We start from the raw sequence: 144,179 nt of genomic DNA, 5'->3' as shown, positions 1-144,179 counted from the left end.
AATTGTCATTGTCTTTATATTGGATTTATTTAATAATTGGATATTTTTCTTCAACAGAAATGTAAAAGCTCAAACTTATATTTTTCTAAAGAACTCATAGTACGTGTTAGGAAAAACGAAAACACGAAAAGTCTTACTACGGATAACTTTAATATTGAAAGAATTTAAATATAAGACGTAACACAATAATTATACTTTTCGTAATGAGCCCGATAAGTTTTAACGTGGCTAAAATAACTTGATTTATTGTAAATTCTTCATGCAATATGAAATGCAATTCCCTTATTTATGCCATTCACACCTATTGTATAATTACGGGTATGTGAAATTTTAAATGAAATATTTAAAATTATAGGACCAAGATATATAAGGAAGGATTGAAAGAATTAGTTGACACGCTTTGACGTAACAATAAGCTTAGCTTTTAATTTAAATTTTAAAATTAAAATAAATAAAAACCAGTAAAGATGACTTGCCACTTTAAATCTAACCAAAATCGTAATATTTTATAGGTATAGTCATGGCTTCGATTGAAAATTTATAGAAAATGTGTGTGAGCAATAATAATAAAGCTATGAAAATTAATTAAAATTTTAAGATTTCGGGTATAGCATGGCGTACCTTAAGAAGATAACTTTGTGTATAAGTAGTAGTTCAATATTAATTTATCATAATTTTAAAATGGGTCTCTGACAAGCATACTAGTTTTATTTACATACTAGTGGTAAAAAAGCATTCTCTTTCAATAATTTTGTTCAATTCAAGATTTCCATTTCATTTGATATTTGCTTTGTTACATGCAAAACGTTAAATAATTGCAGCATTAATCTAAAGTTTGAAGCCACTAAAACGTATTTTAGTTCAATAAGCAAGACGGAACACTATACTAGTTTACTTTATATTTTTTGAAAATAAATAATATTTTTTGATAACAAAAATCTAAAACAAAAACTTATATCCAGCAATTGTAATTGAAAATTTCTGTATATTATTTAATATTTTGGTTTTAATAATTTATTACAAAGCAAGAAATTATTACTGTAGTAGTGTGGGTGCATACAAGTACATTGTACATAATGTATTTTCCTTCGTATATTTTTAAAACCTATAAATTTTTAGTTTTTTCCTATTATTGCTCATAAATTGTTGAAAATTTTTAAAATAAAAAAGGTAATGGAAACTTCCAGTACAGTAAGTATGCTATAAAAAATATTGTATCATAAATTTTCGATTTATTACTTTTGTCAGCGAAAAAAAAATAAATTTCAATAGCATATTACACACTAAATCTTCATAGACTTGCAAAATTCAAAAGAAAAAAAAATATTAGGAACTAAATTTAATAAAATTTTTTGATATGAAGCACAATCAAATGTGATAGCTAGTAAGGAATATTCAATAAAGAAAACTTATTTGTTTAATAAAATTTTCAAGAAATTTGGAAGAGTTCAGGCGTAAAAGTCTGCAATCCATTATCAGATTTAAATCAAAATTAGAATTAATAATTAATTTGGAATTTTTAGACTTTAAGTATATCTTGTATTACTAAAAATTAACAAAACGAATGAACAAGTTTTGCCTTTCGGGAACCGACTGAATGCTAACACATAACGAATGAACTTTTGTTCGATTCTTTCAAAGATGCTTACAAAAAATCATTTTTAAATTATTAAATTTTTTTTTTATTTTTTGAGCGCTCGGGAACTGCTGTCTAATTATCTTTTGGATATATCCAAATTTATACTTGAGACAGACGGGATATTATAGACAGGAGCGTATGGGAACCTACAATAAATGTTTCCTTTTACCCCAATCGGTGAACTTGAAATCTACGACTACGAATATACCCATAGAAAATTTTCAATTTTTAAATTGTATTCAAAAATATTTATCAAAATTAAAGTGTTTTTTTTTTACAATTTTCCGGCACTAATTTCAAAGATTTCACTAAAAAATCAAAACCAATTTATAAACAAATTAATCATTTCTATTATCCTTAAAAAATAATAAAAAGAAAAACAATATTTTCTATTAAAATTCTACTCATAAAATAAAATAACCTTTGGAATTCAAGCATTACATACATAGATTTTATGTATGTACCATCAAATTATTTTCTCAATTATTCATACATTAAAAAAATTTATAACAACCAAAAAACAAAGCTAATAATTAAAATTCTTATGTAGGTATGTGAACAGAATATTTTACAAAATTTCTGACCTTTTTTTTCATCTAACCATAATATTTTTTAATTTATACCTTTTATTTACTTACTAGTATAAATGTAGAATATAAATTTTGGTTTTATAAAATATTATAAAGGATTTTGTTTTTCAATATAATTTTATTTTAAGAGAATTTATTAAAACTGTGGCCAATAAGCTTTTTTTGTAATATTTTTCCCCCCCCCCTATACTTATACGAGTATGTACATTATATAGCATAAATTTTCACATATGAAACTCATGTAATATGTAGGCACTTAGAATTTCACATACAATGAAAAGTTATTTAATTTAGAAAATAAAATAAAAGTTTATGAAGCGCATATTATGAAATCATTGAGAAGTGAAATAAAACCGACTATAGCAAAATTAAATGAACTGACATTTAACATAGTTTAAAATAAAATCAAAGGTGAAACTGTTATACTTGTAAATTACTTTTTTTGGAAATTATGACTTCTCTTTAATATTATAGTTAGCAAAATATTCTACCTACTTAATTCAAATATAAAGTAAATTATCAAATTTATGATGAATTTTATTCATCTCATAGTATACGATTCATAGATTCAAGTAACTATATCGTTTTCTTCTTATATAATTAAATTAAAAATACATAAAATGTAATCGTCAAATAACATAAAATTCAATTAGACTTGGTTTACATATCTTTTCGTAAGGATAATAACATTGTTAAACTTTGAAAAAAAAAAATACAAAAGAAACTTCGAAAATAAAACAAACAAAACTAAAAAGAAAAAAACAAGTATAATATTATTTTAAGTTGAAGGAACAAAACGGAACAAACGACGAAAGTATTAGAGTAAATATTTACAGGACTTGAATATTATAGTTAAGCATAAGGGAGTCAAAAATAGATATGAGAGAAAAATGCATAGTGTTACGAGCTGTGGAGCAGCACATTTCACTTTAATAACTTTAATCAAAAATTAAAATTCAGGAAGAAATTTAGAATTTTAGAAATTACAGTGTTATCGTATAACTAAAAAAATTGTGTTTATTAAAATTTTCCACTTAACATGCATTCTTATTGCGTACATTTAGATGAATTTAAAATATAATAGTTTTGTTATATTAAATGAAGTTTGAAATACACGAATACTCGTCAAGTAAAATTTTTAATGAGATGAAAATGTTAGCTTTCCGGTTTTACTGAAATATGTTCGAATGAAAGTGAAGGAAGTAAATAAGTTCGAAAAATCTATTGTATATAATATTGACATTTTGTCCACAATTTTTTTTTTTGAGGCAGTCACTAAATTTGTGATTTTCCCAATAATTTTAACAAATGTAAAGATAAAATCTGTAGAATTATCGTGGTAATAATTTATAAAAGAAGTTTTTTCTTCCTCTTAAGAGAGAAAGAGTTCGAGAGAAATAATTGAAAAGGCCAGAACTTTCATACTAAAAAAATTATAGGTCCCTGTTACTAAATCCTTATTTTGTATTAAATTCGAGTTTTCAATCTTAAAGGTTATAGAAATTTTAATTAAATATAGAAGAAAATAGAAAGAAAATGAATCAACAACTAGACTACAGAAAGACCCAGACGTACAGGTTATATGAAATAGAAAAGCATAATATTTTGTCTAATTTATTTTTTTCGAAAATTATTTATAGTAAAAAAATACAAAATGTTTACACATTAAATATTTTTCAACTATATTTCTTTTAATATTTTACAAGGATGCATGGGTAATTCTAAACTATAATATAAAATTAATGACGAAAATGGAGAATTAAATAAGCTTACAGGAAAAATAAAAGGAAACCTAGAGGTTCATACTTAAAATGATTGCTTTCAATAATTTTTTGACTACAATATTTTATTTATATATAAAGTTTTCTTAACTAATTAAAATTTAATTATTAAAAGTAGGTTTGTTGAACTACATTAGCAACTGAAATATGAAGATAAGAGCTTTATCGTAGTAAACTTGTAACTCTGTATTTGAATTTCTTGCATTAATCTTATATTAATTTTGATTACTTTTATTTGTTTCATTAATAAATTGATTTTCCTAAGATACAATTCTAATATCAGCCTGTATATTCTAATACACTTTTGGTACAGAATAACCCATAAATTTAGCTATATTTCTTCCATTTATTTTATATAAATATTTTCTTTATCTAGCGAATTATTTTATCAAATTTTTTATTTTTGTATTTTATTTTGCATATCTTTTATATAACATGGTAAATCCCAGTCACTTTTATATTCACATAGCTATACAATATAGATGCAAGAATTACTGTCAAATTTATAAAAAAACAACACTATACTTTTATTATTCCCTAAATTTTTTTCATCTATGAAAATAGATATTTTTTGCTACAATAATATATTTTATAATATCTACGTACATTATTATGTATGTAGAAGTAATTTTTAAAGATAATATTAAAAATGAAAATAAAAACTAGCAATTAAGTTAATTAGAACATAAAATTTTAGTCAGATAGATGAACATGTGTTTAAATAGATAAAAGAGAAAAAAAAAATAACTTTAAATAACTGTATTTTAATTGTAGGTTACATTTTATTAAATGACCTACAGTCAATCATATACATACATACATACATTGTACATTTATGCATAATATAAGAATAATATTATAATAAATTTAATTATCCTTATTATATACATAGAAGTAATTATGTTGAACAAAAATTTACATTACAAAGTTACAGGAAAAACAAAAAAAAAAAAAAAAGAAAATGCCACAAGGTTTTTCCACTTCACATTTCCAAATTAAATAACAAAAAAAAAACACACAATGATAAATTTAAACTTTTTTATTTGTTACACCTGATTTTTAGAAATTCATTGAACATGTTCAGATGTCTGACATTATTTTGTTACATTGAATTTTAAGAAATAAAGAAATTTTAATTAAAAGTTCAAAACCTCAATCAATATGTGAAATCATGTAATGTAATAAAAAAAAATGAGTTTTTGGTTAATTAGAAATTACACAACTCATACCCGAACGGAAAATATAGGGGGCGGGGGCTGTAAAACAAGAAATTATGAAAAATCAAAAAAAATTCCAATTTTTTTTCCCCAGATGGAAATATTGTGTCGCATTTTATTACGAAAACTTACAAAAAAGAGCAGAGAGAAGTTATAAAATAAGGAAGATTACGATTCGTAATTTGTTAACAAACGCCTTATGCAAGTGAATGAAATGAAAATGAAAGGATTTTGAAATAAATTGATGTGTGAAGCATAAAATTTTTAATATTTTTAAGAGTGTTTGTGTATGGTGAGCTTTCCTGTAAATAATTCACAAAAAAAGAATTTTCATTTATATCGTTTGAATAATGAGTAGAAAAATGTGAAAAATCAAATCTTTTTTGATTTTGTGCATATACCTGGACACAATAATATTGTTTATTTTTTTACCTATATTATAAGTATTTCACAAGTAACATCTAAATTTTGTTCAATATGATCTGTGTATTATATGAGAGATGTTGCAAGAAACATGTTGGGTAAGAATCACATGATTTACTAACCTATATCTTCAATTTGTCCATTATCGTGTCCTTATATCGTATCTACAGCTAGAGCCAGCAATAGGTACAGCAACTCATGTAACATGAAAAAAATCTACAAAATTATTAAAAATAGCATTCCTACGTGGTCGGTCAAATCGCTTAGTATGTACGTAGGTACATTATATGTGTACATTTTTTAACATTTTATTTTATTTATTTTAGTATTAAAAGTAACACGCAAAAATTATGTTATCATTTACACAATCTTTTACTATTTTTATTTTGCACTTTTAATTATAAAATTGTTTCAATATTTTGTTATATGTGTCAAATAGTGTTAATAATTTGCCTCCAGATGTCACCCTCATTATTTTTTTGCATACAGTTATATTCTACCTTTAATATACTATATTTTGTTTTATACTATACTTTTACATAGAATTGAATGTATAGGTATTCCGCGCAAACTTCATATAAGAAAACTTCATATATATTGGCTGTAATGAAAATTATATTGACTGTATTCTAAGAATGGTTTTGCATTATGCATGCATAAAATTATAAAGGAATCGAAAATTCACTTGCAAAAAGAAGAAAATATTTTAGCATAAACAATATAAGTCTGTAAGAAATTTTGCCATTTTGAGGATTTTTTAATTTTTTATGAAATCGGTTATATCCCGGTTCTGTTATAACGAAATTCGAAAAAATCTGGGCGTTTAATACCATTCAAAACTCAGCAAATTTTTCATTGAAATTTTAATAAATTTTATATAATTTAATTATTTAATTATTTTAAAAAAATCCAAACCCAAAATATACATACAATATTGAGGTTATTTTAATAAATAAATTATGAATGATTTCCTGGAATCTGAAATGATTTCCTGGAATTTCAAATGCCTTCTATTATTTTTTAAACAAAATATAATTTTATTCAAAAATTTAATATACGAGTATTGTATTTAGTTTAAAAATTTAAATCGATATTGTAAATGTTAAACAAATATGAGGCAACAGTACGTACTTATGTCATTTGTACATGTTTACGTAGAATTGAAATTCAAATTAACTAGAACATAATTCAGTAAAAAAAAATTAAAATTTGTTTGGTATAACAAGGACTAAGAATAATATTGTTGGTATTCATAATTGAATAGCGTACCAAATATGCATAATATTAAATTTTTTTCAAAGGTAAAATGTTTGTTTTTCTTTTTTATTTTTAATATTTAAAGTACTATAGTAGTACCTTTTAAATTTAAAACGATATAAAATATTTTTCAAATTATCTGAATAATATTACAATAGCTATATAAACAATAGCTATATAAACAATGAAATCGCACACTAGGAAGAATAACGACACAAGCCAAAAATAAAACTTCGACTTCCGAAATTTAAAGTATTTACAGCCAGGTGTAAATTACTATCGAAGGCTAAACAACGCTGGTATAGAACCATTCTACAAGTATATGAATAAATTTTCTGTGTTATTTTGTTACAAAAATGCTTTACACCCTTAAATATAATAGTAATAAGAGCAAATTTGAGACTCTGCCTTATGTCATTGTTCTAGAAAATGTGCGATGTTAAAAATATCTGCAAACTTAGGTATTTCGTTAATATTGTAAATGGTAAACATTAATATCAAATTCATAATAAGAAAAACCTATATATCAAACTTTTGCTAAGAGCTCTTCGAACGTAGTCGGTATAGAATTTTTCAAAATTCCTGAATAGATTCTAAAATAAATAATTTTAAAATTGCATAAGTTTAGGCAATTTAATTTTTCTTTTTATTCTCTATTGATTTCTAATTTAAGAAACGTGTTATTTTTGTAAATTTATTTTAAACGCTTTTTAAAATCAAATTTTACTCATTATCGGTTCATTTAAAACTTACTTTTTTCAATTGAATATTTTTGTAATAGCCTTAAAAATTTAATTTTTATTCAACCTATTTCTTCTTTAAAAAAAGCAACACAAAACAAGAAACTATCACAAATACACGAGGTAAAACTCTCTAGACAAAAAATATGATAAATATTCTTTTTCAACACAGAAAAAATAAAAAGCAAAGAAAATAAAAAAAAACCAAACGGAAAATGGAATACCTAAAGGTTAATGAAAAGAAAGAAATAAGTATTACATTTTGAAATTCCTGAGATTGTCGGCTAAACACAAAAAACAAATTTATATATTTTTTTTGCATGAAATATTTCAAAAAATACAAAAATGGTGAGCACATACAAGGACAGAGAGAAAGAAATCTCAAAAATATTTTATTTATTTCTTCTCTTTCTTCTTATTATTAATTTTCTTACACAAAATATTTCTAATAAAAAAACAATACCTTCTCTAAATAAAGAGAATTTGCAATACTAGAAGGATAAAGGATATTAATAAAAATATTATTCTATATTATAAAGCTATGTTTAATATTTCATAAATGATATTATAAAATCAACCATTTTATACATGTATGTATAATTGTAATATAAAAAACTTTTTTTAAAATTTATAAACTTAAATCAAAACTATAATGGTGTATAATATGTATGTGTGTGCCCAGAATAATATACCGTGTGCCTATAATTTTATTATCGTATGCCTATAATATGTCTTAATGAGAGAAATTAATGAATCATAGTAAAAAGAATAAGGAGCTTTTATATAACGTAAATATTTAACTGATTTTTATGAAATTCTTTCTCTGTTCATAATCATGAGATGATGGCCAAAATTTTGAAGCTCTAGACACGCTTTCCTTACTTTCTTTTTTGCATTTAGAAAAACGGAAAAAATCCGACACCAGGATGAGAATTCTAGTTCCTCTTCTGCAAAGAATCAATCCAATTTTTCCGAACCTATATTGTTCCAGTGTGCAACAAAATTTAATCTGATTGCACTTGAAAAAATAATATATTACTAAACTTTGAACTTTAAAATCTAATAACGTAAATTTTTTCTTTAAATTTCTTATTTTGCAAGGTACAATAATATTTCAAAATTTTGTTCTAGAAAAAAAAAATAATAAAAATATTATGAAGAAGATGGAAAAAATTCCTTTAGAATATTTTCTCAGGAATGTTTTTTTATTTATCGACCAGTCAACAATATGTTTGTGTTTTTTTAGAAATTTCCATTTAATGGTCATAGCACATTTCTTGTTACATTTTAAAGCGTTTTTTTTTTTGTGTAGAAAATTTAATATTTTTTCTCTTTTGTAAAATTTTTAAAATTTCACTATTTATGAAAATGAAATTGTATACAAATATAAAACATAAAAACACTTAATATATACCGTGTTGTGCTTGACTAAAGTATTAGATTTAATACTAAACAAATATTACAATTTGTATATATAGAAAACCATAATGATTTTCCTGAATTTTAATAGGTTTTTAATTTTGGAAATTCAGCACTAAGCTGAATTTTCATATTCTTGGCGATTTCAGTCGACTACATTAATTAATTCTGTAAAAAGCTATAGATTATAAAATGAAATTATAAGCAAACTTTTACTTAAAGAGCACTTTTACTTATAGAGATTCCTTTTTATAACGCTTAAGTTGATTCTTATTCAAATTTCGTTACTAGTATTGACTTTTGTCCAAAACGAATGAATTTCATTTCAAAAAAGAATCTTGGAAATGCAATCGAATTCTTAAATAAATACGCTATTCACATTGCAGCGATACTGTGACAGCGAAAGTCGTATACGACATATCGCAGAAATGTGAACAGTTCATAAGTGTTTAAAAACTCTGTTAGAGAGAGAAGATTTCTATATACTAACATAATTAATAATAATTATTTTCATGTGAGAGAAAATGTTTTTAAATCAATTTTGCCAAAAAGTATATTTCGGTACTCAAAGAGAAATATTCTCTTTTCTTTATAGCATTTGGATTACCTCAAAGAACATTATTCCAGTACATTCATTTTTTCAATTTTCAAAAAAGAACTCTTCTTTTCTGTTGTTTCTTATATGATTTTTTCTTCTTAAAAAAAATTCTTTAAAAATAAATTTAAAGAAAAGTTAACATTGTTATTGGTTTTGTTATTTTCTTAGAGAAAAGAGAACTGAAACGAAATAAACCAAAAGTGCATTTAAATTCTTCGAATTTCGAAATATAATTGTTTCTTTTATCACTATTAAGCAATCACAACTTTTAAGCTTTCAAAGCCTAATTTTCAAAAAGGATAAATTTTATAATATAAAATTGAATATGGACAACAAGATTGCAGATTGAACAAAAGAATTCCTCCCATGCCATCACAGCAGCCAACCATGGCTTGTTGTGGCACTCCCAGATTTCACTTAACCAGTTCCAAGTAAATGCCTAGATATTCTTCAGAGATATAAGCTCCGCAATATTGAAAAAGCAGTGCCCAAACCATCTGTATATTTTGAGGGCCAGAGCTGGAGATTTACCCAGAGTATGGCCATTTCCTAGTCATCCTGGCAGAATCTAAACAACTTAAATAAATTATAAAATTAACCACGTTAAATTTAACTTAAAACAATAAACTATTTAGTTTCAATAAATATTATAATAAATAAATAAACAATAGAAATATTATTTGTAGTTCGACTGGCAAAGTAATAGAAATTTACAAAATCTTACAATAAACACGCGATATATTTAAAAATTCAATATTTTTCATTTTATATTTAAGAAATTTTTGAGGATGTTTAAACAAACACTATATATATATATATTTTTATATATATATACATATATATTTTTTAAAATGAATCCTGAATAAATTCGTTAACTTACATGTACACCTGTTATGATAAAAAATAAATAACAAGAACCTGAAGTCAAAATAAACATAATAACCACTCAAAGAAAAAGTAATTTACATTTTTAACAAGTTTTATTTCATTTATCTTACATACATAAATAAGTATACCTTCTCCCATATACTCAAAACCATTATTAAAAGGGCCGCCGCTTAATTTAAAATTTCATAGTAAAATTTGTACAAAAATAAATTTTGTTTTTAATGAAAATAGGAAAAGAAAAAAAAGTCCATTTTGATGAATTTATTTCATTTTCGAGATTTTATTTTCTTTTTCACCTTTTTACTTTCATTTTTGTTTTTTGTACTTTTAATCACATTTCACTAGATGTGTACACGTGTACCCATATTCTATGTTGAAACCATTTTTATAGTGAAATATTTTCGTCCTTTATTGTTTAATTTTTCTCCTGTATTTGTTTTTCAAAAATTATAATCTGTTTATGTTTAGCAATTTTTTTTTTCTGTGCTAATTTCCATTTGAAAATACCATAAAAGAATTTTATTATATCATTTTGTTGTCTATGTATATGGTAAAAGAAGAACGCCAACATATCAACCAACATTTTTAACATTTTTATTAAATTTTCGTTTGATATTGTAAAGTTTTTCTTACATTATTTTAATCAAAGTATTTTAATTTGATGAAAAATGTAAAATATTATGTATACATTCTTGTTCATTTTAAAGTAAAAAGTTCAAGGACATTATAAAATTTTTTAAATTGATACGAGTATTATAAATACTTTAATGTTAAATATTCTAAATCAGTTGATTTAGAATATTAAATATTTGGAAGAGGGAGAGAAAAAGATATAGTATGAGAATGGGATGGTATTTTTTGTTTTTTCATTCATATATTAAAAATTTGTAATCTGACAGCTCTCATTTGAGAAACGAACATAATAGAGCATTTTGTATGAGTCAAAGGAGAAACAAAGAAAGGCAGAGAATAAAAAAGAAACGCAGAATTTCTGTAAGGTGTGGTGATTATTCAATTTTAAACGTAAGAAAAGTAATAGGGATGAAATACATTCTGGAAGAGAGTGCAATTACAAAAATTTGAATTTTATAAAAAATTTTATACGGGATTTTTAAACCAATTCTAATTTCAATTTGTAAATCACTGAACTCCACTTATAAGTTCACAAAATTAATTCAAGAACCTTTTTTTCTGAAAAACATTTTTCTATCTCAAACTTAAAAATTTCTACTTTCTTTATGGACAATATTGGAAATATGAAATGAAAAAAATATATTTAGGGAATTGCAAAAACATACAATTTTGTTCTTTGCGTTCCTTTACATATTATTCTTTTGAGTCTTTAAATACACTATGATAGCTTACAATAACATTTTCGAAAAAAAAAAACTAATAAAAAATTAAAAAATGACAATTTTTTGATGGGTTCCAAAAAATTTTAATTCGTTTTTTTTAATTTCTTTCCAATTTAGATCACAGCCACTTAATTTAAAAAAAAGAAAGAGACAACAAATTGAGATTCAAAAAATTTTGTTATTCCCTTTTATCAATTTTCTTATTCAAAAATTTAAGTATGTATATTACCTACCAATTCTACTACTCCACTACTGTTATTAATAGATTTAAGTAATGTAGAATGACCTCTGGGGGAAATTGTTTAATAAATGTTGCTTTTTAATTTAGGTAGATAGAAATTTTTTGCTTTTTCCATTTTTTGTTTGTTTTCTTTATTTCATTTCTAAAAGTGGATAGAAAAATAAAGGTAAAATTTATAAAACGTTTTAGTGAGTTTTTTTTTTGCTTTTTCTTTTTTAACAGAAAGCTATTTATCCTTAATAAAAGGTAACAAAAAATTTACAAACGGCACTACTCTAATTTCAAAACAAAAAAAAAATATTTTTTAATTTATCTATTTTTTCCCGTAATTTGAAATATTAAAGAAAAAAAAAATAAAACCATTTAACAAAAATACTAGAGGTCAATAAACAAAAAAAAAAAAATGTAAAATGAAAGCTTAATTACAAAATTCGCGTATACTTTTAAATTGCCATCGTTTAGAATTACAAAAATACATTCATATAATATTATTTGAAGAAAAAGAAGCGAAGTTATTGTTTTTGTTTTATATATTAACGTATGTAATGCTAATATGAGTTTAAATATTAAATTTCTTTATAAAAATAATATTTTTTCTAATATTGCATATAATGGCTAAAATTTTTTTGATATTACAAGAGTCTCCTTACAAAAAAAAGACAACAAAGCAAGAATTTTTTCTTTGAAAATTTTAAATAATTTTGTTTAATTCCCCCACACAAAATACCTTCACTGCTATCAAATTGAATAATATAAACAATTTTCATAACAAAATTATTGGACCCAAAATATGGTCCAGTTTAAAATTTTACTGAATTTCTATGAAATTATATTTCTATGAAAAGTTTACGTAAATATGAAAATAATTAATGGAAATTCCTTCATGCAACTTCAGGACAGATAAATGAAGTAATCAAAAGAACGAACCAAGATGCAAAAATTAAAAAAATTTTCCTAGAATTGAACTCGTACTAGTAACCTACCGCTTTCTAGGGGGACGTTCTATCAACTGAGCTACGCAGATATGTAGAAATTACGAGCAAATTGTTCTTCGCATTGCTCTACAGTAATCTACGTAATCATTAATACGAAGTATTTGTTTACATGAGATTGCTACATATAATCTTCTATTCGAAAGACGCAATCATAAAAACATATAAAAAGGTGTTATACCTATTACAATATTGACTCGTTCCCACACGTTGTATTGGTATAATTACTAATATTTACTTCAATATTCGGCCCTTCTAATATTCAATATACTGCTTTTTTCTTGAATTATCTTACAATATTTTAACTATTTGTGTAAGAATTCATAATATCTCCTTGTTTATTTGATTTTTATTACTACTTTAAAACTAGTAAAAAACTAACACCAAAACTTTGAATTCAATGTAAATTTAAATAATTTTTTTTTATTAAGAAAAATTTAAAATAAAATTAAAATAAACATTTTCAATTCATTAAACTGAAATAAGTACACTAAAAGTTTTATACAAATTTTGTTTTTGAAATGATTTACTTCTAGACTGGTAAATTGTGATACAAAAATCAGAATATTTAAAAAAAGAGAATTAATATTCTTTTTCATTTATTTTTTTTTTCACTTTTTTTTTGAAAATTATATTTTAAATCTGTTGAAAAGGATTTAAGTAACAAATTTAATGTGAAAAAGGAATTTTGTGATTATTTTTTATTCTAAGAAAATTTGATATTTATTTCAATTTAAAAATTTAAAAGAAAAATTATTAAATTGAATATTATGAATGAAAATAAAATTGGGTCAAATCAATGGTTTGTAAAATAGTACTTTCCTCTTCAGCAAGTGCTAATGCTGCTTTTAAAAACAATCTAGTTATGTACTACATTATTAAAATTACTTTCACTCAAATACGAAAAAATTTGAAAGATTGCATACTTTTAGGGTGACGGGAAAAAAAAGAGACACTAATTAAAAGGGACACTAATATTATAATGCTTCAATTCAAGAATTACCACTGTTAGCTTTCTGCATTTACAGTGTAATAATTCACTGTTAGCTTTCTGCATTTTATAGAAATTTGGAAAAGCTCACGGTTTCGAAAATATCATATATATGGTACTAAAAATTGGAATTTTTTAAATTTTGTGAAACGATACATTATGATTATGTGGAGGTGGAAAATGATTTTCTTTTGGCGAAAAATACTACTATTTATTTCATTAGAAATAATTCAGACTGTTCAGATGCTTTCAGACTCTTGCATATGGCCGTCTAGAAAAGAAAAACAATATCAAAAATTTGACAAAAACGAATTTTAGATAACGGTTCATTTTAACAGCTAATTTTGTTTTATAAAGTTCAACTATACTATGCCCCGGCAGGAAAAGCCAGTCGCAACTTGTTTGCGTTCGCAAAATTTAAAAATGGCATTTTTGGGTCTTTGAGGAGCTAAAACTTTTAGAATGAGAGAGGCAGGTAAAAATTTTCTTCGACAGAAATAAGTTTTTGGTGCTAAGATCTATTTGAGTATAAGATTTCATATTTCTTCAAGGATGTTGAAGTTTTGTAAAAGAATCCGCAACTGACGAAAGCAAGAACAGAGTGAAACTAATAAACACTTTATTTTAATTTTTTTTTTTGGAAAAGTGCTAAAAAGAAATCTATTAAAATATGATGAAATAACAACAACTTTATTTATAGTTCAGGATGGTATCAATTACCATAGCACTTCAAAATATTAAATATTTCAATTGATAATTCTAGGAATGTAATTAGACAAAACTACAGTTAATCTTCCCACAATTTCCTTTAAATATTTGATCATTTTGTTTAATTTCATACTTTTTCTAAAATTATTTCAATACGAAGCTTTATTCAAGTCATGAATATTAAATACTACCCAAATGTAATATTTGCAGTACTTATAAACTGTAATCTGCTACACCGTTTGCTGCTGCTTAAATTTAAATATTTAAATTATCTTCATGTTATTGTATTTAGACTGGCACGCTCAGAACGAAAATGCTTCTTAAAATATGATTGTTTCTTTTGAATGAAAAAAAATACATTTTTGAAAATGATATAAAAATTAAAGTGGGTGTTTCTATTCTAAGACCACCGCTCATTCTTTATTAGTTGGTAAAGTTTTTATAATATGAAATAAATATGCAATATATAAGTAATTCGTAATTTTAGCTATAATCTTGTCTCTGTGCAAGACAATTGATTAAATATAAGATATGAGAACCATCTCATGAATATTTGATTCATGATTACAATAGTGTTTTTAATAAAACGAAGCTTTTCCTATCTGTCAATCCATAAATTCCAAAAAATTAATTGCGAGAAGTATATGCCATGAATTGTCGAAATGAAGCCGTCTATATGATTTTCAGCAAATGTGAAAGGATGTTTTCATTTTTTAAACGCTGGAACCATGGAAAATGATATATATGAAAATTTTTAAAGTTCAAACAAAAATTTTATTGAGCAGTTCATTCAATGATATTATGTTTCAAATTGAAACACCCGATACATGCATAAACAAACATTACATTTTACATAATAAATGTTTTTGTGTTAAAATTACAACTTATTGTATAATGTCTTGAAATCACATAATATTCACATTCCATATAATTCCTTTGAATAACAATTTCTTAAGAAAACATTTATGAATAACGCCAAGACTAAATCGTTATTTTAGTCATGATATGAATTTAAAAAATATTTTTTCTTGTATTTATTTTTTCATCTTTTCTATTAAAGAATAAATTTCAATATCAATTAAGAATTTCAAAATAGAAAATCCAACAAAAAAAAAATCTTTTTAAGTGATTTTCCATTTTTTCTACTTGTACAAATATTGTTTTTACGAAATTGATTTTGATGTTATGAAATTTGTAACCCAAAAATATGCAAATATACAATCACACATACACTGAATACAAGTTATTAAAAGATTTACATAATATATTTGTATATTATATTTTTTTTTCTTCTAATTTTTTATGTGGGAGTTAGGGAGAATAGAAAAATATTAGCTCTAGAATAGAAGAATTTAAAAATCTGTTGGATGTCTTCGTTTTATATAAAAAATTATGTTAAAAAAAACATTTTCATTTTCATTGAATTCTAAATTTTCCAGGAAAAATATGTTTTATTTTCTGTTTTTATAATAAAAAATATTGAATTCTTTTTTTTTTAATATACTGACGGTTAGTTATAGTTCATACAAAATAGATGAAATTTTGTTATAACAAGTAATTATTTTGGAATGGTGTTACTGAGGCAGGATAATATGAATAGACCTAGCCGAATAAAAAACTAAATAATAATTTGGGAACAGCGCCGAAAAATAAACAGCTAAAATATTCTCGTATTTTAATTATTGGAACTCAAAATTGATCTTACATTTGGTGTAAAAGTACTTCGTATTTATTGTAATTTTTGATTTCTTGTAGTTTTGAAACTATAACAAGAACAATGAACTTTTTACACTTACTGATTTTAATTGATTTTGCGCCATTAAATGGAGAATCAAGACTCTAGCATACCATAATTGTATTAACAAAATTTTCATTAAAAATTAACAATTTATTGAACAAAAAAATTAATTTATTAATTACGAAACAAACTAAAATTAAAATTATATGATAATCTTTCTCCTTTTATACAAAATATAATGTATAATAACTATCTAATTTAAATAATCTAAAAAATTTTTCCTGAAATTCTAATTTTCATACTTTAAATTTTCCTGTGCAGCAGTAAATATCAAATGCAGTTAAACATCTCTATAATACAAATTATACCATAGTTAATTATTTGTGCGTTGAAACTTAATTTTATTATCTAAAATTTATTGTACTTCTTATGATCATAAAATAATAACAAAACCTTAAAAACCCAAAAACAAATCATTATGAATATTGTAAATATCTTCAGGATAAAATAATAAACTCTTAGAATATTCACTTTATATAAAAAATCTTCAATAAAACTTAATTTTAATATTTCATATGTATACCTACGTATTTAAATAAAAAATATATGAATTTTTTTCTTTCTTCTCTTTTCAAAAATCATAAATAATAAATATTACAATAATATATTTATAATAAATACACAAAAAATTCATATTTATATACTTTTATTCTTGACTTATTTCATAAAAAATAAAATTTTCTTTCTATTAACGTGTCTCTAAGACATTAAGAGCTCATAAAATAATACAAAAAAAAATATATATATATAAAAGGAAAAGGAATGTTAACATTATACCGGCATGTAACTGTCGTAAATTTTTTCACAAAATATTTCATTTTTGACAGATTTATGAAAAGATATTTGCACTCTTACTCCTTTCAAACAAACAAAATATGTACAAAACAAAATGGGAAACAAGTATAAACAAAAACAAAAAAGAGACAAATAAAATAGGAACAAAACACGTAAACATTTTATAGCACCTGTTAATTTAGAGAGAAAAGTAATTCTTAACTTCTTTCAAAAATGAAAAAATCCCCATAAAAATTACATCATAAAAATCTACTTCCCATTTTTCATTATATTGAAAGACAGACAATATTATAAAAGTGCTTATGTTATACTCTTACAATTTACATTTTTGTAATTTTCATAAGAACATTATCTTAATATTTTTATGATGAGGTACAACAAAAAAAAAAATTATGGAAAAATAATAAAAAGTAAAAATCTAAATAAATTTAAAAAAAAATTGTAAATATTTTTTTTCCAAAACATCCCCTAAATATATGCAAGAATTTTCAATGAATTGTGTATTTTTTTAATTCAACATGTGAACAACAATAATTTATCAGAGATTTATTGCTTATGATTGTAGTAAATATGTATTAGTTACCAAATTGAATACTATCAATCACATCACAATAATAATTACGCTCTTTTCTTATCGAACTCTTTAATTTATATATTGAGTACTGAAAAAAATTAGAGAACGTTAAGAGAAAACAACACTGTCGAAATATAAGAATCTTTCGAAATATTTTCAATACTAATAAGGACCAAATATCAAATAACATTCAAATTTAATAAATGAAAATTTCAGAAATATTTTAAAACTATAATTAAAATATTTTTCATACTTCGACAGAAATTACGATATAATTTATTAATGTTATCATTGCAATAATTTTAAATAGCGAAGCTCCTCCAATTCGAAAATCGTTTAATTTAAATTTCTTTTTAGATCGAAAATATTTTTGTTGATTTAATATTTTTCTGTGAAGCTCTAAAATATTTGATTATGTGCGCACATTACTGATATTCAAGTTTATTCCAAAATGATCTGGATTGTGAAAGTTTCTTTTTACTTTGTTTGATCAGTTTTGAAAGTTTATAATAAAATTATTTTTTAGATTAGCAAGTTATGTATTGTGTACATGTCTCTTTCTTATTTCGAAATTAGAAATTAAACTCGAATCTATGATAATTCTCTCTATAATAATTTAATAAAAATATTAGTATCCTCTCTCAAATTATCTTCTCTTAAGTTAATCCTCTCTTAAATTAATGAAAATACATTAAAAAATAATGCAATAAATTAATTATATTACCTTGTTTAAAATTGAAAGTATATAAGAAAAATTTTGAAAATCGAAGATTGGAAATGAAGATTTATAAAAAACATTATTTGCAAATTACCAGTGTTATAGTTCCTATTTAAAGGATCATTTTCGCGTCATTAATGTCATAGTTTAAATACTTTAAGAGTTCACAGAGTTTCTCTTTAAAACGTTTAAGTTGTATATATCATCAATTTTTTTTTTTTTTTTTCCTTCTTCACTCCTATAAGGAGCATAGGGCTAGTTCATGATATCTCTATCATGTCCTAGTTTCTATAATCATAGAGAGTTAGCTAGGTAGGTGACTAGCCTACCGTAGTTTTTATTTATATTAAATATTTCCGTTTATTAATATTTTACTGCTTATTTTTCTTAGTCTTTTTAGTATCGCATATTATGAATATTTGAAAATTACTTGTATAAATTTATTAATATTGCATATTAAGTTATATAATATTGAATATAATTTTTATAGTGACCTGACCGGGGTTTGAACCCGAGACCCTTCGGTTAAAGGGCCGGTGCCATAACCACTGCACCAAAGGTCAGATATATCATCAATATTTCATCAATATTTCTGATGCTCTGTATTTTTCGTTTTCCTTATACTTATACTCATAAAACAATAGCTGAGAGATTATTAAATCGATCACATTTGCTCATTATTATTGGAAACATAATTTCATGTTTAATATAATTTCCATGCACCAGAAAGCTTTCGCTTTCTAAGCAATATTTTCCAACGCTAATATTAAAATGTTGTATGAAGATTTAAAGCGATTGAGCCGCATAAGTCTAAATATGTTTGTTAGTTATACAAATTTTAAATTATTTCAGAAATGAAAATACCAAATGAATAAAAATTTTCACAGATTTTATCGTTATTATTGTTAAGAAAAAGAAAAAAAACTTTCGAAAAGCTTCATAAAAAAATCTTTTTAAATAACTTTCTAATTCTTTAATCTTTAATATTTTGAGTGAAAAATATCCAAAAAAGAAAAAAAGAAATTTCGTTATCTACATGACGACATTTTTATCTGTACTTATTAAGAATATTAAAAGCAAAAAAAATTCAATTAATGTGTTAAGAAACCTGTTTCTCTTGCTCTTCTCATACAGGACTCTATATACTTTATTTTAATATTAGCGCACTACAAAATATGTATCTATACACAATGTATTATGTGTGTATATTCTGAGTATTTACATAATATACATATTATATTATTTTATACATAAAATTTTATATTTTTAACTTTTCTGAACCAAATATAGGCATTGATTTAAAAATCAAGTTAAGAAGAACATTAATATTTAAGGTGTTAATAAGTATAAAAATAAAATTTTTCGTATATAACTACAAGATAATTGATATATCTATATAGAGTATATGTACATTATTATAAAATTTATATTTGAAAAGAGAAAAATTTTATAAAATCAAGTAAAACTTTGAGACAAGGGAAATAAAAATAAATAAAATTTATATTAAAAAAAAAATTTCTTTAATATAGAAAAAAAATAAGAATGATTGAAAATTAATTGAAAATTCTTTAATATTTTTCGCACTTCTCCCTCTGTAATATGATTTTGAATGGTGACATTTTATACCTATGTATTTATATTAAAAAGAACTTGTCAGATTTAAAAAAGAATCTTATTTAATTTAACAACATGGTAAAGGTGACAGCAAAGTAAAATTTGACGCAATTAAATTAAAATAAAGCCCTCTGGTTGGATTTATTTTTTTAAAAAAATATCAAAGTTTTGATTTCAATTTGGATTTGTTACTACTTCAAGAATTCAAAAATTTATTTGCCAAACAAATTATTGACTATTTAAGGTATACTCCATCAAAACACCTTTTAAGTAACACATTTACACAATTCGATCTAGAAATTTACAATAACGTAAAATTTGAAATCAAATTTATTCTAATTTTATAAAATGACTTGAGTGAGAGAGACATAGGATTTACTTATCCTCATTTGCAGTGGACAATGCAACATTTTACTATGATATCCTTGGTAAAAAAACAACAAATTAGAAGCGTAATGTTTATGTTAATAAAAAATCCTCTTATAAAGGTGATTTTGCAGATTAGAAGGAATGAAAAAAACACGAGGTTATTTTAATTTTCTAAATAAAAGCTATTCAATGCGGCCCATAATACAAATATAGGTTATTAGCCTCTGTATTATAATAACATTGATTTTTTTTGAAAAAAAAAACGGAGAAAAATTTAAATAATAAACAGACTACGAAGAAAAAGTTTTCATTTTATTGCAAGGACCTTTTATAATCAAAACTTTCAAAATATATGCATAATTATATCTGTTCTACAGAAAGAGTTAAACTCTGTCTCGGATTTTTCATAATGAATTTATTGAGTAAATTATTAATGTACCTAACCTATCCTATAGGCATATTGTATATTACTGAATTAATGAATTGAACTTATATTTCTTGAAATTATTTGATTTTTATTTTGGATTTTCATTCTTTTATAATTTTCTTCTGAAATTTTTTAACCCAAAAGTTATTTTTCATCCTTCGAATAAAATTTCTAAAATCTTTAATAATTTTTTGATTAATTAAACAAGATTTTCGTATTGTAATTTTGTAAAAGTTTTTTTTATCCTTATTGTTTTCCCATTATCCTATACATATGTACGTATACGATAATATAGAAAATTTTTGTTTTACAACAAAAAAAAATATTAGAATATACGCAAATAATGATATAAAAACTTTCTCATTTGTTTAGATAACTTGTTATTCCTCTTGTACTCTCTCTTGTTCTCTTGGTGTTACAAATTTTAATAAGATGCTATCAATATCAACAGTAATTAAAATAATTATTTAATAATTATTATTATCTTTATTAATGTTAATGATAAAATGCTGTCAACATTTCATATTTTATTTTGTAAAATGTCCTTGTATAACTTTTGAATGTGTAGATATAACCAAAATATTAACTTAATTAATAAAGGCAAAAATATTACATTCAATGTTATTACCGATTGCGCTATATGAAAGTATAGTGATAGAATTGAATTTGGAATTTTAATAGGGGAAGTACTTGTATAGGGAAAGTTCATCACTGTAATATTATTAACAAGGTGTTGGCTCATATATCGGTTGGTCTAACTGTGTGTGTGTTTTTGCATGTGTATTGATGTCTGACTATGTTGAATAGAACCGCAGCCCCATTTTAATGGTTTAAGCTACATTTAATGTTAAATAATTAATTATGTCAAAGTTTTATTCTGCATTTTTAATCATTCATGGAATTGTTTACAATAACTAATGTATTGCCGAAAATCTTGCGGAATAAACCATTACCAACAGAAACTAATTGTACGTTTTTACCATAAAGTTAAAAACAATAACATTATGTAAAATTAACTTGGTTAAGTGACGATTGTAATTATGATGGTTTTAATTAAAATTTAATTCTACAGTTTTAAGTAAAATTTCCATTTAGCTCATAAATGTTTGAATTTCCGCACTATTATAATATTGTATTCCGATTTTAACAAAATATACGTTAAAATGTCTAATATTTTTTCCTAATAATCCTTCAGAATATCATAAAACTATTTCCGAAATTTTATCTTAAAATAATAATTTTTAGGGTTATAACTCACTATTTCAAAAAGTTACAATATAACAATAAAATTTTATTATAATTGAAAAAAAATCTTAGGTAGCATTATTTGGAATGATTCAATTGAATCATTCCAAATAATGCTCATGATTTAATTGAATATAAAATTTTATAGCTATTATGTTATGAAATCAAATGTTTTTTCCTTTTCTTTAAGCTCATATGTTCCTCCACGTTTTTTGGCAATATTAATTTCCGGCAAGCTTATTAAGGGTTCAATAAGAACTTTCAATGATGAGTTGTTCATTTAAAATTAGAGCAAAACTTCAACTAATAATGTCAATTTCGCGCCTAAAATAAATACCCAAAGTAAACACCTGAAATATCGATTTGAAAATAATGCTTCGGACACGCAAAAAGCGTAGCTTATTAAAATATGATATAAGAAGACCACAGAATACCACTGTTATTGTTACCACAGAATTGAAAACTGTTCGCTTGCTAAGATTTCAATTTTTTATCTTGAAATAAATAAATTCAAACTTATACCTACGTACATTTGTCCAAAAAAATGCGGAATTGACGGAATTCAAGCTAATAAATTTTTTTTGATTGTTTATTTGGATTAAGATTTAGAAAATTTTGTCGTTTATTTTCTACATATTTGAGATGGAATACCTACACATGAATGAATTTAATTAGAGAAAACTAAGTGCCTTGTAATATAAAATGAATTTAATAATACAATCGACAAAGGATCGTTATTCAATAATTAAATCATAATTTAGATTGCCATAATTGGAATATTTTTAAAACAAAATTTTTCAAATTGTTAGTGTTGGATTCAGATTATGATTTTTAGCAAAATTTCACTGAAAAAGTGCACTGTTATAATATCCAAATTTGTTTCGACAATTGCTCACTTCATGCCGTTATAAAACACACAATCAATAAATTTTAAGTAAATTTCAAGTTAAGTAAAACTTTTCTATACTAATACAATTCTTCCGATTTTATATAGAAGGTTAATCCACCAATGAATACGTTTTTTCTTTTTATTCAAAATATTAATAGACAAGAATCTATTTGGATCAACTAACTTTTATGATTAAAATCAACAATAAAAATTTAAATTATCAAAAAAAAAAATGTTTTATTTTTTTTTTACTTCAAAAATGCTGCAATTAATTTTGGATAAGCGCACAGTTTTAATAATTCTTTCGTAGATTAAAAATTTTTATGCTTTTTAATGTTCACATTTTAACATTTAAATTTGTTGAATGAATCTTGAATGAAAATTTTTATGAAAGCCATTATGGAGTTTTTTGTTTTTTTGTAAAAGCAAAAAGAAATAAAAATATTTTTAAATTAAAATAGCTAATAGAAAATATTTTAATGCCAAATTCATTATTAAAATGCTAATTTTTAAATATAAAGTTTTAGTCGGTATTACGATCGAATTATACCCTGCACCTTAAAATTTAAAATTTTCTTTTGATGCAGCAATTTCATTTAAATTTTCAGAGTATATGTAGAACGTAATTAGACATATCTTTACAAAATTTTATATTTATACCTTTACTAGTTTTTGAAATAATTAAAATAAACTCTTTGAGTTGTATGGCAGCTACCCGATTCCGTTGTCCGAATTAGTCCAATTATAATAGGGTTCGTCCCTAGCACAAAAGGAACAAGTTATAATAGTTTAGTAGGAGTGCATCGCTCGCTTTTGAGTTATCGTGCGATTAGACAAGCGGACGGACATGTCTAAATGAATGCAGAATTTTACGTCAGCAAGAATGTAACATATGCATTTCCATATCTGAAACGACTAGAATTTCGCTGTGTGTCTTCCGAATAAACTAAAAACTTTCGGTATAACAACCAGAACTTAAATATTAAATTTCACGAAGTTTCATCAATTTGCTCTATCCGACATTTGACACCCTCCTCATAGTATGCAATGCGGCCGATAAAAAGAGAAAATATAAAACATCGCAAACTTAAGGGTTAATCTTAATTTACATAATTATAAACACAAATATTACTAAAATCTCTTTCTTTACGTCTCTCTAAAATAAATTAATTTTTTATTTCCATCTTAATTGAGACCAACAAATTGTAATATACTATCGAAATAATTGCACCAACATAAAATATAATAGCACAAGTAAATAAAAGACTAAAATAGAAATTGTTTACTTTATTATTCTCAAATTTTTAAAATTAATTTTTTGAAATTTGCATTGTTAAACAAGAATCGCGATAAACTTTTAGAAAACAAAAAAAAACAATTTTTTTTTAATTAAAAAAAAATAAATACTTTTAATTTAGTTGCTGTGGGAGCTTCTTCTTTTAGTATTTGAACAATAAAATATTCCACTCAACTATTATAATTGACCGACTGCAGTATAAAATATTTATAATTTTTTTACTGAATAGAATAGTTTTAATTTGTAAATAGCGTTGAAATTTATCCATTGAATTTTCATTTTAACTAAAATTTTATTTTAAAATTCAAGATCTACGTCATAAACTAACCGCAATTTTTCACAATAATGTAGTAACTATTGTAGGTCATTATTATAAAAGCAACTATGACAATAACCTATAGTATATAACATCGACTGCAAAACACAAGGAAAGTGTTTTATATGAATTTTTTTTTTAATATAAATGTAATGTAATAATTTTTAAAAATAAGAACACAAAATATCGTGAAATGAATTAATAATTTTTCACATTTTTAATTCGAAATGAATTTTATTCATGAAAAAGAAGTTGCACATGTTCCAAATTTACCTCAGTTCTGTGAGCTTTAACAATTCAACTTCGAGCTTTGCATTCAGAAATAACAAAAAAAAAATCCTTTATTTCCCACTTAATTTAAAAGCACTCTGGAATATAAAGTAATTCGCAATAGAAAAAAATTAAATCATCTGAGATAAAAAACGCAAATAACACTCTAAAAGGAAATTCCATTAAATTTAATTATGAATATGGTTACGAAAAAATTATAATCAATTCTAAATATGTAAAATTTAATGGTTTGCAAAGAAAACTCATTTCATGTTTTTTCGTAATTAATACCGCAAAAAATATTCTTGTAGGTAAAAATATTTTCAACTTTTAGATAATACTTCCCTAAAAGTATGCAATGTTAATTGTAATTACAAAAATGAAAAATAAAATTAAATTTAGCTATAGCTAGCTAGCTATATAGAATTTAATTGAATAAAGTGGAATTTTTCTGAAGAGTTTTTGCCTAGTCTGGAGAACAAATTAACTTTGAAATAGTAACAAATTAACATTGCTATTTTAAGGGCATTAAGAAAGATTCAGGAATTTGCGAATATTTATCTAGTATATTTAAGTATCAATAAATATTTTTTATGGTCAATTGATTTCAATCTTTCTCAACGCTATCTTGTAGAAAAAATTATTGTGTTATAGTGAGGAGCTACGACTAGTGTAAATTCTATAACACACAAAACTGCATCACTCACATTATGAGATATGTAACTGCTATACAACAACACAAGATGTGGAAAAGAAAATGTAAAATATTTTAAAAAGGACAAGGGAGCACTGATGACCAAAAGCAAGGTGGCCATATATATGACAAACATTACACTCGAGACCCACTTTTCTGTTCAACAAACTTTGGTATTTTACACTAATTAATACGAGTAGAATACTGCTTTAAATGTAATAATAATGTATTCCTCATATTTAATTTGGTTGAGTAACTTTGTAATAACAAACTATTCTCAAAATAAAAGTACTATAGTATACCGGAAAATTATTCCGCATAATACTCTTCATTAATACGGTAGAGACTTCCAGAATAATAACAATGCAAATTCTTGAATATAATAGAAATTTAATCTAAGTGTTGAAAAAAAATATTACACACAAAACTGCATCACTCACATTATGAGATATGTAACTGCTATACAACAACACAAGATGTGGAAAAGAAAATGTAAAATATTTTAAAAAGGACAAGGGAGCACTGATGACCAAAAGCAAGGTGGCCATATATATGACAAACATTACACTCGAGACCCACTTTTCTGTTCAACAAACTTTGGTATTTTACACTAATTAATACGAGTAGAATACTGCTTTAAATGTAATAATAATGTATTCCTCATATTTAATTTGGTTGAGTCACTTTGTAATAACAAACTATTCTCAAAATAAAAGTACTATAGTATACCGGAAAATTATTCCGCATAATACTCTTCATTAATACGGTAGAGACTTCCAGAATAATAACAATGCAAATTCTTGAATATAATAGAAATTTAATCTAAGTGTTGAAAAAAAATATTACACAAAATGTATATTACAGGTATAATATAAAAACATTTTAATATTCTTAAGGATATTCCCATATTATACATACCTTTAAGGTCTCATTTTATTTAACTTACATTCAAGTAGGGAAATACGTTTGTGTATTTCAATTATACTAAGCCACCATCATACATGATTACCGCCGCATAGAAAAAATTTTCACTTTAAGAATGTATGACACTTTCGTTTATTTCTTAAATAACATGAATATTCTTTATACGCTTACTGTTATTTCTTTTTCTCTTTGTTTTGCTGTTACTTTTCTATTTCTTTTTTCTTATACATCGTGTAATAATTCACCTTCATGTGAATGCTTTTAAATTATTCCATTAAAGTAATATTTCTTGTTTTTTTTAACTTCTTAAGAAAAAGAAAAACGGAAAAAAAAGAAAGGAATTAAAGCACGTGCTCATGTCATTAAAAATAAATCTGTCTCTTTCATTCATAATATTTCCACAAAGTTTAAACATACATACATTAACCAACATGTTCTTTACATATTATAATGTCTATTAAGGCTTTATTATGTAAAGTGGATGGAATAATATTATATGGAAAGGAGAAATTTGTTTTTTGACATACCTTTGACTATGTAATAACAACAATCACAACATTTTATTTACAAAAAAAATTTATATATATTGTCACATCAGAAGAAAATAGTAGGGTCACGAACAATGTATTTTAAATGTTTTAAAAAGGAACAATTCCCTTAAACTACCACAGGAAAATGCTATTTGTATTTTAAATTGTGCGATCATTTGAGTAATTTGAAACATGTGTGAAAACATGTGTGATATAGTCCTATTCATTTTTAAATTAAAATATGAGGGCGCTACTTACTTTAAATATAATAAATTATAATGCATAAAATTTATAGTTAAACAGGTTTTTAGTTTAATTTTAAATTTTAGTTTTATCAATAAGGTTCGCGGTATTCGAAAAACGTTGATAATAATGAAGGTCAAAATATTAACAGATACAAACACTTTTGCTTACAATCAAGTCCAGAATTTATATTCATTTTTGGTAGCTTGTCTTAGAAGTAACTTGCGAGAGAGCAAATACTTTTCATAATATTAAATGTTAACAGCAAGTACTTTTCGCTGAATTACAATATGCACAAAATGGTTTAATATGCAGATCAAATAAAGCCAGCTAAAATATCTACCAGTTGCAAAAAATACAAATCATACTTTTGTCAATAGTTACCTTTTTTTTGTGAGATATGATTAAACACATGAGATATGATGATCCGCAGTGATGAGTTTATTAACATGGAGCCTTAATTTTGAAAAATGAAATGTGACATTAGGGTGGGAATCACAGTTTCCATAAAATAAATTCTGTATTCTCTAAAGTTTCTGAATCCTTATATTTTGTACATTAGCTGAGCATCAGCTAATGTACCTAAGTAAATATTAATTATAATTTTAATGTTATTAAAACCCTAAAAAAATTAATATTTAAATTTTATTAAAAAATTGTGCCAATATTAGAAATTAATTTAGAAATTGTAACTTTTCTATATAATTGTAAAATCATGCATTAAGATGTATCATGATGAAGGTCGCTTCAAATTTCTGAAAAATCATTTTCAAATAAAAAGATAAAGAAAAGAAAAATTTCAGAAAATTTCGAAAAAAAAATCAAAATTTCATAGTTATTTTCCCATTGATTAATCACTGTACGAGCTACAATTCTCATTCGCATCCTTTTCTATTCTATTTCTTGTTTTTTTTTTTTGTTTTTTGTTGTTTTATTCCCTTTTTGTAAAAACAAATGTAAAACAATACGATTCCAAGAAAAAGGATTTGTAGCCTATTTTTTTTCTCTATCCATGATTATGGTTTGATATCGAATTTCATTGATTGATTTTTCTGACAATGAAATGTAAAAGTAGAAATTATCTTAACGTCAGCCAAACGTAGAGTTCCAAATTTCACAGCCATTCAAAAAATATATTTTTATAAATGTGTTGAAAGAAAATAATATATATAATATACAAACACGTATACATATTTGGTAGTATACATAACGTAATAATAACAGATTGAGGCACAAAGTGTACCAATTTTAATTGACAGTAGTGTAGTAAATGGAAGTTAATCATTGAAAACAGGTGAAATAAAATTCAAAATTAAATTTTCGTATAGCATAAAAGAACAGTTGAATAGAGTTATGAAAAAGTTTACGATCTAAAAATAAAGAGAATAGTTTCATTATTTCCCATTATTTAAGATTAACTACAAGTTGGTGTCAATAACACAAGTTAAAACCGGATAAAAAGAAATAAATGTTTGGCCAAATCGTAACACACTTGTACTTTCTTAACAAACCATTTATCAAATTTTCTATAGAAATTAAAAAGCAAATTTTTATTTAAAATTTTTCTGGTTAGACTAAAGCTAATTTTTTTTTATAATTCTTAATACTTTAACACTCTATCTAAATAAAAGCATTTAAATTTCTTAACAGAATAGATTGTTAATAGAAAAAAAAGTCGAAAGAATCAAATACAAAAATGAAAATTTCATAGATTTCAAAAGATTGATTGAATTATAATTTTTCTTTCAATGCTGGTTAATCTTTTCTTTATTTTCATGATATTTTTATGAAAATTTTCTCACACATTTTCATTTCTCTTATTTTTTTATTAAAAATGATCCGATAATTTAAGATTAATAGGATTTTACGCAACTAAATGGAAAAAAAATTGAAATATAATAATAATTGAATGATATTCAATACTGATAAATTAATTTTATTAAAAAAAAAAAATAAAAATATTAAGAAATTACTAGAAGATTAGGGAAAAATATGAGAAAATTAAGAATAGATGCAGACATTGTGAGTATGAAGATTTATTTATTATTTCTCGAATGTATTCATAACTAAAATTTGAAATTAAGGTCTACTAGAAGAAAATTTAGTATTAAAAGTCAGACATTTTTGTTCTATTCAGATGAAATTTGAGACTTTTATTAAATTTCTTAATTAATTAAATTGAAGAATAAAATAAAAAATTATTTTTATACAAAAATCATTGTTTTGGCAATATTCAAAAATAAAGGTTGTTAAGGAAAAACACGCGTTGTGAAAAACGCCTTCGTTTACTCATTAAAAACAAATTGAATTTAATGAATTTTTTTTGAAAAATCCTAATTGATCTGCTTTATGCCAAACACAATCGTATTCCATATTCTTATATGTGTATAGAGAAATTGTACAAGAAATTTAAATACTCTCATGTGAATTTTAAAATGTTATAATATCGATTTGTTAGAAAAATCTTTTTCAATCTTTGTCTATGTTAAATTTAATGGTGCGTGCATGGGAATTTGAGAATATGCTAATATTCTTACTATTTTACAATATAACCTTTTAGATAAATATATTCCTATTTAATGCTTTCTATTATATTAAGTTGACGGTTTATGTTTTAAATGGTTGTCATATTCATTACACTGTTATTAGATACTAAAATAATGAAGACTATATATTGCATATACAACAAAAGCAAAAATATGAATAATAATTCTCATGATTTAAATTTAAATGTATGTTTGAGTGTACATATGTGTGTATCCCAAAATAATATAATGAAAGGCGCCTTTTTTAAAATTTATTACCAGTCAATAAACTTTACGATTATTATGACCTATCCTAATGAAGCCTAGAAAAAAAAAATGCGTGTATCTATATACCATAAATATATTTACAAAACTTGTTTACATTGTGGTAAAACACAGTAAGTTATAAAATTATTTGAACATTTCGAATATTAAATTTTATTTAATATTTTAAAATAAAATTTTTTAGTGTATTCTGACATTTTAACTCCTAGTACAATTTAGAATGGCAAAACAAATTGATTGGAACAATTTAACAAATCATACTCGTATGTACAGAATTTCTACTTAAAACAACTTCAAAATTACTTTTGTTTTAACGATTTAATAAATATTTTTATTAAATAAATTCAAAATTCGAATCAGAATCAGACGAGTTGATGACCACCCATTCTCTGTTTTATATGTCAACAATGTTCAATTAATTATTCCCTGCACTGTAAATATAATCCATAAAATCATATTTTTCATTATAATAATATTACATTTAGACATATGACATACTCGTAAATATTTTTGTTATTCTTTAATAATGTTAACAAATGTTTTAAATTGGATAAAATTTCTATTTTTAGTAATTATAGTTCAGTGACATGAAATCGAAAATATGTAATTTTTATATCTATTTTATTCAGAAAGTTAAAACGAAGACCACATGAACTTTAAACCTAAAATCTAATAATTATTTTATAGAACAAAACAAAAATCTACAATTAAAAAAGGAAATTTTTGTGTTATTTTGGAATTCATTCCTTTATAATTACTGTAACCAAAAAAAAAAATTACTTTACCCTTCCTTATATCATGCATAGCATATAACAAAATATCCTTGCTTAATCTATATCATCTGATATAATTATATATTGGGCGCAACAGTAAACAAAATAAAAAGTATAACAGAAATAAAAATAATTTTTCTTTTTGTTCAAGCTTATGTTCTATAATCCTTTTTTTTTATATCCTGTAAAAAATTTTTGAAAAAATATCATATTTAATGTTTCGTTATTTTTTCAACTTTTTGTTGGTTTCTATGGATTATGTAACATTTTGAACAAAATACCGCACCTTTATAAATAATATTAAATTATAGAAATAAATTTTACAGTGTTAGTGACCACCAAAAAATGGTATTTAAATGGACAAAAAAAAAATTATTCAACGCTTAAATATTTTTTAACCAAAAATAACAAAATATTTATTAAAAGAGAATAACGAAATCAGTATTACATTTCAAAGCATTTTGTTATGATTACAGTAACACATAGTAACTAACTACTGTCGCTTTGGTAATTTGATTGCTGGTTGTTTTCTTTTAAAACAAAATGTAATACAAGTATAGATCTAAAACATAAGATTTTATATAAATAAAAATTTTGATTTTTGTATTTAAAAAATTTTAAATTTTTCCACACTCATACATACACGAGTACAGAGATTGAGCCAAAGATTACTGCACTAGGTTCTGTTCAGATTTGGTGTTAATACTGTAAACTCTAAATTAATATTTATAAAACTTCGCATTTAAAATTCCACCTAGACTAAAGTAAATTTCATAAAATTTTTGTTACACAATAACATTTTGCAATAGAAGAAAATAATGAAATGTGTATAAGAATTGGAGATCAAACCGTATTATCTATCATAATTCACCACATTTCCCTTTTGCTTATAATAAGAAAAGTTTCATGTTATTATTGTTATTTTTAAAGAATTTGTACAACATAAACTGAAAGGCTTTTTTAATTTCACTTAAAGACAATTCACAAAATTAAATAAAAAAACTACCATAGATGTAAAAAGAGCGCCTTTTATAGTTACGAAATAAAGGTAAAATGAAAATGGAAAATTAAAAATGAGAAGCGCAATAAGAAAATAAAAAATTTTCCTACAACTTTTTTGTTTTCTTTTTTTTTTGTAATTGGCTGTGATAATTACCCGTTTACTCTTTCTCTCATTTATGTAATTTAATTTGCCTCTCTTTATAATATCCGTCATATTACATTAAGTCAACATAAATATATTACAGATATTTTCTTTATGTTAAAGGTGTGGTAACCACATTAGGATAAAAAAAAGTTTCACTCATTTTATAAAAGGACTTTGTAGGTACATGTAAATAACAATATTATTTTTGTTTTTGTTTTGTTAATCTAAGTAAATTCTGTTTTAAGAATATTTATTAGGTCAAATATTTAAATTAAAATAATAATATGACATTATTTATCATATATGTATTTATGTACACCATATTTAATATTTAAAAAGAGGTGTACTGTCCACCCATAATATGAAAATTGAAATTAAGGGTCATACTGGTAAATTATGTGCTTTAAAAATAATTGAAAATGATTTATGTTTTTTTAATGTAATGTAAGTGCAATGATATGGGCTGATATTAAATTGTTTGAAAATTTAAAATAATTTTAATTTACATAGGAATTTTTTCAAAAATAATATAGAAATTTATTATTTGCTAAAATAAAATAAGAGTCCAATGAAAAAGAAATTAATATTAAATTGTAAAGCAAATAATTAAAATTATACTCATTACTGCGACGCGATATAAGCTATATTGTCGAGTTTCTTACCAAATTCCAAAAAAAAAAATATAATTAAATTAAAATTCAGAACTTCCCGAAACCGAATTAACAAGCTAAATTTGAAGCAAATAGTAAATTTTTCATTTTAATCAATACCTCGGAATCATATTCGGAAATAAAATCTAGAGTACAAACCATGAAGAATTTGAATGTGCAAATAAAAATAAAGTTGGTTCATTGGTTTGTAAAGAAGTACTTTTCCTTTAAAAAAAAGTAAAAATACTGCTTCTAAAAACATTACATTATTTTATTCGATTGTTTAAATTACTTTCATTGATAAATAAATATACAAAGAAATATTGCATACCTTTAGGACTAGCAAAATAAATTGAAAGAAGTGTTAACATAATGACTGAATTTAGCGCTTAAATAAGTAAGTTATAAAAAATATTTATATTTTTTGATGTCATCACATTTCCTGGTACCTTTACGCTTTAATTGAAATCTGAAAAAGCCACGATAATTTGCAATGAGGCAGTGGTGGTAAAAAACTTCTTCTTTGCTTTTTCAAAATTTAAAAAAATGTTTACGATCTTTTTAAGAATAAAATAATCAAAAAAGGCATTTTTGGACTTTGACGAGCACAGCTAAAATATTTCTTTTACAAAAATGAGTTTTTAGTAAATATTTATTTAATGATAAAATTTTAGTTTTCTTTACTAAAGGGTGTACAAATTTTGTAAACAGGCAGTTGAACCGACGGACGGAAGAGAGCAGACGGAAAAATTCAAACTTATAAGCACTCTTTTTCTAATTTTTTTCTGAAAAAGTTCTAAAAAGAAGTGGTCAAAGAAATTCTTTGTGTTTCTCGTATCAAATTATTTAATTAATTAATTAATTACTTAAAATAGCAAAGAAAAACACTCTAATTTTTTATTTAAATACGTAATGTTGAAGATTGATGTTATAATCAAATTTCAATAGAATTCATTTTTTTCAAAAACGTTTTTGAAAATTTAATAAATTAATTTACTTGAACATTATTGCATTAATATTAAATTGTATGTCTATTAATTTACTCTTCAGACAAAATAATAGCATATAAAAGCAATCGAAAAAGACGCTAAAGAAATCATTAACCCCATACACTGTAAGAATCATTTTATAACACAAAAAAAAAATTTATCAGAAAATTTCAAATTAAAAATTTTTCATGATTTTTAATTATCTTAAATTAAAATATGGGTGTATAACATGATTCATCATTTTTGCAGAGGCGTCCCACAAATTTCAGAAAATTCAATAACAAGCAAATATTTTTCATTTTCAATTTAGCAACACGACACCATGGAAAATAAATCTATAAACAAGAAATAAAGAATAAATAAATACAGATTTTTTTATTGTGAAACAAAATCCCTAGAAATTAAAATAATTCTTAATAAAACGAAATATACGGGGTGTTTATATATGTTTTAGATCTCATTGTATCTCGAAAACTGTGACTTAATTGATAGTTAAATAAAAGTAAAGAGCAATCAATTAACTCTAAAATAAGCCCACGATAGATACTCAATGTCACATGGATTCGAAATTATAAACGTTTATTTATATGCAGGAATAATTTGGAAATTTTTTTTCAACAGACTGTATGAGAACCACCCTGTATAATTAATAAAAATAGCTTTATATTTTAGAATTAAATCAAAAAAATTAAATATTTTGAAATATGAAAAATAAAGATATAGGTATGGTAGATTAAATTCTTTAAAAACAATTTTGTTTTTCGAAAAATAATTATGAAGATTCTTATATTTTTTACGGTAGCAATTCCAATAATGTCAGAATAAAAAAATTATACTCGAATGTCTTTCAAATGGAAGGATATTAGTATTAACTGAAATATACTTTTATATTTTATAAATTAGTCTAGAATAGAGATGTCCAAAGCACAGTACTGCTTCGTAGGCAGATATATCCGGCCCATAAGAGATAATGATTGGTTGACATATACAAGAAGCCAGTATCATATACAAGAAGTCATATTGCTTGTTTACTGGATTTACGGTATGATAACCGAGAATAATCTGCATAGAATTTAGTTTTGGTTGAAAAAATTAAAATTTCTATTTGGAAAAAATAGATACTTATAAGATTAACATAATTTTTTACAAAAAACCAGCTATTATCTGTTTTTTTTTTAATAAGAGATTAAATTTATTTTATAATAAACGTATGTATTCACAATTATCGTTCACATTATGCGATTACTCCTATCGTAAATACTTTTATTGAAAACTAAAGCTAATTGATCCTGTAAAACTTGATACAAGAATAAAAATGGTTCTGACGATGTTAGATTTATTGTACATCATCTTGTCCCTGATCTACATCATTCAAAATTATTTTAATAAAAGTTTATTGTTTAAACCTGCTAATTAACTGCAAGTCTATTTAAAATTTAAAAATAAATTATGTTAACTGTTTACTATAAATCACATTCTCTCGTTTTTAATGCATTTCTTTCTGAATATAATGTACTTGAAATTTTAACAGAGTGTTATTCTTCATAATATTTTTAACATTTTCTGCTTTTCAACGTACATACATGAAAAGTATTTATAATGACGTACTTAAATGTAGAAGTAATACATGCATTTCATTGCATAATTAATTACTAATTAGCTATATAGATGTAGAATATTTTTATTAAAATTTATTTTATTCACATAATTACAGAAACTCATACATATATTATGAACTTGAAGATGAGCAACCTCAAAATATAATAAATTTCATTCATTCGGCATAACAACTTACATAATATGTAATAATAGGTGATATATTATAAAAGTATGTATATATAGTTCAAGGTGTATTGCACGATTTTCTTTGCGCCTGAAATTCTATTATATTATACAAAATATAATAAAATGTATAAAATTTACCTTTAAAATTACATTTACTCCATCAGTCAGTTGTTTTGACACCATAAATATTTTATTTTCAAAAAATTATTACATGAAATTTTAACAAAAGATTTTTATTCAATGAAATTTTTCGTGTACAGTATCTTTAAATAAAATGTAAAAAAATAAAAAAAAAAAACAAATTAAATAAATTAATAAGTGCATGTACAAAAATTTGAAAATTTTCATTATGAAATGACTTTGTTAAGCCTGAGGAAAATTATACGTGCATGTATTCCGAATATTATTAAATTTTCTATACTTTTATTATAAATCTATAGCATACATTAAAATATAAAAACATATATTAGATTTTCTTCTTTATTATTATTATGAAATGATATAGGAAGAAACTATTTTTAATAGGATTATAATTGACCCACTGTAATGCACAACATAGACAATTTTCGTAACAGAAAAGGTATAAAGCATTATACATGGTAGTAACTAGAAAATTTTAACAATTTAATGCAAAGCAAACATAAATGTAGACATAAACAACAAAGAAATAAATGAACGACAAAGAAGCACTATCAGAATAACTTTAACAGAATTATTAATTTTAATCTGTCCGTCCATCTCTATGTCAGTTTACAAAATTTTTACGTTTTTCAACAAAAATAATGGAATTCAATATTAGAATATAAATACCGTTTCCAGAAGGAAATTTTTTTATTCCCGTACTCCTCAATGCAACATTTTATGTACAAGGAGTATTAGCGTTTAAAGCCCTCAAAATATCGTCATATATCTTTGTACTGAAATCTTTGTATTGAAATCAGGAAAAAATATAGTTATCAGACACTCATTTTTTGGTACCTCTTAAACTTATTAAATATTTCTTTATGTAACTAATACAATTATCAGTTTAATTTTATACTATAATAACTTTTTTAAAAAAGTTACTCCTAGAAGTATGCAATGCTGAACGCAATATGTATCGAATACGCTTAATATCACATAGAAAAATGTTCAACTATTTGTAATTTTGAGCGAATTGGTGTCGAAAATTATGCGTGATTTTAAGAAAGTTTCTATTGACCGAGTCCGACTATATGTAAAATTATTATGTAAATTTTTCTTGTCAAAAATGTTGTGAATTTAACCGAGTTTTGACATTAAACAGGATTGATATCGAGCATGTTTTATTGTATATTAAAAAAATTGATCTAAACAAAATGTAATTTTTACATCTTTTAGTGTTTCCGCATAACTTAAATTGTTTAAGAAAAATGCGTTTTATTATGCAAGCAATTACCTTGATCCAAGTTTATATAAAAATTTTCTTTACTCTCATACACAAAATAGATTGCATTTTATTCTAAAATAAAATTTTATTTTTACTTTATATTTTTATGAATATTTTTTTTTAATTTTTGTAATAGCTACTCGTATATTTTGTACTTTTATTTATTTTTTTTGGAAAAACTTTAATAAATTCTAATAAAAATAATTTTAATTTTATTTTACATACACCGGAAGATTCACTATGAAAGACATTCTTTGTTATGTTAAAATTTTGACATACTTATAATGCTTGCTTTGCTTGCACTTGGTTACATGATTTTATAAACGTTACATAAAAAATATTTTTGATTATATTAAGATTTAAAAATAATTAAAAGTCAAAAAATAAAAGTAAAATTTAATTTAAGATTTCATATAAAATACTTTAGATAAATTTAATAAAAAAAAATATTTTCTTTTAAACTTTTTACATAAATTTTCTTAAAAAGACTAAAAAATTTATAACAATTCTTTTTCTAAGTTTTTCGAATACTATTTACTATTAAAACTTCTCTAAAATAAAATTCTAGTGAAATTTTGAAGAGATTTAAATTTATGTGCATAAATATTCAAAGAATTAATTAAATCAATTACAACGACGTCAGTTTATAAAGTAAAAATTTTAATTAATTAATATCAAAAATTTCAAATTGAATTTGTAAAAAATTCCAAAAATTGTAGTAATTATTGTGCTATACATTTATATTACATTAATTATAGCGATACCACTGAACTTATACCATTTCGACTATGTAGCACACTTTATTTTAAAAAAATTTTAGTTCTGTAATTTTTAATTTTCTTTCAAATTTTAAAATTTTTAGCCATAATAAATTTGTTCTAGCCAAATTAGTTCAATTTTTCAATCCATAGCATATCAAAATACGACAAATCGATCTTAATAATTTCAAAAGACTTCATAGGAATTATAAACGGTGTTCCACACTATTTGTGCGGTTGAGTGTTGCCAACTTAAAAAAAAACACAACGTGAAAGCTAACAATTCAGGGTAATAAAAAATGTAGCGCTACACAAAAGAACAACGCATTTTTATTGTTGAACAATATTTTGCAAATAATGAAAGTTAATGATAAAAAAATCCCCATAAAAAATATTCTATCTAAAATGTGTTTTGTATCAAAATTACTTCTTTCGTGAATTTTGGGACATTCTTTAATTTATAGATGAAAATTATGAAAGAACTTGAGTTTCTTAATGCTACAGATAGTGTTTTTTCATTTCGAATTGAATTTCTTTTTGTATTTTTATATGATATCGTTGTTGATTTTATTGGTAACGATGTTGATGTTTTTGTTTTTTATAATAGTGAACTTTGTGAGGATGGTAATCGTATTGGTAAAGGAAGAAATATTCTATCTAAAATGTCTATTGGGACATTCTTTAATTTATAAATGAAAATTATGAAAGAACTTTACTACAAAAAATTTATTCTAATTTTGAAATTAATTTACTGGGAAATTAAATTTAAAATCACAAAATTCTCTGATATTAAAATTGAGTAATTGCCATTCTGAATCATCTTGTATAATTGAAATATTAAAATAGATATATACCATTATAAAATAAGAATTATTTTACTCACATATTATATGAGCCTTTTGGAGTCAAAAGTATTAAATATAAATTACAGTTACTTACTTGAACAACAATATTATATTCGTTTGAAAAGCCAATATGAATGAATAAAAGCACGTACCCTAAAATCAAATATAATTAAAAGAAAACTTTTACATATATATTTATATTACATACATATTTTACATAATATATTTTTAAATATATACCAAATTATATACGAAAGAAAACTTGTTGTTAATTTCTCTCTTTTTATAAAACAAAAAGTTAAAATTTTTAAAAGTAAGTATACGTAAGTACGTAACGTAAAATTAAACGTAAAAGAGAACAGAAAATTAGTGGAAATTAATTATTTTTTATTTTTCCTTTCATAATATGCATATATGTATAAAAAGTGCATATTATTAATGTTGAATAAATGATGTTGAAAATTCGATTAACTTTTAAGAGATAATTATATAGGAACTTTTAGAATTTTGCAAGAAAACTTTAATTTTTTGAAAGATACGAGACTTAAACTAACTGAATTTCAGGGGAATATTTAATTTTCATTAAATTTTGTTTTATAAATTTTTATTTTCATATTCAATATTTAAAAATAACAGTTGAATCTGAATTAGTAGAACACCACTAAAATGAATGGGACTCATTTACTCTACTTATACATGTTGTACCTTTTCCATCTCTAGATTTATCCAATATAAAAAATCTGGGTATCCTGAAATAAACCATTTCCTTTATTCTAGCACAATTCTTTCCGAATTATTTTAATCAATAAACTTAAACTAAAAAGAGCCAAATACTGAAATTATATTTTTATAAAATTTTTATCAATTTCAGAAAAAAATTCCAAAAAAAAATCAAAGCATAAAAGGATATTTGCAACTTTTTTGATTATTTTTTTTTTAAATATTTTTTTAATTTTTTTTCAATTCTATTTTCACATTTTTTCTTTTTGTACAACAAAAATGAAAACGGAAAATTTGAAATTTTTTTTCTCGTTCTAACGAAAAAAGTTTTCATGTTTTTAATTTTTTACTTAAATATATTTTTCAGATAAGTATTTCGCTCCTCTATATTAAACATTTGAATTGAAAATTCATAAAAAAAAAACAACAGAAATCTTTTTTAAAAAAATGTTAAAATTAGTGTTTTGGAAGTGAAAAATTATTTAAATTTTATTTTTTTTTTCAAAGTTCTGTTCGATTTATTGCACTATAATGACTTAATTGCAAAATTAATTAAAACAAAATTAATAAAAAATTTAAAAGCATTTTTTAATATGCAGAATAAAAATAAATCAAACACAAAACAAATTTTTTTCATATAATTGAAAATTTTGAAATTGAAAATTATTCAAATATAGAATAATATGAAATCGTGTACATTATATGAATAACAACAACAAAACTTATATTCTATGATTTTTCAATATTATAATGACACCTATTTTACGCTTAAATGTTACAAAACTGACATTTATGCTGTTATTAATAGCAAGCAATTTAATAATTGGAATTTCAAATGACAGTTTAAAATTAAATAATACAGCATTAAAATTTTTACCATCGACAACAGAAGCAACAGCAACAACGATAAAATCTTCATCATTATTATCACAAATATATAAATCATCGATTCGTTTATCAACATTTCCAACAACAATATCATCACCGTTACCAGTAACAAAAAAACCAATAATAACTACAACGTCAACGAGGACAACAACAACACCAACAACAATAACAAAAATTCTTCCAACAAAAACTTTACTGTCATTATCTAGAAAAGAAGAAAATTCATTCAAAAAAATTAAAATTCCATCTTTTCATCACCAAAAACATATTGCATATGATAAACAAAAAGAAAAATTGTTAAAAATAAAAAAATATCGGAAAGAACAGCACAGTAGTAGTAATCAGTATCGTCATAGCTTTGATTATTTTGAAGAAACACAAATTACTAAAAAACAACGATCACAACAAAAAAAACACAAAAATCAAAATCATAAAAAATATCGTCATTATCTTCAATATAGTTTTAATAGAAAAACTTATAAAAATGGTAATCAAAATTTTATATCAGAAAAATTACAAATACCAAATGAAACTCAATTACAATTACAAAAACAAATTTTCAATAATCATTTCAAAAATCATGATGATGATGATTATGACAAATATTTGATTGATTCACAACAACAAAAACATCGTCAACTTCAACTATTACAAATACCAAAAAACAGTCGTAATATAATAAATACAGAAACAGAAAAACCCTTACCAATACCATTACCATCCTCACAAAGTTCACTATTACAAAAAACAAAAACATCAACATCGTTACCAATAAAATCAACAACAAAATCAACAACGATATCATATCAAAATACAAAAAGAAATTCAAATCGAAATGAAAAAGCACCATCTGTAGCATTAAGAAATTCAACATTTCTATCATGGATTACAACAGAATCAACTCCAGTATTATCAAAAGTATTGTCATCATTATCATCATCATCAAGAACAATATCAACAACACAACTTAATAATATTGAAGGAACAAGAATATCAACCGCAATAAAAACAACAACATCATCATCTTCATCATCACCGTTAACATCATCTACATCACTTTTATCACCATTATCAATTCCATCATTGTACAAAAGTAATGATGATACGATTACCAAAAATAATGATGATTTTAAGGATAATAATAAATTTTATGTTAATAATAATGATTATGATGAAAATTCAAAGTTACCATTTGAAGGTCAGCATTTTCATCAACATCATGGTCTCCGTTACCGTCGTAACAGTAATCAACAACAATGGGCAGGTAAATGAAAAACTGATGCAACAAAAATAAAAATTGTTTCTTTTTTCTGTTTTTTCTTTTTTGTGTTGATAAAATTGAGATTTTAAACAAAACAATAAAAAAAGAGAGAGAGGGGGAAAAAAAGTGAAACATAAATATTTTTTTTTTTAATGAAATCAGAAAGAAAAGAAAACAAACTATTAAAATAAGAAAAAAAAAATTTAAGGTAATGGAAAAAACAGAAAAAGAGAGCTAAAGAGCGGATAAGACGGATGAGAAACTTGAATGGGAAAAAACATTTAAAAAGAAACGTTACATGTGTTTCAAATTTCTTTTATTTTGTTCTTCTCATTTGCTTATTGTTTTTTTTTCCTTTTCATCCTTAAATCTTTGGAATTTTTTAATATTTTTGGCTGATTTTATGTTGAAAAGAATGACATACCACTTACTACTCATCTTTTTTTTTCTGAAATTCTTTTCAACATTTCCGCTTTTTTGGTAGTCATAATATCCAAAAAAAAGAGAAAAAAATTTATTGTATCAACCAATTTCAGCAACATCCTTCAAGTAGAATAGAGCAAATTAAAAAAAAAATTGAAGTGAAAACAACAAAAACGTTTTTCCCTACTTGTTTACTTTTTTTTTCATTCTGTTGATGTGTTTTCAACTGATCTGAGAAAAGAATAAATTAATTTTGTGAAAACGACATTAATGATAACACAGAAATACTTTTTCCAAACATTTAAAAAAAGAAATTAAAAAGGAAAAATGTTCATTTCAATTTTCATTTTTTCGTTTTCAGGAAACTTTTTATTTAAGTTTAATGTTAATTAAGACATTAAAAACCAAATAAACTGGCAGAAATTTACATTTTTAGCTTTACGTTAAAATGTTTTCGAAATTTATTGAATCACATCATGAGAAATTCGACATAAAGAATTAAAAGAAGTGGTTTTTTTTTTATCTCCATTACAAAATGGAAATTTGTCAATTAAATACATTAAAGTCGGTACAAAATATTTGAAATTCACAAAACCGAATTGTACAAAAGAAAACAAAAGTACAATTAAATTTCAATTAATCAATGACACTTGTGCTTGATTTATTCTATACTATCAGAATGTGACACTAAAGCTATTCACCAAAATTATATATTTTTCATCAATTTGTCATGGTGACTAACTAGTTTTTAATACAATAACTTTAATTTATATTCTTTAGCATCAGTCAGTCAAAAATCATTGAAAATTATTTCAATAAAAGCATCTTGTGATTTATTATTAAATCCTTTTCATTATTCAAAATTAAATTTATAATAAACATATTGTTTATAAAATACTTGTCATAATGACTTGAATACATGTAGTATATAATTACGTACAATTTATACCAATATTTCTATTTAAAATTAGAGTCAAGAAATCTCACCAAAACACCAATATTACAAGGAACATTTGGGATATCATCAGATATGAAAAATAATCAAGAGAATTACACCTACCATAGAATATACAATGATCCGCAACAGTCACATGATATAGCGATTTATCATGAAAAATATAAAGTAAAAATTATAATATTCAATCAAAACTATAATATCCTTAATGAAAACTTTTTTTTATATTGTATTATATTATATTCAGAATCAAATAATGCCATCCAAAATTTTAACGTCACCAAGAATAGTTAGATCTACAGAAAATATAAATTATTCTAGTAGTGAAAATAATAATGATAATAATGATAAACTAATTTTCCAAGAAACCATATCAACAACAGAAGAATTTCCAGAACAGTATTATTCAAAACATCAACATCGTCGAAACCATAAACATCATTATCAACATCATCATCATTCACAATATAATAACAAAAAGGAACTTAATGTAAAACGATTACAAGAAGAACAATATCAACGTAAACGTCATCATGAACGTTATAGAAAACGTCATCAACATCGAAAACATCATCATAAACAAAATAACAAAAATATAAAAAGAATTCCAATTGCAAGTAGTGATCAGGAAAATATTCTTCTTAATTCAAATAATTTCGACAAAAAATATTGTGAAAAATTCTTCTCACATAATCAACCCACTACACACCAGGAACAACATCATGCCAATAATCATCATCAAGAAAATCATCGTAAATATCTGAATCATCACAATCATCATCGTCATCGCAATATTCAAGATCGCTATGAAATAAATAATCAATATAGAAAAAATTATAATCAATATCAGGATTCTAATAACAATAATAATAATAATGATGATGAAAAATACCAAGAACAACAATATTATTTAAAAAAAAATAATAAATATGAAAATGAAAAAGATATGGGATTTGTTCAGTCATATCATAATAATAAAGACAATACTGAACATATTTATAATATCGAAAACAAGAACAACAATCAATATAATATCGAAAATAAGAAACAATATTCATATCATAATCAATATCATAGTATAAGAAACAGCAATCGTCATTATTATTCGACTGATTATTTCATTGATAATATTGATAAAGATAATCATAATTCTAGTAATATTAATTACAATAATAATAAGGATAATGTAGATAATAATAGATATATAAATTATAATGATAATAGTAATAGTAAAAACAGGTTTTACAATAATAATTATCATAATAGTATAAAAAATAATAGTGATAGTATAAGTAGTACAAATATTCATGAAACACCAAATGGTGCTATTAATAATATTAAAAATAATAATTATTATCAAATTTATGATAAAATAAATTTAAATAATAACAATAATAATCATTTTAATGTAAATAATAAATTAAATATAGAAGAAAATTTTAAATATCCTTTAATGTTAAATAAAGATTCATTAAAAACAACAATTATGCCACAACAACAATTATCATTAAATAATAATGATGATAATATTAATAATTATGATGAATATGTTGATGATGATGCAACAATATTAACAAATAATATAAAAATAAATCATTTTACAACAAGTGAAAAAATGCAACAAGAACAAAAACAACGTATTAAAAGTATGGTATTTAGATCATTACCAGATACTCTTGAATATCATGAACATTATAATATACATTGGCCAGTTAAACGTGAAGCAACTGTTGAAGGTGATGTTATATTAGGTGGTTTAATGATGGTTCATTCACGTGAGGATACAATTATGTGCGGTCCAATAATGCCACAAGGTGGTATACAAGCATTAGAGGCTATGCTATATACAATTGATCGTATTAATGAAGCAAAATTTTTGCCAAATATACGTTTAGGTGCTCATATATTAGATGATTGTGATAAAGATTCTTATGGTTTAGAAATGGCTGTTGATTTTATTAAAGGTAAGTAAGTATAATTTATGTACTTATTACCTAGGTCCTAGGTGACTATATCAAATTATGTTTTAGAATAAAGCTTATCTAACAAACATAATGATAACAGCAATTTTTCGAAAATAAATTTTACAAAAATAAAATTTGTAGAAATGTAAAACTTAAATTTCGAAAATCGATTCGAAGAATAAATAAAATATAAAAATTGATATTTAAAAATTAATTTCGTATACACTTTTATTTCTTAATAAATATTATTTTAATAAAATTTTTAATTAATTTTGTGAAATTTTAATAATAAAATAAATTTATTTAGCGTTTCGTTTACAGACAATGCTAGAGTCATTTTTATATCTATGTTATTTTGACATCCTTTTTTCCAATCTTCTGATTTATTAACACTTTTTTTAATAAAATACAAATTTATTCCGCCTTCAGAATTTTGTAGCTTTTTTCAACACACACATATTAATTACGCAAAAAAAATGTTAACCTTTAAATGGACGACGATATCTGTACAGTGGTTCTATATGGTATTGCACAGGGCCTAGTCACGAAAATTTCTAATGTCAGATTAATCTCTCTCTCTCTTGTCTGCATATCCATGAGGTGGATGTAAGCGAATCATATGTTTGTAGTTAATTGTTGCTGTTACTATTGCTGTTGTTACTATTACTTTGGATGCTTAAGTAATTTGCGAAACAATTTCTTTAAACTCTTCTCGATTTTCCACAGTGCGCATCAAATCGCCAATGTTTCGGATACCAGTCCAGTTCCGTATGTTGCGTAACCAGGACATTTGCTTCCGGCCAGCGCTTCTTCTGCCTTCAATTTTGCCTTGAATAATAAGTTGAAGAAGCTGATATTTTTCTCCGCGCATAAAATGTCCGAAATACGAAGTTTTTCTTTGCTTTACGGTCCTTAGTAGTTCCCTTTTTGTTTGTGCTCTTTGAAGGACTTCATAATTTGAAACGTGTTCTGTCCATGATATTCGGAGCATTTTCCTGTATGTCCACATTTCAAAGGCTTCCAATTTGTTCATTAACGGAACCCCTAAGGTCCAACATTCCATACCGTAGAGTAGAACTGACCAAACATAGCATTTCAGAAACCGCAGTCTCAAATTTATGTTTATATCTCTGCTAGTAAAGATTTTATTGTATTTGCAGAAAGAGTTACGTGCCATTTCTATTCTACACCTAATTTCTTTTTCAGAGCTCCATTCTTCTGTAAGCCAGCAACCAAGGTATTTAAAACTGTTGACTCGTTCTATCGGTGCATTGTTTATTAGGATTTTGGCATTTAGAAATGGGGTTTTATCTCTACTTACAATCATAAATTTTGTTTTTGTTACATTTATGTGAAGACCGTATTCTTTGCTATGTTGGTTTACTTGATCAACTAAGAATTGAAGATCATTCATATTGTCGGCAATTAGGGTTGTGTCGTCTGCATATCGAATGTTGTTGATGTATTTGCCATTAACTTTTATCCCTTTTGGCATTGTTTCGATTGCTTCTTGAAAAATCGCTTCGGCATAGATGTTAAATAGAAGCGGTGATAGTATGCAACCCTGTCGAACTCCTTTTTTTATTTCCACTACTTTTGTGATGCCATCTTTTGTTCTAACATGCGCATTTTGATGCCAGTATAGATTTTGTATGCAGCGCATGTCTTTCTCATCAATGAACATATCAGCTAATATTTCCATCATTTTGTTGTGATTGACATTGTCAAACGCCTTTTCATAATCGATGAAACATAAAAATACATCTTTCCTAACATCGCGACAATTTTGTACCAAAACTTGAATACTAAATAGTGCTTCTCGCGTTCCTGTTCCATCTTTGAATCCAAACTGGGTCATACCCATATTTTTTTCACATTTCTTATAGATTCGATTATGCAGTATTTTCAAAAATATTTTTAAGGCGTGACTCATCAGGCTTATTAAACGATGTTCATTGCATGTTTTGGCATTGTTCTTTTTTGGTAACGGTATGAAGGTGGATTTTAGCCAATCTGTCGGAAATTGTCCACTATCGTAAATATGGTTAAATAATTTTTCCAAAATCACCAATTTATCCTCATTTATAAGTTTTAATATTTCAACCGGCAAATCATCTGGTCCAGCAGCTTTGTTATCTTTAGATAATTGGATAGCTTTACGAATCTCATCTCGTGTTATAGACGGTCCCGTAAGTTGCCTACCTCCATGGTTGTTATCAGAAATACCAAATCTATTGTTATCTGAGAATATTTCTTCGATATATTTTGCCCAGAAATCTTTTCTTTCTTCAGCGTCAACAATTATTTGGTTTCTATGATTTACCAAAATAGATGGATTTGATTTACGATATTGTCCTGAGATTTCCTTTATTTTTCTGTGAAGGCTGAAATCATTGTGTGTACGTTGTATTTCTTCGATTTGTTCGCATTCATTCTTTAGCCAATCTGCTTTTGCCCTCCGACATTCCTTTCTAATTTCTTTCTGTAGTCGACGATATTCTGAAATATTTTTATTTATGTGTTTCAGATTAATGATTGACAAAAATAGACTTTGCAAAAATTTATAGATGTTTAATTTCTGTTATTGTTAATATTTTTCTGTTCTTCTTCCGATTTATTTTTTTTACTTCAAAATAACATAAGAAAATTTTGTTTAATTTTTAGTATAAAACACAATCATGGGTAAAATTTTCCTGATGGGTTGAAAAAAGGTTAAAATTATCTTACTTGGAACTGAAATATTTTTACATTTAAATAATCATTTAATATTATTATTATTATTATTTTTCTTGATTTTTGTTCCCTTTCTTATTCGTATTCGTGTTGAATACTTTACAATTATCCTTGATTTTCTTAAATAACAAACCCTTATACATATAAATAAAAATAAACGAAAAAAAAAAAAATATTATATTTTATTTGAAAAGAAAACTAATGAATTCTAACACTTCTCTATTGTACCATAAAAAAGTCTATTCAAAATATTAAATATTTTTATTTCCTAAAATGGTAACAAAAAAGATATTTGAAATTTACATTTATATCATGAAATCCCCGAATATACAGAAAAATCAAAAGGAAATTTCTTAAATATTTAATATAAAAATGAAAGAATAAAAAAAAATTAAATTCTCCTGCTGTTCTCAACTATATTATTGATTAGATCTTTTTAATTTTAAATATTTTCTATAATATTCTAAGACGTTTCTAGGAATAACCAACACAATAAAATTTTATTTTATATTGTTCCAACTCCATCCATTTTAATTCAAATAATGATTTTTCATTGAAGAAAAGTAATTTTCAAGGCAATTTTAAAGAAAAATTGTTTATTTTGCTTTTTTCATTTTTAAAAAATAAATCAGGGCACACGACATTATATTTAATATTTCTAAAATACAAAATTATAATATCAATATAAAATGGAAAAAATAGAAGCAATTTTAAAATCAATTAAAATTAATCACAACAATTTTTTTCATTAAACTTCCAAAATGTTGTAGCGATGATTCAATCTAGAAAATAATATTAAATAAATTTTTAAAGTTTTGTTAGCTTAGCAGTTAAAATTGTATAAAAAAATTGTTTCCATTATGCAATGATGAAAAGTTCAATTGTTGAATCGAAATATTGACTCTGTGTACTGTTATTAATATTACAAAACGTATTGGACTAGGGCTTCCACATTAGCAAATTTTCATATCAGTGTGTTTCATTCTATGAAACAATACCAATTATTAAATTAGTAAATTGCATACAAGAACTGCCGAATCGTATTCTAATTTAATAGTGCTCTGGCACTCACTTTTACTCTAAGTAGTTTTGAAAATTCAATAAACCTCATGTTTTGGGTTACCTTTGCGACGGATGAAGAGATATGTGAGCAGATGAGAAAATAATTCCAAATCGATCACAATTTATCACCGTTAAATTATATCAAATGATCTCAGACCATATTTTCTCAAAATTACAAACGAAATGATGAATTTTTTACCTTCAACTTCATATTTTTAACTTCAATATTGGAATTACATCATTAATAAATTCAAAATAATAAAAAAATTTTACATAAAACTTTCATTTTTATTTTCGCATAATTGTTACGAGAAACATAAATGCTTAAAATTTTGCAATCAAATACGTATTCCAGTAAAGGACAAACAAAGTAGAATTTTTGTAAACATTTTTTTTGTATTTAATTTATTTGAACGTTCCAGTAAAGAAATAAGATTTTCTATTGAAATGCTCAAATTTTCTGTCCTAACTGTTAAAAATAATGACTACTTCTAATGATATTTGAGCGTAATGATCAGCAATCCACCCAAATTATATTTGCATTTCCAACTGTTCTCGCACAGACACGACCTATTTCGTATTAAATTAACAACTTAATATTGTAAAATTTTCATTTTGAATACCTACATTTTCATTAAACTTTAAAATCTCTCTTAATATTAAATTTTTAGTTGAAGAACTTCATAAATACATTCATATATTCAAAAGCTTACAAAATCAGCTTAGGTTCCTCATTATGAAACCATAAAATTTATTCAACATGTTACTCAAACCTATTAAAAACACATAAAAAAAAATAAACAAAATTTCCTTAAATGTGCGTTAATCTGATTAAATTTCATTCAATCTAAATATTTTTCATGTGATCTTTTTAAAATGTGCGAAAAATATTTGATAAGTTTTTATAGCCTAAAAAGTAAAAGGACATAAATTTTCTAACATTTAAATAAGAAATTTCCTTTTTTTTTGTTGTTATAATCATATTAAATAATACAAAATAAGGATTTGTTGTCCTTTTTTTTTTTGTTGATGGTCATTTTTTTCTTGTGTATTCATAAAGCTCTGTTTATAATCAAACACATACCGTAACGGTAATGGAGTAAGTATGTTAACACGTTGAAAAAAATTGTTTGCATAACATAAGGTTCAAAATAAAAATAATTACATAACATTGACAGTTCATATAAACTTATTCAGAGTTTAAAAAAAAAATTATTGATAAGATCTTTAAGTTTTCAGCAAATTTTAAAAGAGCTACTTGCAATATTAAAATAAAATTATGGATGCATTTGTGAAATTATACTTAGAAGGCCATTAGGCTGGATATTTTGAAAAATTCTCGAAAATGAAAAGAAATCAAACTCTTCTTATTGAGTCTATCTCGGGACAAAACCACACATTTTCGTTAATGCAGTAGAAAAGTTACGCAACATGTTGATATCTCTCGTTTTTGAATTTTTGATTTATCATAAGCTATCAGAAATAATTACAAGTTATTTCTATAGGGCAACACGCCGCACTCCCATATTATAAAATTAGTTAATTTCATTGTTTTAAGAAAAACTATAAAAATCGCAGACGAAGCTTAAAATTCAAAGAAGCTTTTACTTTAAAATTTCAAATAAATCACATCGTGATAATCAGATTCATTATATTATACTGCTTCGAATGTTCATTCATTTGACATGGATTCGACATAAAGAACTGGCCAATCAATTAAGTGTCAAAAACGCCTATACATTGGCATGTATTTAAAATACGTCATTTAAAGACTTTATTAGTTACGTCTTAAGCTTAATTACTTTTAATTAAGTCTTAAGATGCAATTAAAAGTAATTTTAACGGTGTAGTACCGCAGTTATTATATTTCCGGAACATCTTATACAACATCATTATTGCTGTCATTTCCTTCTGGAATAAATAAATTTAATTATCATTGTGTTATTCGGAAGGTGATCATCATAAATTTATTGAATAGAATTTTTCTATTATTTTTTATTATTTTTTTTATTATGTACAGTCAAATGGACATCTGAAATATATACATAAACAAAATATAGAAAAGCAAAAAGGGATCCTTTTACAAAAAAAAAAGGACAATATGCAAAAATTATTATTTTGATCCTTGAAAAATATATTTTAAAATATTTTAAGAATTTAAAGAAATTTCAAAAATTTTGGTTTTCCCAGGAATTCATTCTTAGAATTTGTTTCGTACAATAAAATTGTAGAACAATACAAGATAAATGTTCTCAGATCTCTTGTACTCTTTTACAATTAATTATTAAGATTATTGTAACATAAATCATTTAATAAGTTCATATTTAGAATAGTTATTGAATTGTGTTACTTTTGAATTCATCATTGTAGTTAAAATTTTTGCAATTTCCTCTATTCATAAATATTTTAGGCTTTTAAATTGGATTTTACTAAAAGAGTTGCTCATTCCTGTTTCTTAAATTTTAATAATTTGTTATAATATGCCAACAAATTTTTCTGTTCATACAATCGCAGTTGTTAAAAAGTTTCTTTCTGTAGGTAATTAATTACTTTTTGACATAGATCGTTTAGAATTTTTGCCGTATGAAGAAATGCTCGAAAGATATTACAAATTTAGAGTTGAATTTTGATTCGATTTAGATCTGTCTGCTTACCAGACGGTTTAGCTGTTTATTAATCTGTCTTATTCAGGCAATAACTCAAAAACAAATTAAGCTAACGAACCAAAAGTTGGCACTGACAAGAATCCTATTTAATTTTAGTTCAATTGAAATTGTGGTTCAAGTTGTGCTATATAATTCAATATAAACAAGTTGTGCTATATAATTAGTCATAGACTATATAAACTTATCCGTATTAGACCCATATTCTAATAAAATGTAGTAAGCTGCCACGAAAATTCAATAATAAAATTTTCGTTTCCAGAAACCCCTACAAAGAACAACACTAAAATTGTTCACAACCATGTATACTAACGAGCTTAACTATCACATCCGAAATTATTTGACCACTATCATTATTTTCCCAATGATTTATTGATATAAAGGAGAAAAATACTATTATCGATTCAAATTTTAATTTAAATGTATTAAATTTATTTAAATCGACTCTCGAATTTATTATTAATGTCATCAATTAGCCATGTTGTATGCCTTCTCCCCCCTTTTGTTATTATTTTTTTTCTTTCTTCTCAAAAACTTTTACTTTCATATTCTCTTATGAAAACAAAATGAAATATGAAAAAAAGAAAGTAAAAAATTTTTTTTAGCACCAGATGGTGTAAATTGTTGGAAATTTACGAAACAAAAAAAAATCAAAAAAGCACACCATGGAAATTTATAGGGATATATTTTTCCGATATATACAGAAGCTCCTCTTTAAAATGCCACTGGACATTAAATTCATAATGAAAATTCAACAAATATAAAATGTTTTTTTTTTGTCCTATATTAATATTATTAATATTTGTACATATTTACATATATTGTAAAGAAAGTAAATACTTTTAATACTGTTCAACGGTCTAAAGTTATAAGACATGGAGCATAGCTACCATTTTACTTCTAATTTAAAGTGTTAAGAAATAAAAAGAAAATGTTTCCGTGTCAAATTATCTTTAAACTAAGTGAATTCGTTTTTAGATTTTGATTACTTTTTGTCAAACCGAAGGAAACTGTAAGATATTCCCTACTCGAACGGCTTCCTTAATTTAATAAAACTTTAATTTACGGCCAGCTATTAAAGGCAGCTCAAAATTAACTGCTTAAAACTGTGCAAGAGTATATAAAAAATTGTTGTTTAATTGAAAATATGGAATTAACTTCTAATTATGTTTATAAAAATTGATCCCGTTATTAATTGAACTCCCACATCTTTTTTCAAAATAAAATGTTCTTCTAACATTCCTCTTTGATCTGTAAAATAAATTAGTTATGAAAATGTAATTTTACAAGGGCTTATATTTTTAAATTATAACACCTAAATTAAGAAATTTAAACAACAGTACACTTATTTTATTGGACCTAAAAATTATCTAATTTTCAACAAAAATTAATATTAAATGGTCTAGAAGGAACTACCAAAATATAATAGATGGTTACGGACTCAAGAGGATTTTTAACTAAAAAGGAACTTAAAATAAAATTCTGAAGAAGTCACCTGAACTTCTTTTTATGTTTTGTTACACTTTCCAACCACTCAAAATGCGTACACCTTCCTATGCATATATAAGAAAAATGAAATTGTAAAAAATTAAATGAAAATTTTTAATTTATTAACTTTTCCGTTTTGTTTTCATTTTTTATTCAAAACAAAAAATTCTTTAAGAGAAATTCTTTTCTACGTGTATACTGAAACCGTATGGGAATTTTGACTTCTTAAGGAAGTTGAAATATTTTTTCTAAGTATAAGGAAGGGTAATACATTTGAAATTTAAGTAATTTTTTCTTAGTATTTATTGAAATCAAAAAAAAAAAATTGAAAATAAAAATTATTGGAAAATAAGCACATTTTAACTTTAATATTATTATTTTGGTAATAATTTAAAATCAAAAATAATTTACTTTGTCTTGAATGTTAACAGGTGGGAGGGGGGCGAGGGAGTAGGAATGCAAATATCCTAAAAAATATTCATTTCTTTCAATTTTAAAAAATCAGGTTAATTTCTTAAAAACTGAGAATTTTTTGTTTTGAATGTTCAGCACCTATACTTCAAAACATATTCAGAAAACATTAACAAAGTAGAGCTAAATCAATATGAGTAAGTTTAGCGCTGAGGAAAGGAAAGCTTTATTCGTAGTAGAATTTAAATTTATAATTTTTTTTAAATTTTATTTTTTAAAATGATCAGTTTTGGAATTTAAGCAAAATTTAGCTCTGAACAATGGTAACTGCCCCTCTATTGACGGACCAAAAAAATTAGCAGTAGTACACAAACATAATGAGTTGCAGTTACTAAGTTTTTAAAAGTTAAATTTTATATTTTTATACTTATGTAAGAATTTTGACAAGCAGTCTGAAATTAATAAACCCAATTTTATATTTTTATTTTTCAAAAATATTTTTATAGAAAAAAGTATTGTTACATTTCTCGCGCCATTTTTCTTTCGTTGCACACCAACATTCTAAGGCACTCAAATTTTAAGAGAATGCTTGTAAAAGTTTAAAATTTATGTTTTCTTACAAAATCGGAATTTTTTTCTGTTTTTTTTTCTTTTGAAATTCCAATCATGTAACGTTATAATTTAAAAAGAAAACGTGAGCGTATTTTGTACTTATAAAAAGCTTAAATACTTTTGATTCACCGTTATGCGTTTTTCAAAATTATGATTTGATTTTTTAAGGCTGTTTTCGGTTTTTTTTGTTTTTGTTTTTCCTTTATTTTCTGTACTTAATATTTTCATTGTATTTCTTTTTATGTTCATGGTTTCTTTAAGGATAACGTTACATTTTTCAAAAAGTTTCGTTGTTTTTTTTCAATTGTTTTTCGTATTACAAATACATATACAATAAGAGTTCCAGGTTACATAGGGTATTGTGAGAAATTAACTTAAAAGTTACTTTAATAGAATTTCTAATTATTATTATGACATTTTTTTATTATTATTATTCATAGAGATGTGCTATAATATATTTGGGTATTTATTATTTTAGAATATACTACAGGACTGAGTATTATACAAAAAATAATTTTCCCTAAAGAGCATTCTTTTCTTTTTTAGAATTCCCAAAAATTGATTTATATAAAAATTTTTTTTGGTCTGTTTTTTTTTAAAATAAATTGTAAGATTTCCTTTTATTTAAAACAAAATACAAAATTTGTGTCCTTTACACGATTCAATTTGAATTTATTAAAAATATGTAAAAAAAAATTATACGTGATATTTGGTAAAACAGATCCTTTGTCCTTCAATTATATATTATAGTTATTTATGGAAATTATAAATATGCCAGTATACAAAAATGTTGTATTTTTGTATATTAGAAACCACAAAAATATTTTATTTTTCATAAATACGTAATTAAATAATTGGGTTAATGTTATCAGTAGAGGATAAGAAAATGTTTATGAAAGAATATTAGTTGCTATGTCACGAAATAAATCCGAAGAAATACCAAGATTATTTTGTTTTTTATTTTATTTTAGTACTTTACTATTTTGTCATAATAATCACAATTTAATTCCTATAAAAAATTTTCGAATATAAAATATTTGATTAAAAGAAACCTTTCTCAAAAATATTCTTCTACTCTTTAGTTAAGTATTAACTTTGTTCTATATTCGATGTGTTCTGTTATCGATATTTCTTGATTTAATAATTCTCGCGATTTTCCAAATTCCTTTGAAATTTTTTCTTTAATTTTTTCTTTCTAACAAAAATATAAAAATTTTCTATTAAAATAATTATAGTTGGCAACCCTTCATACTTTAAAAAAATTCGCGTAATCACACGAAAAATAAAAAATGTAACAAAAATGAAGAGGAGAGAAAAAAGATTACAAGTAGGCAACAGAAATCTTAAAATGTTCATTGATTCAGAAAATTATATTTTATATTGAAATAGCTAAGCTAGTTAGTTATTTTGATTCTATCCTCTTATATAAACATTTTATAATAATTTTTACTCTAGAATTTTTTTATATTGCCACGCATGAAGTGTGCAAAGTATATGATTTCGGAATATTGTTTTTTTTTTTGTTTTCTGTACATCATATACGTACATAATATTGAAAACGTTTACACTTTTCCATAATAATCACTTATAATAATTTTATTTTTTGAAGCGATAAATATGCACAGGATTAAATCATAATTTATATTAACAATAATAATACCAAAGGATTAGATCAGATTTTATTTATTTAATTTATACAATGTGTAATAGTAAATGATTGTTTGTTATATAAATTTATTTTCTATGTAATAATTGGAATATTGTGTGTTTATTAGACTTTAAAGTTTAAATTGAATTACGTATTACACGATAAAACAATTTTTAAGAACTTTGTACTGAAAACAAATAAAAACTAAGTTGGGTCAAGCCAATGGTTTGTGTATGGGTTACGTTTAATAAGTAAAAATATACTTTTCCAAAATAGTTATATTTTCCGAAATATTTCAAATGATTGCATACATCCAGGATGAAACAAAAAATATTTAAAACATAGCGTTAATAATAACGGTTAAATTCAAGGGTAAAATTAAAGTCGTCTCAATTAATAATCGCTCTCTAAATACTGCCACATTAAATTTGCTGTAATTTGAAAAACTCATTCTCACTTTTAAATTTAAAATTCCTCACTCGACAGTAAATTTACAAACCATTATAAGAATAAATATTATTGTTCACTATTTTAATGGTGATCACAAAACTATTTTGCGTTCTTTATCTCTTATAATTGCTATGAAGAATGATAATATTGTGCATCAATTAAAACACACATGTTATATTTTCAAATTTGATTAGTTTATTTAATTAAAAAATTAAGTATTTTTGTGAAAAAAAATCTATACCAATATTAATTTAGCGTAAATTTTAATTTGATTATTTTTTTAATTAAAAAAATTAAATTAAACAATTTAAAATTAATTGGATACTTTATAAATTGCATTATGTTATAATTTTTATAAACTCGTTTCCTATATGAAACTATTTAATTATCATAATATTCTGTATTTTTTTTTAATTTTAAATATCTAATCTATATGTGTAATCGTATGTAATATATAAAAATTAAATTAAAATTATTTAAATTGCTCAAAATTTTTAGCTATGAAAATATTTTTCTATATTATTATGATGCTATACAAATTTTGGAAAATTATAAAATCAATAAAATTTTATGAATGTTTTAACATTTTGAAATGTTCTATAAATATATACTTTTTAGTACAGCCATTGCACGTTCAATAGATTTGTAAATTTGTTTTTGATAGAAAGCTACTGTACAGCTGGACATAGTTATCTGCTAGTAGAAGTGCTTTTTTTGGAAATGAATTTAATGGGGTTATTATGGTTCGCGAAGCGAATATGTTCTCGAAGCAAATGACTTACTAGAATATTCGCCGAAATTATTTTATGGTTCACGAACAGATGAATTTACTAGGAAAAAGTCGTTGTTATCGAGATTTCAAAAAAAATTACAAATTCAAAAAGTATGAAAATATAAAAATACAAATATTTTTCCAAAATTTTTTGTTTAATTAATATTTTAACATTTTTCATTTATGAAATAAATGAAAAAATGTTTTCATTGACTGCCGATTTATTCTATTATGATGTAACCATACACCAGTAACAGTAGTAAAGACAAGAAAAATGCAAATATTGGAAGTATACGATGATACATAAGGGATCAATTAAATCCAGAAAATGCATTACCAGAAATCGAGTCAGGATAATTGCTTTCCATTAACTCTATTAATTTTGAAAATTGATATTTGAAATTTTTTAGTTTTGAAGACTAAAAATTTGATTTTTCAAAATTTTTAAATGAAAATTGTTTTTCAAACTTAATATTTCAGGATAATCATTAATTTTATTATACCAAAAAAAAATAAAATCACAAATAACGACAGATGAAAGCAATATCAAAAATACCTGCTGCTATGCCGAAAAAATCACAAATTTTTCCTCAAAGTTTTCAAAATTTTACTTTATAACTAAAAACAAAAAAATTTCTTACAATACTCTTATTTCTTACAATACAATAATTATTAATAATTAGTAAATTAATTTTTCTTTTTCTCTTTTTAAAGGATCAATAAGTAATATTGATGATGCCGAATATCATTGTAACAAAACACAAGTAAGAAAAGTGATATCAGGTGTAGTTGGTGCAGCATCTTCAGTTACTTCAATACAAGTTGCAAATTTATTACGTTTATTTCGAATACCACAGGTAAATAAATACTTTGATTATATTTTTAAATAAATATATTATGTATGTATATAAATGTACACAAAATTTCAACACGATACTGTTATAAATGTTTCTTATGCATGAAATTTAAAATTCATTGCTAAATTAATAGAAGAATTTAAAATTTTTTTATCAAAAAAAAAACCCCGATGATTCTTAACTCAAAACTAAAGTACAATTATTTAAGAATGACAAACAAAGTTTTAGGGAATGACAGAATGAAAATTCGAAGGAAACAAATAATATATATGATTATTAAATTTATATATGTATAATATAATTACATAAAAGTACCTACAATACACGTTAGTACATTTACATACATCGAAAAATTATACTTATCTCGCCCTGTTTAGAAGAAATATACAACAAGAATAAACATAATGAAATTGTACAAAGAAACTGAGATTTTATTGTTCATCCTTTAAGAATTAAACTTTTTCTTCTCTTCTTTAAAGAGAGGAAATATATTGAAAGACGTATCTCAGTAACATACTTACACAAAAATGAAAGTATGAAAAAGTTTTCTAATTAATAAAACAATACGAGTATAAGATTCTTCTAAACAAATACCTAAAATACACAGTATAGATATATGTATGAAGCATTAATATAAGGCGTAAATAAAGCTAAAATATTATAATAATTCCAATGTATCATAGGATCAACTTAAAAATTTTTCCAAATTAATAAATTTATTTCAATTCATAAATCAAAAAATTGAAATATCATTAGCATTTAAGAATTGTGTTAAATTCTACCGGAAGAATCACAAACAAAAACCGAAAGAATTGTGTATTGTTGCAAAAGATCTAAATACAGTTAAGGGTTTCATAATTTTAATTTTCTGCTTGTTTTCTAAATTCGGCAAGACGTAACATTGTCTTTATGATAAGAAACCAAAGATTGTAAAAACATACATAGAAAAAACATTGTATTCAAAAATTTATTAATTCCAGCTCAGTGAATTAAAGTCGAAATTTATAAAAATGAATTTTAAGTAAATTATAAAAGTGCACAATTTGCTTGCCTTTCTATGAAATTTAAGCCCAAAAACGGAACTGCACTTCTGGCCTATTTTTAAATTTAGGGATACTTGAAAAAACAGATGATCAGTTTACTTCAAGTTATAGTGCCCAAAAATAAGATCATCGCAGTATTTTGTTTTTTTTTTGTTATAATACCAGCAAGCAGCTCAAATTTATAATAAACAAGGCATAACTACCTATTTTAGCCGAAATTTTCGTGTAAAACTTAATATTAATGTTTAATATAGATCTTATATGAGAAATATTGTGTGACAAATCCAATTCCTTAGTACACTGCTCTTAGTACATAGTATATACTCCAATAATATCGTACGGCAATATTTAAAAAAAAAAATTACTTTAACTCTTCATTATTCACTACATAAAAGGAATTTAAAATTTTCAATCCCATCAATAATTAAAAAATAACATTTCATATTATATCATGGGAATAATTATATATGTATGCATGTTAAAAGTTAAAAAAGTTATGTAATTATATTTTTTTTTTAATTTTAATGTGGGTTAATATATTTTAAATGGAAAAAGTGTTGATTTCATAAAGACGAATTGTTAATAATTATTTTACACTTGTTTACTTTGTAATTCTAGAAAATCTTGATAAATGTTATACACGTACATATATATACTTATATAACAATATCTATACTTAGGTATGATAACTGTATTTAGGTTTATGCATATTTATAATAAATATATTAAAGTTAATTTAACTTTTAAGTTAACATAGAAGAAAAGTTGTAAATTTTTAGTACTAAAAAATCCAAGAGGCTTTCTTCACAAAGACGCTGTCAACATTTTAGAAAATTAAAGTGAAAATAACTTTAATGATAAGAAAAAAATTAATTTTTTGTTTAAAATTGATAAAGACTTCTGCCATTACAACAACATGATGAGTGTTAACAATGGGAACAGCAATTTTTGCAATAAAATAAAAAATTAAAATTTAGGAGATCTTAATCATATTGGCAAACTACTGACCAATAGTGGAAATCTGATGTAAAACACTTCGAAATACATAATATATTATGAAAATTCAAGCTTAAGAATGGTTAGATACATTTACTCAGTACCGGAAGTGTATATTTACTATGTCAAAGCAAAAAAGCACAAGCGGGAAAGCAGTCAGTCGCGTGAAGTCGGAATTAAGAAATTGGAGTTAAAAATTGAACAGTCTATTATGGGCAATGATTATAGGTTTTAAAGTTTGAAAAAAAAAAGAATTTTTGAAAAATGGATTTCTAAAATTTAAAAGGAATTCAATAAGTTTACTCGATTGCACTTCAGAAAAAAATCAAAATTCACATAAAAAAAAAATCTGGTGGGAATAGCACATAACCGACAACATTTTTATAGTATTACATAAGATTATGAAAATTTCCTTTAAAATATTTATTTAAAATTCTATAACAGATAGAAAATTGGCTTTAGTTAATGTGCTTGAAAAATGTAAATTTTGTTCTTGCTAGAGTTCAATTTCCGTGATCCGATACCGACGCAAAGTTTGCTAGTTAATTTTGTTAACAACTAGTGTCTCAGAGTATCTGATCGGAGATTCATAGACACACAGACAGGCAAACCGAAAGACACCTGTAGGTCTTTCCTGTAGGTCGAAAGTAGGTTTCCACTGAAAACTCGATATACAAAATTTGATGCCATCATATCATACCTCTCTTATTGTAACGTATACAATGCGATCGGTAATAAAATATTTAGTTTTCCTTACAAAACAAAATTAATTTTTTAGTCAACAAATTCTTATGTAATGATTTTTCTCTTATTAATTTTCAAAAGTAACACTTAAAATATTTTTAATCAAAGTAGGTGCTTTAAATTTTAAACTTTTTAGTTTAAAAGTTTTAATATATACCTATCTAGTTTTATGTGAGGACAAATAGATTAATATTAAATTAAAATTGAAGCTAAGGTAAACCATATTTTACTTAGGATTTTAAAGAAGAAGAGTAGAAAATAAAAAAAAAAATTTTTTTTAATTATACTTTTACTTTTTTCTTTAAGTTTTTTTTTTTTTAAGTTTAAAACTTTTAAAACTTTTAAAGGAAAATAATGTCGAAAAGTTTTTGACATGAAATTTACCAAAAGTTCCGGCTAAACTGATTCCGTTTTTATTGAATTTTTCCTGTGTGAATAAGGAAGAGATTTACTTTTTTCTTTATTTTTCATTTTTCACGTTTATAAATATGTGACTTACGTAGTTAAATGTATTATTAATGGACAATTGATTATCTATATGAAGAAAAGAAAAATATGAAGAAATATGAAGAAAATCAGCTTTGATAAAGTGCGTATGTAGCGCACGAAATATATTAGCGAAAAATAAAAGTATTTTATTCCGAATAAAAGGAAGTTTTCTTTTCACACCAATAAAAAAAAAAAAAAAAAAAATTATATTTCGGAAAAATTATCAACCATTGGAAAAAAAAAAAATTTTTCAATTGATTATCCCTGCAATCATGTAAAATTTTACATACTCGACTTCCATATTGGATCTGGAATACATATTTATACAATCCATTAAATTTTGTTTTTAATCAATATAAGACAATTTAATGTAAAATTTCTTATATATAATTAAATAAGTCCTTCCTCTGTAAAGCATCACTTAGCCTTTGTACAATTAGGTTTGCTTAAATGCATGTTAGAAAAATTTCAGCAGATATGTGAGCAAAACAGAGAGAAGAATTCCATTCAACTGCACAATTAATATGAATGAAAATTTAAAAATTTTCATATAAGTCCATTCTTCCGCTGGAAACAAATAATAATTTTGTATAAATAGGTTTAGTCTTGTCTCAAAGAATTGTTTTGTATATATTTGGCAAAAAATTTGATTACGTGAGTTAGGCTACTTAAGAACTGAACTTAAATTATTTAAAATAACATAAGTTGTGCACTTATCTAAAGCCACACAACTACATTAAAACATTTGGAAATTTGAATCGCAACATTTATTTTTTAAAAATTCAAATTGATTCCATTCTTTTTCGATTTTAGGTCTCATTTTTCTCAACTAGTCCTGAATTAAGTAATAAACAACGTTTTGAATATTTTTCAAGAACAATACCATCAGATCATTATCAAGTTAAAGCAATGGTTGAAATTGTTAAAAGAATGAATTGGAGTTACATATCAATAATTTATGAAGAAAGTAATTATGGAATAAAGGTAGATTTTATTAAATTTATAATTTAAATTAATTGAAAACCGCAAATATATTTTATAGGCATATGAAGAACTAGAAGAACTTTTAGCTGAAAATGAAATTTGTATAGCAGTTAAAGAAAAATTGGTTAAAGATTCTGGTGTTGCTGAAGAAAAAGCATATGATAATATCGTTCAAAAATTATTAACAAAACCGAGAGCTAGAGGTAAGTAATTTTTGTATAATTTTAGTTCATATAACAAAATAATCTAATTTTAAATGAATTAAAATTGTATTATTGGGAAAAGCACCCAAATTTTTTTAATTAGAATTAGCTCTACCCCATCATACCTGAACAAATTTATTAAAAATTTATTAAAATAAATAAAAAAGTAATTTGTAGGTACTGAACGAAGTCAATAGTACTTTGAATCAATGGGAGATTTCATTAAAAAATTTTCATTAAGAGTCCTACAATCAATTGACTTTTGTTACACATATGATTCTACCATAAAATAAATCATGAAATATTATTTGCAACATAAAACTCAATTACTTTGTAAAATTATAGATGCAGAATCACATTGTTTTAAATTTTATAAAATTAGCTACATTTACACTTTTATGATGGGATTTAACAAGATTTCTCGCACTTTTCAAAAAAAATTTTGAAATTTGCAAATTTTGAATTTTTGACACCTTATACGGACTGTAATAATGAAGTTTGAATTTAATTATATAAATGTATACAAAAATATATGTAAAATTTTTTTTCCATATAATTAACAAAGTTAACCCTTAAGGTAATAATGTTCTTTTCAAAATTAAAAAATTTTGTCAAGTTGGAAATCGTTTCAATTGAAAAATCATACTCGATTTTTCATGAGGATAAAAAAGTCCCAAATGTTCATTTCCAAATGAAATATTTCAAATTTTTGACTTAAATGTATACTAATTTAAATTGAAAGAGAATAAGATTTTTACAAAAAAACAAAAGTTGAACTGCACAACTGAATCTCAAGATAATGCACAACCACATGAATTTATAATTATATTCCCAAGAAAGTATAATGGTTTTATACTGAAAACTTTTAGAATTTTAACAAAAAAATATTTTTAAAAATCATAAAAATTATTTATTTCCAAATTACCAGACCATAAACACAATCATAATACCTACAATATTCTCCTACTTAGTATCAGAAGTTCCGATTTTTTTAATAAATTTGGAATCGAAACAAATTTCAATCAGTATTTTGTACATATATGTAGGTAATACTTGGTTGTATTTCAATGGACATTGTCATACTGTCCTCTAAGATTTAAACTTATTTTTCGTAAAACTAACAAACTAAGACATTTTTACACTATCCTCTTAAATCTGACTTTATTTCTTACTTTGATATTTCTTTCACATTTTAAATATATTAAGATTAATTATCAAATACAACAAAATTAGACAGAAAGCCCATAATTTTGTTGTCATAAATAGTACGCTTTTTCTCGATATTACCATCCATTTTTTTCTGGTTAATACTAAAAAACTTGAATCTCTGTGCAATGCTACATCAGCAACAATATATTGAAATATCAAAATAAATAAACTAATAAAAATACACTTTTACTTTAATATCCTTGCACTCCTTTGAGGAAACCATTATATTGTTGCATTATGAAAACATTATGCTCTTCCGTTATCTTTCATCTTTTCATTTTTTGTTATACAAAGAAAAAATTTGGAATTTTCTTTTTATAGTACCCCAGTGATTTTAATCAAAAATGATCTCCTTAAATACAGCAAGAGGAGAGAAATCAAAATTTAAATTGTGTAAAAATTAGTTTTTGTATCGTAAAATAAATTGCATATAAAATATTTTTTAATCAAAAAGCATTTAAAAATTTAATCTCTTTTTCATTCATCTGTTCTAGAATTATTGTACACCATCCTTAAGTATTCACTCCTTCATATAACTTTTATAGTAAATTGATTGACGGACAGTGTGAATAATTTTACTTTGTATATTAATTAGCTGGCTATTGGGCAGGGTTTTATTCTTGCCTCTGATTTTTGGACATTGTATTTCGTAGCACTATATTTTTATTACCTATTGTTAACCTAATTTCAAATTTAAATCTTTTTTCAGATGTAGTGTCAATTAAATCCTAATCGAACTTTTAACTTTAAAGGATCAAATTAATTGGCTAAATAGATCTTTGCATTATTTTATTGTTATTAAGTGTATTATAAGTTTAACATCCATTTTTCAAATGACACCTTACGCAACTTAGCTACATCTTTCTAGAAATTCAATTCAGAATTTAAAATAAAAAATAGCATAGAAGATGAAGTAAAACTTAATCAGAAATAAATTATGAATAATAATTCACTTAAATTTAAATTATTATTTTAATATAATAGTAAGGCCACACATGAAAATGTGTTTAGTACATTTTCAAATGAATTAAAAAAAATTTTAGAGCAAGTATTCTTTACAATATTGAAACTACCCATTTTTTTGTAATATCCTTGTTATGGTATGAATTCTGTTCTTATCCTCTCAATGTGATAATGACGTTGATTGCAACAGAATTGCATTATTAACCAAAAGAACAAAGTGTTATTTTGGACAACAAAAACCATTATTTTTTTAGCTTGTTTGCACCATAATTTCTTTATTTTCTTTGTGTTATAAAAAATAATAAAAATTTCTTATAAAGGTCATTTTTAAAAAAAAAATCTCATAAAAACTAAAATTATTTTTAATAAATCTTATAAATTGGCGATGAAAAATGCCAGTTTAAATTTTTATTACAAAGACGAAGGAATTAAGTTAAGAGAAAATTACATTATTTTATATTACGTTTTGACCTCAAACAGAATAGGAGGATTGCATCATTAATACAAAAATTAGCTCCGATGCCAAAAAAAAATTTTGCAATAAAATAATGCTTTGCATGACTCGAAGATTGATTTGAATATATCAATATTATTCAAAACAGATTCGTTGTGTTAATGGTGTTAGTTCAATTATTAGAAACCTTAAATCACTAAAAGTTTGAATCTCAGTTTAATGGAAATTTCTTCATGCAACTGCAGAACAGATGGATGACGTAATCAAAGGAACGAGTTAAAGGCAGAAAAATTATTCATTAACAAAATTTTTCTCCTCGAACTGGACTCGAACCAGTGACCTACCGCTTTCTAGGCGGACGCTCTACCAACTGAGCTCATCCATCTGTTCTGCAGTTGCATGAAGAAATTTCTATTAAGATAAATTAGTAGTGCAATAGGCACATTCTTATTGATTCCGCAACTTTGATGTTGTATTAGTAAAATTCATAATTTGAATCTCAGGTTTAGGTAATCGTACCACCCCACTTGTTTGCTGCCTCTAATTATTAAAATAATAAATTTAGCGAAAACAGTATACACAAATAAACGCTTTTAATCTTAGAGTAATGAGGAGTACACTTTCCTTGATGAAATTATGTTTCCGATATTATAATATATTCTGTAATGGTCACTATTGAGAGTCACTGTAGTATCTTTTTTTATCCATAAAAGGTATAGTGTATAAATCTTTTCTGTAACAAATGCCTTTGTATTTCTTTTGAGTTTCTGAAGATGCTTTAAATTCTTGTTTTTAAAAATTTTTTAAAAACAAAAATTGAATACATAATTGAACCCGGTCGTATTTAGAGGGATTAACCACACATTGTATTCAAATCTAAAAAATATGAAAAATCTTAATGTAATTAAAAAATTATGTAAGAGAAAGAAAACTTTAAATACTTCCTAGCCCTGTCCTGTAAGCCATGCTATGCTTCAAGCATACCTATACAAAAATTTCAATTCGAATTCAAAGATTAAACCAAAATATTCTTACAAATGCTTTCATATACTATGAGTTTCAGAATCAAATTAAAATTGTCTTTTGATTTTTAATTAAAATTTTTAATTTTTAAAAACTTTTTTCCTACTAAAAGGAAAGTTTTTCATAAAGATTTGATTACATACGATGGGGTATACCTTACATGGTAGGATAGGTAGATTAAGTAGTAAGATTTGCCATTAAGAAAAATCTCCATTTGAAATTTCATCAATAAATTATTGGAATATTTTAATTAAGTAAAACGTTAGTGAAAGAGACGTTCAATATCTTATTTAGTATAATCAATATTCATATTACAGATTCAGTTGAACAATTAAATTGAATAAGCATCTTAGTACAAAGAAATTCTTTTCATTATATTCTATTACAATATTCACTCACGTAGCTCGTTGTAATATTTTTACCTAAGAATATATTCAATTTCCTATTTTAACAAGAAAAAAAATTTATTTTAATTAACCCCACCTATATTCTCTTATTAACATTTTCTTTTTTGAAAATAATAATTTAGGTTTTTTTTCTGTATATGTATACCAGTTAATTTAAATACTTTTTCATAATAAAATACTTTACCAATATAAAAAGGAACAATATCCAGTATTCTTAACTATTATATTGACTGGATTTGAAATAACAAAACTTTGTATAACATTTTTCTTAAAATATTTTTGTTAAGACAAAACAAAATATAAACTTTCTTCTAAACAATTTCATCTGATACAAACTGCTATACACTTAACTTACAACACAATATATAAATGACTGCGCACGTTTATATATTAATATCCTTTTATGTCTTAAAAAATCATTTAAGGATAATGTAAATTAATATACAACCTACAGTATATTATATTCATATAAAGCACACACATATACAAAATTTTCCTTCTACATGCATATATATACATACATTATGTATGTATAAGAAATTATTCAACTAAATTCGATATAATAACTTTTTAACTTTCTTCACCACTTTCAATCTATAATAATGGTAAGTGAGTTTGAGTTATATATAAGAAGAAACAGAAAACAAAAGAAAGAACATAAAAAGAAAAATGAAAACAAAATTATTTTTATTGTCTTAACCACTTTTCTTAAATTACCCCATAATAATATGAGCATCACTAACAATCATCAATATTATTATTACCACACCAAAAGACAAAATATCAACTATCATCAATGTTGGTAGTGCCACATCAAATTACATTATATATAGTCATGAAAATCAATTTCTGATTATTTTCAATTACCAAAAGTACTAAAATCTATTTCTTTGTAACTTTTATATAAATTACATAAGTGTGTTTTAATTGTAAACATAACCATGTGGTGTAAGCATATGGATTGACGTTTTTGTATTCAAAACCTCTATGCTTAAAAAGAGATATGGATAATGCAATATTAACCCTTTCGATTATGCGGTTAACTATTTTATAAATTATTTTTATTTTTTCATAATAGAACCTATAAAGCTCGTAGATGAACAGATAGCAATTTTAAAACGAGATTTTGTGAGAACTGCGTAATTTTTACATTCTGGAATAGTTTTTATAGTTTTATATACATAATAATTATGTAGTTTTAATTTGTATATTAAGAGAAAACGATTTTTGGAGGAAATATTGCTTTCTCATTGTTGCCAGAGAATGCTTTGTTTATACTTTTTTGTCTACGAAACCTAAGGTCATTCGACAATTTTTGTTGTTATTTAATATAGTAAGCACGATTCGGTTAACGGTAACACCCTTAATATATGTAAAATTATTAAATAAAATATTTAGTGACATGAATATCGCAATTTCGAATCTGTTCGATAACGTAAATACAATATTCTAAAAAGTTTCAATGTTACAGCAGCATTTAAGTAAAAATAGCAAAGCTTAGAAACAGTTTAAAGTCTAAACTTGTCTTAACAGCCTATTTTTTATAGTCTGTAAACCGGATGCGCTCATAATCACATGATTTAGCTATAAAGGTTATCTTTTTCATGAGAATTTAATTTCATAAAATAGTGTTACCATTTCACTTAAAATTTATTTTCCTTTCATGTTGAGTTATAACATTTTTACTTTTGACCATTGATAAAATAGAGTTTAATATTAAAAGCATTTATGTATGTTTGTATGTTTGTATTGATGTAAGTTTTTATACGATTCATGTTTTGTTAAATTTGTTGGACGTTATTGCGACATGAGATTTTATCTTCGAATATTTTTTTATACATGGCACATATTTTTTTCTCTGTTCGTTTCTATTAAATTTGATGTAGCTCTTATCTTTAGTATGGTATGAGTACATTATAAAAAAAAAAAAGTTGTAGTTATATCTGATATACTTAGGAATAATAGAATTAAAATTCGTAGTTTATTTAAACTTTTTATGTATAGTAAAACTTATAACTTGATATTTTCAATAACTATAGGCTTGGCCAGAGAATATTCAAATTTTTAAATTTTGTTATTTCTAAATAAAATTTAAATAGTATCATTTTAACTGCTCAATTACATTTAAAACAAAAATTTTATACTATTGCAATACTGTCTGACACTTACTACCTACTTTTCTAATTTTTCTTAAATTAAAATAAAATTAACATTCTCTTATGTCACTATTTAAATCACACAACATTTCGAACAAATTCAAAGTTTTAATTAAATAATAAGTATAAAAAATAGATGAACCATATCTTGATCAACTAAAACAAGGCCAGTCTGTTTAAAACTATTATTTAAAATTAATTTCAAAATTTTCATAAAAAATTTTGCAATGCAATTTGTACATTAAATTAAGAATTTCAAAGTTCACTCTGAATAATAAAATATCAGTTAAATTGTAGAAAAATAAAAAAAAAAATATATTTCCACAATTTAAACACACTGTTTTAAACAGCTTTTTAGCTGAAGACGATGTCTTTGTCATGAGTTTATCTCATAAATTCAGTTCTTAACAAAATCTCATACCACTTAAGAAGGTCTTATAAACTAATGAAAAATTATTTTATATATTTTCAATCTACTTAACAGCAAGCAGATATACATATACAAGTTACAAAGAAAAAATGATAAAACGAAAAAATCAACAACAAACCAGGGTAAAGAATGAAAAATGAAAAGGACTTATCAGCTTTTAACACAAACACTCCATTTGAATTTTCTCTCTTTTTATTATTTTTCTCACATCTTTTTTCATAAGTTGATCATTTTTACATTAAATGAACATCAATAACAAACAACAGTGAATTCTGTATATAATAATTCTGTTATGTATAATAATAATTTCTAACGACATTACATTTAATGTTTGTATATGTATGAGTTAGATTAAAAACCAGCAAATATAAAGTAATGTACCCACATATTATATAAATATAGCATATTATATAAGTATGTGTTATATGTGCTTTTTTTATTGTGGTTTATTCAACATTATTAAAAGTGATAAAGAGAAGGAACTGCGTTTATTAAAAATGTAAGAGAAGATGAAGTAAAATTCTCATTTCAAATCTTTTCAATTGTATTCACTTTATCATTTTCAAAATCATTTGAACTGACAGTTCAAAAAATAGCAAAAATCATTAATAGAATTAAGCAATTTTCCATCTCTTAAAGCTTTAAAAACAATTAAAAATATGGTGTCGTATTTTTATCAAAAAATTTATTGATTATTTCAGAACTTAAAAAAGTATCTATAACTAATCAACTCCCTGGTTAAAGCGAAATCAGAATTTAAAAGTTTAAGAGTTAAACAAGGTTAAACTCTTAAACAAGGTGTATTGTTATTAGTTAAACAAGGTGTATTGGTTCAAATCCTAGAATAATTCGAAAATGAATTTCGACAGGCAAATTGTATACTGACGTCGATCTGTATAATAAACAAATATATTGAAAATCCTCAAACCTTTTCCATTGTTCTGTAATTTTAATGGCATTTTATTGAAATTTAATTAAAATTTAATTTAATAATAGTTATCAAAACATATTAGAATTTTAATTCCTTTGCCAAAATTTTAATTTTCAATATTAGGTGCCATAATTTTTGGATCAGATCAAGAGGTGCGAGAAGTAATGAGAGCTGTAAGACGTAATAATGCAACTGGTGCATTTTCATGGATCGGTTCTGATGGTTGGAGTGCCAGAAATCTTGTTTCTGATGGTAATGAACCAGAGGTAAGTTCAAAAAATATACGTATGCGAATATTTTAGATTTTATGGTTTATTTTACTTTATAATACTCAATATAAATAAATATTTTACTTACATTCTTTTCTCGTTTGATCAAATTTTATTAATAAAAAAAACTTTTATCATTAAAGCCTGTTTGAAAAATTTGCGTACAATATTTTCTTTTCCATTATTGAATTATTTTGTTTTTTTCGAAACTTTAACAGCTTGATTAAAAAATCCTTAATTAAAATTATAGTTTTAAAGCTTTATTGATAAAAACATGTAGAAGGAAAAAGTTAATAGGAGATGAAAACATATTTAGAGTTGGATGCAAACAAAAAAAAGAAAACTGTAAACAAGTTTTCAACTTTTTTATAAACTAAAAAAGTTAAAAATATTTTTCTTTTTGTTTTGCAAACAGGTATTAAAAACATTGTAAAAGATGTCCCAGTATAGTTTCGTTAAAAAAGTATTACAAATTTGATACTTTTAATCGATAACATTCTAAAGCAGGACCCTATTGCACCAACTTTTACATTTATTTTTGCTTTTAGATTAAAAAGTTTAAATCTGTTACTATTTAAGCGGTTTATGTGAACAAGCAGTTATTCGCAAAGAATTGAAATTAAAAGAGTTGACAATATTCTACATGGTCATATGGAATTAGATTTTAGAGCAAAAAAATATTGAAAAATATTTTGCCAAAAAAATTCGTTATTAAAATTTTTTGAAATACATTTTTCTTATAATTAATTTAAAGAACTTAGGCTTAGCGTAATTGAAGCAATTCTTATCTACTGTAAGCTAAAACATGGGAAATTTAGTTATTGCACTCGTCAATTTTGTCGTAACTCGATTTAAGAAATTTTGCCTTTGAATTATTAATGTCACGACTGTATTCCTGTGATAACAAGGAAAAATTGCTTAATTACTTAGTATTACCATTAAAATATTCAAATTCTTGATTTTCAAATTTAAAATCCAATAAATTTTAATACTATTATGTTAAAATTGAATAAAACGCACCTCGAAATATTTTTCGAAATTATTTTTCGAAAATCTGATTGTTTTAAAGTGCTTAGCCACGAAAATTTAAAAAAGAGTATTGAAAAATTTTCTTTAAAAAGTCATTCTGAAAAATATTTAAACTTTGCTCGAAATGATTCTAATTCTAGTTTGATTGGCATAGATTTACACTGATTTGTCAAAACTAAAGTAAGAGAACATGAAAATAATTGGAAAATTCTAACATAGTACTCATTTTCGTTGTTTAGAGACCCTGTCTATTACATAATTTTCATCTTATGTATGTTACAATAAAAAATCTATGTGAAGTTTCTATTAGATTAATAATAAAGGTACGTAACAATTTTCTCTTTTAGTAAATCCCCTATTAAAAAAAATTCCATGAAATAAAACTTTTAAAATAAAAACGACAACGTTTTTTTTGCTTTATAATAATTTTCATATGCAGTTACAATACAAAACGGGCTGCAAATGAATTTTTAACTTCGTAAAATAACTTTTGAAAAAATTTCATTTTTGTTTAAACTTTGCATTTCAATGATTTCCCACTATATACGAATTATCGTATAGCAAGAGCTTATTAAAATATTTTTAATAATTACTAAAATTATAATTTTATTAAAGTAAGTGATAAAATATGCATATTAACGTAATATTTTAACATTTGCATAAATTCAAGCTAAAGTATCAGATTTTCCAGAGAATTCATGTTGAATAAAATTTTTAATTATGCAAAATGAACAGGATTCAGGATTTAAAGGTATAGAGACACAATTAGAATAGAGACCTTGATATTTTTCCAATTGGATGGTAAATTTACCGTAAAATCTAGGAGGGTTACTAATATAGCTAGTGATTCAAAATTTCAATATTTCAAACAATGGAATTTTTTACAGTATACTCAAATCATTTTGAGGTTATTTTAACATTTTTCATCACAAAATCCTAATAATTTAATAAAAACTTAAATAATTTAATTAAAACTTAAATAACATATATCCCTTATTAGAAATGGAATGAGTACAGTCAGAAACATGGTTAAAGATTGTTGCCTTATTAATTTCATCGAAAATTCATATTAAAATAATATCATTCTTATTGGGTAAATTATAAGTATTCAACTTAAAAGAAATGATTTTTTTTTTTTAATTTATGTACTCCTACTCAAACAATATAACAACTTGAAACGACTGTGAGAAAGGATCGACACAGAAAAAGCAGAAAAATACAAATTTTTCACTTGTTTTTTCTACTTATTTTGCTTTGCTTTGAAATCAAGAAATTTAAAATTCTTAGCACGTCAAAGTTTTCAATGACACATTTTACCCAAAATTAAAATTATTTTAAATCTTAATAATTAGAAAATTTACAACTATGTACAAACCAGTAATAAAAAGACTTTATCCTTTACAAAGCCAAAAAAAAGAAATAAACAAGATAAATTTTCATGAAATTTCCTTTTTTGTATTTTCTATTTTGACAGGTTGAAGGTACTTTATCCGTACAGCCGCAAGCAAATCCAGTTAAAGGTTTTGAAGCATATTTTCTAAATTTGACAGTTGAAAATAATTTAAGAAATCCGTGGTTTGTTGGTAAGTTACAACTATTTACATTGTACAAATAACAAAGGTATAAGATTGTTAAAAATTAATCCTTGTTAAAAAATTTGTTTTGACTTTTTTAAATTGTTTTTTTTCCGTGTTTTTGGATATTATTAGGTTGTAATAATTTATATTTCAATAATTACTTTGTTAAAAAATTATTAAAATTATGACATTTACTTGGAAATCAAAAATTTTCTTTGAATCTCCTTTGTTAATTTTAAAGTAATTATTTACGTTTTACACTAAAATAGGTAAAATTTACCTTAAATGATAAGAAAAATTAATGACACATTCTATACGCATTTGAAGTTTTCATATTTGAGAGAATAACCCCTTGAGCAAACATGTAGCATAAGCAAAGGCGTCAAAACCAATTTAATATATTAACTGATGTTGAATATATTTCCGTTCAAGGATATGATAAAAATAAAATTTTTTCTTAATATATATTTCAGAATTTTGGGAAGATCATTTTCTATGTCGATATCCGAATAGTTTACCAACACCATATAATATAAATTATAATAGGACATGTACAACTAAAGAAGTATTAAATAAAAATAATACAGATTTTGAAGATCAATTACAATTTGTTAGTGATGCTGTTATGGCTTTTGCATATGCCCTAAGGTAATAAGATTTTAAAGAAATTTGAAAAAATCACAATTTTTTAATTAAAACCATTTTATATTATATACAGAGATATGCACAGAGATTTATGTGGTGGTAAACCGACATTATGCGATTCAATGAAACCAACAAAAGGTGCTGATTTACTCAAATATTTACGTAAAGTGGAATTTGAAGGTAACTTTTTAATTTCAATAGAACAAAATCGCCTTTGTACATAAATAACAAAAAAATTGCATGATTTTCGACACTATAGGAATATTCGAACGCGATTAACTTGTTCGCAAACCAAATATGTCACTTAAAGCTCCTTAGTTTTGAAAAAACGCTATTCTTCACCATCCCAGAAGATTATACCGGAGAAAATAGATTATATTGCAGAAGATTATTGCGGAAAGTATTTCCTATCAATTAGGAAACTGGTAAATTGTATATGTGAAAGTATGATAATATCATGCCTTCTGAAAGACAGTCAATACTTTGATTCTTGAAACATTATGATAAGTATTATAGTAGGCCCGCAATGGTTAATTGTGCGGGTCAAATCTAAATTCTAATTCTTAAACTTTTTCGTCTCGTCTTACTTCTAAGTAGAAATTTGTTACGTCAATGAATTTGCGCTTTCAATTTAAAACTAACAACAACTTATAAAAAACAATCAAAAATACTTGCAATTTAATTTTTTAACATTTTTTTTTTTTCTTATTACATTGAAAAATAAATTAACAAATTTTGAGTATAAAAAACAATCGAAAAGAAAATTTAGTTTCTGTGTGCTCTTTATTTTTCAAATACCGACGAAATAATTAACAAAAATACGTACATATGTATATAAAGAACAAAGAACTACTCAGGAAATCAAAAAAAAAGAAAGATACGTATCAAGTTAAGAACAAGAAAAATTCTCTACACATAAAAATACTTACATATAGATTCTTCTTTTTAATCTGAAATATAAAGTAAAGGAAAGGCGATCATTAAAAATGAAAAGGATTTAATTATCTAATAAGAAACATTCTTCTAGATTTTCTCTTTCAAAATAAACAGATTTATTGTTTTACTAATACCACTTTATATTATATTATGTGGTTCAAGTTCTTTAAATTGTTGAAACTTAAATTATAGTACAAATTTCAGATGATTTCTTAAAATACTTTGCAATTCTAAGTTAATTCCAAGTATATTAAGTCACTAGATCATGGTAAAATGAATGAATAAAAATTCCGTTTGTTGATGAAGAAAATTCTAATCTCATCAAGAAAAATGGAAAATTTTGGAAAACTTAATAAGTAATTTATTGAATTTTGTAAGAATTTATACTTCTATTCAAATATACAACGAGACTCTTCAGAAATTTGCTACTTTTTATAAATACTTAAATAATTTTTATTAAACCTTAGTGTAAATCTGACATCCGGTCATGTAGTCTTTGATCTGGGCATCAGACTGTTGTTTAATTTTTCCTAATTTTTAAATTGTTTTGAAACAAGCAATTAACATTAAACGTCAGTTTAGAAATTGCACACATCATGCACATTCAGCAAAATATATCTATAATGCATAATTTATCTATAGTTGGATACTGCAAAAAGTAACAACCGTATCTGACACCCATTTATTATACTTCTTTATTTTTCGAATTTAAATTCGGCTTTGTCGAATTAGCTCCAAAGCTTTGGTTTTATTACAAAATTATAATATGTTACAATTTTGTATTGTTTATACCCGTACGAACGTATGTTCGAAGGGTATACTAAATTTGCCTTACCGTTTGTAACGCTAAGAAATAACGATGTTAGATATAGACTCAAGTGTATGTTTTTGATCAGCGTCAAATTCTGAGTTGATTTAGCTTTGTCTGTCCGTCCGTCCGTCCGTCCGTCCGTCCGAACGATAACTCAAAAACTAATTGAGCTAAGTTCACCAAATTTTCACAAATGATTTATTGTAGTAAGTGCCAGAACCCTATTTAAATTGGACATGATCGGGGTACCGGTTCGGGTAGCTGCCATACAACTTCAAAATTTATTTGGCTATATCTCAGAAACTATAAAAGTTATGGTATTGAAATTTCACACAAACGAATATATTAGTAGGGCCAATATGCCACATAAAAGTCGTTGAAATTACTTGGCTCCTTCTGGTACCTGCCATACAACTTCAAAAGTTATTTGGCTATATCTCAGAAACTATAAAAGCTGTGATATTGAGATTTCACACAAGTGAATATATTAGTAGGGCCGATGTGTCTGGTAAAAGTCGTTGAAATTACTTGGCTCCTTCTGGTACCTGCCATACAACTTCAAAAGTTATTTGGCTATATCTCAGAAACTATAAAAGCTGTGATATTGAAATTTCACACAAGTAAGTATATTATTAGGGCCGACGTGCTTGATAAAATTCGCTAAAATTTCTTGGCCCTTTCTGGTAGCTGCCATACAACATCAATAGTAGTTTGGCACAACCAGTATTTTGAATAACACATAGTACTGAAATTTTGCATAAACTAATATGATAATACGGCAACTTAAAGTCATAGTCTGCCCCATAGTTAGTTATGGCAAATTAGTTATTCGCACAAAGGATAACAAATTCGTACGGGTATCACAGAGTTGACAAGGTCAACTCTATTTTTTTCTCGTTTTTAAATTAAGTTTCGCGATTAAATTATTCGAAATAAGTTTTTTTTTTCGATTTTTCAACAGTTTTCCCTTAAAACTACAATTAATGTATTCGAAAACAGATAAATTTTAGTTTGAAGTTTCAATTGTACCTTCGCATTCAAAAACCAAAAAACATCTCTGGGATACAGTTTTATCTATTATTTTAGCTTTTATAATATGTATATAAGAAATTTATATAGATAACTACAACACTTGATACACTCATACATGCAGATACTCATATAATATTTATGATTTTTCACTTGGATAGATATGATAAATGGATATTACACTTTTTTTAAAGATTATAATAATTTACTGCTATATACCAATAGAGTATAACAGATGTCCTTATAATAATAAAGTAAACCTACGTACTTTATGCTATACATAAGTTAAAAAGAAATTTTACCTGGGTGTTGTTCAGTATACTTAATTTTGAGATAAGAATAGAAAAAACAAAAATAAAAATGGAAGACAATATAGAGAATTTTCTTTTCGCAAAAGGATAAAAGACACAATTTTCTTTTTAGTTTTTTTTTTCATTTTTATACAATTAATTTATCCAAGTTTAAATAAGTAAAATCTTAAATATTGAAGGGAATGTTATTAATCTTAAAGTATATACGTATAAACATTTACTTTCTTCTTTGTTGTTCTCTATGAGCGAAATAAGGGAAAACAGTTCAACTGACTTTTAATAGAATATATTAAAAAGTGAAAGGTTACATATATTCGACCATTATTCCATATACCTACATTATCTTACCAAATACAAATAATATATTCGATTACACTGTACAGCTTGTATAAAGATTTAAATTTGGTTGCCTTCACATCACTCCTACACTTACACTTTATTTCTTCTCTCCACTTTGTTTTTATTAGAAATATGGTGTGGAATATGTGAAACTTTCAATTTACTGACTAATGTGAATCAGTGGATAATACTTTAAAAATTTTCAAAATTGAAGAAAAGAAAATCTTCTTTGTTGTTATACAGCATTCAGCATATTCGGCTGAATAATTATTGCAAATGAAATTAAAATCAGAATTGTTACATTGAATTTGTAACGGATGAATTAATCACCATATTATATAAATCTCGCCAAATATCTTCCAATTTTTATTTTATTCCCATATTAATTATATTAATATTAATCCACGAAAATAATTCATAAGTATTTTATTGTACTATTAAAAAACAAATTAGCTTATATAAAGATATGAAATTTCATTCTCTTGTTTTTTAAAGCCCAAAAATATGCAACTGTTATATTGTTACCAAAAGTAATATCTCTAATAAAATTTATTATTCTTTATAATTAACAGGATTAAGCGGTGATCATTTTCGATTTGATATTAATGGTGATGGACCAGCTCGATACAATATAATACATTTTAAACAAGTTGAATCTGGTAAATATCGTTGGGTGAAAGTTGGTGAATATTATGAAGGTGAATTGCGGTTAAATATGTCGGGTAAGATTTTAATTTATTTATATTTATCTTAAGCCCTATCGAAATTTATAGCAATATTTTTTTTTGAGTTATTTAAAGTATTTTTTTCAAAAGAATTTCCTTTTTACAAAAAATTTTTATGTAACATTATTCTTAAAAAATTAAAAGCGCCTGGAACTTAATGCAAAAAAAAACTAGAAATTAAAAAAAAAAGTGTTTTTTTTTGTATCGAAATTTCAAATAGAAAAAGAGTTATACGCACATTATAATATTGTTGTGTCATTGATAGATGATAATCGATAAATTGAAATTGATATTTTGCTAACGATAAAAGCTGTTAGATATTTTATTTTCCTTTTAGTGTCCTTTTTTTGTTCTTAGTAAAAAACAACATTGAGTGATTTGCTAAAATAAACAAAAACAACAACTATTTTTGATGTAGATTAAAATTCTTTGTTATCTTATTTTGTATTTGTTGGATGAGGAGGAGGGACGCGGGGTTCTCCCCGATTATTTTAAATCGAAAAGGTTTTAAATTAAACATTAATTCGAATTAAGTATAAATAAAATTACTTACGGATTTAGAATGATGTTGTTTTACACCTATAATTCATCTATTATTATTGATGGTTTACTCATTTACAATTTATTTCTACAATTATATTTAATAGAAACATTCATTACATAATTGACAACAATTCGTAAAAGGTTACCATTTAATTTTTTAAATAAAAATATTCAAAAATATTCAATTCATTCTGTTTAATTCTTTCATCCAAAAGCATATTATGCAATTTCAATAAATCGACAGAGCGTTAAACAGAAATGTAACTTACTTTAAATAACTACCAAAACTCAAATTTCAGTTCAATATGGTGTATTAAAAAAATTATCAAAAAATACAATTTTAATTGATGAGTTAATAAAATTGCTATACAAGAACCGCAATTAGACAGTTTTATCCACGAACGATTTGCTTAAATTACGAAGAGAATAGTAACACGTTAAGTATTTTTTTTTTCACCTTGTTCTACTCCGTTTGGGAGCATAGGGCATCCACAAAGCTTCTCCGTCTGACCGTGTTGTGCGCAAGTAACTTTATTCGCCACGTTTTTTTTTTTGGTTTGCACACCTATCGCTTGCCCCGAGGGTACCACTCTAAGGACCTCCGCTGAATATTATTTTCTGGAATTGTCAGTGTGTGACCAACTAATCTCCATTTTCTCATGAAACTCGACCTTAATTTTATATAGCATTGCAATACCATAGTCATTGCGTAAAAAGAAAATCGTTTTAGCTTTAAAAAGCTAAATGAAAAGCTTTAAATAGCTAAGATTCATTAACGTAACCTTAGTTAACTGTAATCATATTGAACCTCATTCTGATGATTCTAACAATAACACAATAATGAACTAAATCACACTTAATTTAAATAAATTAAAAAACTACTTTAAACATTAATTCTCTTCTCTTTTTCTTGTTTAATTTACTTTTAATTTACTAGCATTTCCTTCATTTTATATCATTAAAGATTTTAAGAACCACTCCTTTTGCTAGGATAATTAAATAGTTTTCTTGTCTTTTATTTTACTTTGAATTTAAAAATTTATAATCCAATTTAATCGTTTCTTCTTTTATACATATTTATATTTTTCTGTAATTTTTCTTATATTTCTTTTATGTTCTGCAATTTTTCTTTATACGGTAAAAATAATAATAATAGAAGTGCAATTTAAATTATTGGATCCAAAACCACCTGAATCAGTATGCAGTCTTCCATGTGAAAGAGGACAAGCCAAAAAATATGTTGAAGGTGAAAGTTGCTGTTGGCATTGTTTTAATTGCTCAATGTACCAAGTAAGTATTAAAAATTTTAAAATAATTTTACTTAATATCTTTGTCTAACTGCCAATAATATTATTGCATTTATGAGCATTTCCACTACATTGCAAGCAGTTACGGAACCAATTCTATTCTCTATATTCACTCGTATTAAGATCTCACATAAATTTTTATATAGTAGAAAAGGACGACTTTTGTCCGACATTACTACATTTACCAACTTTTTTCAATGATCTGATTTGGCAAACTTCAATTTTTGTCAATGATTAAGTATCTTGCGACTATCGGCATCAAGTCAAGTTCTCTTCTCATTAAAAAGTAACTGTAGTTTTTGATACGTGTGTGGTATGACTGTTTTATTAACTTGAGCATAACTTATTTTTCATGACTTTTGCATGAACATTGAGGCAGCTGAAATTCCTGGGTTGTCTCTAGTCTATCTTTATATAAAAACTGAAGCAAGACATTTATGATTTTTAAATCAACAATCAAGGATTTTCATTCAGGAATTTGAATAATTTTTAACAAAATTGTTCAATATTGAATACCTTAATACTATTATAACTTTTAACACAATAAACAACAAATTATCACCTTTACAAATAATATTAAAAAAATTTTACTTTAAAACACAATAATTTAAGAAAATAGAAAAGAAACAGCAAATTACTTAAAGAAAACCCTGAAAACACCCAAAAGAACGCAAAAATAAAATATCTTACAAAAACCCATAATATCTCTAAATTTTCTTAAAATTATTTCGATTTTATTATTTTAAAGACCCACCTTATACCATATAACCACTGCTCTGTCATCATGGGAACAAATAAAAGACAAATTTCAGTAAATACGATTTAAAGTTGAATCTTTTTTACTTCAAAACAAATACTTATACAAACATTTATACAAAATCTTACTCCTCTCCTTTCGTTTTCTTTCTCTTTTCCACGATTTGTGTATTCAAATGTTATATGGATATTTTAAAGTAAATAATGTTTATTCATTTCATTCACTTACCATTATTTATTAAATTTTTTCTTATTCTTCCTTTTCTCTATACTTGCCAGATTCGACATCCACTTGATGAAACACAATGCGTCACATGTGATAAAGGTACATTACCAGATCGTATGAAAGAACGCTGTCAAGAAATTCCAGAAGTTTATTTACGTCCAGAATCAGCCTGGGCAATTGGTGCAATGGCATTCAGTTCAACTGGTATTTTGATCACATTATTTGTGGTCGGAGTGTTTGTTAAGTAAGTTTTTTTCCCTTAGTTTTTTTTTTATTTTTATTTAAAAAAGGAAAGCACAAGTGAAAATATGTAAAACGGCAAAAAATCATTACAAACTGTACAAGAGTGTAGACTGAGTGTTCGGTAATAAATAAATAGAAATCATATCAAATACAATTAAATACCTAGTTTGAATTGTAAAAGAAGGACTTCATTTTCAAAATAAATTACTAAAATAATTGGAATTAAAGAAAGAATATATAAAAATTTCTGTTGTCACTTTAAGTGTATACTTGATTTGGTTTTAGTCCACTTATCTCTCTAATGTTAACAAATTGTAAAATCAGCATTTGTTTTTTAAATCTCAGTCAATACAGTACACAGTCTGCTAACGACACTTAAATTTTCCTAATATGATTCACTTTAAACTTAAAATTTTCTAGTACAAGTGATGTTGACCATCACGGATAATAATTTTTAAAAACGGATAAATAATTTACCTTTGAATACTTTAATGGGACATTCATTTATTCCTTGTTGGGATACCCTTTATAAAAACATAATATACAAGTATTATGTTGTTTTACTTGTTTTTTACATTTTTAATGGTATTGTTTTTAAAAGACATCTAGGTATGCCAATTTGATGGATGAGATTTTAAATTTTAACAATCTTTTATATCAACTTTTATACACGTATATGTAGTTCTTTATTTTTAAGAAAATAGATTGCGAATGAATAAAGCGTATTATTTTTTGAAAATTCCAAAGTCTTTTTATGGGGTAAATAATGAATAAAAAAAACCAAAAATGATTTTTAAATATAAAGCGTAGTGAAGCTTAGAAAAATTAAAATTAAGTTGTTTTTTGACCTTTTCGGTCTTGAAATGCTCAGCTTTCAAAACTGAGGAAATTTCAATATCAACCGCATAAAGACTATACGACTTATTTCTCACAATTCTATATTACCCAATATGAAATTTAAATGGCACTATTTTAGCTCTTGCTCAAACCAGGGGCTTTAATATGTAATTTGATTTTCGTTTTTGCAGAAATGGGAAAGTAGTGCCATGCATATTGAATGTTACTACCTTATCCTTTTTACGAATACGAAAATCGTTTCAAGAAAATCTAATTAAATAGTAAGATCCCTGGTTTTCTTTAATTTTAAAAGTTATTGCCTTCTACATGGCAATTCTGATAGGTTTGATGTTTCATATTTAAACACTTTCCTTTTAGCTTCTATTTTCCAATATTTTTAAATCAAAGTAAGAGTTTCTATTTTATTGTAATATTACTTACTCAACCATTTTTTTAATAAAGGGATTTTCTTTTCTTCTATAACACAGTTTCTTTTCAGTTTAAATATCTTAAATTTTTAAATTGGCTTTTATGATAAAACATCATTTATCTTCATTTCACTTAATTTTTTATTTTATTTACTTTATCAAAAGGCACAATGACACACCTGTAGTACGAGCATCTGGAAGAGAATTAAGTTATATACTATTAGCTGGCATCCTTATGTGTTATATGGTAACATTTGCTTTGGTATTACGACCCACTAATATTGTTTGTGGCTTACAAAGGTGAATATATATATATATTTATTAAAACGTATTTTTTACGTCAATAACCTTGGAAAATATTAAAAACAAATGTAAAATTTTATTTTCGAATGTGAATATAAAAATTTTTTTTTATTAAATTATTAGGAAACGGAGCCTAATTTTTTTCTTGTTTCTTTTTGTCCTTTTTATCGAATTTTATTTACTCACATGACAATATTATTAATATTGTTTCCAAAACAAAAATTTTCCTTTTATAACATGTTTTATGAAGTTAATTTTAAATTTACTTACAACTTTGATTAAATCGCAATATGCAGATATTTTCTGTGAAAAAAAATCATACTATTAATAATTTCAATATCTTAATAATTTCAAGTTAAAAAGTTTAACATGATTTTTTGATAAAAATTGATGAGTTTTGAAAATTCTAATAAATGTGTTCTTATTAATTTAGTGAAAAGGTTGCTAAAGGAATGAAAATACCATTTTTGTTATTTAAAGCAATTTCAAGAAAAACAGACTCAACCCAGCCGAAAATTAAATACAAGGGTTCATAAACAGAAAGATTGACAAACCTCTTTCTTCTCATTATACAATGATAAGAAAAAGACTCGCTACAAATAATTTATTTACCTATAATAACTTCATAACTCGAAATTTGAAATTTGTTATCACAATACTTCCTTTACTGTTTACAATGCGTCAACAAAAAATATACCGTACATGAAAAGAACTTATAATTCACGCAAAATATTTTAGAAGAAAAAATGCTAAGAGTCTCAAAATATCAGGAATTGAAACGAATTTATCAAAATTTATAGAATCCGTCTGTTAACAAGATAAATATCCTTGCATTCTCTTTCGAGAATATTTTAGTCTTAATTTTTAAAAAGTTACAATATAGAAGATCTACTTTTTTTATGAAATTTATTTCAAAGAATGCATGTACTAACAAAAGTTTTGTATTTACAGATTTGGAGCTGGATTTTGTTTTACTGTCGTTTATGCAGCTCTATTAACTAAAACTAATAGAATAGCCAGAATTTTCAAAGCTGGTAAACAATCAGCTAAAAGACCATCATTTATTAGCCCAAAATCCCAATTGGTTATATGTGCGTGCTTAACATTTGTACAGGTACGTTATTATATAAATAAAAATTACATATATATATATATATATATATATTCTCCTATTAATAGCATTTCTCATTAGGAAAATTCTATATCGAATTATTTAAAAAACACGTTTATGCATTAACACAAATTCTACCATATTTAGGAAAATGTTTTTTTTTATATTGTCTACGTGATATTGTAATGGAAAATTTTATTTAATGAAATTTGATTTTATAATACACTAGAGAGGAAGCAAAAAACAACTTTAATTTTTTATTGATCTTATTTCAAATTTTCTATTAATTTTGTAATTTGGTCATAGTTGGTAAATTTTTTGCTTTTTAATATAGAAAAATGAAAAATTAATAATATCATAGATCTACTATGATCTTTTAGACATAAAATTTATTGTTTGTAATTAAAGAACATTATCAAAGCATAATTAAAATTCCTGACAAAACAAAAATTTTCAAAGCTACTCACATTTTTGATACACAATTCAATTATTTAATCAGGATATTTAATAAATATACACAAAAACTCAGTAGACCATCTGTAATACTTGCCACAGATTAAATTAAAATTGTGAAGAAACAAATCTATAATTCAAAATCATAACGAAAAAATTTTTCATATATTTTGCAGATTTTAATCAACGGGGTTTGGATGATTATATCACCTTCTCATGCCATCCATCATTATCCAACTAGAGAAGATAATTTACTTGTATGTGACTCTTATATTGATGCATCATATATGATTGCATTTTCATATCCGATTATATTAATTGTTATATGTACCGTATATGCTGTATTAACAAGAAAAATTCCAGAAGCATTTAATGAATCCAAGCATATTGGTAAGTTTTTTTAACAATATAGATTTTAACCCTTTAGTATTATTAATAATTTAATTGAGAAGAAAAAGTGTGTTTATATAGGAATCGCAAAATCATTTTATTTTGCCTGGTTTTTTCTTACAAATCGAAACCAAAGTAAAAGTTTTAATATGCTCTTCATTCCTCACTAAAAATTATTTTAACCACAACAGTATATAAAATTTAAAATATTTCCAAAATATTAAAACAAAAGCCTTTCATACAGTTGAGGGGTAAGACCAAACAATACACTAATATTGAAGAATGAACACACACCTTTGTGTTGAAAAAAAACTTATAAACGCGAGTTAAAATTTTACAAAATATTTGTTCTCTTACAAATACATTTTACAATCACATTGTTATGTTTTATTTTACAGGATTTACAATGTACACCACATGTGTTATATGGTTGGCATTTGTTCCACTTTATTTTGGAACAGGGAATCATGTTCCATTGAGAATAACATCGATGTCAGTGACTATTAGTTTATCAGCAAGTGTCACGGTGGCTTGTTTATTTTCACCTAAGGTGAGTAAATAGATTTTCATTTTATAAATATATTATGTATGTAGCTTTCTTATTTTAGTTTAATAAAATTATGTGTGTGATAATAAAATTGGAAAAACCAAAAAAAAAGAAAACTTTAAATTCTATAACTAAGACCATAAATATTTTTATTTGTAACTTTTTTATTTTACGATTCTTTTCTACTCTTTATAGTTTATTTATACTATATTTTTTATTTTAACTTAGATTTCGTTTCTTTAACTTATTTTATTTGTACTGCTACATATTACACATGCACAATATTCAAAAGAAATAGTAAACATTAAGTATAGAAAGTATAGAAAATTTAGAAAATATTGAAAGTGAAAAAGCAAATTGAAAAAGTTTCAAGTAAATGTAAAAGAAAAACTTTTTTCGTATTTCTTAAAATTTTTATTTTTGGACTTTTCCAAAAAAAAAAGGTTTGAAAAAAAATGCTTATTACTTTCATTCTATTTGTTCGTCCGTCCGTCTGTTCGTCTGTTCGTGCGTGTGTTTTTAAAACTTCTTCACCCCTTAAGATAGAAAGTTTAAATTTAATATATAAATAGAGATTTAGTAGAAACATATTTTTGTAAAATTTTTACTTCTATCCGCTCTCTCTAATAGCCAGTCAAACTCAAAAAAAGGCATTTTTGATTGAGTGGAATTTTGATTGACAATTTTTGAGGGGAAAAGTTTTACTTTATACCAACCATTGGTTTGATCCAATTTTATTATAAATATATGATCGATTTTGGCGGATAGGTTTATTTTTATTATGTATAAGTATATATACATATTTAATGTTCTTTATAACATAATATTTATACACAAAACCTGAAAGAAATTCTGTGAAATCCTATTACAACTTACTAATTTTTAATATTCTTAATAAATTTCTAATAATTTTAATATTGAAATCATAATATTTAGTAAAATTATTCTAATACTTGCAATGAATTTCTTTTTTAACAGCTGTATATAATACTTGTGCATCCAGAACGTAATGTACGTCAAAGTATGATGCCAGCCAGGTATAGTAATATTAATCGTGGAACTGGTACAGGTCCATCATCAGTAATGGCTGCTGCAATGGTAACAGCAGCTACTTGTAATCAAGAGGAAAAAATTCACAAACACATATCACCTTCTAATACAGGTAAGAGGGTTAAAATTATTTATAAATAAATACATGAAATTTAAAATGATAAAATTATTTATAAATACATGAATTTAAAATACATGAAATTATTGAAATATGTGTGAAAGGGTATACTGATAATTGGAATTACAAGAAACCTCAAAAATATGATTTAACGTTACAAAATATGTTAAAATATAATATAAAACTTTATCTTTACTCATTTATAATTAATTATGAAATATAAAAGTAAAATAATTTCTTTTTCATTATGGTATTTTAATTACAACAGAAACAAATGGTAAAATGAAAGTTTGTGAAATTGCTACACAAACAGTTGCCATTTCCAGTATATTCACAAATATAGACAGCACAGCATTAACACATTACAGTGTCAATTTACCATATGCTGATCAAAATGTGCCAAATAATTTAGATAACAATTGTCAAAATCTATCAAATAATAATAAAATAAATAATACAACAAAAATATCATCACCGCCACCGTTACAATCAAAAGTTGATGATATATATCAGCAACAGCAACAGCAATCACAACAAAAATCACTCCAACAACATCGAAAATCAAGTGGTAATGTAACAAATTTAACTGGTACTGAGTTGAAGAATAATATTATTGATACCAGTTTATAGCAAGTGAATAAATCCTTATTACAAGAAAACCATCCATTATCATCTCTTTTGTTATCAACATCTACAATAAATACATCTTCTACATCATCATCTACATCATCATCATCTTCATCAACATCGCCAACACTACCACCTACTCCAACATCACAACAATTTAGATCATTAGAATTACAATTAGAAACAAATGTTAAAATATCACCTAAATTACAACAATTTAAAAAACAACAATCACAAATAAATATAGTACCATCTATCGATAAAAATGAAAATGAAAAGTGTGAGCAGGATAAAAATTTTCAAAAAATTTGTAATACAAAAAGTAATAATAGCTGTAATAATCAACGAAATGCTATAACTGTATAATTATTTAAAAGAAACAAACAAACTGTTTATAACAACAATTCAAATATTCACAGAAAAAATAATATTTTGTTATATGAGGGCGTCATAAACTTATTTAAAATTTTAATGCGGTTCAAAACAGAAATTAAAAATAAAAATTAATTTTAATTAACATTAAAGGCTTACCAAACATAAGATATCCTTTTTTAATCTCTTAACAGAAGTAGGTAAAAATTTAAAAAGAAATTCTTGAAATTACATGCAATCAACAAAGTTATTCTTAAAATATATTTTACAATATCTTTTTAACCCTTTACCTGCGAACTTTAGGTATAAGTAGCATTCCTCAAAGCATTTATTTTTTTTTTCTTTTACTAACACTAAAAGCAAATTGCTTTAAAAAGTCTGCTATGAACAATTTTTTTTTTCATTTGGAACTTTTCAATTTAAACTTGATCTAACTCCCATATTAAGTAAGATATGGCAGTTACTTAATTTTATTTTACATAATGCTTTTAATCGTTGTAAATTTTTGCTGATTTATAATTTGTTGCTTTAAAGCATCACAAAAATTCTTAAATAAAATTGAAAGCAATTGATTTCTAAATTGAAATAGAAGTTTAATAAAGGGTTAAATCGAATATTAATTTCATCCTAAGAAAATTTGGTTTTAAAATTTTTCGTTTCAAAAGATTTGTTTGGCTGAGACTTTGTTGACTTGCGATTATATGAAAAGCTTTTCGTTTGTTAAAAAAACATTTAACAAACAAATAAATTTTTATGCAGTATGTGGGAGTTATCAGCTTTAATATCTAAAATACAAAAAACTATAATCAGATTTAAGAAAACGCTTTTCATTTGACTTGAGCTTCATAATACTCGTAATTTTACAATGGTACCCATTTTAATGTCTACAAAAAATTGTTACAAATATTTGTTTCATGTGATTTTTCCCGAACGAAAAATGTAAATTTTTTATTATTAGAAGCAAGTATAGTGAAATAAGACCGAAATTAATCTCTTTGGGCTTAGTTCATCCCCTGCGAGAATAAAAAACAATTGTAATACAAATCGTTCATTTTAAAATTGATATGAAACTAGGTATAATGGAATTCTATCCGGACTACTATTGAAATAATTATTAAAATGAGCTGTTACAGAAGTCTTGTTTTTTAGAGAACGAATATTTTTCAAAATAATAACTTGTATTTTATGTAAAATTTTCTAATAAAGATTATGAAATTTTATCCCTGATTATTTTTAATAAATTATTCTTTTGATCATCATTTCAAATCCATTTTCTTACGAAATTTGGTAAGAAAAAATTTTTGGTTGTTTGTGTTTTTGCGTTTTTATTTAAAATAAAATCGTTTGATCTTAATTTCAAAATATTTTTTTGATAAATTTATTTTCAATTTTTTATATTTAAACTAATAGAAACAAAAAACAATTTTCTTTTTTTGTATTTTAATAAAAATCTCTAGTTGGTTTCAATTAAGGCTGTGAAAATTTTTTTAATTATAAAAAACGACGGCAGAGAATTGAAATAAATTGTTTTTATATTTCTTTTTTGGTCTATTTTTAACCGCTTCCAAATTTTTAAAATAAAAATTTATAATTTTTTCTTATAAATCCTTAGTTCTCGGAAAAAAGGCAAAAAATATTATTTAATAATTAATTTTGTGTTTTTTAATTTATTTTAAGAAAAATTGTAATTTATAAAACTTCAATATTTTAGTTATGCGATTACATTAATATAAAATTACTTTAATTAAAATTTTTATAAAATCTTAAAATTAATAGAAACGCTAAATAAAATAAAACAGGTAAAAAAAAACGGGGCGCATAGACACAAGATATTACTTTCAAATTCAAAACCAGAAACATTCAACGTTTTATCAAATATCAATTATAAATTTCAATACCATTATTTTTACAAAATTCTAACATAATTAAAGTTTTTAACAAACTAACAGAATTTTAGGCTATCATATGTAAAGTATACTTTTCTAAATAGTCAAAAATTTCACATTGATTGAGATTATCCTGCCTCAAATTGTTAAATTTAACTCCTTTAATTAGGAACATGTTCCGAAAATCCACCTAAATTTTTATTGATTTTGTTTTTGTAGAGTAGTTTGTTCTTTATGCAATAAGCTTTTACTTAATTTGCATGGTGAGGTGTTACGGCTTTTAAGAAACAAGAAAAATCATCAATTTATAAAATTAATCGGAAAATGCACAACTCACTAATTCAAAATATCGACATGCATACAGCTACAAATGCAAATATTTTGTAAAATGTACGATTCTAAAACTAAATACGGTATACAATATTTGAAAATTAAAAATATTTCTGTAACATTTTTAAATCAGAACGAAAATATTGAATCAAAAGTATGGGAAAAATGAAAAAAAAAATATCGAAAAAAAAATCTACCCACAATATCCAGAAATTAAATTATTGATAGATGCAGAGTGTGTAAAATGATGTCTAATCAAAATATTGTAATATTATTGTATTATAATTATTATATTTTGTTATCTAAGAATAAAAATATTTTTAAATTGCATTTGGAAAAATTTAGGTGAAAAACAAAAGAAAATTTAAAAAAAAAATTTGCAGAAAAAAAAACAAAACCTTTTTTTACCATAAAAAAAATTTATGTAAATTAATTTTATACTTTAATAAATTGGTTAATAATAAAAAAATAAAATTAAATAAAAAAAAATCAAAATTAAAATTTTAGTTTCTTTGACTTCCGAATCGTAATAATAACAGTATTACTACACAATTCAGCAATTCACATTTGTAAGCTGAATTTTGTATTAATACCGTATCACCGCATTTCGGATATCAAGTTTTGTTATATAAATTATAATATGTTTTAACTATATTTATGTAAATTATTATAAAAATCAAAAAACTAACAAAAAAAAAAATCAAAATAATTATGTATAGAAGTTATAATTTACTTAATATAATATTACATAAAAAAAAATAAGAAAATATGTAATTAAGTCAAATAGAAATGAAAAATACATTGTGATATAATTTTAAAATGGTTCTGAATAAAAAAAAAGAAACAATATAAATTAAATAAAATAATTAAGTATTATTAATTGAAACATTTTGTATATAAATACCTATGTATTATTAATATAAAAATGGCAAGGATTAAAAAAAAATTAAAATTATTTATGAATAATTAAAAAAAAAATTAGCTATCCTATTCAGAAAGTAAATAATATTATGACAAAAATTGTGAATATTACATTTATAAATTAAAGAAAACATTATAACATAGAAAAAATAAAAAATTAAAAATAATATTATAAAATAAAAAAATTAAAGTTGATAAAGTAATTTCTATCACACTAAACAAAATAATGTATTCATAAATTTAAGAGAACAGAATAACAATATTCCATATAAATGAGATATTAATATTGTGAATGACAAAATTGAAACTAGAATTAACTCAAACTTTTATTTACTTTCGATTTTCATAATATATCTAGGTAAAAATTTATTTATATATTAATTTGCCTTTTTGAGTATAGAAAATGAGTTTATAATTTTTTTTTTCTTTGTATTTAGAACAGCAAATTATAATTAGTAAATGGCACTCAAAATTTATTTTATATTTAAAATAAACACTAATCTCATAATTTATCATGCTCTGAACGTACACATTCAAATAATAATTGTATCAAACTTTCAAGATAATAGGTAAACACGATTAAATATAGTCTACCTTTTGCTTACAAACATAACAGAATGTAGTGGTAGTAACCCTAAAATTGAGTATCAACAATTTTAGTTTAATGTATATTTTAAAGAAAGTTTACAACTCCAATTTTTAGGTTAAAGACCTAAAAAAAATCAGAAAATATATTTAGAAAATTGGAGATAAGTGAATGTCATCTCAGGAAACAGGTTTTTTTAAGAAAATTTGATATATTCAATTTTCTTCATTTCTTCATTAAAAAAATATATAAATCAAATTATGTACAAAAAAACCATAACCTTTAAATATATAATACAGTAACTATATTTAATAAAAAAATGGTTTCTTAATATTCAAGGAGAGTTCTTAGAAAACAGTAAGTGAAGTCTCCCAATTTTCCTTTTTCTAAAACCAAAATCATAGGACAATAGTCAGATTATACAAAACAAAAGTAATGCAGCTTATATTATATCGTTAATTAGTTTATATAATGTTTTATATTATTTTGAATCACATAAGTTTTATTACTATTAAATTTAGTTATTTTATAATTAAATTTCTTTAATAATGCAATGATTTCTAGACATTTAATAAAAAAAATTTTAAATTCAATGTTATTATTTATTTTTCAATTTTAGATGAATTTTCAATACTTAAAACTCATATTCTGCAATAATTTACACCAAATATAGTATTTGTATGAAGTATAGATCATTTTATTTGAAAAATTATTTTAACATATTTATTTACCAATTTTTGTTAATATGAAACAAAAATGTATTAAAAAAAAATTATATAAACTGTTGCGAAACAAATAATTATGATGTTTAAATATGTTAATTTTATTTAAATTAAATATAAAATATTATATAATATAACTACTAGTGTAAATATTAATTATATTAAGAATATAAAAATGTCTATCATAACTTGTAATTATATTATAATTATATAAAATGTATTTACTTCTTTAAATAATTTACCTACATTATTTTCATCTTTTCCAAAATAATGCAGTTACAACTTATGATATACATATGAGGCTATTTTAGAAATGAAAATGTAGAAAAAAAATTTATGCGATAATAGGGGTGAATTTTTTGAAAAATGAATGAAAATTTTTCAAAATTTTAAATAAAAAAAAATTATCTTTTATTATTTTTAATTAAGTGAAAATACCTATTATTATTTAAGCCATAGCAACACCATATTTCACCAAATTTATTGGTAAGTACTATTACTTTATTAGTCAATCGAAAGACGCTTGAAGCAATGATTCATGAATGGGAATCAAGGACAGCATAATATTTTTTTTAAAAATTGTTAAATCCTATTATCAAAAATTTTATTCAAAAAATTTAAAAAACAAATTAAAATTCAAAAAAGTAACTTGGTACTTAATGGGTTAATATCGTATAAAAGCATTAAGTTTGATCAAGATTAATTAAGATTAGAAGCAAACTTTGAATTTTAAAAACTCTACCTAATACATTTTGATTCTCATTGTTTTTTTTTTTGAGTAAATTTTTATAGCTGCTAAAAATTAACAAAAAAAAATCGTCCAGTTTATTCCACGAATATAATACCCACGTAATATTATATAATATAATAATACTGTCGTATTAAATAAATAAATTTATTTTTAAATTTTTTTAAAATAAATTACAAACCAAATTTATCGTAAATTTATTTGATAACATTATGGGGAAATTGCTTTTTTGAAATGCCAACGCAAACAAAAATATTTTTAATTTAGATAAATTTGTTATTTTATTTTTGTTTATTTTGTTTTTCATTAACTTTATTACGATACGATAAAACAAAAAAAAAAAACAAAACGATATTGTTATGTTTGACATTCTCTTCTGTATTCATGTACATACATACATATATCTTATTGAAAATTTTAAAATAAATAGAAATAAATTTTTCAAACCAAGTTGATAAATAAAAATTCTGGAATTCTGTTTAAATTTTAAAAAGCATATGAGCTGATTCGTTCTATGTTATTTTAGTATAACTACAAATTGCGACAATTTTCAAAGCTAAATTTTATCAATTCTCATATCTTTTTATACACTAAATTATTACGAATTGTACTATAACAACTATGCACATATTATTTAAACTACATGCAAAAAAATATTAATTTTGAAATTCAGAAATTACCGTACACGCCCGCGTTTACCTATTGGTGTATGGAAAGAAATTAATAAAAAATTTAAAGTGACTTTTTACTATATTTGATTATGAAAATATGATATTATTCCAATTACTGGGTATTAAGCTATTCCAATTATTAAGCAATATTTAGGCCAACATAATTAGGCAGAGTATAAGTTCTATATTAATTATGAAATTAAGAATAATAAATTTCAAAATAATATATTCATAACAAATAATATTTACTATAAGAGAAAATTTAGTTTTCCATATTATGAATCATTTATTAACTGATTTTTTGAATATATGAATGTATCCAAATTTTTCAATATAGAATATAATATATTCGAAACAAATTTAAGTAGTTTTCTCTCATGACTTCTTCTAATAGGCTTTTTAAAGCTACCCACTGCTTACTTTTAGTTGATGTTCATACTCAAATTTGTTTTAAGTAAATCAAATATATGAACATTTAGAAATCATCAGCACATTTATAAAATTATTTTTAACAGATTCACTGCTTAAATCAATGTACTTAAGCCAATCAATTACGAAGTACGTGATAAATTTGATATCATAAATTATTTGTATTGAATTTTTTAATTTGATTAATTATATTATTAATAAAAGACCATACAAATAAAGAAAGTTTAAAAATTAAAATAAAATTAAAATAAAAACATAAAACAAAGTTTATAGGTTCATCTTTCATATTGAGTTCAAGAGCCCTGAACCTTAAAATGAAATTTAGAACCCAATTCAAAATTTTTACGTCAAAAATTCAAAAAATTCACAAAATATTATCATTAATATATAAAATATAAAAAAAATAATTTAATTAATTATGTAGAATAAATAAATAATTAGTTATGTAGAAAAGTATGCATAGTAAATTTGCAAAATTAATTTTAAATGAATATATAAAATTAAATAAAGATTAAGTTAATAAAAAGAAATTATTAAACATAATATATTAAAGTTAATGTTGCATAAATATATGAGTGTATTATAATATATCAATATTATAACTAGCTATATTAAAAAATATTAATTTTAATATTAATATTTATTAATTGTTGTAAAAATTACTGAAACAAAAATTAAAACAAAGAACCATTATAAAACCGATTAAAATATTTTATATATAATATTATTATGACAAATATAACATTTAATGTATGAATGAAAAATTGAAATTTCTTAATATAAATAACATTAAAATGCTGTTTATAAAAATACTAAAATATTGTTCGATAATTAATAATAAAGAATGTAATTATAAGATATAAGTATATAATTATATATTATAATATTGAGTTAGTATTAAAATAAGAATAATATAATATTAAGTTTTCTGAACATGAACATCGTAGATAGATTTTTTATTAAATTAAATACTCGAATAATTTTAATTTTATAAAATTTAGTTATTGTAAAAATTTATTAAAAATATTTTTTGAAAAATCAAAAAAAAAAAATAAAACAAATGTGTATATAATATAATACATATATATTTATTAAATTAATATTATTATAAAACGTAATATTACTAAACTAACATACATACATATTATATAATAAATATATGTATGTAACAAGCAGAACTTATATATATAACACGAAATTAATAAAATTTTTGAATTACAAAAATTAAAGTTTTAAAAATAAAAAAAAATCACTAAAAATAAAAGTTTAAATTTGAATAAGATTCCATATTCATAATAAAATTATATATTTAAAATAAATTGATTAAAAAGAAGAAAAATATTAAAAATAAATGTTATTAAAAACTGGAAAACAAAAACTACATATGAGTAAATATTATAATTAATTATTATTTATAAAAAAATAAAAGAAAATGCAAAAAATTAAAAAAATTTAAAATATCAAAAAAAATAAATAAATAAATAAAATCTATATTAATACATAATTATAAAAGTTAATCAAATTTTAAATATTATATACAAATCAAATTAAAATAATAAAAAAAAAATAAAATATAACATAAATTATAATGGTGTATAAATATTGTATAAAAAAATTGGTTTAAATATACATGCATACATACATATTATATGTGTATATATTGTAGTATATATGTATATGTAATTAATTAGTTATTGTATTAAATAAATTTAATAGTTTATTGAAGAAATCTTAATAATATTAAAGAGTCAAATAAATGAATTAAATATTAAATTTAAAAATGAAATTGTGTTTTTATTCTTATTTTTTTGTTTTTTTTAATATTTACTTCTTTCAGGTTAGCTCAAATATCTTCAATATATAAAATAAAATCTTCTTTTTGAAGATTGGATAAAAAAAAGAAACATCACAAACACTTTCAATTCTTGAAGTAAAATTGAAAAAAGTAAAAAGTCAAAATATAACAATTTCAATTCGAACCAAATTAGACACAAACAAGAAAAAATTGAGTTGGGCCTGTCACCTTTGTGATAGCCGAGCGAATTTGTTATCCTGTGGGCGAATACACATGCCATAGCTGGCTGTGGTACAGACTATGACTTTAAGTTAACGTATTACCATATTAATTTATGCAAAATTTTGGTACTGTGATTTTAATATTTTCTAAGACATGACCAAATAAGTTTTGAAGTTGTATGTCAGCTACCACATGGAGCCAAGTATTTTCAACGACACTTATCAAACATATTGACCCTATATAGTTTTTGATATATAGCCCAATAAATTTTGAAGTTGTATGGTAGCTACCCAAACCAGTACCTTGATCATTTCCAATTAATTTTTAAGTTATCGCTGGGACGGCCGGATGGACGGACGAAAAGAAAAAGCTAAATCAACTCAGAATTCGATGCTGATCAAAAACATACACTTGAGTTTATATCTAAGACCGTTATTTCTCAACGTTACAAACGATAAAGCAAATTTAGTATAACCTTTCAACATACGTTCTTGCTGGCGCTGACTTCTTTTAACCCTGAATTTATATCGAGTTGTAAAAAATAAGCCCACATAAAAATTTAAAATGAACTGGTTGGTGATACGAGAACGTTCCATATGGATGTGGGAAGATAGTAGAGAATGTATATGAGAAAAAATTTAGCTTAGCATTATACCTTATATAACACACAATGGGCATATTTAGGAGGATTGTGCAAGTGCTTTCAGTAAAAATTTTATCAGGATACTGGTTGAATTAATCGTAAATATATTTTCTAATGAGAATTTTCATTTCCTATTACTTTTTTGCTTTTGAAGAAGTTTTGCAACACAACTCTATTCAACTCATTTTTTGTAAAGTTGACATTTTCTTAGTTTTGAGAAAAAATCGTTCGGAGGGAAATGATATTTATTGATTTGTACAAAATTGTAGACTAGTTCAACATTTTAATTGAAGCGTGTTGACGTTCAAGAAAAAATTACAAATGGAAATACAATCAGGGAGACAAATACGAATTTGAAGATTCCTTTGCAAATTTTTGCTAAATGTGAATAAAAAAACAAGTTGATTTTTGATTCAAGGCAACTTATTAAAAACTTACGTCCCAAATATAACGCAATTGCATTTATTAGAAATTTTTTGTTACGAGTATAAGTAATTTTCACTATCTCAATAGAGTTGATTTTCAATAGCTTCTTAAGCAATATTGACAAAGCAAACATTTATTTTTCTTTGCAATTAAATTCAAATTAATTAAAATTTATACAATTATTTGTTGATATTTACTAAAACTTACAAGTCAATCAAATAAGTAATATTATTTTCAAAACTAAAAGATATGAAAACATAATCAAATTCTTTAAAAAGGCTATTTTAAGAAAGAATTTATTTAGTTGAATAAAAAACTTTTAAGCATAAGGTGGCAAATATTTTAAAATTTTTGAAATGTTTCAATCAAAATTATGCATTTTGTTGCATATTGTATTGGTTTTTATCTTAATTACTTTAACTAAAGGATGTCCAGATGTTAACACAAAAGGAAAAACCATAGAAAAAGATTGGTGGGAAACATCATCCTTCTATCAGATATATCCGAGATCTTTCAAAGATTCGAACGGTGATGGAATAGGCGATTTAAAAGGTCAATTTATTATTATTATATTCTCTTCAAACTTTTATACATTCTCTATTTAGCAATAATTACTTTTCTTAAATTTGCAATGCCACCAATAGACCACACTTTCGGTTATACTGAATATACCCATAATGAATATTAATAGAAAATAAATTGAACCATTTTTTTCATTTTTATTTAAAAAAAAAAGCAATTTTAGGTATTTTTACAATTTCTTATTCGAATTTTTACAGGAATAAAATCAAAATTACAACATTTAAAAGATATTGGAGTAAACGCAACATGGCTATCACCAATATACAAGTCACCAATGGTAGATTTCGGTTATGATATTTCAGATTTTTACGAAATTAATCCTGATTATGGTACAATGAAAGATTTTGAAGAACTGATTGAAGAAGCTAAAAAGTTGGGAATAAAAATTATATTAGATTTTGTACCAAATCATTCAAGCGATGAAAATATATGGTTTCAAAAATCTATTAAACGTATTGAACCTTACACTGATTATTATGTATGGCATAAAGGAAAACCAAATCCTGATGGAGGTAGACCACTTCCGCCAAGTAATTGGGTAAATAAAATAACGTTATACTATTATTTAAATACAATTTTTATTTTATGAGAACTGAAGTAAAATCTTCGTTATTTTATTTTTTTTTCATTTTATACTAAAAAATATGTATTAGTTACAAGCTTTTAGAGGAAGTGCATGGGAATGGAATGAAGAACGTCAAGAATACTACTTACATCAATTTGATATAAAGCAACCTGATCTTAATTATAGAAATCCTGTTGTTGTTGAACAAATGAAACATGTTTTAAGATATTGGCTTAATAAAGGAGTAGCTGGATTTAGAGTTGATGCAGTTCCATGGTGTTTTGAAGTAATATATCTAGAGTTTTCACTTGGAAAAACCGAATTATTAAATATTTTATTTAGGTTGCACCTAAAAATGGCGAATATCCTGATGAACCTCCTAGTGGTTTCACTCAAGATAAAGAGGAAGCAGCATATTTGAGTCATATTTATACACAAGATCAACCAGAAACAGTTGATATGGTTTTTCAGTGGCGTCAATTATTAGATGATTACCAAAGAATTCACGGTGGCGACACACGTGTTTTAATGATTGAAACTTATTCATCACTCGATAACGTTATGAAATTTTATGGAACACGTAGCATTAAAGGGGCTCAAATGCCATTCAATTTTCAATTCATATTGCAGGGAAATAAAGACTCTTCAGCAAAAGATATCACAAATATAATAAAGAGTTGGTTTAACAATATGCCTGGTGCTTATACACCAAATTGGGTGGTAAGTTTAAAATCATAAATTTATATCTTATTTATCATAAATTTCTGAGTTATAAAAAACCAAAACATTGTTAGATGGGTAATCACGATCAGAGACGTGTTGCTAGTCGCTATGGTGTCGATAAAATTGATACAATGAATATGATCTTAATGATATTGCCTGGTGCTGCTATTACATATAACGTATGTATTGAAACTTCTTATATTTGCATTTATACAGCACTATAATTTTATAAATTTGTATAAAAAGGGTGATGAAATTGGAATGATTGATGGTGATATTAAATTTGAAGATTCTAAAGATCCTGCTGCAATACGTGCTGGTCCCGAAAAATATCAAAAATTCACAAGGGATCCTGCCAGAACTCCAATGCAATGGGATGATTCTACAAGTGCAGGTGTCAAAGATCCCATTTTATAATTCTTACAATTTCAAAAGTATTTTTACTTACTTTTTCCAACATTGAATATAGGTTTTTCAACAAGTGAAAAGACATGGTTACCAGTAAATCCAGATTTTAAGGAAAAAAACGTTAAAACAGAGACCGCTACACCAAAAAGTCATTTAAATGTTTATAAATCTTTGATTAAATTACGTCAGCAAAATACTTTGAAATATGGAACTGTTAAATATACAACTATTGATGATAATATTTTATTAATTGGGCGGTATCCAGTAACTGGAAATAATGATGCAATTTATTTATTGGTTGCCAATATAAAAAATGAAAAAAAAAGTGATGTTGATCTGACAACAGCAAATTTGAATTTACCACAATCAATGAAATATGAAGTTGTTTCTGTTTCATCAGGTCATACAATTGGGTAAATTGTCTTAATAATAATTAGGAATGATATTTGCTTACATCTCTTTTTTTTATTTAGGGAAGTCGCAAATGTGAAGAAATTTACTTTGGAGCCGTATGAATCAGTAATATTAAAGTCAAATTAAAACTTTAAAAAATTTTAATCCTTTTGTAAATAAAAAATAAAGTTTTTCTCATACAATTTTTATTCAAATCGTAATTTTAAATGCAGTTTTTATTTCTATATAGTTCAATGTGAACTCTTATTTTTAACTCAATGGAGTAGACTCGAGTTTGGACGAGTATAGAGGAGAAATGTCGTTTGAAACGCACGATTAAAATAAATTTTTTTATTTTTACAATTTTTCGTTTTTTTTTTTCATTTTTAGTTGAAAGGCGATTTTATTTTCTAGCTAAAATTTGTCTCCAGTAAGAAAATATTTATGCATTTTTTTCTTTTTCAAATATTTTCATTAAACTTATAAAATAAGTTTCCGTCTTTGGGCAATAAAACTATATTCAATATTTCTAATAAATATATAAATTTATTTCATTTTACTGTGCATCATATAGTACATTTGTACATTATTTTTCGGTTTCATTTTGGACCACATAGTTATAATAATTATCAAGTGTTCCTACACTATTTGGGGACCTTAATACAGCTGCTTCCTTCGGTAATAACAACAATTCTCTTGAGGAAACTTTGTCACTAGAATTAAACAAAAAAACAAATAAGCAACTGAACCACATTATCTACTTCTAAATATCAGATAAACACAATAATTTGAGTAATAATAACAAAATTTTAGAGAAAGGGTACAATCGGAAAGTAATCAAAAATGTGCACTAATGCAGCGTCGATGCAAAAAAATATTGCTGATGCTATATCGATGTGAGATGTGTATCTTGCTGATGCGATAGAATTTTGACATTTTTGGAAATTTTCTAAATCTAATGTTTTCTGGCGTTTATTTGGAAAATAAACGCCAAAATTATTAACAACTGAAAATCTATTAAAAAGAATTTTTTAATTTCAATTAAGTTTTGGAGATCTTAATATAATGGAAAATTTAAAAATATTAACACTGTTAAAGAAATAATTAACTTTATTAGTTATTGAGCTTAAATAATATGTTATTTACTTTTCAGCTTCCATTTAAAAGACTTTGCATCAATACAAAATCACAAAAAAATTGATGGACAGTTGATTTAATATGGTGCGCATACGATGCGTATTTTTGACATTTTTGAACACCAAATATTTAAAGTATTACCGTATCGATGCATTTTCGTACATGATTTTTACATGACTACTCATCGATGTTGCATTGATTACGAGTACTTTCCGATTACACTCAAAGTTTATGTTTTTGATGAGAATATTAAACCCAAAGATTTTAAATGAATGAATGTTAAATATAATGTATACATCAAAAACATATTTCATAAAATTAAATTTTACCCAATTGTGTGCGGTGATCTGTCTGTAACAATAGCATATTCTAAAATCGTTGGAATTATTGGCATATAAGCTTGCAAATTAATAGTTTCAATATTGTCGTTTATATTCATTACAGTTACATAATGTTGTCCTTTATGAGATCTATAAATACAAAAATAGTAGCAAAAATATTTAAATTTTAATTTTATACGTAAGCTGAATACAAATTTTGATACATAACCTCAAAATAGCTAAAACATTATTGTTTACTGCTACAACTCTTGCTTTGAAATTGCCTTTAAAAACTGGATCATTTCTTAGAGCTCTTAATGCTTTATAAATATTTAGTTTACTTCTTGCAATTGACCTTTCACGCATTACATTCACTTTATCGTAATCGGGTGCCATTGGTAGCCATGTTTTATCAGCTGTAGAAAATCCAGCATTTTTTTGGTTATTCCATTGAAACGGTGTACGTTCTGGATCTCGACTTAATGTTGCATATTTTTCTTTATTAGAATTACAAGCTTGGGGATCTTTTGTATCCTCCCATGATATAAAAACATCGGTCATGCCAATTTCTTCACCTTGATATGTCACTGCAATTCCTGGTAAGGTCATAATCATCATATTCATCATGTCAATGCGATCTGTACCCAATCTTGATCCAACACGATTTTTATCATGGTTTCCAAGCTGTAACAGTTAATAAATTAAGGTTTTTAAGAGTTTTATGAAAAATTAAACAAGTTATATTCTTACCACCCAATTTGGAATTCTTTTGTCGTTCATTTGATCAAGCCATAAATTAATTGTTTCCGCATATTGTTTAGCATTTGTTTCATTATTAATATTCTGAATTATAAAAAAGTTAAAAGGTACATGAGCTCCTAATTTACCTTCATCGCTGCCATAATATTTCATTGTTACAGTTAAATTTGACCACTGCTCAGTCAGTAAAACCCTTTGAATTAAAAATAAAAAATTAATAAAAACATTAAACCAAATAATAATTAATTTACTTAGTCTCCGATCTTGTTTTTTCTTGATAATCATCCATTACTGATCTCCATTCATATACTAAATCAAGAGTTTCGGGTTGATCAACAGTACAATTATGTATTAAATATCCATAATCATCCTTATCTGTGGCACCATCTCTTACTGGTTCGTCTTGAAAATTCCCATTTTCGTCTGTTGGGCACTCAAAAACATGTGGTACAGCATCAATTCTAAAACCATCTACACCTTTTTCTAACCAATATAATAATACTTTTTTCATTTCATTCTTCAAGTCTTCGCTATGATAATTAAAATCTGGTTGACCGGCAGTAAACTGATGTAAATAGAATTCTTCACGATCTTTATTCCACGTCCATGCAGGTCCTCTGAATACACTGATCTATAATTTTTTAACAATTAAAAAATGAATTGATTTGAGCCTAACATCCATTTTGAAACAAATATAAAAAAATAGTTTTTAAATAATATTCTTAATAAAATTATTTTTTCAAAAAAAATGTATTTATTTAACAATTTTGCAGAATATTATTTAGAAATTTAGATAATTAAACTTTGTTCAATAAAATTTTATATTCAATATCTGCTTTCATAAATTTTTCTAAAGTTCAGAAGGAAGCCAATCATCTATCTACTATGTACATATTGTTTAGATTTTATATAATCAAACATACCCAATTACTAGGTGGCAATCGTTGTCCTGGGTTTTTTGGATCTTCTTTACCCTTATGCCATACATAATAATTTGTATAAGGTTCAATTTTATGTATAGATTTATTGAACCAATCACATTGATCACTTGAATGATTTGGCACAAAATCTAAAATAATTTTTATTCCAAGATGTTTAGCTTCTGCAACCATTTCTTCAAAGTCTTTCATAGAACCAAAACGTTCGTCAATTTTATAAAAATCAGATATATCGTAACCAAAATCAACCATCGGTGATTCAAAAATTGGTGAAAGCCATGTTGCCGTTACACCAATTTCTTTTAAATATGGCAATTTTGATGTGATTCCTAAAAAAAAGGAATAGGAAACGGAGTAAATAAACTTAAATATAATTCTAATAAATAAAAGATATATTCTGTATGTTAGTTCAACTATGCATAGTAAACTTTCCAATTACTTTTTATTGTTCCGTATTTTAAATTATAATTTAATCAAGCAGTTTAAATAGTCTTTCAATAATAAAATAAATATTTAATAGTAAATCATGTAGATAATAACTCAAAACTAAATTGACATATTATTGTAAGGTTAATATATGTATATATTGATAATTTGGCATACTTCACAAAATTCATACCTTTAAAATGAAAAATCAATTAAAGATAAGTCGTGATATTTTGAAAATAGAAATTTTTTTATTATTTTATTGCTTAATGTATGAAAGTTATTAAATGATAATAGCATGAGCAATTATCATATTTCCAAAAAAGTACACGAAGTTAAAAAAAAATCAATCAATTTCACTTATTAGTAGTTATTTCAATTATAGGACTCTCTGTTAACCATATAATCAATTATATCTGAACTTATTCTTATATAATATGGATTATCATTTATCATACTGAAACAAGACTATAAAATAGTACGATTTTTGCCGGAAACAATTTTATACGATACACAATTTCATTTCAATTAAGTGTTATTGTAAAATTATTTACATATTTCTTTTAAATTAACTTGTTCCGTCAATTGTTTTTTCATGTAAATTATACGTCATTATTATTATTGAGTTATTATTATCTACAAACATTTTATGACCTCAAATACAATATTAAGTTGAATGACATTCATTTTGGCAGTAGACTTGAATTGAATTGAAAGTTCAATATAAAATATAATTTTTTTAAATTATCACATAATTTATTTTTAGAATAATATATACTGCATATACAACTTATTACGAAATAAAAAAATTTCACTGTCTCCTGCATAGCAAAAAAAAATCAAGCTGATAGAATCACTTATGAAAATATTAATGTAGCTGTAACGCAATATCAATAATAAAGAAACGAACCTTTTAAATCACCAATACCAGTACCATTACTATCTTTAAATGATCTTGGATAAATTTGATAAAAATTTGCGTTTTTCCACCAATCATTATTTCTTTCAATTAAATTCACTTTGTTATTTAATGATTGATATTCATATCGAAAATTTGGATAAACCCCAGCTAATATTACGTTAATAAAAATTGAAATTTGTAAAAAAAAAAATAATCCAATACAACGCAACATTGTAGCGCAATTAAATGCTTTGTAATCACTTTTACGCTTTAAATTATTAATTTATTATCACTATTATAATATAGAACTAATCTTAATAGCCTTTGAATTTATACTAAATTTTGTATAATTTATGGTGATTAATTTATATTAAAATTTATTCCAATCTTTATTGAAATCCAACTAAATTATGATAACAACTACTGCAACAACAAAACTAATAATGAGATCAAATTTTTTTGAGATTTCTTTGTCGTAATACGAGTACATTCTTAGCATGCACGATATTATTATGTATGAAAGTATAATGTTTGAGAGCAATTTTATTATGTATATTATTATGTTTCTGTGTGACATTTGACTCATGAAAAATTCCACTCGTTATGCGACAGGGATTAGTACTGTAGATTATTTTGAGTATTATAAAGATAAACGAAATGTAAAAGAAAATTCTTCAGTTTTTCATGATTTCCAAATAATATTATTTTAATATATTTCTGACTAACTAATTATAAATCTAAATTAAGTTCTATTAAATTAAATTTGAAATAACATTGACGAATACTGTGTTATACCGAAAGATTGTGAGGAAAAATAGAGTGACAACCCTACCCAATCTAAGTGTCAAGTTAATTGATTCTGTTTAGCCAAAATTAATATAATAAAAGAGATATAGCCTAGCATACATTCAATAAAATTATCTGAGTTTAAATTGTGGACAATTTTTAAATTTGTTTTTTCTTTTTATTATTTAAATTTTCAACAAAATCTGAAAACCTTTTATATGGAAAATTTTAAATAAAATGTTTAAAATGACATTTAAATTTTATTCCTTTTTATTAAACACTCGCAAAATCATGGAGGGATTATAAAACTTTAAAAGAATTGATGGACTCTGGGTTTCTTGAATTTCGTGCTGAATTAGATAAGACTTTTTTTTAGCCCGGCTATAGATCCATAGATATACATTATGCAATCTTTGTTCATCTATTTTTGGCTATCTCAACTTTTTGCTAAAATCATATTTTTTTAGCTAAATTATTAGCTAAATAAAGATAGGGCTAAATTATATAAGATATCTTAAAGCTACAATTAATCTAGTTTTTACATTTTTCTCAATAAACTAAGTTACATCTATCCACACAAGATGACATTATACCATTTCATTCAGTTCAATAGGTACATAATGATATTTATTATAACGGTATTCATATGAACATAAGATTGAAAATATTAGACTTAACTACAAAAGAAATAACATACATAACATATATAAAAATAAAGAATGTTATAACAAACTTATTAATACTAATTACACTCACATTGCATATGCAAATGCACATTAACTATGTACCGGCGTAAAATTAAAAACATGGTTGTACATACAATCATAATGTGTAAATGATTGTCAAAAATTTAAAGTACTTAATGCAAAACTTGATTTCTTTTTTAAATTTAGTGAAAAATAAAAAATAAATTTTATATCTCGAATTTAGAAATAATAATAAACTACTTATTATTCATTTAAATAGACGAATGTACATACATATGAAAATACTATATAATTTTTAGCAATTTTCCAAAAACATTTAGAAAAAAAAGTGCTTATTAGTTTCACTCTGTCCGTCCGTCCGTGTGTCTGTTTGCAAAACCTCTACACCCTTGAAGATAAAAAGCTAAAATTTTGTATGTACATAGATCTTTACTAGAAACTTATTTCTGTAGAACAAAATTTTTACCTATCTCACCCCCTTTAGAAGTTATACCCCCCCAAAACCCTAAAAATTGCCTTTTTTAACTATTTGTTGCAATGAAACCATAAGCATTTTTGAAATTTTGCAAACGCAGAAAGGCAGCGGCTTGCTTCTTCTATTGCGGTATACTATAGTTTAACTTTATAAAAACAAAATGGCCGTTCAAATTTAGCGTTATCTAAAGTCTTTTTTTTTCAATTTTTGATTTCGTTTTTCTTCTAGACCCCAGCATGTAGAAGCTTAAAATTTTAGGGACTTTTAGACATTAACAAATAGTTTATTTCGTTAGAAGAAAATTTTTTTCCATCTCCACCCCCTCTCAAGTTATCGCCTCTTGAAATTTGTAAAATTTGAATTTTTGACACCTTATATTTCCAAAATCGCAAGCTTTTTCAAATTTCTATAAACACAAAAAGCTAACGGTAAATTCCATGACATTAAAAAATATAATTATTTTTCTTAACTCACACAATTAACCCTTAAAATCGAGCATTGTGTTAACCCCACTTTATATTAATTTTTGCTTTATTTCAAAGACTGCATAAATCATTCATCCTAAATATATGCAATCCTAGAGATAGTTTCGTATATGAATGAAAATAATTTTAATAGAGTGATTGGTATACATAGACTGTATTTAAAAGCAGTATTTTCACTTGTTGAAGGGAAAAGTGCTACTATACAAACCATTGGTTTGACCCAACTTTATAATATTTCAAATCACTGAATCGATACAGATTTCTAAATTATTATCTCACATTAATTACTTACACTTGTCTACGTAATATTATAGCTTTATATTTTATTATTTATCTTATCAATTAATTATATCAAAAAAGTGACGACATTTAGGAGTCCTACTGAAATATTTATTAAAAAAGTTAGCTGAGATTTTCACGTGAATTTTTTAAGTATCTAATTATATAATATAGTATATATGTACGTACTTAAAAACTTTATGTAAACAAATTATTAAAGGGTTGCAAATACAATTTGATTAATGTTAATAGAATATTGTAAAATATATTTAAGTTAACGGTTTGACGAAAAATTTTAAGCTAAACGTTAGTTGCTTCATCGGAAATGCTAAACTCGTTCTTTTCATGACATAAAAAATGTAAATTTTTAACATATTCGCGCACACATTGAGTCATTTTGTCAGGATAGTGCGTATATAAAAATTTCTGAAAATTTAAAATAGTGACAGTAACATACATATGTACATATATAACACTATTGATTCACTAATAATTCTAAGAATCTGAATCTTGCCTGATCTCAATCCTCTATCTCGCTATTTTACTCGGAAAGTGAGAAAAAAGTCAGAAACTGTCATATAATTGTATAATGTAATTTTCGAGTAAAAAGAATTATTCCCTATTGTGTGTTTTCTGTAATGTACACAAAATTTATTTACTTCATTTCTGAAAGTGAGACATTCAGCCAATAATTTGAGAAAAAATGCAAAAATCCAATGGAAAAAGTGAGTAATATTATGTTGGATATCTAATGACATTTAAAGAATCTCTAAGTTAATAGAAGTTGACTTTGTTTTTTGTTAACTCAACAAAAATTCTGAGTTTGACTTAAGGACAATTAAATTAAGAATCGCGGGAATAAATCTAATGATGAATTTGTTGCGCTTGATCACAGTTTTATTACAATAAATTGAATAATTGTAACTTTTAATATTATACAAGTACGTGTGGTAGCTATTATTATACAAATACGCTATTGTTATACATGTTGTCCCTATATAAAATTTTATTTACACGCTTTTATTTTTTTATCACAAAATAATACCAAACTATAATAATCTAATAGTAAGTTATCTAAAATGTTATCAGTATGAAAATTTCAAATAACTTTTTATTGATTAAAAAAAATATCAATTGAACGATTTGTATATTTTTTCAATTTTTATAAAACATTGTTATCGTTCTGTAAATATTTACTTAAAAAATCATTCCTACACAACATTTATGAAATTGATGCATTTATGGTAGAATTTAAACCTTAATTAAAATGCAAAAAATGAAAATAATCAAGTAAATATTTATTTAAACGCACATTATTATTTTATAAGTGTTTATTGTAAAAGAAGGAAACTAGACCATTTATTATTTTAAATAAGATCAAGTCAACAAGAAATAAGAATCTGATATAGAAACCATATAATAGTGTATATATATAAGATTATAATATTACTCGTACGGAAATCTCATTAAATATCTATCTTTTATCTGGTATACATGTTTTAATGAACAGGAACGAAAGCCTAAATTGATATTAAAATACCAGAAGCCACGAAATCAATTATTTATTCCAAAATATATACAAAGATAAAATAATTTTAAAGAATAGCATTTTTATTAATAAAATCAAAATAAAAATTAAACATTTTCAATGTAATTTGAATTATATAAAATAAATAAAAATTTTATAAAAACTACTTTACTACTAAACTTTACAACACAAGTATTTTTTAATCATCTATACTAATTGCAAAATTACGTCACTATTCTACTCAATTTTGATTGTATAATTATTGGTAAAGCAATCGCAATTCCGCTCTAATAATTGCAATATTAATAAAAAAAATTTTGAATTAAAAAAATTAACCACAGATTTTGTTGTTTCATAGTATATAACATACCTAAATGAACTGAAATATTCCCACAGTAAATTAAGATTCAATTTAAGTAAAAACAGAAGATGAATTTTCTAAATAATTTTTGAAGATCTTAAACAATTTTGTTTTTTTGGATAATGGATTAGCTTTGATAATTTTAATCTTAAAATGTTTGAATGAATCACACATTGTGCAAGAAACGCCGACTGAAAAAATTCTCGACTAGAAAGAAAAATGGTTATGTTGTATGTACATGACATAATATTATAGTGTACAACAAAATCATCTGTAGCATACGTACAACGTTTCAAAAATAATATGTTCATTATACAAATATACATACATAATAATATGTAATATGACAATTTGTAAAATAATAATGACAAAATATTCTTATATTCTATAATATTATTTTTACTGCTGAACAGTAAACGTGGCAGACATTTTATTCATCAACAATTCTAATTTTTAATATTGCAAAAAGGAACAAATGGTAAATATTCACTTCAAAAAAACCGACTCCCCTAATAATTTAATAATTAAATTTTAACATCTTGATTACAAAGTAAATAATTTATTTAAGTAATCTGAAAAGTTTTCAAACAAATTTTCTCATAACATTTGTGTATAAAATGTACTGCATTGAGACTTTCATCTTATTTTCAGTGTGACACGCAAGAAGACACGATCACAATAATTATTGAATTAAAGTTGTATGCATATTTCTTAAAACATGAAGATATTTTTTTTGATAGGAATTACATTAATAGGCTTAACTCAAGCCAAAGATTGGTGGGAGAACGGTAATTTTTACCAAATATACCCCAGATCGTTCAAAGATAGTAACGGTGATGGTGTCGGTGATTTGAATGGTTAGTGTTTATAGCTTTCAACTTTTTAAAACATTTAAAATAAGTAAAAATTTTTCCTTTTTGTTTTTCTTTAATAGGCATCGCCGAAAAATTACCATATTTAAAGGAAATTGGAATCACCGGAGCTTGGTTATCACCAATATTTAAGTCTCCAATGGTAGATTTTGGTTATGATATAGCCGATTACCGTGTTATCCATCCAGAATTTGGCACAATGGAAGATTTTAAAAATTTAATCAAAAAGGCAAAAGAAATTGGAATGAAAATTTTTTTAGATTTTGTGCCAAATCATACAAGTGACGAAAGTGAATGGTTCAAAAAATCGGTGCAACGTATAGAACCATACACCGATTATTATATCTGGCATGATGGTATTATTGATGAAAATGGTGAAAGAAAGCCACCCACAAATTGGGTAAGTGCATTTCGTTACAGTGCATGGGAATGGAATGAAGATCGTAAACAATACTATTTGCATCAATTTGCCATTAAACAACCAGATTTAAATTATCGTAATCCAAAAGTTGTTACTGAAATGAAAAATGTCATCAAATTTTGGCTTGATATTGGTGTTGATGGTTTTCGTATTGATGCTGTACCATACATGTTTGAAATCGAAGCTGATAAAAATGGTAATTATCCTGATGAACCCGTTGATCCAAACTGCCCAAATCCAGACGATCTCTGTCATACATTAAAAATTTATACACAGAATCAAATAGAAACATTTGATATGATTTATCAATGGCGTGAATTATGTGATGAATATAAAAAAGAACATGGTGGTGATACTAGAATTTTATTTACTGAAGCTTATACATCATTAGAAAATGAAATTAAATTTTATGGCGATGGAAAACGTAATGGTTCCCATGTACCATTCAATTTTGAATTAATTTCTTATACAAATATGGGCAGCACAGCTACTGATTTTAATAAACATATTGACTCATGGTTAAACAATATGCCAAAAGATGTAATTGCTAACTGGGTTTTGGGTAATCATGACAACCATAGATTAGCATCGAGATATGGACCGGCACGAACTGATTTATTTAATATCATGTTAAACACTTTACCAGGAAATGCAATTACATACAATGTAATATTGTTTTCAAACTTAAGTAAAACATATTTTAATTATTTTTTTTTATTTTCCGTTTTTCTTTTTGAAATATAAGGGTGAAGAAATTGGTATGACAGATGTTTGGATATCGTGGGAAGATTCAGTTGACCCACAAGCTTGTAATACTGATCCGGATCGTTATTATGCTGTATCAAGAGATCCAGCTCGAACACCATTCCAATGGGACGCTTCAAATCTTGCAGGTAGATAAAAGTTTTTGTAAACATAATTATATTTTTAAAAAATAATACATTATGACGTTTAATTGATAACTGAAACCTCGCCAAAACATTCTTGCAGGATTCAGTTCAAGTACAAACTCTTGGTTACCAGTTGCTAAAAATTACACAATAAATAATGTTTTAATGCAATCGAGATCTCCAGTTAGTCATTTACAAGTTTTCAAAAAATTAACGAAACTACGTCAAGAACCGGCGTTCCAAACAAAAACTTTAAATGAAAAAATCGTTCACAACAACGTTCTACTTTATAGAAGGTTAATATATAATTTTTCTAGTTTATAAGTTTTTTCTTGAATGAATTTCAATTATTTACTTTTAGAGAAGGAAAAGGTGACAATTATATAATAGTTTTAAATTTTGGAAAAAATAGTGAAACAATTAATTTAAAAGAAAAATTCCCATCCATCACAAACAAAGTTGAAATTATAACTACTTCAATTCAATCAAAATACACCGACGGGTACGTTAAAAATTTTTAAAATTTTATAAAATTTGAACAGATATTTATTTTTTTTTTTATCATGATTAACATTAACAGAGAAATAGTTGACGCTACTAAATTTGTGGCTGAAGGCGAGGTTGGAACTGTTGTTGTATCAGTTTAATTGGACTTTTGTCAGGTGTTTCAATCCAAGCTTCAACAAAACGATTATACAAAAATAAAACTATTATAAATTAATAAAGTTATTTATTCCAAAAAATAAACAAAATATTGATATTAAAGTATGCATATGTAAAAACTATTTTCATTACTAAAGTTTTCACTAAATAGAAAATAACGTTCACAAATTAATTGGGGTAATAATAGCTCTAATATATTTCGTATTTGGCAATACCCAAATAATATTTTTCAAAACTTTAATTGGAAAGTATACGAGAAAATTCTTAAACTCACTAATTTGTTTAAAAACTCTAAAAATACATATATAAGATACAGGCCGTTATAAAGGAGTCTTTATAAATTACTAGCTAAATTTAAGTCAATTGCAACAGAAAAAGTAAAACCACCGCACAAAATTATTTTCAAAGGAACCGTTAGCAGGTTTAATTCCACCGAAAATATCAGTTATAATAAAAAATCTTCGTTCTTCATTTTTACAGTAAAGATGATTTCCATAAAACCAACGACTTGAATGGCAACTTTATTGAATGTCTTTTAACCATTTTGAGGTCTTTACTAATTGAACAGAAGCAACACTCTTTAAAAAAGACTGAACACATAATTGGACTGTAAGACGAACTAAATTTGCCTACTGCATTAGTCCGCATATTATGTGATAGTTGCTGTAGTAGCCTTACATACTTATCATAGCAAATAGCCAAACTGTCAGACATTTAATTTTTAAAAAATAAAAATTTTTTATAATGTAAAAATTCTAGCATATAGTAAATATTAACTTTATACTTAAGCAAAACTATAGCTACTTATTAAACAATTTAATTCTAATTTCTTGATTATAAAATAAATATTATATAGTAATCTCAAAAGTTTTTCAAAGAAAATTTTTCATAACGCTTATATATAAATAGAATCATAAAATGCACTCCACTCTATTTTAAATTTTACTACCAGTGAGAAACGCAATATAGTCCGATTGATAATTTTTTTTGAATTTAAGTTGTACTTCATTCATATTTCGTAAAGCATGAAGATATTCTTTTTAATAGGAATTACATTAATAGGCTTAACTCAAGCCAAAGATTGGTGGGAGAACGGTAATTTTTACCAAATATACCCCAGATCTTTCAAAGATAGTAACGGTGATGGCGTCGGTGATTTGAATGGTTAGTGTTTAAAGTTTTGAACTTTTCAAAACATTTAAAATAAGTAAAAATTTTTCCTTTTTGTTTTTCTTTAATAGGCATCGCCGAAAAATTACCATATTTAAAGGAAATTGGAATCGCCGGAGCTTGGTTATCACCAATATTTAAGTCTCCAATGGTAGATTTTGGTTATGATATAGCCGATTACCGTGTTATCCATCCAGAATTTGGCACAATGGAAGATTTTAAAAATTTAATCAAAAAGGCAAAAGAAATTGGAATGAAAATTTTTTTAGATTTTGTGCCAAATCATACAAGTGACGAAAGTGAATGGTTCAAAAAATCGGTGCAACGTATAGAACCATACACCGATTATTATATCTGGCATGATGGTATTATTGATGAAAATGGTGAAAGAAAGCCACCCACAAATTGGGTAAGTGCATTTCGTTACAGTGCATGGGAATGGAATGAAGATCGTAAACAATACTATTTGCATCAATTTGCCATTAAACAACCAGATTTAAATTATCGTAATCCAAAAGTTGTTACTGAAATGAAAAATGTCATCAAATTTTGGCTTGATATTGGTGTTGATGGTTTTCGTATTGATGCTGTACCATACATGTTTGAAATCGAAGCTGATAAAAATGGTAATTATCCTGATGAACCTATTAATGAAAATTGCCCGAATCCTGATGACAATTGTCATACAAAGAAAATTTATACACAAGATCAAATAGAAACGTATGATATGATTTATCAATGGCGTGAATTATGTGATGAATACAAAAAAGAACATGGTGGTGATACTAGAATTTTGTTCACTGAAGCCTATACATCATTAGAAAATGAAATTAGATATTATGGCGATGGAAAACGTAATGGTTCCCATGTAGCATTCAATTTTGAATTAATATCTTATACAAATATGGGCAGTACAGCTGCTGATTTCAATAAACATATTGACTCATGGTTAAATAAAATACCAAAAGATGTAATTGCTAACTGGGTTTTAGGTAATCATGACAACCATAGATTAGCATCGAGATATGGACCGGCACGAACTGATTTATTTAATATCATGTTAAACACTTTACCAGGAAATGCAATTACATACAATGTAATATTGTTTTCAAACTTAAGTAAAACATATTTTAATTATTTTTTTTTATTTTCCGTTTTTCTTTTTGAAATATAAGGGTGAAGAAATTGGTATGACAGATGTTTGGATATCGTGGGAAGATTCAGTTGACCCACAAGCTTGTAATACTGATCCGGATCGTTATTATGCTGTATCAAGAGATCCAGCTCGAACACCATTCCAATGGGACGCTTCAAATCTTGCAGGTAGATAAAAGTTTTTGTAAACATAATTATATTTTTAAAAAATAATACATTATGACGTTTAATTGATAACTGAAACCTCGCCAAAACATTCTTGCAGGATTCAGTTCAAGTACAAACTCTTGGTTACCAGTTGCTAAAAATTACACAATAAATAATGTTTTAATGCAATCGAGATCTCCAGTTAGTCATTTACAAGTTTTCAAAAAATTAACGAAACTACGTCAAGAACCGGCGTTCCAAACAAAAACTTTAAATGAAAAAATCGTTCACAACAACGTTCTACTTTATAGAAGGTTAATATATAATTTTTCTAGTTTATAAGTTTTTTCTTGAATGAATTTCAATTATTTACTTTTAGAGAAGGAAAAGGTGACAATTATATAATAGTTTTAAATTTTGGAAAAAATAGTGAAACAATTAATTTAAAAGAAAAATTCCCATCCATCACAAACAAAGTTGAAATTATAACTACTTCAATTCAATCAAAATACACCGACGGGTACGTTAAAAATTTTTAAAATTTTATAAAATTTGAACAGATATTTATTTTTTTTTTATCATGATTAACATTAACAGAGAAATAGTTGACGCTACTAAATTTGTGGCTGAAGGCGAGGTTGGAACTGTTGTTGTATCAGTTTAAAGGGCTTTTATCGGATGTTTCAAACCACATTTTAAAGTTTATCTTAAACTTTAAAAATATCTTTTAACATAAATCATTAAAAATTTATAAAATTATTTATTCCAGAAAATAAAAAAATTATTGTTTTACTAATGTGTATAAACAATATGTTTAATTCTTATGATAATTAATACTTATCCAAGATAAAAAAAGGACAAAATGTGGACATTTAAAGTTCGTTAATAAAACGTTTCATTTTTTTATGTTAACAAAATCTAAACTCTAATAATGTAATAGTGAACAACAAATATAAGGCTTACCAGAGCGTTTAAGAGTGTTTAATATTTCCAGTTTTCTATTTATTAAACATATTTTAATTTTCACTTTTAATTAAATTTCTAACGACCTTTCCTTACAATCCAGATTATCATTTGAAAAAACTCATCTCTTTTTAAGCGATTTAGTCAAGTAAAAAAAAGGACTAAAACTAGGATAAAGAAAAACCTGAAAATGAAAAAAAAAATTAAAATCCCTTTTTTTTATTAAATATCAAAACCAGTGAAGCTATTGATTCCTTTCACTTTCAATTAAAAACCTATTAAATTTCAATAAAACTAACCACATGGGTACTTCGCAACTATGTTTATATATTTATAATATAATAATAATAATATGTACATTTAATATACGTACACATACAATTTATGCGTCCATACACATACCTACATAATATATAACAAATATATCTCAACACATACATTTCAACAGTCAATAGTGTAGTCATACATATAAGCATAAAATTTATACAAGTTTGTGGAAATATATGTAAACATCAACTACACATTATCATATTCAATGGTTATAATATCCATATTAGTACAATTTATTATCATAGTACTAGAATTTTCCAAGTTTTTAATTTTACATAGACAGTGTACAAGATACGCGAATAAGCACAAATATTTCCAAATTGATTTTTCTAATATATCTTTAAATAGATCTAAACAATCATAAAAAATCATAAAATCTCTAAAATTTATATTACTAAATAAGTAATATATTACTAAGTAAGTACAGTTTCTACTCCTATCCATTTATTACTTATACCACAAAAAAAAAGTTTTGTGCAAATTGTTCCAAACAACAACTTTACTTTCACGAGTGTATTTAAAACTTTAATTTAAACATTTCTGACATTTTCTATATCGAGATGCCTTAAAGAATTCCAGAAACTATTAATAAATAAAAACCTTGAATACACTTACATATTAAATATAAATGACATACATGTGATAATCTGAAATAACAGCTAAATTAATATTTTAAGTTAATAAAAGAATAAATCTGCGATAAATTTAATGACTTTAACCAAAAAAACGAGAAAAAATGGAGTTGACCGTGTCAACTCTGTGATACCCGTACGAATGAATTATGCTATAGGCGACAAAATACGCCATAGCTACTGTGTTTTCAATATTTTCTATGAGAAACGAGTCAAGAAGTTTCAATGTTTTTTATCACATATAACAGCCCTAATAATACACTTGTTTCCACGAGATTTCGAAATTATAATTTCAATAAGTTCTGAGAAAATGCAAAATAACTTTTGAAGTTGTATGGCAGGTACCAGAAGGAGCCAAGTAATTTCCTCGACTTTTATGAGACACTTTGGCCCTACTAATATATTCATATTTGTGAAATTTCAATACCAGAACTTTTCATATCTCAGTTCCTGAGATACAGTCAAATAAATTTTGAAGTTGTGTGGCGGCCACCCGAACCAGTACCCCGGTCATGCCCAATTTAAATAGTTCTGGCACTTACTACAGTAAATCATTTGTGAAAATTTGGTTAACTTAGCTCAATTAGTTTTTGAATTATCGCTGATGCGGACGGACGGACAGACAAATCTAAATCGAGAATTTGACGCTGATCAAAAACATACACTTGAGTCTATATCTCAGACCATCATTTCTTAGCGTTACAAACGGTAAGGCAAATTTAGTATAGCCTTCGAACATACGTTCGTACGGGTATAATAAGATACGATTGATTGTATGTGCATAAATAACCATTTTGTATTTCAAAAAGAAACTAATTTTATAATAAGACATTTTTTTGTTATCTTGGCCCTGTTCCACCGAAAGCGTTATTTTTGAATAGGTACGCGTAATATGCGTATTCACATAACACAAAGTTTACAGTCATAAATTTAGTTGTTCTTGAAATTTGAAATTACTTGAAATTAATGCTTCACTCTGAATAAATATACAAAAATTTACTTTAACTTATTTGGAAACAATAATAAATTGTATTCAATATTACTTTCGACACCTTTATATTATTTCTTTCAAAATTTTTAACTCATGAAAAATTCAGGATCGAAGTTTTCTAGGTTCATAATCGTTTCTGGGTACAGGATCGTAAATACATACATGTTATGTTCTATGATAAAAAAAATGTTAGCAAATTTTGTACTCTGTCGTTTAAAATTTATATTACATATTATATTATTATATAACTTGTATAACATAAGTATATTTTCTTTTTTACTTTTGGAGAGTAATTTTATGGACTTCTTTGAAGGGGTTTTGAGTTCAGTTTAACGTGAGCTATATAAGACTTGATAAACTAGCGGGGCAAGGTACCTCCACAAATTTTGTATAACTTTCTTCTTTATAATCTAAGTGGAAGAATAAAAATTTTATGTTTACAATGATTATAGTCAATTAAGACTGCAAGATTAAGTTATCTAATTATTTTAATTTTTCTGATGATTTACCAGATGATATTGGAAATATTGACAATATTACCAAAATACTATATAATATTTTTCATATATGTTTTATATATATGTAAAAAAGAATCCTTGACTAACTACATATGTACGTACAATATTAATATATTTTATTTTTACACGCAACTACATATATACATAAAACTATCAAAAAGTAACAGATTCTTTTAAAGAACTCCTACTTATAATTGAGGGTCTCAGAAACAGAGTGGCGTAAGCCACAAACAAAAAAAAATCAGTGTAGATTTTTTTTTTTGCGGCAATCGGTTATGTACAGCTTACGCCACTCTGTTTCTAGTGCTATTTTTAGCACTATTGAAAAATCATTTGAAGAAAGTGTTTGTTGGTTTCACTACATCCGCAACATCCATTTTTTAAAACTTCAATACCATTTAAGATACAAAACCAAAGTTTTAAACACAAATAGATGCTTACTACAAAATTTTTGTCTGCCTCCCACCCTATCAATTAAATAGCTCTTCAAAAATCTAAAAAATGCATTTTTTGAACTTTTTGTTTTAGCGAAACTACAAACAGAATGGCTGTTAAAATTAACCGTTATTTAAAATCCATTATTTTCAAATTTTTAATATCATCCCAAAGTATGCAATGTTTTTAAATATTTTTGGTACAAGTTATATGTGTGAATACCTAGGTCCTAGACTATTTAATAAAAGCAGTAAATTTGAGTATTAGAAAACACAGTCGGTGGCTCTCAAAATTGAACCAAATATAATAATCTCGAGCCCAGAACGTTTGTATTAAATAATCTAGAAAGTTTTAAGAAGACCACGTATTTATAAACACATAAACCATATTGAAATCCTACAAAAAAAAAAAATAAAATAAAATCATAAAAAAAAAATTATAAAAAAATCAAGAAAAACAGTTTTGTAAAATTTACAACGTAATATAAAATTGTTGTTAGGTTTTAGAAGATATCGAGAATAATGATTATTTCTTATGCGGATAATATGATATAAAATTATCCTTGGTGATGATAACAAAGAATTGATTCACAATGGAAACGTGAAAAAGGAAAAGAAAATGAAAAAACAAATAAAATTTAGAAAAAAAAGAACTCTCTTCCTATTTTTATTTTCTTGAAGTTTTCATCATAGAAATTTAATGAAATAAAAATAGGATTTTCTTGTTCAACGAGTCTATTTAATATATTAGATGTATTACGACGATACACACATTCACATATTGTTGCGTTCTGCATAAAAATTTAATTTTTATATAAAAAATGTTACGGTTTTTCAATTATTTTGTAAATTCTCCTCTTAAATTTTCCTTCTTTGTTGTAGTCTACTTTTTTTTTTATCTTACATACTATTCTTGTCAGAAAATTTTATTTTAAATTGCTCTTCCAGGGTGAAAAATTTCCGAATAGATTAATTAGCGGTTAGCATAAAATCGAAAACTAAATCAAATTTTTCATTTAATGCTATATTTAAAGAAAGAAAGAAAATAAATTAAATTTAACAAAAATCAAGTGAATTTTAATTTTTACATTATATTAGTGGACAATGCATCTACTCGTTATTATCCATATATTCAAATTAGTTCATATACTCATACCAGATTACGAGTATTAGTCTCGACTATTAGTGAAGATACACGATATCTTGACTCTTTACATTTTAAACGCTAAATTTTTAAATTTTAAAATTCGACCTTTAAAATATTCAAGGCAATGAGGTGTGATTTACCGTATTGTTACTAATGCAATTTTATACACAGGACAAATCTAAGTACCTATAATAATCAATCAAAATTATGTGTGTTTAGAGACACAATACTCTTCTAATAAAAATTAACACGTAAACTAATTTTGACTTAGTTATTTTTATTTATTTAAATTGATATCATTTCAAAATCATTTTGGAATTAAAGAAATGTCTTTTTAAAATGATACAAGAACGCTTCCAACATTCGGTTCAGCATAAAAGTTGTCTGATTTTACACGATCCCTAAAAAATTTTATTAAAAATTTAACATATTTTTTTATATAGAACCAAGTATAATATTCTCACATTTTATTGTGCTCCGATTGCACGGAATTGGTAACAACAACCAATTCATCTGCTATTCTTGGAAAAAGTGATCGCAAATTTAAATTTTTACCTTCTTTATCTAAATTCAAAACAACAATAAAGGGAATATCTCCTGGATTTTCTCTGTGAATAATAAAATAAAATATTATTAGAAGTTGATAAGAATTTGCAATTAATATAACCTTTTATAAACCAATACATTGTCAACTACTTTCACTTCAATATCACCTTCTTGGAATGATGGATGCTTACGAATTTGTACTAAATCGAGAAATACTTTTAAATGACTTCTTGGTTTTAATAATTGTAATTTGACATTATTTTCACTATAATTATCTGCAACAGGTAACCAAGTTTTATTTGCGGTAGAAAAACCAGAATTTTTAGTATCATCCCATTGGAATGGTGTTCGAGCTGGATCCCGTGAAAATGAAAAATAATGATCTGGATCACTATTACAGGCTTGTGGATCGATTGAATCTTCCCATGATATATAAACATCAGTTAAACCAAGCTCCTCCCCCTAAAATTAATCCATAATAAAAGCTTTTAATCAAATTTTGCTGAAATAATTTTGGGTATGAACTAAATTACATTATATGTTACGGCATTTCCTGGTAAAGTTTGTGCTAAAATATTTAACAAATCTGTACGTTCTGGACCAAATCTAGATGCGACACGATGATTATCATGGTTACCTAAAACCCAATTAGCTGTAACATGTGATGGCATACGAACTAACCATGAATCAATGACATTAGCAAAATCTTGTGCTGTACTATTCACATTTAATTTAGTAATTATTTCAAAATTAAATGGAATTTGCGAACCATTACGAATACCATTGCCATAAAATTTCATATTATTGTCGAGACTAGTATAAGATTCTGTCATTAAAATTCTTGTTTCACCACCATGTTTCTTCTTGTATTCATCACATAATTCGCGCCATTGATATACCATTTCGAAAGTTTCAGGTTGATCTTTAGTATAAATTTTAACTGTATGACAATTATCATCTGGATTGGGACAATTTGTATTAATTGGTTCATCAGGATAGTTTCCATTTTGATCAGCCTCAATTTCAAACATATATGGTAATGCATCAATACGAAAACCATCAACACCTTGATCCAACCAAAATGTTAAAACATCTTTCATTGCAGCTACAACTTTTGGATTACGATAATTTAGATCTGGCTGTTTGACACCAAATTGATGTAAATAATATTGTTGGCGTTCATCATTCCATTCCCATGCACTATAACGAAAATCACTTCTCCAGTTATTTGGTGGTTGGCGTGTACCATTTTGATCTATTTTTCCATCATGCCACACATAATAATCGGTATATGGTTCAATACGTTTAATGGATTTTTGGAACCATTCATGTTCATCACTTGTATGATTTGGAACAAAATCCAAAAATATTTTTAATCCAAGTTCATGAGCTTTTTCTAAAAGTCTTCTAAAATCGTCTTTTGTTCCATATTCTGGTTGAACTTCATAATAATTAGATATGTCGTAGCCGAAATCAGCCATAGGAGATTGAAACATTGGAGATAACCACGCTCCAGTCATACCAATTGATTTAACATAAGGTAATCTTTGGGTGATACCTGTAAATAAAATATACGATGCAAATATTTAACTTTCATCATCATAACTTTTATCGGGAAACTTTTCATTCACCACTGGTAAAGTAAATTCAATTTTTTTTTCAAGTTGAAAATAGAACAAATGCAACTTTTTCGCTGCGAAATTTCAGAATTCATATAGAATGCACATATTTAAATTGGACTGCACATTGTATATACAGTTTCATTTTATCGTTCTGCCGTTGTCTCGCTACATTTTAAAACCTTCCTTTTTAACCGTTTAAATGAATAAAGTATAAGTCCAATAAAAATCAGATTCATATACAAAATGAATATGTTGTTTAGCCAGTTGGTAAGCTAAAGTGATTATTGCGTTGAAACTTTCCTATTACAATTATCATCTATTAATTACTTGAATATAACTTGCTTATCATATCATAGCTACTAAATTCTCTTTTTAGAATTCTAAATTCGCTAAATAGATTTAAGATAAGTTGTCCAATCATATACACAAAGATGTGCAAAGATGTGATTACACAAAGATGTAATCACAGTTAAAAGATTAAACGGTAATGACGGGAATTTAAAATGATTTTAAAAATACTATATTTACAGAATTAATATTTAATTTTCAATATCCAAAAATGGTTTTTGGGAGAGTTATTAAAATCGATTTTTAAAAGAAATTTTGAAAGAGAGATACAAGTAAAATACCAATAACAAAATATATCTCACCATTTAAGTCACCAATACCATCTCCGTCACTATCCATAAACGATCTTGGGTATATTTGATAGAAATTTCCATTAATCCACCAATCTTTTGCACTTGCTTCACAATAATAAAAGATTGTGGCTAACAATAGAATAGCTGTTATTAATTTCATCTCGAATGATTGTGATGAATATTGTTTTATTGTTCTCTATGAACAAAATATGAAAAAATAATTTTTTTTTCAGGATTGATTTACATCAATATATTATGGATTATACAAAACTTAAATTTTTTTTTTATTCAAAATTTATTAGGATTTAATAAACTATAAAGTTATTTAATTTGGTATTATTTTCTATTATATTTAAAGAACAAACACTATTCAATCAAATTCAATTGAATGATGTTTTGTTGGAAAACTATATGAGGGATTTATATACTAATGCTCTAGTTGCAAAAACACAATAAAATATTTGCATTGAATTTTTTATGTTAAAAAATTCTGTGTAGTTTTTTATTTATACAGCTTTTTTATTTAAAATTTACATGAAAATAAAGAAAAACAATTGGTGAAATTTGAATAATGAATTCGTAAAAAAAAATAAGGTTACTTGTAGGATTATTCATTAGCAAACATTTACTAAACAAGAATTTAAAAACAAATTTCGGTGTAATTTCTATAGTATATTAGAATCGTATTTACCATTATTCCTACAGTACATAAAAACGTACAATATTCATTAACATTACCGCATTTATGTTTACTCATAATCTATATAAATTTAAATCAAATTTTTGTAAACACATAGCGCAAAATTTTAAATATTATTTAATTACATGCCATCTTTTTTTAATAAAAAACTACAGAAATTAATATTTTGTTTAACATAAAATATGTAGAATATAAACATAATTATATTTTTGCTAATTAATTTCATTTCTGAACATGTGAAAAGTTTGAGAGAAAAGATGATCTTATCATGAAAAATTAGTAGGGAATACGAGGGTCACTATTTATATTTCGGGTCTAGCAATAAAAAACAAACATTTATCATTGGAAATGGTTTTATTGTTTTTCAAAATATTCCCCATGAAGATCAATACACTTTTGCATGCGCTGAAACCAATTTTCGTAGCACTTTTTCCACTCCGATTGAGACACCTCCAAAACATGGTTTTTGAACGCATCGACTGCTTCTTCAGGTGTTGAAGATCGTTGTCCACGCATTTTTTTTTTGATGTGAGGGAATAAGAAGAAGTCATTGGGTGCTAAATCAGGACTGTACGGCGGATGACCCATCAATTCGACATTTTGAGTGCCCAAATAGTCCATTGTTTCAGCTGATTTGTGAGAACTTGCATTGTCATGATGAAGAATGATTCGCCGGCGCTTGTTTGTTTTCCTTATTTCTTCGAAAACTTTCGGCAAACAGATGGTGGTGTACCATTCAGAATTGACCGTCCTACGTTCCACTAAAGGTACTGTGGCCACATGACCGGTTATACCAAAAAAAAACGCGATCATTTGCACTAGTATTGCCAGGACCCGAAATATAAATAGTGACCCTCGTATTAGCCTATTAAATTATTTTCTTTCAAATTAGAAATTATCTCAAATGGAGAATTAAAATTAATAGTCTTCAAATTAGGATTTATCGCAAATAGATCAAAAAATATTTAAACGCTAGGCGACGAGCAATTTTTTAAAATGAACTTTTAATATGATAATATAAAAAATTTCGATATTTCAATTTTGTATCATGAATTTTAATTAATTATGATATTATTTATTCTTTCTCTATGTTTTGAGACATTGTTAAGTGTCATTTATTATTTAAGTTTTACTTAAAACATACCAGATTTTTTTTTAATGCTTTTCAATAGAATTTTCTTCTTCATTAAGGATCATTAACTTTTCATCTTAATTATTTTTTGCTGGAAAAATAATTAGAATAATTAGGTAATTTTCTGTATTTTCACTTTAAAGAACTTTTTTAAAATTTCTCAAAATTATGGTAATCTTTCATAGTAGAATGTTTTTAAAACTTAGAAATTATTTTTTTACTAGATCTAATTATTAAATTTTTATTTAGTTCCTCTTTTAAGAGTCGCACTGAAAAATCAATTATTCAGGATGTTCATTAGAATCAAAACGCACTTTTTCAAATAAAATACAAAGTTTTTAGTGAAAACCTTTAAACTAACATTAAAAGCTTATAACATTTTGTTTACATAATACCGAAATAGAATTACAGAACATTCAACATAATTTTAAAAATCCCCATATTATTTTAACTGTAAAGCTACCAATCATATACCGTGTGACTAAAATTCTAAATACTAAATTTTCATTTAAGTCATTCATAATTCATTTACTTCTTTAGTAATTTTTCAATTAATAAAATTGAATTAAAGAAGGAAGAAAAAAAAATTAAGAAAAAGTGCTTTAACAGAAAAGGATGAAAAAAAAATCCTTAAGGCAATTCACTGTCATGTACAATTTAAACCCAATTAGAATGTACTAAAATAAATCTTTATAACAACCTAAAATGTTGTTTTAAAAGGATTAAGAGGAATCCATTTTATTATACACTTATAATGAAATTATTTTTCACCTCTAAATTTTGTAGAATTATATTATTTTTTTTTTTTTTTTTTGGAATAAAAGAAGAAAACAGAAGATAAAAAGAATTTTTAATCACTTGTCTACTACTTGTTGAATTTTCGAAAAGTTTTTAAGTAATTTAAAATTCTTTTGTGTTCTTAAATTAAAACAAAAAAAAACAATATACATTCCATTCCCTCGGGAGAATCAAATTAAAAATAAATCATAAATATAAGGAAATAAAGAAATATGAAATACCTGAAATAAAATAAAAAAGTTTTTGAAAGAAATGTTATAAAATATTTGGTTTATTTGTACACGAACGGGAATATAAATAAATTCACTACTTTTAATTATTACGTAGTGATAAGAGAAAATATGGAAGAAAAACTATGGCTCGATACAATAAGATCACGATATGTTGATTAAGTTTGGGAATGTGATTGTAGTTTGACTACAATTCAATAACACCGTAATAATAATTTCAAGACAAATAACGACAACTAAATATGTCTGTGTAATATAAGTATAGTATATAGAAAATTGGAATGTTTTGGGTTAGTACAATAGAGTTTCTGAAATAATGACACCAGGGGGCAGGTAATATTTTTTAAAGAATTATAGTCAGTTTCTGTGCAGATTTATCTCATAAATTTAAAAAGAAAAATATTAGTAGTTGGACAAAATCGTAAAAAAGTATTTTGTGCGCTTCGAAATTTCAACTAAATGCGTGTAAATTTCAAATTACAAAGGTACGCAGCTAAGAGCTCCTTCAGTAAATATTCAATTCCCGAACCTTGATTTCTCAGAAATATTAATGCTTTCATTTCAAAATGAAGATAAAGCTTTCTTGAAATGTCAAGAAAATTCAAAAAATTATTATCTTAAGCATGATCACAACAACATCAACTTAAAACAACAGCTAATTGCTAGAATATGCAACAAGTTAAACTAAAATCATAAAATTAAATTTTCTTGGAAAAAAACTAAACCAAAATAGAAAGAAACGAGAGCACTTGATTAAAAACAGTTATCTTGTACTTTTCCTTTACAGAAAAGTACGTTTTATTTACAAACTTAGCACTAGAAATTTTTTGGGAGAATACTACAGTCATTATTTTATTCACATTATAATATTATTTTAACATTTTTATCTAATTTTAAAAATAAACAAATTCTTTAATGAAGAAACGATTTCAGTACTTTTACGGTTAATAAACTATGGGACAAAATAAAGAGATAGGTCTGGAATAGTGTTATATAGAAAAGAAACTATAACTCCATAAGATAAAAAATTAAATAACTTAAAAATAGATTTAAAACATTAAAGGAAACCAGGCAAAAATCATATTTAATATTATTAAATTTAATATATTATTTTTAATACTTGCCCCAATATTCTGCAGTACATAACTATTTATTTTGCAGTTCACAATACGGTACATAACTATATTTATTTTGCTTTATTGATTCCATTTTGTGCATGATAATTGTACGCTACCCATAATATATTCTACAATGTACATATGTGCATTGTCTCTCTATAGTACACAATGAAAAATAATCCATATTATAAAATATGATTAAACATTTTAATCTATTGTTGAACAAAACAATAACTACAATGAATTTAATTTAAAATAAACAAATAAAATTGTTTTTTTTTTAACTCAAATGTATACACATATTTATGTATAAAGTAAAAAAAAAACCGATCTGACCAGCACATAACCGACCACAAGTTGTGTTTAGCGACAATGTTGCACAAGATTGTGAAAATTACCTGTAAATATTTCTTTCAAATTTTAAGAACTCTAGCCATCTTTTAGTTTACATTCTCAGAAATATGTGAATTTGGCGCTTAGTAGAGTTTTACTTTATCCATCTAACAAACAGAAATTAATGCTGCTTCATCATTTGAATTCGATGATGAAGCAACAAACAAAACTCAAATATTAACTTCTAAGAAATTCCTTCAATTTGTATCTTAGATATGATAAAAAATTTAAAATCAGTCCTTAAAAAAGGTTCAGTTCAGGACGCCTGACGAATTCCAAAAAAATCATCAATCCGTGACATAGCGAATCTAAACTCATATATTATAATAAACTCATATACTTTTAATCAAAATCAGTTTAGCATAACTTGAGACGCACACATTAACTAAAAACTCCAAAGACTGACCGACCGATACCTCGCTAAAAATAGTTTATCTACGCAGAAGTGCGTTTTTACCGAAAACTTGACATGCAAAATTCGATACCAACACATCACCACCCTTATTGTATGCAATTCGGTCGATAATAAGACAGTGGAATCAATAACTTATACAAAATGACAGCTGTTTGACATGAACTGCATTTTATTTTGAAAAAAGAAAGAAAAAAGTAAAGAAAAACAAAACATTATCTATTGAATTATTAATATTTAAATTTTTTTTTTTCCAAGAGAATGAATAATTAATTTATTTAAATGACGTATGTATGTTTGTATGTCAGTAGGTACGAGTACATTGATGCGGGATTAAAACCTTAAATATTTTTGAAAAGAACAATGGCAAGTTTAGTATGTGTGTATATGTATATGTATGTAAGTTACAATATGTTATGTAAGGTATATAATATGGGTATACAGATGTACTAGTATATAATATTACCATATTATTATAATTCATTTATTTAATTTGATATTTTTGAAAAGTATTTATTATTCATTTTTAATACATGTATGTGTGAATATTATTTGTAACTTCTTGCAGCTGCTAAATTTTCATCTCATTTCAGTTTATAGGCCGATAATTAAATATAAAATATAAAGAAGATTATTAGCCATAGTTATACTATGGTACAGAAAAAAAAAATTGGTTTTTTAAACATTAAATAAAACTAACTATCAGTATGTAGGTAGACTAATTTTAAAAATCACTTGATTAATTAAAAATTTAGCTACCCTCTCTAAGACGTAGCTGACTTTATGTATAGCCAGATCTAAAAAATTTTATTGATGTTATTACGAGTATTATTGTGAACACATTAAACTTAATAATAAGTTAAGATCGCGGTTGATCGATCACTTCAGCTGAATCTGTTAATCTGTAAATATAACTCAATAATGTATAACAACTCAACATGTAGAACAATTAAAATATGTTAAATATAGATATTTTACCCAAATATAGAACATGTATGCATGTAATTAAAATGAAAGATTTTCCACATATATTTACATATAATATCATTGGATCACTAAAACTGTAATAACCCAAAAAAGGTATGATTTTTCTTTTCTTAAAACTTCTTTTCTATAGAGAAAAGAGTCTTATATAGATAAGACTAAATTGGTTTACTATTCCAAACGAAAATATTACTATTTAGAGAACTCTGCTTAGTTTTTTCAAGCTTTGCACCCTATTAAGTTTTTGATTATAAACTTTTCCATTTTTGAAATAGAGAACAATTTAAAGTATACTTGAATAATGTGAAAATAGAATTTTACAAATTTGAAGGACTCAACTATATTTGCATACATAAATTTATAAACAATGTTTATATACATAATCTATATTTAATAGATAAATGAGAGATTGTTATTTATTATTTTACGACAATATAAAGAGGCTTTCAAAGCGCATATACCTTCCTAAAATTAAAAGATACCTTATACTTATTTCCATATATTTTAGTACTTATTTTCCATATATTTTAAAGGGGGACATGATATATCCGTATAATGTAGGCATTATAACAGACTATACTCCCTAATATAATGGGTCTAAATTATTAGTTGCTTAATTGTCATTTTATTTTATGCTATATTATAAATAAATAACATTTTACTTAAACTCTAAATTATTAAAATAACGAATTAAAACTCCATCAAATTTTAAAAATATTTGTAATACTTAAGCAATGCATCAAAATATTTCTTATATAAGTAGAGTCAAAATCGCGTTAATATCGCATTTTGAAAATAAATATTAAATTATTTTTTATTAAAATTTTAAATGCTTTACATATAGCACTTATAATATAATGTTGAATCCGAAAAAAAAATTTGAAGGATATGAAAAGGATAACACAACTTTGCTAATATGCTTATTTTACATTTTCTTGTGGCATTATTTTAGATATCTCATTTTAAAATATTTTAATTAAATTTAAAAAAAATCATAACTGAATATCCAATAAACACAAACCTATGTTAATTTTTTTTTTGGTATGGTTTTGGTTTTTTTAATTATTTAAATTTCAAAATCATAAATTGTTCTCAGATTTCTAACACATAAAATCTTTGAAATTTCATTCCATATTTTTAACTATATAGGTATTCATACATAGTTAAAAAGTTAAAATTCCTTGATGAAATTCAAGTTGGTGTAGGTACTATTTACGTACATAAATAAAACATTAATGTTATCACACACGCATACATAAATTTTACCTAAACGGTACGTGTTAAAAATTTTATGCAAAATAATTTTCTCTCAATAAAAAAAAAAAGGAAAATTTAACTTTTTTTTTAAGGCAGGAAAAAGTAATTTCACACTCTTAAGAAAATATATATATACACAGTTAATTTCAAGAACTAATTCACACCTAATATATAAAATAATTTATTCATATTTAATTTTTAAAAAAAAAATTATATATGTACATACCATGTTACTTGATATGCCCACCATATTGGTTTTATATCGTATATACGTAATTTTGAAAATTATAAAAGAATCCAAAAAAAAAATTTTAAAAGAAAGTTTATAACTTAAAAAAAGAAACTTTTTATATAAATTGTTGCCTCTGAAAATTTTCAATATCAAAAAGGATATTACCTATTATATTATTCAATACGAATAAATGCTAATGTACCTACTTACATACATACTTATTCTAACTATGATTTCTTAGAAAAAAAAAATAAAACAATATTACCAATTTTCTCTAGTGTATACGGAAACACGTTTCAGAACTTTATCCTTAATATATCTAAAACATTTAATAAAACTTTTCAATATTGTAAATCAGAAATTTTTTTTTCTCAAATAAACATGAAAACTTTCAAACGTGACACCCTATAACTATCAGAAATCTTTATGATTTTTCTTTTTATTAAAATCAATTTTCATTAATTTAATATTAATTTAAAAAAAAAAAACAGAAGTTTTACTTTTTCCTAATAAAAATCATATTGAAAACTTAAATGTGTGTGCTACTTGTTATATTATAAAATTTATTGAAGTGTTGATAAGTATACACAGTGTATTGTATGGTGCAATAAGTTCTCATATAGAGTATATTTGGATAATTACATTCTAAGTACATTCTCATTTATGTGAGGCTTAATATATTTCAAAATTTTATCGTTTTCATTTCTTATAACCATAAAATGGTGGAATAATCAAATTTTTGTTAAAAAACACAACTTAACTCCTTCATTTCCTAGTTTATTTTTGTATTTTTGCATGGACACCTCGAAATGAAATAGCTAGATACTATCATTAAAAACCCCCTTTTATTTAAAAAGAAAATTAAATCAAATTATTTCAATGGCTGTTTCGGCAAACCATATTTCTAAGTAAATTAATTCTTTTTCAACAATTTTTAAATAAAAATGTGCTACATGATAAATATACACATATATTATACTAGTAATATAGTGTAAATCATCTTTATCCACAAATTAAGTTCAAATAATCGAAAAAGCAATCGTTTTAGAATCGATAATTTCCAAATCCCGGAATAAAACAAACATGGAAAGGCGAATATTCTTCATACCCGTACGAACGTATGTTCGAAGGGTGTACTAAATTTGCCTTACCGTCTGTAACGTTAAGATATAATGCGCTTAGATATAGACTTAAGTGTATGTTTTTGATCAGCGCCGAGTTCTGACTTGATTTAGCTTTGTTTCGTCTGTCCATCCGTCCGTCCGTCCCAACGATAACTCAAAAACTAATTAATGATTTATTATAGTAAATGCCAGAACCCTTTTTAAATTGGATATGATCGGAGTACTGCTTCGGGTAGCTGCCATACAACTTCAAAATTTATTTTATTATATCTTAAAAACTATAAAAGCTGTAGTGTTAAAATTTGGCACAAGTAAGTATATTAGTAGGGCCTATATGTTTGATAAAAAGTCGTTGAAATTGCTTGGCTGCTATACAACTTCAATATATGCTTGGCCATATCTTAGAAAATATTGAAAATACAGTACTGAAATTTTACACGACATAAAGTCATAGTCTGTCCCATCTATGGCATATTTAGGATAACAAATTCATACGGATATCACACAGTTGACACGGTCAACTCTATTTTTTCTCGTTTTAAGTTGTAATTTTGTCATATTTGGGACGAATCTATGATTATCTGAACCAGATTAGTTTTTAAACATTTCAAAGCTCGTCAAAGCCCAAATTACAGAATATCAGTATATCACGTACTTCTCCATCCCCTTATTACAAGATCGATACCACATTGTATTTTGATCTGCCAACTTTGTGGAAATGTCTGTTAAAGAATCTATAATAAACTATTGTAAATCACTGAGCGATATTACAAATTACGAAATTTTGGGTAATGCTCGTGATCTTCTGTCCACAAGTTTTAATTTTAACAAGTTTTTTTTAAATAATTCAGTATTACAGAAAATTTCTTTCATGTCTAATAAATCATAAAAAAATTGATTTGTTTTTTAATTCTCAATTAATATTTTCGGACAACATCAAATGTGTTAGGTATATACGATTCTAGCTTTATATGATAGGATGAGCTTCTACTCTTTTAGCATGGCGTTTAAGTATTAAAATTTTCGTAAGTGCACTGTTTATAACACATCCTTTACAAAAAACAATATAACCTTATTAAATATATATATATATATTATAAATACTTTTGCAATATAAGGAATTCCTTATTTTCAAGGAAAGATTTTGCTATTTTATGTAATATAAAGCCGATTTCTTAAAAAAAAAAACAAAAAAAAAGGATCTTCCCCTTAAAATAATAAATAAGTATAATATGTATTTCGAAGAATTTTTACTCATTTTGGATCCTTATCTATTTTAACACGTTCAGGGAACATTATAGTAAAGAAAAAATGAAAGAAAATAAACAAAAACAAAAGTTATTTAAAAAGAATTACAATTAGAATATATAAGACAGGAATAAAATTCATGAAATCAAATATAAAAAAAAACAGAAAAAAAAATAGATGAAACAAAAAGGATACATTCGATTTAACGTAGGTCTGCTTATGCACATAGAGTAAATTCTTAAATTTATTAGGATTAAAGTGCCTAAAAGAAAAAAGAAAATATTTTTTTTCCATACTGTTATTTGAATAAGCTTGAAATATGATATAAATTTCAAAATTATCTATTTGGGAATAACTACACTATAAAAATAAGCATATTATTTGCCTTTATCAAAATAAGGGAAAAAAAACTTGACTTAAAAATTTATACGAGAACTCAATACAAATAAAAAATCTTTTTTGTTATACCAGAAGATTCATTCTCCATTACTCTCATGTGTTCTTATTTCTTTTTAATTTAATATTTTAAAAGCTCATATTAATTAGCACAGGTTAGTTTATAAATTTGTCATCAATATAATTATAATTATTTCGATATAGCTTCTTTTCTTAAAATTTCTGGTCACGTCAATTATATTAGAAAAAATAATGTCGCACATTTTTGCCATTATTTTGTTTATGTTTGATCAATTAGAAATTATTCTAAATATTTTTCAATTAACGTTAAGCAAAATATTCTCTTGATGCATGATGAAAAAATACCTAAATAAACGAACGAAAAACCTCTTTTGACATTTTGTTTTTGGGTCCTCCTTCTCAAGTTATGAGGCCTAAAATTAGAAATTTCTTCAAACAGTCTATTTTTTATATTTTTATTGATAACTAATATGAAAAGTAAAATCAACTTTGTATAAACAATTTTGAATTCATGAAATTCCCCTTCTAACGGTATATCAAGGGTAAATTAGATGATTAGGCATAGATTGTTTGGGTGGCGATTTCTCAATATTGGAAGATCACGTCCAATTTCTTGAGGAATATCTCTGGATATCTTTTTAGCACCAAGATAGAATAAATAGAATATGGGAGAGCTACAATAAATGTAGACAATGTTCTTTTGAACAATTATTCATTCAATAATCTACAATCTACCAAATTAGCTGATAATTTTCTTTAATATTTAAAAAATTAAACCCAAAAATACTTAGTTTCGTAACATATTATTATCATTAAATAATGTGAAGTTGAATAAAATAATATTACTTATGTATATAAGTAATATACTTTTGTTATTACATTTCATAGATGCAACAAGTTAATTAAGTACAAGTATTGTATGAATCATTTATAAAATTTAAATTCCCGTAATCAGCGAATTCCATGAAAATTAAATTTCACTAAAAATAATTATTTTATATAGGCCTACATATGTATGTGTTAATAGTTATGTTTTAATTAAAGTTAACAAATAATTTTAATATGTATATAATATGGGTAATTGAAATTTTATAAGATATTTAATTTTAATTATTATTAAGAATTAGTCAATTCCCTGAATAACTGTACAATAAATATTATATGTTATAATTAATAAATATATGTACATACTTAGTTATTTATAATTTGTATTCGTAATATAACAATAAAATATGCAAGACAAGGAAGTTTTCTGTTGGTGGTATCTTTTAATTTCTCTCAATTCTCTTGAGAATATTATGTTTTTATTAGCATGAAATAAAAGAAATAATAGAGAATTTAAATAATGATGTAACATTAATAATTTAATAAGAGAAAAATTAAATTATAAAATTATTATTCGTATATCAAAAAAATTATAATTACAATTATGTATATCACAAAAAAAAATTAATTTTGGTTGCTTCCTTAATTTAAATTTATACGATCTTTTCACATTAAATGCAAAATCTCAATTCTAAATGTTATAGAGAAAGACAGACATTGAATTAAAATTCAACTGTACTCGTAAAATCTTAATCGTAATAAATCGTAATAAAGTAAACAATAAACATTCTCTCTTAATAATGAAAAAGAAATGTCCAATATTCTTTGCTCTCAATATTTTGATTGTTTGTTTTTTTCTTTTGCGTGTGAATTTATGAAAATTTTTGTTAATTATTCCATAAATGTCAAAAAACATTGTAACGCAGAGAGAGTTTTACTTTTTCGTTAAGGATAAGGAATTTAATCTGATCAAATTCAAAGTTGGCAGAGCATGCCAACTGATATCCGACGAATTTGGAAATCCGAAAGCTCTTATTTAAAAAAACGAAGACGGTAGAACTTATTCTGCAGTCATTTAATAATTTTCAAATTTGAAATGTCTAAAATATCAGAATAGTGTATACGTAAATCTGTGAAATCTGTTAAAAATTTTTCGAGCACGTACAGACTGTAGTCTATGTATGTACATGCTCTGATTGTAAAAAAAAACACTAAATTTTAATTTTAAAAACTCTAGGGTAAAACGAGAAAAAATAGAGTTGAGCCTCTCAACTTTGTGATACCCGTACGAATATGTTATCCTGTGTGCGAATACACATGCCATAGCTGACTGTGGTACAGACTATGATTTTAAGTTGACGTATTACCATATTAATTTATACAAAATTTTGGTACTGTGATTTTAATATTTTCAAAGACATGATCAAATAACTTTTGAAGTTGTATGGCAGCTACCACATGGAGCCAAGTACTTTCAACGACATTTATCAAACATATTGGCCCTACTAGTACATTTGTTTGTGCGAAATCTCAATGTCACAGGTTTTACAGTTCCTGATAAATAGTCAAATAAATTTTAAAGTTGTATGACAGTGAAAATTGGGTGAACTTAGCTCAATTAGTTTTTGAGTTATCGTTGGGACGGACGAACGGACGATGAACGGACGGATAGACAAAGCTAAATCGACTCAGAATTCGACGCTGATCAAAAACTTACAATTGAGTCTATATCCCAGACTCAGGTATAAAAACACACGGATTTATTTTTTGATAAAAGTGAATATGTTTGCATGTAAAAAACGAAAACGACCATAAATGGCGACATCGACCTATTCATAGTTCCAAAAATTTTCCATTAAAAAATTGTATATTACAAATTTAATTGCAATTTAATATCTTTGCTAAAATAGCAACAGTTTCATAAATTATTAATAAAGTAAAATGCTTGAAATTAAAATTTTTTTCTCTAACCGTTTAAAGAATTTAAGAGGATAAAAATACCTACATACTTCAATTTTAACTTCTAACTTAATACCCATAGCAATATTGTACATACTTATATAAAACAAATCTGAGCACTTTAAGTGAACTAAACGGAATAAATTCAACAAGACTAGAGAATATACAATAAACGTAGAAAAGAGAAGAGAAATTTATAAAACAGAATCTTTGAATTTCTTATTAGATTTTTTTTTGAACAAAACTTTCTTAAAAGTAAAAACCCATAAATACTCGTACCAATTATTATAACATGGGTAATAATTAAATTAAATTGCTAAAACATTTTCCAATAATAATAGCTTTAATGTAAAACTGTAATGGTAAAAAGATTGCTGTTTCTAATTACTTTACTCATAACTTAAAAAAAAAAATTATATTTTTTGCACATGGAATTTTTTTATATATGTACATAATATGTACATATGTAAAGATTTAGGAGAAATTAAGGTATGTAGTATAGCTACACATCGTATATACACATTCTACATTAAAAACTCGTTCTTTTATTGTTGTCGAACTTTCTATAATGAATGCTTTTGTTCTTATGTTTGTTTAGGTACTGTTTTAAAAGAAAGTATTTTGCTCGCATATACAATCATTCTAAGGTCTAAGTTCTTATTACTGGATTGCTATACAGCATATATACATGCCTGTGTAATGTGAAATATTTAATTTTACATATGTACAATATTAAAGAAATAAATTATTGTCTATACTAATTTTATATATTTGTTGAATATCATGAGAAAAGTTAATTATTATATAATATTTGTGTACGTTATTGCTACAAAACAAAACTCATGTGGGTCATTGGAAAAAGCAAAAATTTGAGAAATTAATGCATTTGAGAGAAATAATAATACCTCATAGTAAGACATTAATGTCTTACTTAAAATATTTCCTTTTTTATTCAATTAATAAGATACTTATTTACCCCCATTTTAGAAAAAAAAAAGTTATGCCTGTTAAATATTCATTTATTTCAAGGTCATTAATGCTTTTCTATTCTGGACGAAGTTATGCGTAAAGTAACATCCACCCCTAAAGGCATACAATGGAACCTAATGACCCGTCTTGAGGCCCTAGAATATGCAGATGACATTGCCCTGTTGGCCCACACATATACAGACATGCAAACTAAACTCAACAATTTGTGTAGTAAGGCAACAGAAGTGGGGCTCAAAATAAATGTCAATAAAACCAAATCGCTCCGCATAAACACAACGAATATAGTCCCGTTTGACGTCAACTCAAGACCAATAGACGATGTAGCAAGTTTCAACTACCTTGGCAGCATAATAACCACATCAGGAGGCACCAAAGAAGACATAGAAAATAGGTTGAAACTGGCAAGGATGGCGTTTGGTAGATTATGGGCGATTTGGAGGTCATCACATATAACAAGGGCAACAAAGTTGGCAATATTCAACGCCTGTGTGAAATCGGTCCTCTTATATGGCTCAGAAACCTGGCTGGCCCAGAAAGACACAACAAACAAACTTCAGGTCTTCGTAAACAGGTGTTTAAGGGCCATTTGCAAGATATACTGGCCCCAACGTATAAGTAATATCGACTTGTGGGCCCTAACCAAACAAGAGGATATAGCGACGGCCATAAAGAGAAGAAAATGGGGTTGGATTGGGCATACCTTGAGGCGTCCACCTGAAGCAATTGCCAGACAAGCACTAGAATGGAACCCTCAAGGAAAAAGAGGTGTTGGGCGCCCCAAAAATACATGGCGCAGAACCGTCGACAAAGAAACAAGTTACACATGGGCAGAAATCAAGAACATGGCCCACAACAGAGTGCGATGGCGAAGCTTTGTAGCGGCCCTATGCTCCCGCGAGGAGTGAAGAAGGAAAAAAAAAAAAAAAAAAAAATGCTTTTCTATATCTATAGTCCGGAATATTTTAAAAATTGTAATTAACGTTTACGATTCAATAAAATGTGCATAAAAGCTTGTTTTTACTTTTAATTTAGACTATTAATGCATAGGTGAGATGCATTAAAATTTCTCTCAACTTATATAAAATAAATTTTTTAAGGAAATTTTCGACTGGAAGCTCAATTGATACATTTTTGAATATCTTCATGAGTATATAAAGACTTTAAATTTTCTGGAAATTTGAAATAAATGTCGATCTTAAACATCCCTGTTTTTGCTAGACTAATTTTGGTAGATTTATTTAAATTTACAATTACCATTAAGGGACCACAATATACTGCCGGTACTGAGCTATGATTACATCATTTTGTATATAAATTATAAACAATTCAACAAATTTCCGAAAATGCACTAAAAAAGAAAATTTTTTTCGTTCACAATTTTAATCGTTTTTGAAATATGATCGTAATTGTAAGAACAAATTCATATATGATAAACATTTTACTTTGAAATAATTTTGTTAACAGTTAATTTAATATTAAAATATAATTAATTAAAATATTATTTAAATAAAAATGTAATCCTTAACCCTACAATATTAAAAGATTATTGCATTAAAGTGGGCAGAATAATTTAAGTAATCCAGACAAATTAATTAAAAATATTACTGGTTTAATATAAATACCTTTTTTTTAAGTATATGTATACACACCTCTTAACATTTAACATATAGACGCACTTAAACAACGTAATCATTTAATGTATACATATAAATATGTATATGTATATATATATAATACATATACATAAGTGTATAATGTAACAAAATTTTATTTTAATTATACGAAATTAAAGTGAAAAATGAGTTTTCTAATTGCATTTTTTGAATTTTTTTTTTTTTCTAAATTGCCTATCTATATCTTGTAAAAATGATGTGTACACATACGCATATATGGTAATCAAACTATTATTTAAGTTCCTGCAAAAAAAAACAAGATGCATCTTCAACTTTTCACAATTACAAACAAGTAAACAAAAAATTATTTAATATTTAATTTTCAATTAAATAATTAAAGATTTTAGAAGAAAACTAAAGCAGCTTGATTTGCCTATCTCAATTCTGTGATTTCTGTACAGAAGGTTATTCTAAGAACAGTCCCATTTTCATGAAATAAAAGATATCTATTCTTTAAGGATTTTTATTTCATTAACATTATTACATTATACGAAAAATTAAAGTATGTGAATTTTTATGGAGAATTTCGTGTTAAAACAAAAGAACCACAGAGTTTTCACATTAATTGCTTAAAATCTAATTAGAGATTTTGCGTAATATTAATATGGAAAATCATATATTACATTGAAGTACGAGTAATATAGAAAATCTTTAAATCAGTTTCCTGAATAAACCATGCTAAAAAATTCTGTATTACGAATACGATCTTTTAAAGCAAAATTTTTACTAAGACATAATCGCACAGTTAATAACTTTTCATTTTTGCTACAAAAGGGAATTATAAAGAATAGAATTAATTCTATTATATCACGGTGACTTAAGATTTAAATTAATAATATGTGAGTAATTGAACAAGTTGTTTTACTTATCATAAAACCAAAATTTTCATTAAAATTGAAAATCTTAATTTAATTCAACCTATACCACTTTTTATATATACTTTATAGCAATTTGTTGTCCGATCTTTATGCCACTTAAAAAAAAAATAAAGTAATTATCATGTTTCTATATCCATTTACTTAACTTGTCATTAATATTCTACATTTATGGTACTTGAAAGTGCTAAAATTTTGAGAACAATTACGAAAGATGAGGATAAGGATGGAAGCAAAACATTAATTTTTTGAAATATTTCCATCATTATATAGAAGTGGTATGCGTATACGAGTACTATATACTTAGAAAAAGTGTAACAGTTGCATATACAGTCCTTGAAAATAAGGAAAATCTTCTTCATCTTTTATTATTTCTTAATTTTGTTTTTTATCATTAAAAATTACAAGAACCGCTACAAACAGAGAAATAGAACTCCAAGAAAAATAAAAAGAGAAAGTCATAAACTAATCATAGACAAAATATATGTATATACCAAACCCAAAAACCCTCCTTTAAATCGACATAAATTGAAATAAAGGAACCAGAAAAATGTACGACAGAGATTTTAAAAATCAATGATTTTTCTTTTTCATTTTATATTTTATATGAGCGTAATATTATAGGAACAAAAATATTTTTCTTGTTTTAGTTTAAATTTAAGATTTGTACTTTTAAATTAAATGATTAGAAACAATTAATCCATAAAATTCTAAAGTTTCATAAGAATTTCTTTGAGGATCTTAATTAGCCAATTATCTTCGGAAAATCAACTTATTCACTATAATATTATAAGGTTATTTAAAGGTTTAATATTCAAAATTAACTATACGCACTATAGCAGAACCGTATATGAAGCTCCCAATTTCAGCATGCCGAAAAACAAAACCGATTCTTAATTGGATCTAAAATTTTATACTATACAATATTAAATTTTATAGTACATACATTATGAACTAAATGGAACATAAGTATGTATAACAGATTTCTACAATATAATTTTTTACAATTTCATTAAATTGCTAAAGAATGTTATGCTCTTAAAGAAATTATAAGGAAATTGCAAAAAAAAAAAGACGAAAAATTGCTTAATCATCATTATAATCGCTTGTTAAAGCGAATTACTATGAGTATAGTAGATAATTTACCAAGTCATTCAACATATTTGTTACCAAATAAATGGGCTTGATGATTTCTTATTTTGAATTTTCTAAATAAATTCTTTTCTTTCTTTTCTCTCTTTCTCTCTCTTGTGCTTTTTCCTATGAAAATTTTCAGTTTTCTTAAAAGGATGTTTTGAAAAATTAAGTCAATTTCGTACATTATAATGATGGAATTTTTTTTTTTTTAATTTTTAATTGCAATTATGTTCTATTCAGATTTTCTGATTATATGCTTTTTTTATTTTTCGTCACTTCAGAACATTGTCATTAAAATCTAATGATATTTTAAAAATACTTTTAAGAAATTAAAAATTTTTTCTCTTCAAAAAGAGAAAAAAACAAAAACATGCAATGTTATTTTTTCTGTTTTATATTTTGACCAGGATTCAGTTTTTCCCCATAGTTTAAAAAATGGAAAGAGGAGAATATTTTCTAGGAAAATGCTGTAAATTAACCTTACATAATTATTACTTTTTTTTTTTATATTAGGCGTAGCCGCATACGGATGCAACTGCCGGACATTAAACATAATTTAATTTTACCGTATAATTTATTTGACACTTTTCAAGTGAAATAATCACAATGAATTATCTTCGGTTTTCTATATTATGTTACCTTAAAATATTCATTTGAAATATTTTCGACTAAACGTGAGGTAGGAAAAAGAAAATCAATTTTAGAGGATTGAAATTTTTGCACATAGATTATATACATATAATTTTGTTTAGGTATATTAAAATCAAAACACTATAAACATTATACAACGAGCGGAATATAAGTACAAGAAGAAGACCTTGCAATTTTATATAATAAAATTTATTTCTTGATCGAGCGAAAATTCTTAAAAATAACGCAAAAATTATAATTTGTTCGTTCGAAAGGAAAACTCGGCTTTCATAAAATTTCTATTAAATAAATTTGCTTAAAATATTTTTAAAGTTTTTTAAAAATACTGAAAAAATATTTTAAGTTCACAAAGAAAGAAATCACATGGAGAAATGTAAGATATTAAAATCTGAAATGGTGAATTAATTAAAGGTCCTGTCAATCTGTAATTATGAAAAACAAAAGATTTTTAAAATTTAAATTTCCGATGTTGAGTTTTCGATAGGAACACATCTCTCTATAGTAAGGAAGCGTATAAATAAACTACTTTTAGAGAGATGTCGGTCTGTCGATTTGCCGGTCTGTCGGTTTGTTGGTCTGTTACTCCGTCTGTCTTAGTGTGTACGCGTTTAACTAGCCTTAACCAATTTTAAAAATTAACAATAAATTGTATACATTACTAACAAATGGCAAATTCACAATAATTAAAATTAACATGTCAATTATTTTATGTCAATCGTACTACCAATAGTTGCCATTTTCATTAGTGCTTATTTAAGAATATCAATGAAGCTTTAATTTTTTCTCTGTATATTTATATAATCTTACTGTTTATTAATAATATTAAATATTTAAATTATTTAATCAATATTATATTTTACCCTCATTTTCTTTTATTAATTTCAGTTAATTTTTTTAATTATATTTCAATTTTTTTAACTTGACAGTACTTACAATTTAAATACACATTTTAAAATTAACATTTTTAATATTACAGAAATTTCAATAATATTTTTAATTAATTGGTAACAAAAATGATTTTATTTTGTAAAAAAATAATTATTTGTATTCAATTAAAACACAAAGATAAATAAGGTTTTTTATTAAACATTAAAGTTAAAATTCAATAATAACGTTGCATATTTGTTATAAAACAAAATTGGATGTGAACAGCACATAGCCGACTTAATAATTACTAAAGTTTTGCAAAAGATTATGTAAATGTTATTTAAACATTTAGTTTTAATTTTATTATAAATGTTATAACTTTTAATTAATCTATCTGGTAAATTGCAAAATTAAATTTTAGTCAAAATTTTACTTACCAAAATAGTATGACTCATTCCTGAAAAATTTACTGGTTCACTGTTTTAATTACCAAATTTAAAATATTATATTTAAAGAAAATTGGTTGATAATATTTCTGTATATGAGCAAAAATTTAAATTCGGAGCGTAATAAAAAACCCAATTGGAAACAGTTGATTATTTCAAAGTGTTGAGATGACTTGTTGTAAGTATTTTCAGATAAAACAAAAACTGATCAAACCGTTTATATTACATTTAAGGAAATTCATATATAAAATATTCTTGCAGGTAGATATACATCTCTCCAAAAATAATTTCTTTACACATCCCTATAGTAGAAAACATATAGAATAAGAAACGTGTTTCCGCCAAAAAATCGACATGTTAAATGCGGTGCTATCACATCACCTCCCTTATTATATGCAATATAGTCGTAGTAAAAATTGTTTTTAATTATTGTGTAAACATAATACTCACTTTAATTTCAATAAAAATGGAATTGTTATAAAAATCTGCTTTTGCATAATCTCATACAAATTGTAAACGACACTAAATATATAAGTAGACTAACCATATTTATGGAAACGTAATCCCGGGCATACAAAATTCAAAAGTATCACACTTCATACAAATAAAGTTTTTCGGTACATACGCATATAATATATTAATGTGAGATACAGATATGAGTCCGGAACGGGGTGTCATCGTATATAAATATTGGCTGGAGAGAAGAATTTCTACTTTCCTGTAAAATTTTCTCTAAATTTTTTCCCTCTAAATTTTTATTCTCACCATTTTTACAAATCCAATGTTTCTTTTCTTCTATGTAGAGGTCTATGTATGGTCTCTTCAAATTGGGAATGGCCCATTGTCTTATTTTTACTATACTTTAATTCCAATTTTAGTGAATTGAATGAGATTTCTTTGATCCTTACCAAAATATTATCATTATTGTTATTATAACGAATAATATTCAAATTACATTAATTTCAATAGGCAATAATTTACACATTTCACATCTTTCCTTTTGTTTCTAAAAACTTTTAGCTTATTCTTTATCAAAATTCCATTGCAATAATTTTAACTTAAACTTATTGCAAATTTTTCTACTGAAACAAAGAGTACAAAATATTTTCTACTCCAATTTTTCTGATCACAAAAAGGAGCATTTTAATGGGAACCTATTTATTTGCATTTTTATAAAGTTTGCATAATATTTTATTATTTTTTTTTAATACTGTGTAATACCATACTGTATTATTTTCAAAAGGATAATTGCAGATTATTACTGAACACAATATTGTTCTGCGTTAACAATAAGATAAATATTTTAACATTAATGTACATTTACACATGTGTGGTTCGTGTGCATGTGCATACCATTATTCCATCTCTTATCTTTTATTTATATTTCTTTCATTAAAATAATACAATTTTTTTTATTTTTATATAAAAGAAAAACATACAAAATTAAAGAACTATAAAAGATAAGCAAATTATTTTTTTAATTTTTCAGCAGATTTTAAGTCACATGTACTTTGTAAATAAAAAAAAAATTACATAAAAAAACATTAATTTTGCCTTTTTTTTATATAGTAAATTCTTTAAAAGGTTAAACAATGAACAAGGAATTTCGAATGTATATTCTTGCCACTTATAAAATTAAACTAGAATGACTGAATTTTTAATTTAAATTTTTTATTTTATTTAAAATAATTATTTATTTACAAATATGCAAAAATCCTATACTATATCCCATATAATCCGAAAATTTAATTTTAATTTTTAAATAAATTTTTTAACGTTATAGTAAGTTTTATTGTCTACATAATGGAATGGCCATGTGAAGAATTCGATATGAAACTTTTAATTTATTTTATTAATCGCCTTTAAATATCTTTGTAACATTTAATCTTCATTTAATCTTATTTAATTAAATTATAGTATATTATTATATAATATTAACAATATAATTGGAACAATTATTTAAATCCAATTTGAACCCTCTGGTAATTCACGTTATAGGTTTTCGGAGAATTATTAACGAATAAGTACCGAACAAAATAAAATTGAAATTCTTGGGAAAAGACAAATACGTACTGTAGGAGTAGTTACGATGGCGATTGACTCAGTAATTTTCCTCACACAAAAAATATTTTATATGATTTAATTCAGTCTTAAAATGGGAAAATAACCAATTTAACATTCATTTTTTTGATAATACAGTTCTAATAATTTAATACCAACAAAAACAGGCCATTCAACGCATTTAATGATTGCATTTTGTTTGAAAACTATTACTTCAAGTTCGGATTATTATAAGAAATAAGGATAGTTTTGCAGTATTAATATAATACGAGTAATAACACTTTTTTATTAATTAAGTTATTTAAATACAAAAATAGGCAAACAAATTAAAGTTGTTTGTATTCTATGATTTGTAATTTGCTCGCAGTTTTTGAATCAAATTCTAATAGCACTTCATTAGATTGACTATATGTAGTTTAATAGATTAGCAACTTTGTTCACTTGGGTGTATGTACCCTCTCATTTAGTTTAATTTGCAACTGAATGATGATTCAATTTTGTTTTTTTGGTTGCAAACCATAGTCAATATTAATAACAAGGGTAATACTACAGATCCTGATTTTAATTATTTACGTATTTAACACGGTATTAAAACATAATTTCGTTTACGAATTGTAATTGCTCAATATTTAGCAAAACAGTTTTAATGCGATTTCGAAGAGAAGAAAGCTAATATGTATATATAAGTTTATTATTTAAACACTCCTATACATAAATGTACGCAATACAGCACATAATAGAGTAGTATCGTTAAAATGGAAATCTGTATTTCTTAAATTCATACTCTAAAACAACCAATATGTTATATTGGTTCATATGTTTTTGAATATTGGTTCCGGATATATGTAAATTAGATTTGAGAATTCAAAAACGCGAAATACATATTTTGTTTTTAATCACATATGAGTTATCGCAAAAAACAATTTACAAGTATGATTTTCAAAATTTTTGTTATAAATTGTCATGTTATACAATCAGAAGTTCAAGTACGACACTGCGAATTATCTGCAATTTTATAAGACGCTTGAATATACAGTTGTGATTTGATAATGAAAATCTGATAAGGGAGTGATAAATAATGAGTAATATATGAAATTTTCAAATAACCTACCTTACAGTATTGAAATTTATTTTTTTAAACATTTTTAAAGTACGTTTGCATTTGTTTTTATTCTTTCAAATTAAAAAAAAAATGTAACCAAAATATTCGTATTTTCTTTGTATTACCTTATAAGAACCCACTAACATATTATTTAGGAAGTGCTGCGCATTTAATATATACATATTTAAATATTTCCCTATAGTAAAAAGTGGAGATAAGAGAGAGGAATCGTATAGAAAATGTAGCCAAAGTAATCGATCCAAGATTTAGAAGCTCATTGCCTACAAGAACATTTCGCCGCAAAAAACAGAAGTACTGACAAGAATGGCCATTAAGATTTCATTCAGCTTTTAGCAGATATCGAAAACTTTATTGGATCATAAGATATATTACGCTTTTTAAAACTATAAAATTCTATCTATCAATTGTGGGTTCATCTCCAGAGAAATATAAATTGTTTACAGCAATAAATCTGTAAGGATAAAGAGACAAACGATTAGAATTTTAAATTTATAAAAAATTCTTAAGAACCTTTTCTTAGGATTTCCATGACATTAATGGTAAAAAACGTATCTCATGATTAGCAATTGAAATTTTTTTATTGAACATTATTCTATACCTTATTT

The 144,179-nt window shown here is 24.7% G+C and overlaps 6 protein-coding genes across 6 annotated transcripts; 4 read left to right on the top strand and 2 right to left on the bottom strand.

Annotated features, from left to right (window-relative positions):
* The first annotated feature begins 44,504 nt into the window (after positions 1 to 44,504).
* On the top strand, positions 44,505 to 86,702 carry LOC129606283 (metabotropic glutamate receptor 2). The gene is made up of 17 exons (XM_055516520.1): positions 44,505 to 44,918; positions 57,472 to 57,614; positions 61,700 to 61,870; positions 61,929 to 62,073; positions 69,770 to 69,912; positions 72,419 to 72,527; positions 72,995 to 73,169; positions 73,240 to 73,346; positions 77,165 to 77,314; positions 79,017 to 79,150; positions 80,203 to 80,393; positions 81,823 to 81,957; positions 82,912 to 83,074; positions 83,701 to 83,914; positions 84,313 to 84,464; positions 85,440 to 85,623; positions 85,898 to 86,702. The coding sequence occupies exons 1-17, from the start codon at positions 44,570 to 44,572 to the stop codon at positions 86,257 to 86,259; spliced, it is 3,027 nt and encodes a 1,008-aa protein (XP_055372495.1). The 5' UTR covers positions 44,505 to 44,569; the 3' UTR covers positions 86,260 to 86,702.
* Positions 86,703 to 96,308: 9,606 nt separating this feature from the next.
* On the top strand, positions 96,309 to 98,899 carry LOC129606210 (maltase A1-like). Its single transcript, XM_055516377.1, has 7 exons — positions 96,309 to 96,559; positions 96,787 to 97,127; positions 97,243 to 97,440; positions 97,497 to 97,874; positions 97,949 to 98,056; positions 98,124 to 98,698; positions 98,759 to 98,899. The coding sequence occupies exons 1-6, from the start codon at positions 96,364 to 96,366 to the stop codon at positions 98,292 to 98,294; spliced, it is 1,392 nt and encodes a 463-aa protein (XP_055372352.1). The 5' UTR covers positions 96,309 to 96,363; the 3' UTR covers positions 98,295 to 98,698; positions 98,759 to 98,899.
* Positions 98,900 to 99,202: 303 nt separating this feature from the next.
* LOC129606318 (maltase A3-like) lies at positions 99,203 to 103,545 on the bottom strand. Its single transcript, XM_055516580.1, has 7 exons — positions 103,169 to 103,545; positions 101,818 to 102,161; positions 101,146 to 101,525; positions 100,886 to 101,087; positions 100,365 to 100,819; positions 100,145 to 100,285; positions 99,203 to 99,391 (listed from the first exon to the last, which is right to left on the bottom strand). Exons 1-7 carry the CDS (start codon positions 103,389 to 103,391, stop codon positions 99,265 to 99,267), a joined length of 1,872 nt encoding a protein of 623 aa, XP_055372555.1. The 5' UTR covers positions 103,392 to 103,545; the 3' UTR covers positions 99,203 to 99,264.
* Positions 103,546 to 108,434: 4,889 nt separating this feature from the next.
* Positions 108,435 to 110,739, top strand: LOC129606285 (maltase A1-like). The gene is made up of 6 exons (XM_055516522.1): positions 108,435 to 108,637; positions 108,715 to 109,739; positions 109,819 to 109,966; positions 110,064 to 110,259; positions 110,325 to 110,465; positions 110,544 to 110,739. Exons 1-6 carry the CDS (start codon positions 108,499 to 108,501, stop codon positions 110,608 to 110,610), a joined length of 1,716 nt encoding a protein of 571 aa, XP_055372497.1. The 5' UTR covers positions 108,435 to 108,498; the 3' UTR covers positions 110,611 to 110,739.
* Positions 110,740 to 111,559: 820 nt separating this feature from the next.
* LOC129606302 (maltase A1-like) lies at positions 111,560 to 113,897 on the top strand. The gene is made up of 6 exons (XM_055516554.1): positions 111,560 to 111,790; positions 111,868 to 112,892; positions 112,972 to 113,119; positions 113,217 to 113,412; positions 113,478 to 113,618; positions 113,696 to 113,897. The coding sequence occupies exons 1-6, from the start codon at positions 111,652 to 111,654 to the stop codon at positions 113,760 to 113,762; spliced, it is 1,716 nt and encodes a 571-aa protein (XP_055372529.1). The 5' UTR covers positions 111,560 to 111,651; the 3' UTR covers positions 113,763 to 113,897.
* Positions 113,898 to 118,372: 4,475 nt separating this feature from the next.
* LOC129606304 (maltase A1-like) lies at positions 118,373 to 121,280 on the bottom strand. Its single transcript, XM_055516556.1, has 5 exons — positions 120,932 to 121,280; positions 119,193 to 120,217; positions 118,781 to 119,121; positions 118,578 to 118,721; positions 118,373 to 118,514 (listed from the first exon to the last, which is right to left on the bottom strand). Exons 1-5 carry the CDS (start codon positions 121,080 to 121,082, stop codon positions 118,448 to 118,450), a joined length of 1,728 nt encoding a protein of 575 aa, XP_055372531.1. The 5' UTR covers positions 121,083 to 121,280; the 3' UTR covers positions 118,373 to 118,447.
* Between the last annotated feature and the right edge of the window lie 22,899 nt (positions 121,281 to 144,179).

The sequence above is a fragment of the Condylostylus longicornis genome, unplaced genomic scaffold (genome assembly GCF_029603195.1).
Source record: "Condylostylus longicornis isolate FDR11 unplaced genomic scaffold, ASM2960319v2 ptg000018l, whole genome shotgun sequence".
Taxonomy (NCBI): Eukaryota; Metazoa; Arthropoda; class Insecta; order Diptera; family Dolichopodidae; genus Condylostylus; species Condylostylus longicornis.
The sequence above is the reverse complement of the archived record's forward strand: the minus strand, read 5'-3'. Positions and strand labels throughout refer to the sequence as shown.

Bases quoted from the DNA above. Each gene is read 5' to 3' on its own strand.
- LOC129606283 (XM_055516520.1), top strand. From the start codon at position 44,570: ATGCAACAAGAACAAAAACAACGTATTAAAAGTATGGTATTTAGATCA. The intron at 73,347-77,164 runs GTAACTTTTTAA...TATAATTAACAG, and splicing joins ACGTAAAGTGGAATTTGAAG to GATTAAGCGGTGATCATTTT. The intron at 80,394-81,822 runs GTAAGTTTTTTT...CTTTATCAAAAG, and splicing joins GTGGTCGGAGTGTTTGTTAA to GCACAATGACACACCTGTAG.
- LOC129606210 (XM_055516377.1), top strand. From the start codon at position 96,364: ATGTTTCAATCAAAATTATGCATTTTGTTGCATATTGTATTGGTTTTT. The intron at 97,441-97,496 runs GTAATATATCTA...TATTTTATTTAG, and splicing joins CAGTTCCATGGTGTTTTGAA to GTTGCACCTAAAAATGGCGA. The intron at 98,057-98,123 runs GTATGTATTGAA...TTGTATAAAAAG, and splicing joins GTGCTGCTATTACATATAAC to GGTGATGAAATTGGAATGAT.
- LOC129606318 (XM_055516580.1), bottom strand. From the start codon at position 103,391: ATGTTGCGTTGTATTGGATTATTTTTTTTTTTACAAATTTCAATTTTT. The intron at 102,162-103,168 runs GTTCGTTTCTTT...CCTTTTTTTTAG, and splicing joins TGGTATTGGTGATTTAAAAG to GAATCACATCAAAATTGCCA. The intron at 99,392-100,144 runs GTAAAATTTAAT...GTTTAATTCTAG, and splicing joins AGATCACCGCACACAATTGG to TGACAAAGTTTCCTCAAGAG.
- LOC129606285 (XM_055516522.1), top strand. From the start codon at position 108,499: ATGAAGATATTTTTTTTGATAGGAATTACATTAATAGGCTTAACTCAA. The intron at 108,638-108,714 runs GTTAGTGTTTAT...TTTCTTTAATAG, and splicing joins TGGTGTCGGTGATTTGAATG to GCATCGCCGAAAAATTACCA. The intron at 110,466-110,543 runs GTACGTTAAAAA...TAACATTAACAG, and splicing joins CAATCAAAATACACCGACGG to AGAAATAGTTGACGCTACTA.
- LOC129606302 (XM_055516554.1), top strand. From the start codon at position 111,652: ATGAAGATATTCTTTTTAATAGGAATTACATTAATAGGCTTAACTCAA. The intron at 111,791-111,867 runs GTTAGTGTTTAA...TTTCTTTAATAG, and splicing joins TGGCGTCGGTGATTTGAATG to GCATCGCCGAAAAATTACCA. The intron at 113,120-113,216 runs GTAGATAAAAGT...ACATTCTTGCAG, and splicing joins GGACGCTTCAAATCTTGCAG to GATTCAGTTCAAGTACAAAC.
- LOC129606304 (XM_055516556.1), bottom strand. From the start codon at position 121,082: ATGAAATTAATAACAGCTATTCTATTGTTAGCCACAATCTTTTATTAT. The intron at 120,218-120,931 runs GTGAGATATATT...TTTTATTTACAG, and splicing joins TGGTATTGGTGACTTAAATG to GTATCACCCAAAGATTACCT. The intron at 118,515-118,577 runs GTGAGAATATTA...AAAATTTTTTAG, and splicing joins CAATCGGAGCACAATAAAAT to GGATCGTGTAAAATCAGACA.